Source organism: Phocoena sinus, chromosome 2 (genome assembly GCF_008692025.1).
Source record: "Phocoena sinus isolate mPhoSin1 chromosome 2, mPhoSin1.pri, whole genome shotgun sequence".
Lineage (NCBI taxonomy): Eukaryota > Metazoa > Chordata > Mammalia > Artiodactyla > Phocoenidae > Phocoena > Phocoena sinus.
In genome coordinates, this window is record NC_045764.1 from 49,699,522 (window position 1) to 49,821,417 (window position 121,896).

Consider the following 121,896-nt stretch of genomic DNA (forward strand, 5'->3'; position numbering starts at 1 on the left):
TTTTGCCGTTTGCAGTAACTTGGATGGACCTAGAGATTATCATACTAAGTGAAGTAAGTCAGATACAGAAAGACAAATATTATATGCTAACACTTATATGTGGAATCTAAAAAATATTACAACTGAATCTATATACAAAACAGAAACAGACTCACAGACATAGAAAAACAGACTTATGGTTACCAAAGGGAAAAGAGGTGGGGGGAGGAACAAATTAGGAGTATGGGATTAACAGATACAAACTACTATACATAAAATAGATAAGCAACAAGATTTACTATATAGCACGGGGAACTATATTCAATATCTTGTGATAACTTATAATGGTAAATAATCTGACATATATATGTATACACTGAATCATTTTGCTGTACATCTGAAACTAACACAATATTGTAAATCAACTATACTTCAATTTGAAAAAAAAGGCCGCTGTTCTGCATTTAGGAGAGTGTGGGGAGCTCCGGATTTGCTCACTGCTCTCTTTAAAAATCAACTGTATTCATATTTTAAAGAAAGAATGTATATATATGTATAACTGAATCACTTTGTTGTACAGCATAAATTAACACAACATTGTAAGTCAACTATACTTCAATAAAAAAATTGAAAAAGGAATCACTTGTACTCATACTAATGAGCGTGCTCACCATACCACAATACCGCCTGTGTTGGGCAAGGAGAGGACAAAACGGCTCAGAGAATTTGGATTCTTGCACGGGTGACAAAGTGTTTCTTTCCCTAATTTGGAAGTGAGTTTAAAATGTGCAAAGAAGCAGAAATTCCTCTCGGCACATTCTTCTGCTGGGTATGGCTGTGAGTTCCCAGTAGCAACTAGAGTCCCAGCGCTGCCAGGCTCACACGGGACTCAGGAAAGGCCCTCACTTTCCAGGTCAAGATCATTAGGGAGTTTAATTAGCACCTTGGTTCCAGAATCTATATGTAGATTCAGAATATATATGTCCTCTGAGGCCCACATAAAATTGGCTGGGGACCCCCGTTCCTTGCCAGCTGGAAAGTTCAGTGCTCCCCAAATGTCTTTGGACTCTTGGGGCTTACATTCACAGGGGCCCCCATTGTGCTGCTTCATCTCTCCCCCGCTCTTCATCCCACTGCTAAAGGGAAATAGAAACAGGGTGCCAAGGTGGGGAAGTTCCTGGTGTGATGGTAGCAGCAAGGGTCATGGTGCCACAGAACAAGACATAGCATGAGAAGAATCCGGGGAGCGGGCTGGAGGCTGTGTCCCAGAGTTTCAGAACCAGAGATGGAGGCTGGATGTTGTACAGCCCTTGATGGGAAGGCAGGCAGGGATTTAAGCAAGGAGTGAATGTGATCAGACATGCACTTCAGATGGATCACGGGCAACTGTATCTCTAGAAATTGGTGAGGAAGTAAACAAAAATGGAGCTAGTCCAGAGAGGAGGCTCCTGCAGGAGTCCTGGGGAGAGAGAGGTAGGCATCTGACCTGGAAGATGAATGATCAAGTGAAGGGAATAAGGAGACCTGTTAGACAGCCCTTGCCAAAGTTTAGGGAAGACATGTGAGGGGCTGGACGAGGGTGGAGGGAACAGAAAAGATGGGAACGCCCGTGACTGCTGAAAGATGGAAACACTATGGATCTCGGTAACTGGTGGATGATGAGAAGTGTCGAAAAGAAAGATCAAGGAGATTATTCCAAGGTTTGGAGCCCTAATGACTGAGAGGGACCTAAAAGCCTTTGAAAAGGAAATTATGTGGATCTGTCATTGTCGTCATAAGCATCATCACCATTGTTAGTTTGGGTATTTAGTACAGGTTTCCTTTTTAAAAATATCTTCTCAAAATTGGTGTCTTATGATTTCACTTAAAGGGGTTTCCAAACTTGTCATTTCAATGATTGAAACAGCCAAAGCATGTCTTGTTACACTAAAAAGTTTCCATTTCCGTGTCTTGCTTTCTAAAATGCTTGTAATCATCCTTGAGCATTTGAGGAACTTGAAGCAGGCATGGCCTCGTTCAAAGGTCAAATGAGCAAGATAAAATCCTTTCCAGCAGCATCTTGTAGCACTTTAACCGAGTACGTGTTGACCAAGGAGGTAGCTCACACGCACGCATGCACACAGGCACAGAGGCGCCCACTAGAACTCCCAGCTGAGATAAAATTGCAAGTACAGCATTGATTGACCCATCAACACTCTGGAGCTGAGCAGAGAGAAAGAAACCCAGCTGGACACAAGGAGGAACATGCAGGGGGTGTTGACAGAGTCTCCTGGAGAGGATTCTTGAATCAGATGGGCCTCTTCCGTTGGACATCACAGGCAGCATACGTATATGCCTTCGCCAAGCTCAAGATACAGCCAAACACCTGGCAAAAGCTGAGGTTGGCCCCCTGGATCAGGCACAAAGAAATCCACTCGCACACTCTCTTTGCCTCCCCTTCAAGGGGCCACGGAAACACAGAGGGAATTCGAGGTTTACTCGAAAAGTGGACAAAATTCAGATTGTAGGTCTGCCACCAAATGAATGCACTCTCCTACACACAGTTATTTCAAGGTGAAGGAAAGGCCAAAACAGAATAACAGGGCAGGTCATTTTGCTCCGTATCTTACTCACTGATACCTCCACCTACCTTTTTGGGCAGTACCAATTGAGAGCTTCCGTGATGATCCCCCCACGTTATTAAGACACGTCCTCTCTTGCACTAGAGTTTTATTTGGGGACCTGTGGTCAATCACTTTCTCAACAGGCACATACTAAGTGCCATCTGCCGGCTCCACTGGCCTGTGAGCAGGAGGTGACCCTGGAAAGACGCCACTGAGACCCTTCACGCTCCATAAGCTGGGCTGCCCGGGGAAAATTAAGTCGTCTGTCTTTCCCACTGGATCAGTGGTTCTCAAGCAGGGCAACCGGGTCACCCAGGGACACTGGGGAAAGTCTGAAGATACTTCTTCATTGTCAAAACTGTGGAGAGAAGGGAGTTGCTACTGGCCTCTACCAGATAGAGGCCAGGGATGCCGCTAAATACCTTCCAGGGCACAGGAGGCCCCATCACAAAGACTCATCCAGCCCCAAGCTTGAGTAATGTCGAGATTGAGAAACCCTGGTCCAGGTTATCACTCCATCCAGGCAGGCACTGGGCCTTTCCTTGTTCACTCTTTTGTGCCCAGTGCCTAAGACACAGTGACTGGTTCACAGATGGTGTAGAAGGTAGGAAGGGAAGCAGGCAAGGAAAGAAGAGAGGCAGGAAGGGATGGGGGGAGAGAAGGAGGCATCGCACATTCTCTGGAGAAACTTAAACGTTGGTTAAAGGGCCATTACTAATTTTGGCTCAATCAACGTGCTGTAGTCTTCTATCCAAGAGTTTGAACTCTTCCACAATTTCACCAATCCAAGCCCATTGATGCTATCAGACCAGACGCCTCCCCCGCCCCAGCCCCAGTACATTGGGCAGTATCACTCCTAACTGGGAGCCCCTTCTCCCCAGTCAGAGAGCTGAGCAAGAGGAATCTGTCTTCTCCGCACCGGGTGCACACTCACGGGGGCCCAGGAGAGACCTTCACCCTCATCCCTAGAACCCAGACAGCTCTGACCGCCCCACAGCCTATGCGCACACACATACACATGCACACACACGTGTGTGCACACACGGAAACTAATGTGCAAGGCCACTTGACTCTAGTGCCCTGCCCTGGAGCTGGTGACCTAGAATGGTCTCATTCCCAGTTGTAAACAAAACCTGATAAGTTCTGAACTCTCACATTCCAGAGTGTGTACAATTTTTTCTTCTCCTCCCAAGTTGCCATCAGAAAGAACAGAAACTCCAGTGAGACACAATGCAATGCACAGTCACCATACCACCCTCTTCTGGAGGGGTCATCGTTTCCTGGGCATCACCAGCCCGTCCGAGGCTGGCATCCTTGGTGGCCACCCTGGTGATGAGTGTGCAAGGAAATGATGAAAGAGAGGCTCTCCACGAGGCATCTGTGAGCACTGCTCTGCCTGCCGAGATTTGTGCAATGCTGGAAGTATCTCTATTCGAATGAAAAGTCCAGCCTTTCTGCAGTCACCCAGGAAGTTTTTATTTGTGGCTGTGAAATATGCATTCTAGAAGATCACAAACACACGCCATGGCCTTGAGGGACCAGAGCACAGCCTGGCTGGGTGGGATCCCCAAAGTCAGACCTTCCTCCTTCCTGGGGATGGAAGATGCCTGTATTGACTGTGTCATTTATCTTCTGTTTTCTGATGCCCTGACATCTTGGGCCTTGCTGACCCTGGAAGGACTGCCCCTTCCAGGGTTAACCATTTCCTACAGATAGTTAAGCAATTCCATGACACAGAGAATGCCTTTCTCATGCAGACCGGCCAATCCAGAACCCACACTCCCAGCCACCTCCTGTATCAGGCTCTATACTCAGACCCACTCTCTGCCTGCCCTGCTCACCCCAGGGCCAGGCATCAGACAACCAGGGACAGCCCCACATGCCCCAGAGCTCTGAAATTACTCAAACCAGCCCATCCCAAGGCTGTGTTCCCTGCCTCAATCATTCCTTCCTTAGAAACCACAGTAAAGCCTCGTATCCACATTTCCCCCGCTCCCTCTGCCTCCTGACCCACCCGGTGCTTCCTCTTTGGCCCAGGGTGGAGTCCTATGCCTTCTGTTCCTAGAAAACTGTGAGTATGATCAAATTCTTCTTCAGGACAGCCATCACCTCCGTTTCTGGATGTCTTACTATACCACATCCATAACAAGTCCTGGGTACCCCACAAACAATGCCAAACAGCAAAAGTCAACAATGCCAGGGCAGTGGGAGTTTATAGACACCTGTGCCCACTCAGGCCTGGGTCCAGGCGGCACACCCAGCACCTGGGCCTTCTGTTAGGTCTCTCCCTGTCCCCCTGCCAGGGGAGTGAGAAGAAAAGGCAGCCAGGAGGTGGGAGGGGGGAAAGGGCACCGCACTTTGAAGGCACCAACCTTGGGCAGACACGATGCCCATTACACACATTCTCTGTCATTGCTACAAACTTTGAACAGTGAAGAGGATCTGGAGTACTTAAAGCCCTACATTAGTCAGATATAGAACCAAGATTTGAACTCAAGACTCAAACATGGGCTCTCCTTCCACGTCCCCAGGCCACCTTCCCAGTGGACACTTTAAAGCATCAGAACAGATGTCTTTTTTCTTTCCTGGGACTGGCAAGGACCACGCAGCAAAGGCTGCCCACAAGGATGTCACTGCTGCAGCCCAGAGCCCCTGTGTCCCTGTGCCCCAGCACTCCACGATCCCTCCCCCAGGGACACTCAGGTACCGGATCATCCCTGGTAGCCCATGGCCAGTAATAGCTTCTTGGGGTGTGAGCATTTTAGCCACTCTCCAAGTGTTCCCACCAAACCCCTGCCATTTGTGGCATAACACACACTGGAGTGTTTTCACAACTATGCAGTGACACCATCAAGGAGGGAAGAGGTAGATGGTTCCCTGCCTGGATCTGCTCCTTGGGGAGGACTTCATACCGAGGCCCTGGCAGTAAGTCCAGAGGAAACGGCGTTTGGGAAGCGTGGGAGCCGCCGGCATCACTCACGCCTGAAGCCGGGCCTTCCTGTTGGAAGCCAGGAGGCTCTGTGAGGTCTGACAACCACAGCTGAGAAGAAGAATGTTCTTTTTAGAGCCCACATTGGAAAAGAGCCAGCTCCTGAAGCAACAGCATTTGCACAGATCCCATGGAAGCAAAAAAAAACAGAAGAAGGCACTAAGAGAAGGTGCTCAAGGAAGGTTCTGACTTTAAATTTGCCTCCAGATGTTACTCCTGAGAAGGAACAGCAACGGTACTACATGCTTCAAACACGTCAATGTAATTTAAAAAAAGAAATGTGGAAACACTTAGGGTTAAAAGCCCATGCCACGTGTAACAACCTCAAATGGCTCAGAAAAAAAATTACACACAGAACAAATCTGGGCAAAGGACACAGGGGTGCTCCTTGTACTATTTGCATTTTTGCAACTCTTGTAAATTTTCTAATTAATTCCAAATAAAAAGTTGATGTTTAAATCTGATCTTGAGCCTCTGCAGGCTCAAGTCATTAGAGTATTAGTTGGTAACAAGGTGTGATCAGGCAGGGGTGGGACCAGTGTGGGGCCCAGGAGAGGACCAATTCCAATCTTCTCCAGTACCCACTGGGTTCCAGAATCTTCCTTAGGCCCGAGCACAGTGGGGATCGAAACGGACAGTGTCATGGAGCTTACGGGGTAAAGAGGAGGCAAATGGCAAACCAGAGAGCACACAAGTAGATTCATCATCACGAACTGTTGAAAGCTCTAAGGGAGAAGTCCAGAAAGATATAAGAATGTAAAATGGGGACGCTGTGAGGATGTAAGATCGGAAACCTAAGTTTGATCATGTCTCAGTCTTCCCTGGGACAGACCCCCTGCCCCACGTCCTCCACCTGCCTCTTGTCTGTAGGAAAACTTTAGCCTCCTAGGCCTTCCCCAAATTCCAAAGAATAAATTTAATCAGAGAAGTGAGAAAATGCAGAAAAAAAGGAAAACAGTCGAGCAAGACAAAACAATAATAGTTCAGCCATTAAACAAAGTCAAGGACTTTAATTCCTCCTCGAGGGCTATAGAGAATATTCTGAGCCAGGTCCTTTGAGCAGTTATGCAGATACTGAATCCCCCACCAGGTGGAAGAAGTTAACTGTGTGCTGCCCACAAGCACACAGTCCCCAGACCGGTTGGAACCAGAAGGTTGAAGATGTTGACTCCCAATTACCTCACCACCAACCAATCAAGAGAATGTCCACGAGCTGATCACACACCCCATAATGCCCCTCCCTCACCCTGTCTTTAGAAACCTTTCCCTGAAAGCCTTTGGGGAGTTCAGGCCTGTTGAGCACTAGCTGCCTGGACTCCTTGCTTGGTGCCTGCAATAAACACTGCACTTTCCTTCACTACAACCCGGTGTCAGTAGATTGGCTTTACTGCACAAGGGTGAACAGACCCGGCTTCTGTTCAGTAACCCTCAGGAGGCGTGAGGAGCTAGGCATTTGGGGGTGGTCCTGACAGTCTCATGGTTGTGTTTGCTCTGAGGCAGAAGCCAGCGTGGGGCATGGGCTTGAGCAGTTAGGTGAAGGGGTGCCACCCACCAAGCTGAGACCATCTCAGGCTCCCGTGGACATGCCTGGCTCTGGCGGACTGCTTGCCCTGATCTGGGGGTTTCCACTTGCCCTCACCTGGTCTTGCCCCTGCACCTGTGGACCAAGTTCTCTTCTTGAGAAGAAGCCTCATCCTTTTTTTTTTTGGGGGGGGGGGGTACGCTGGCCTCTCACTGCTGTGGCCTCTCCCATCGCGGAGCACAGGCTCCAGACGCGCAGGCTCAGCGGCCATGGCTCATGGGCCCAGCCGCTCCGCGGCACGTGGGATCTTCCCAGCCCGGGGCACGAACCCGTGTCCTCTGCATCGGCAGGCGGACTCTCAACCACTGCGCCACCAGGGAAGCCCAAGAAGAAGCCTCATTCTAAAGCTGCAGCTTCATCAATGCCTCTTCAGCACAGCCTTTCAGGGGCCTGAGCCCTCTAAAAGAACCTCCCTGGTGGAACCAAAGCTGTGCATTTTGGGAGCTGATACGGCTCCTCAGGCAACCTCAGGACCTTGGAGCTGATCTGGGGGAGAAGGTGGGCCTCCAGCAGAGCAATGTGACCCCAAGCGCTGGGGCCTTCTGGCTCCTCTTTGGCCCTGATGCCAGTGAGAAGAGGTGAATCCCAAGAGGCCCCAATAGGGCCAGCCCCTCCCTCAGCCAGGAGGCAGCTTCCAGGGACCACTCCTAGAGGCCAAGGGCCACCAGCCTTGTGACCAGGAGGCTCTGGAATCAGAGAGCCTAGTGGTGAATCCTGCCTCTGCTCTTCTTTGTGGTGTGGCCTGACTCACCTCTCTGTGCCTCTATCTCCCCACCTGTAAACTGGGACACAGCACTTTCTCCTTCATGGGGTGGGGTGGGAAAACCACAGGCGGTAGTTCTTTTTGAACAGCGCCCTGCACGTGGTATGCATTTTATTGTCACTGCTGCTGTTGTGTTTATTACCGTTACAGCCTCATCCTCCAAGGAGACCGCCACGTCTTGGGCGGGGCGGGGGGGCCGTGCGGGGGGCGGTGCGGGGGGGTCGCTGGACGTGGCCCCTCTGCCACCCAGCAATCGCGTGCAGTTCTCGGGCGCTGAGGCGGTCCTGGGCTCTGACCGCCCCACCCCCACCCCCGCGCGCCCAATCGGCCCTAAACCGGTCCCAGCCTGGCCTTGCCTGCCCTCCCTCGGCCCCGCATCCACCACAGGCCCACTCATGCACGTGCCCGACCCCGTATCCTCACATCCGTCAGGTCCTTCTTTCTCTGTGGGGCCTTCCGCCGGGCCCCTGCCAACCTACAGTGTTTTTGCTTTTACTCCCTGTCATGGTTGAATTGATGCACAGACACACAAAAGAACAAGAGAAATGCGCTCAGATTAGACGTCTCCCCAGAGAAGAAAATAGCCTGTCGCCACTTTTATGAGCGCTCTTCCACCCGACTGATATTAGGGCCTGTGACCAGAACTCTACCAGCGCAGGGGAGCCGTGCTGTGCGTGGGGATAAAGACCAGTAAAGTCCTAAAGGGATTTGCAGCTCCAGTCCCACAGTCCGCGTTCCCTCTGGTCAAAGCTTCCTGGCTGCATATCACGTCCTGGACATCTTAGTGAAACAGGCCATGGCTCACAGAGGCTCGTTGTTTTTTCACTTCGGGGGCCCTGGTGGGAACCGAGGAAGCCGGGAGGGAGCCCGCAGGAAAGTGCAACAGCGCCATCTAGTGGCCGTGTGGGGCAGCCGCGGAGATCCGCGCGCTGTGAGCCGGGATCTTCCTTTCCAGGGAAAATGTGGATCCGTCGCCACAGAACAGTGATACCTCCTCCGGAGCTTCTTAGACAACACGAGTGGCTACCGATGCCACATCATTAAGAGAATTCAAGGCCAAAATGTACACAAGGATGGACCTATTCGGTTTGGGTGCTGATGAAGGACCTAAAGGGGTCGCTGGAGTGGGATTCCCCGGACTCCCCAGCACCTGAAACCTCGTGCGAGACCTCTCAGGTTATCAGGGACTGCTTCCCTAGGCTAGAGCCGGCCAGCCTGGGGCCTGTATGCTGGGTCTGCAGGTAGGTTAGCAAAGCTGTCATGGGAAGGCCTCCTCCAAATAAAACTGTTCTTTCAAGAAGAGATCATAGCAAGGCACAGGTTCTCATCCTGAGCGTGCATCGATGTCACCTGGAGGGCTTGTTAAAACAAGGATTCCTGGGCCACATCCGGAGTCTCTGAGAACCTGCATTTCTATCATGTTCTCTTGGTGACCGTCGATGTTGCTGGTCTAGGGCCCTACTCTGGGACCCGCTGTTTAAGCTTAATAGTTATTTACACTGAACCGCTTCCTCCTAACATTTGGAAAGCTCCCGTGGTCTGCACTTATCTCGCTCCAGTTATACTGACAGAGTTCCAGGGCCTCGGTATGGGAACTCTTTTAGGAAAAGCCGAGGAGGAGCTGGGGGGACATGGGAGAGGAGATAAGATAGAGCAGAACATCAGGACTGTCTTTCCCACCCCCATGCCCTTGCAGGCTGGAATCCACTGGGAGACAAAGTTGGTCCCAGCCCCAGACCTGCCACGCCGTGAAGGCCCTTGGTTCTAATCACAGCATCCAGACAGTCAATGAAGTTAGGATACCTACAACCAACATTCAGGGACAAATTTAGGTCATCTCTGCATAATGAATGTTCCTGGGTTTTCCATAACCTTTACAGAAAGACTTGTATTGGGGACATTTCAAGCTAGAGATTTATTGACACAGATGGGGAGCCTCTGTGCTGGTACAACCGGCATGATGCCATGACAGTGTGGTTTTTTTTCAGCCTGCAGTCTTGAGCCACTATTTGCATTCAGCCAATCAGAAGTGAGCAGTGCTCTTAGTACCAGCCTATCACACTCTAGTAAATCAGACCAAGTGTATTCAGCCAATCAAAAGTGAGCATTACCCTAAGCCCCACCCATCACATTCAAGCCAATCACACCACAAATGCATTCAGTCAATCAGAAGTGAGCCAGAGATCTGTGCGCCACCACAACACCCACCCTCCCCATCACAGTAAATCTGACCACAAATGAATTGACCCAATCAGAAGTGGTCAATGGTCTGAGCCCCTACCCACCAGAATCCACAACATTGCTTCTACCTGTAAATCAAAAGCTGGATCTCAGTTGATATGGCTCTTAATTGCGTCATACATCAATTGAAAAAGCAACTTGCTTATAACTAGAAACTATCTGTTCATTACAAATGTATGCCCACAACAAAAATGTATACAAGCAGGAGAAAAGCTCACCCCCTTAGAGGTGACTTATCCATCAGCACAGTAGGCACCATGCCTACGGCCCAAGGAAATGTTCTGATTTATTTTTAACTAAGAAAAAAAAAAAAATGAATACAATCTGTCCTGGTTTAGATTCATCTTTATGCTAGCACAGTAGCAAAATGGGCTTTTTGGTTTTGTTTTTCATGGAAGAAGGGGCCCACAGAGGCAAAAGTGACAGGTCGCAATGAAAGTCATGTGTCAGACAAATGGGCAGAATTAGATGGTCCTGAAGGCCTGTAGAGAACTAACCATCTGTAGTTCCATGTAACCTTTCTTTTCCTTCCATTATTACAAAAGACAGAAAATTGGAGAAAAAGAATGTATCAGTCTGGACTCTTGGAAGGAAGAAAAGCAAAGAAAGGAAAGAAAGAAGGAAGGGAGGAAAGAAAGGAGAAAGAAGGAAGGGAGGGAGGGAGGGATGGAAGGTGGAAGGAAGGAAGGGGGAGAAAACGCAAACTGGATTAGGCAAAAGAGGGGGATTTTTAACTCTTGCAACTGAACACTCTAGGGGTAGAGCTGGCTGGATTCAGGGACTCAATCACTGGGATCTGGTGTCTCTCCCACTCTTAGCTCAAATTCTATCTTCTGGCCCTCCTCTGTAGCCACAGTACAGCAGCAGTCTTCCCACATATTTCCCACCAGCCTCTTTTCAGTCTGCTTAGACTGATTCTATCTCAACCAGCTCCTGCTCTGACTGGCTTAGGTCTGGGTCACCCGCCACACTCAAACTGCATGGGGCGTCCTGCACTCAGCACAGCCAGTGTGGCAACCCGGCAGCACACGCCCTACAGCTGAGAAGCCTCCGCATACATCAGCTTATCCGACCGCCCAACAAACCCTGGGAACCAGGGTCTCATTATCCCCATTTCCCAGATGAGGAGACTGAGGCCCAGAGAGGCTAAACTCGCCCAAGACCACCTGCATGCAGAATGGCACAGTCAGAACACAAAGCCAAATCTCCAGACTCCAGGTGTGTGTCCTGCCATTTTACCGCTATCTCCTTGCAGTGTAAGAATTGAGGAGAGGGGCTTCCCTGGTGGCGCAGTGGTTGAGAGTCCCGCCTGCCGATTGCGGGGGGACACGGGTTCGTGCCCCGGTCCGGGAGGATCCCACATGCTGCGGAGCGGCTGGGCCCGTGAGCCATGGCCACTGAGCCTGCGCGTCCGGAGCCTGTGCTCCACAACGGGAGAGGCCGCAACGGTGAGAGGCCCGCGTACCGCATAAATAAATAAAAAAAAAAAAAAAAAAAAAGAATTGAGGAGAGAAAATTATCACAGACCCAAGAGAGACGTAAGGGAGAAAAACAGGGAGGATGGAAAATCCCTACCAAAGTTGTACCATGGCCCTTGCTGGTCAGTTCACTGCTAGGAGTTTAAGAAACTTCCTTCCAGGGTGAGTCTTCCTGATGTTTTCCAACTGTATTGATATCCATATCACCTTTGCAGTTTTGCCACTTGTATTATTGCTTACTTATTTTTCTTGTCAACTCACCTCTTATACATAGATTTTAAACATCACCTTCATATCACAATTGTAAATCAAAACAGTATCACTTGCCTCAAATAAAAATCAACCCGGAACTATTAAACTTAAAAATGGCCATCAGCACACCAATCCAAACATCTCACATCCCAAGCAGGGTCCACAGGCTCTCCTGGGGGAATCAGAGCCGGCTGGTCACACCAGAACGCAGGCAACCACTGTGCTATGTTCTGCTACAGCTCTTTCCAGTGTGCCCGCAATCTCCCAAAGACCCTGGGATCCAGGTGAGGGAAGTCAGCATCCCCTGGAGCAGGAGGCATGGACAACCTACCCCGAATTGTGCCGCCAGCTTACCCTCATCACAAGGCTGCTGGTTCTGCCACAGCATCTGGGAGAGCTAATTTTATGTGTCAACTTGACTGGATCACGGGGTGCCCAGATATCTGGCTAAACGTTATCTTGGGGGGTGTTTGTGGGGGTGTTTCCAGGTGAGATGAGCGTCGGAATCAGTGGTCTGAGAAGAGCAGATTGCCCTCCCCAGTGGTAGGGCATCATCCAATCCACTGAGGGGGAAGGGAGGATATTCTTTCTCTCCTCACCCCCACCCCCAGCTCCCTGCCTAACTGCATGAGCTGGGTCCTCACTCTTCCGCCCTTGCATTGGGACTTACACCATCTTCACTCCTGGTTCTCAGGGCTTCAGACTCGGACTGCAATATACACCATCAACTTCCCTGGGTCTCCAGCTTGCAGATGGTAGATCTCGGGATTTCTCAGCCTCCAGAACCGCAGGAGCCAATTCCTTACAGTAAATCTTTCTAGAGATAGAAAGGTAAGTAAGCAAGTATCAATAGATAGGGTAGGTAGATAAATATCCCATTGGTTTGTTTCTCTGGAGAACCCTGACTCATACAGCACCCTTAGCCTCCTGCCCTCATACAAGATCTTATTCAGGAGCCACTAGGCCCTCGGTGGCTTCCAGCATCTTCTTTCCTGGCCATTTAGTCATTAGATCCCTAACTTCTTCCATGACTATCGCTGGTTTGGTGCCCTGGGCAGAGGAAGGTAAACTTGCACATGGGCCAGGGCAGCCAGGCAGCCCTGGGGTGAGCCACAGTCCCACCTGCATCTTTGCCCACTGTCACTCTGGCCAGCTGTTTTTCAGGTGTATGCTGGTGGCCAGTCTCCATGGGGAGACGGGAGCCACTAACTCCAAGAACTGGAAGTGCCTTAAGAGCACCCAGAGGGAGTCCCTCACTGCTGGGACAAGAAAGCCAGTCCAAGGGGCCGTGTCCTCCCATCTCACTCGCCAGCTCAGGGCAGAGATGGGCTAGGTCACAGCCCCCCAGCTCTTGGTACAATTTTCCCTCTTACTTGACCAAGAATATTCCCACCCCAAATTAAACTGGGTCAATTAAGGTTCCTACCTCCAAGGAACCTCAGTGTGCCTCAGCGGAAGAATCTAGAGTCTCTGTGGTATGGCCATGTAGCCACGAGGACATTTTCTCACCTAGGAGGGTACCGTGGCCCACATGCTGGTCACCTTGTAGGAAGAGAAACCAGGGGCTGGGCCATCAATGCAGCCCAAACAGTCCCCATGCCACCCTCACCCCAAAGCTCCAAGATTCCCCATCCTGTGGATGGGGATGCCCTTGCGGGACTGCATGGTTAGAACCATATTTATGGGCTCAATTTCATCTTTCTTGGGCAACAATACAGAAACGGCATGTCTGCCAGGAAGCAGGCATGGTCTGTGCCTTCTTCTCTTGCAACTGGACGTCTCTGCTCCACGGTTCTGAGCGCTGCCTCACAGCTGAGCGTCAGTCCAGTCCGTGCCTCTCCTCTCCCCGTGCTTCCCATCCACCCAGGAGGAGAGCTCAGAGCTGGGGGTCCCAGACAGAGAGAGGCTGACGGGGGAAGGGGGTAGACTCTTAAAGCCAAAGCTTGTGCCAAGGAAACAGAATCCCCAGGAAGGGTGGCCTTGTGAGGGAAGGGTCTTAGAGATATCGGAAATCCTCCCCAACCAAATATATTTCCCCTATCTCCACGCTTTGCTTTTATTCCTTTGGATAAGATCTCTACATTTGGCAGATAGTTCTTTACAATAGCTAAAACCGGGAAGCAGCCTAAATATCCAAAAGGAGGAATGTGGTCGTGTAAATTATGGTATTCCAGGAGATCTTGGGCAGTCTTAAGTATGATGGTTAAAACACTGGGGTAAAACAACTCAGGTAATTTAAAAAGCAAGAAGCAAATTGCATGTACAATATGATCACTACTCTGGCCTTTTAAAGAAAAAGATCTAGAAGTATAAACACCAAGAAATTGCAGTGTACCTCTGGGCCAGGTAGAAACGTAGCAGGATATGACTCCCTTAAAGGCAAGGGCACCTGTTCCCACGCAGAGCCTCAGGGCTGCTGGGTCACCTAGCCCTGCCCTGCAGGCCCCACAGAGCTGTCGCCTGGAGCACAGGCCTCCTAAACTGGGTGTGTGCCCACCCACCCAGCCCCAGGGCTTCTCCACAGGGGACACCCACCAGATTTGACAGCATCCAAGTTCTCTGAGCTTTCTTTCCATCTATTCTGGCTGTCAATTGATAGTCACAGACCAGAGCCGACTGCCTCAATGCTGTAGGGTCAGAAGCCTCCACCCTGAATTCAGGGAGCTGGCAATCAAGGTGAACATCCAAGTGGACTTTCGCTTCTAGGCTGCTCCTTTAGCATCATAACAGAAAGTCCAAGTGGCCAAACAATGCCACCAGCCACTGCCACAGACCTTATCCACCACGCCCCAAATCCTCCTCTGCTTCTTCCCCACTCCTTCCTGCCTCCCCCTCCCTCCTTCCCTCCCTTTCTCTGCCCCTCCCTCCTCCCCCCTCCCTCCCTCTCTCTCTTTCTCTCTTTCTCTCCCTCCTTCCCTTCTCCCCACCCCCACCCCACCAGCAGCACCCTCTTCAGAAATCCCCCCCTCCACCTCTCTGCATTCACCTCACTGGCTGTACTTGTATCTGGCCCTTGAAGCCCAGAGCAGTGGGAGGACGATTCCCCCCTCCCCTTTCTGTCTTCGTCTGCGACAGGCTCTGTGCTTATTTTCCCAAAGGAGTTCTTTTACCGGCACTTTTCAGTGTCATGTGTCACATGCTGATTATTCAGGCCAGGAGGAAACCAGAACCCCTGTCCCCATTACCATCATCGCTTTTTGCAATAATAGCAGCTGCTACTCACACTGGCCAGAACGTTCCAGGAGGGGAAGGGCCACGGCTCCACGTGCATGAGGCTGTCCCGGCCTCAGCTCAGCGCCTGGCCCACAGAGGGGATGAACACACACGCACTGTTTCATCCCAGGAACCAGGACCCCAAGAGGCAGAAAGCATGCTGTCCCCATGTGGAACGCTGGTGCTGGGCGGGCTCGGCTCCTCTGGGAGCTGGCCCAGCTTGGCTTAACTTGGGGGTGGGTGTCAGCCAGAAGGGTGTCCCCACCCGTCCCACCCGACCTGAGGGCCAGACTTGCTCCCCATCTCACCCCCACACAGCTCGCCCTCCATGGGGTAGACGGCCAGGCAGCAGCTCTGCTTGCTATTCTGCCCTCCCCTCTTCTCACCCCCAAGTCCATTTTTCTCAGCATTACAGCCATGGCCACCAGGACCTGGGCATCCCTGTATATAGGGCATTTAACCTTAAGCCTCTCAGTGAATCCTGCAAGGGGGACATTATTCCCATTTTATAAATGAGCAAAACTGGCCCCAAAATGTTTTAGATGCTGCTGCTGAGAAAAGGCCGAGTATCATATCAGAAAACTAAAGATGAAAATGGGGCCACACTGATGACACAGAACAGAAGGGAGTCCAGGTCACAGCTGGATGGTGACCTGCCTCTAGGAGCACGGGCCCCAGGGCTTCCTGAACCCCTCCTCCAGGGAGGATGCTGAAGGGCCACAGAGCTGAGAGCAGGGACGGGCAGGGGCTGCACAGGAGCACAAAGGACCCCACATGTGTTCCTCCCCAGAACCCTGCTCTGGGTGTGGGGGGGGGGTCGATGCACATTTACCCAGAGGTAGGCGTTGCACAACCCCACCCCCACCTCCCTGCAACACAGTGGTGCACAAAAGGAAGGGAACAGGTTGCAGAAGAAAAATAAAATGGGGACTTCCCTGGTGGTGCAGTAATTAGGAGTCCTCCTGCCAACGCAGGGGACACAGGTTCGATCCCCGGTCCAGGAAGATCCCACATGCCGCAGAGCAACTGAGCCCAACTACCACAACTACTGAGCCTCCACTCTGGAGTCCGTGCTCGGCAACAAGAGAAGCCACCGCAATGAGAAGCCCACGCACCACAACGAAGAGTAGCCCCCACTCGGAGCAACTAGAGAAAGCCTGAACGCAGCAACGAAGACCCAACGCAGCCAAAAATAAATAAAATTCTAAATAAATAAATAGTCATTTTTTTAACAAAAAGAAAGAAAAGAAAAATAAAATGCCATCAAATGCAAAAAATGAGTCTGACTGAAAGAGTCCTGCTCTGGGAGGTACCATTAAAGAGAAAGAATCGAAATCAGGATTTTTTAAAAATTTATTTTATTGAAGTATAGTTGATTTACAATGTTGTAGATCTCTGCACCCCATGTTCACTACAGCATTTCTCACAATAGCCAAGACATGGAAACAACCTAAATGTCCAATGACAGATGAGCAGATTTTTAAAAAGTGATATATATATGCAATGGAATTTTTTTTAACATCTTTATTGGAGTATAATTGCTTTACGGTGGTCTGTTAGTTTCTGCTTTATAACAAAGTGAATCAGCTATACCTATATATATATATATATCTCCGTATCTCCTCCCTCCTGTGTCTCACTCCCCGCCTCCCTATTCCACCCCTCTAGGTGGTCACAAAGCACCGAGCTGATCTCCCTGTGCTATGCGGCTGCTTCCCACTAGCTATCTATTTTACATTTGGTAGTATATATAAGTCCATGCCACTCTCTCACTTCATCCCAGCTTAACCTTCTCCCTCTCCATGTCCTCAAATCCATTCTCTACGTCTGAGTCTTTATTCCTGTCCTTCCCCTAAGTTCTTCAAAACCGTTTTTTTCTTTTTTTAGATTGCATATATATGTGTTAGCATATGGTATTTATTTTTCTCATTCTGACTTACTTCACTCTGTATGACAGACTCTAGGTCCATTCACCTCACTACAAATAACTCAGTTTCATTTCTTTTTATGGCTGAGTAATATTCCATTGTATATATGTACCACATCTTCTTTATCCTTTCATCTGTCGATGGGCACTTAAGTTGCTTCCATACCCTAGCAATTGTAAATAGAGCTGCAATGAACATTGTGGCACATGACTCGTTTTGAATTATGGTTTTCTCAGGGTATATGCCCAGTAGTGGGATTGCTGGGTCATATGGTAGCTCTCTTTTTAGTTTTTTAAGGAACCTCCATACTGTTCTCCATAGTGGCTGTATCAATTCACATTCCCACCAACACAGCAAGAGGGTTCCCTTTTCTCCACACCCTCTCCAGCATTTATTGTTTCTAGATTTTTTGATGATGGCCATCCTGACTGGTGTGGGGTGATACCTCATTGTAGTTTTGATTTGCATTTCTCTAATTATTAGTGATGTTGAGCATCCTTTCATGTGTTTGTTGGCAATCTGTATATCTTCACTGGAGAAATGTCTGTTTAGATCTTCTGCCCATTTTTGGATTGGGTTGTTTGTTTTGTTGATATTGAGCTACATAAGCTGCTTTTAAATTTTGGAGATTAATCATCTGTCAGTTGCTTCATTTGCAAATATTTTCTCCCATTCTGAGGGTTGTCTTTTCATCTTGTTTATGGTTTCTTTTGCTGTGAAAAAGCTTTTAAGTTTCATTAAGTCCCATTTGTTTATTCTTATTTCCATTTCTCTAAGAGGTGGGTCAAAAAGGATCTTGGTGTGATTTATGTCATGATGTGTTCTGCCTATGTTTTCCTCTAAGAGTTTTATAGTCTGGCCTTACATTTAGGTCTTCAATCCATTTTGAGTTTATTTTTGTGTATGGTGTTAGCAGGTGTTCTAATTTCATTCTTCTACATGTAGCTGTTCTTCCAGCACCACTTATTGAAGAGGCCCTCTTTTCTCCATTGTATATTCTTGCCTCCTTTATCAAAAATAAGGTGAGCATATGTGCGTGTGTTTATCTCTGGGCTTTCTATCCTGTTCCATTGATCTATATTTCTGTTTTTGTGCCAGTACCATACTGTCTTGATTATTGTAGCTTTGTAATATAGTCTGAAGTCAGGGAGCATGACTCCTCCAGCTCCATTTATCTTTCTTAAGATTGTTTTGGCTATTCGGGGTTCTTTGTTTTTCCATACAAATTGTGAAATTTTTTGTTCTAGCTCTGTGAAAAATGCCATTGGTAATTTGATAGGGATTGCATTGAATCTGTAGATTGCTTTGGCTAGTACAGTCATGTTCACAATGTTGATTCCTCCAATCCAAAAACATGGTATATCTCTCCATCTGTTTGTATCATCTTTAATTTCTTTCATCTGTGTCGTATAGTTTTCTGAGTACAGGTCTTTTGTCTCCTCAGGTAGGTTTACTCCTAGGTATTTTATTCTTTTTGTTTCAATGGTAAATGGGAGTGTTTCCTTAATTTCTCTTTCACATTTTTTATCATTAGTGTCTAGGAATGAAAGAGATTTCTGTGCATTAATTTTGTATCCTGCTACTTTACCAAATTCACTGATTAGCTCTAGTAGTTTTCAGGTAGCATCTTTAGGATTCTCTGTGTATAGTATCATGTCATCTGCAAACAGTGACAGCTTTATTTCTTCTTTTCTGACTTGGATTCCTTTTATTTCTTTTTCTTCTCTGATTGCTGTGGCTAAAACTTCCAAAACTATATTGAATAACAGTGCTGAGAGTGGGCAACCTTGTCTCCTTCCTGATCTTAGTGGATATGGTTTCAGTTTTTCACCATTGAGAACGATGTTGGCTGTGGGTTTGTCATATATTGCCATTATCATGTTGAGGTAAGTTCCCTCTATGCCTACTTTCTGGAGGTTTTTTACCATAAATGGCTGTTGAATTTTGTCAAACGCTTTTTCCACATCTGTTGAGTAATCATATGGTTTTTATCCTTCAATTTGTTAGTATGGTGTATCACATTGATTGATTTGTGTATATTGAACAATCCACGCATTCCTGGGATAAACCCCACGTGATCATGGTGTATGATCCTTTTAATGTGCTGTTGGATTCTGTTTGCTAGTATTCTGTTGAGGATTCTTGCATCTATGTTTTCAGTGATACTGCCTGTAGTTTTCTCTCTTTGTGACATCCTTGTCTGCTTTTGGTATCAGGGTGATGGTGGTCTCATAGAATGAGTTTGGAAGTGTTCCTCCCTCTGCTATATTTTGGAAGAGTTTGAGAAGGATAGGTGTTAGCTCTTCTCTAAATATTTGATAGAATTCACCTTTGAAGCCATCTGGTCCTGGGTTTTTGTTTGTTGGAAGATTTTTAATCACAGTCTCAATTTCAATGCTTGTGATTGGTCTGTTTATATTTTCTATTTCTTCCTGGTTCTGTGTCAGAAGGTTTCGCTTTTCTAAGAATTTGTCCATTACTTCCAGGTTGTCCATTTTATTGGCATACAGTTGCTTGTAGTAATCTCTCATGATCCTTTGTATTTCTCCAGTGTCAGTTGTTACCTTTCCTTTTTCATTTCTAATTCTATTGATTTGAGTCTTCTCCCTTTTTTTCTTGATGAGTCTGGCTAATGGTTTATCAATTTTGTTTATCTTCTCAAAGAACCAGCTTTTAGTTTTTTTGATCTTTGCTATTGTTTCTTTCATTTCTTTTTCATTTATTTCTGATCTGATCTTTATGATTTCTTTCCTTCTGCTAACTTTGGGGGTTTTTTGTTCTTCTTTCTCTGATGGCTTTAAGTGTAAGGTTAGGTTGTTTATTTGAGATGTTTTCTGTTTCTTGAGGTAGGATTGTATTGCTATAAACTTCCCTCTTAGAACTGCTTTTGCTGCATCCCATATGTTTTGGGTCGTCGTGTTTTCATTGTCATTTGTTTCTAGGTATTTTTTTTATTTCATCTTTGATTTCTTCAGTCATCTCATGGTTATTATGTAGTGTATTGTTTAGCCTCCATGTGTTTTTATTTTTTACAGATTTTTTCCTGTAATTGATATCTAGTCTCATAGTGTTGTAGTCAGAAAAGACACTTGATATGATTTCAGTTTTCTTAAATTCACCAAGACTTGATTTGTGACCCAAGATATGATCTATCCTGGAGAATGTTCCATGAGCACTTGAGAAGAAATTGTATTCTGTTGTTTTTGGATGGAAAGTCCTATAAATATCAATTAAATATATCTGGTCTATTGTGTAATTTAAAGCTTGTGTTTCCTTATTTAGTTTCATTTTGGATGATCTGTCCATTGGTGCAAGTGGGGTGTTAAAGTCCCCTACTATTATTGTGTTACTGTCGATTTCCCCTTTTATGGCTGTTAGCATTCACCTTATGTATTGAGGTGCTCCTATGTTGGGTGCATATATATTTACAATCATTATATCTTCTTCTTGGGTTGATCCCTTGATCATTAGGTAGTGTCCTTCTTTGTCTCTTGTAATAGTCGTTATTTTAAAGTCTATTTTGTCTGATATGAGAATTGCTACTCCAGCTTTCTTTTGATTTCCATTTGCATGGAATATCTTTTTCCATCCCCTCACTTTCAGTCTGTATGTGTCCCTAGGTCTGAAATGGGTCTCCTGTAGACAGCAAATATATGGGTCTTGTTTCTGTATCCATTCAGCCAGTCTATGTCTTTTGGTTGGAGCATTTAATCCATTTACATTTAAGGTAATTATCGATATATATGTTCCTATTACCATTTTCTCAATTGTTTGGGGTTTGTTATTGTAGGTCTTTTCCTTCTCTTGTGTTTCCTGACTAGAGAAGTTCCTTTTGCATTTGTTGTAGAGCTGGTTTTGTGGTGCTAAATTCCCTTAGCTTTTGCTTGTCTGTAAAGCTTTTGATTTCTCTGTCAAATCTGAATGAGATCCTTCTTGAGTGGAGTAATCTTTGTTGTAGGTTTTTCCCTTTCATCACTTTAAATATGTCTTGCCACTCCCTTCTGGCTTGCAGAGTTTCTGCTGAAAGATCAGCTGTTAACCTTATGGGGATTCCCTTGTATGTTATTTGTTGTTTTTCCCTTGATGCTTTTAATATTTTTCTTTGTATTTAATTTTTGATAGTTTGATTAATATGTGTCTTGTCATGTTTCTCTTTGGATTTATCCTGTATGGGACTCTCTGTGCTTCCTGGACTTGACTATTTCCTTTCCCCTATTAGGGAAGTTTTCAATTATAATGTCCTAAAATATTTCCTCAGTCCCTTTCTTTTTCTCTTCTTCTTCTGGGACCCCTATCATTTGAATGTTGGTATGTTTAATGTTGTCCCAGAGGTCTCTGAGACTGTCCTCAATTCTTTTCATTGTTTTTTCTTAATCTGCTCTGTGTTAGTTATTTCCACTATTTTATCTTCCAGGTCATTTCTCCGTCCTTCTGCCTCAGTTATTCTGCTATTGATTCCTTCTAGAGAATTTTTAATTTCATTTATTGGGTTGTTCATCTTTATTTGTTTGCTCTTTAGTTCTTCTAGGTCCTTTTTAAACGTTTCTTGTATTTTCTCCATTCTAGTTCCAAAATTTGGCATCATCTTTACTATCATTATTCTGAATTCTTTTTCAGGTACACTGCCTAATTCCTCTTCATTTGTTTGGTCTGGTGGGTTTTTACCTTGCTCCTTCATCTGCTGTGTGTTTCTCTGTCTTCTCATTTTACTTAACTTGCTGTGTTTGGATTCTCCTTTTCGCAGGCTGCAGGTTCATAGTTCCTGTTGTTTTCAGTGTCTGCCCCCAGTGGCTAAGGTTGGTTCAGTGGGTTGTTTAGGCTTCCTGGTGGAGGGGACTGGTGCCTGTGTTCTGGTGGATGAGGCTGGATATTGTCTTTCTGGTGGGCAGGACCACGGCTGGTGGTATGTTTTGGGGTGTCTGTGACCTTATTATGATTTTAGGTAGCCTCCCTGCTAATGGGTGGGGTTGTTTTCCTGTCTTGCTAATTGTTTGGCATAGGGTGTCCAGAGCTGTAGCTTGCTGGTTGTTGAGTGGAGCTGGGTCTTAGCGTTGAGATGGAGATCTAAGGGAGAGCTTTCGCCATTTGATATTATGTGGAGCCAGGAGGTCTCTGGTGGACCAATGTCCTGAACTCAGCTCTCCCACCTCAGAAGCACAGGCCTGACATCGGCCGGAGGACCAAGAGCCTGTCAGCCACATGGCTCAGAAGAAAAGGGAGAAAAAGAGAAAGAAAGAAAGAAAAGAAATTTATTAAAATAAAAAATTATTATTAAAAATTAAAAAGTAATAAAAAAAGAAAAAGACAGGAAGAAGAGAGCAGCCAAACCAAAAACAAATCCACCAATGATAACAAGCGCTAAAAACTATACTAAAAAAAAAAAAGACAGACAGAACCCTAGGACAAATGGTAAAAGCAAAGCTATACAGACAAAATCACACAAAGAAACATACATATACACACTCACAAAAAGAGAAAAAGGAAAAAATATATATATATCATTGCTCCCAGAGTCCACCGCCTCAGTTTTGGGATGATTCATTGTCTATTCAGGTATTCCACAGATGCAGGGTACGTCAAGTTGATTGTGGAGATTTAATCCGCTGCTCCTGAGGCTGCTGGGAGAAATTTCCCTTTCTCTTCTTTGTTTGCACAGCTCCCAGGGCTCAGCTTTGGATTGGCCCCACCTCTGCGTATAGGTTGCCTGAGGGCATCTGTTCCCACCCAGACAGGACAGGGGTTAAAGGAGCAGCTGATTCGGGGGCTCTGGCTCACTCATGCTGGGGGTAGGGAGGGGTACGGTGTGCAGGACGAGCCTGCGGTGGCAGAGGCCAGCATGACATTGCAACAGCCTGAGGTGTGACATGTGTCCTCCTGGGGAAGTTGTCCCTGGATCACGGGACCCTTGCAGTGGTGGGCTGAACAGGCTCCTGGGAGGGGAGGTGTGGACAGTGACCTGTGCTTGCACACAGGCTTCTTGGTGGCTGCAGCAGCAGCCTTAGCATTTCATTCCCATGTCTGTTGTCCACACTGATAGCCGCAGCTCGTGTCCATCTCTGGAGCTCATTTAGGCTGTGCTCTGAATCCCCTCTCCGGGCGCACCCCAAAACATTGGTCTCTTGCCTCTTAGGCAGCTCCAGACTTTTTCCTGGACTCCCTCCCAGCTAGCTGTGGCACACTAGCCCGCTTTGGGCTGTGTTCACGCAGCCATCCCCAGTCCTCTCCCAGGTATCTGACCTCCAAAGCCCGAGCCTCAGCTCCAGCCCCCACCCGTCCCCGCAGGTGAGCCGACAAGCCTCTCAGGCTGGTGAGTGCCGGTCAGCACCGATCCTCTGTGCAGGAATCTCTGCTTTGCCCTCCGCACCCCTGTTGCTGTACTCTCCTCCATGGCTCCGAAGCTTTCCTCCACCCCACCATCCTCCTGACCATCTCCGAAGGCAAAGGGGCATCCTAGTGTGTGGAAACCTTTCCTCCTTCACAACTCCCTCCCGCTGGTGCAGGTCCCGTTCTAATCCTTTTATCTCTGTCTTTTCTTTGGCCCTACCCAGGTACGTGGGGAGTTTCTTGCCTTTTGGGAAGTCTGAGGTCTTCTGCCAGCGTTCAGTAGGTGTTCTGTAGGAGTTGTTCCACATATCGATGTATTTCTGAGGTATTTGTGGGGAGGAAGGGGATCTCCACGTCTTACTCCTCTGCCATCTTGCAGGTCTCTCCATGCAATGGAATATTCTTCAGCCTTGAAAAAGAAGGAAATCCTGCCATTGGTGACAACACGGATGAAACTGGAGAACATTACGCTGAGTGAAATAAGCTGGACACAGAATGAAAAATACTGCATGATTCCACTTACATGAGGTACCTAAAATAGTCAAACTCATAGAAGTAGAAAATTGAATGGTGGTTACCAGGGGCCAGGGGAGTGGGGGATGCAGGAGCTGTTGTTCAATTGATATAAAGTTTCAGTTACATAAGATGAACACATTCCAGAGAGCTAACGTGCAGCAGCGTCTGCAGTCATGACTAGTGTATTATGCACTTAAAAATTGATGAAGAGGGCAGATCTCCTGTTAAATCTTCTTACACCCCCCCCCAAAAAAAGGGACACAGGAAATGTTTGGAGGTGATGGACATGTCCATTACCTTGATATGGTGGTGACGGCTTCACGGGTGTGTGCATATGTCCAAACTCACCAAGTTATATACAGTAAGTATGTGAAGTCTACTGTATATCAATTATATCTCAGTAAGCTGTTTTTTTTTTAAAGAGAGCTTAATGGAATGATCTCCCTGTTTCTCTGCACCCCAGTGCGGATGGGAACAGTGTGAATCCCACATGTGGGTGCATGGAAGCCGAGAGGGAACAATTCCCTTTGCCGGGAGCACACCAGGCCTCCACAGATGGTTCAGTGTTCACCCAACGTTTTTTTTTTTTTCTTTTTTTTGCAGTATATGGGCCTCTCACTGTTGTGGTCTCTCCCGTTGCGCAGCACAGGCTCCGGACGCGCACGCTCAACGGCCATGGCTCACGGGCCCAGCCGCTCCGTGGCATGTGGGATCTTCCTGGACCGGGGCACGAACCCGTGTCCCCTGCATCGGCAGGCGGACTCTCAACCATTGCGCTACCAGGGAAGCCCCACCCAACATTTTTCATTCTCTCCCTGTAACCGCAGCATCGCCCAAACGCTCACCCTGTGAGCTACCCGGGGAGCAGGCGAGCCTCACAGCCTCCTCTTTCAACCTGTGGCGGAGGGAGGTAGGGTGAATTTTAGTGGGTTGGCAGCTCCAGGTCCTATTTTTTTGCTGGCAAGCCTACCGGGTGAGTGAAGAAACTAGGAAACTTTGAAATCTGTCTGCACTCCTGGACTCACAATGAAAGATAAACATTTTTTCCTTAAAAGAAAGTAAGGAATAGAGATTTGAGCTCTCTCAAGAATAGGTCTAACTTATTATCCGTCTTGTTGCACACTGAAATGCCAGACAGGCGGAGCGGGGTGTGTGCGGGGGGGAACTAGTTCCATACTGAAACAGATCAACAGAGGCAGGCATGAGCAGTCTGCACGGCTGTTTCTTTCCCTTGTAAAGCACCGAGTTTCCAGCTGCGTTTAAAGATGCCCACCCAGGCTGGGCGTCCGCGGATTCTACAGGAGGCAGGCTGGGTCCACTGCCTGGAGACACACACCAAGGGCTGCCTGCCGCCTGGGCTGAGCGGGCTTTGGTTTGTGCAAGGCTGCCATCGTGTGGCCGCCGTGGGTATCTCCCTGGGAAAACTGCCCACGCTCTCTGCAAATCTAAGATCACCGTTTTCTGCCACCAGCCAGAAGGAGGGCTCAAGATATGGATTACGAGGAAAATCAAGTTCTAAGGTTCCCATCCAGGTCTGAATCTTCTCAAAAATACCCGATGCTGAGGCAGCCTAAAACTCTGAGGGAAAATCTGTCTGAGGTCCAGTGCATAGCAATGAGTGTCACCACCGCTGCCAGACAGTGAAGCCCTAAGGCAAGCTTCTGCATGACCCTGGGTCCCCAACGTCCTCTGCCCACCTTGCATCTGGTTTTTTTTACCGAGCAGGATTTTAAGGTTCATCCATGTTGTAGCATGTATTAGCACTTCATTCCTTTTTATAGCTGAAGAATATTCCATTGTATGGATATACCACATTTTGTCTATATCATACCCACTGCCAATTGATGGATTTTTTAGTTGATTTCAGTTTTTGGTTATTATCAACAATGCTGCTATGAACATACGTGTACAAGTTTTTATGTGGACATATGCCTTCAGTTCTCTTGCATATATACCCAAGAGTGGGATTTCTGGATCTTATGCTAAGTTTGGGGTAGAGCAGCCCACAGGGCATGGGCCCAGGATCTGGGCATAGCTTTCTTCCAAGTAATGACTTCCCTGTGAATTTTTCTATATATATTCATTGTAGAGTCAAATAACTTCCTCACCGTTAACTCCCTTTAGATGGGAATAAAAGGACATGCATTTATAAAACACAACTATTACTACTGCAACACAGAAAGCCACCAAAGGAAAAGCAGATAAACTGGACTTCATCAAAATGTTGCACTTCAAATTACATCACCAAGAAAGTGAAAAGACAACCCATGGAATGGGAGAAAATATCAATATTTGCAAATGATGTATGTGATAAGAGACTTGTATCCAGAATATATAAAGAACTATTACAACTCAAAAATAAAAAGACAATCCAATTAAGAAATGGGCAAAGGAACTGAATAAACGTTCCTCCAAAGAAGACATAAAAAGGGCTGACAAGCACATGGAAAGTTGCTCCACGTCACTAGTCATCAAGGAAATGCACGTGAAAATCATCACAAGATACTAGTTCTCAGGCATTAGGATGGGGCCATAATCACAAAGATAAAAAGCAAAGAGTGCTGGCTGGGATGGGGAGAAACTGGAACACTCCCCTATTGCTGGAGGAAATGTAAAATGGTGTATCACTTTGAAAAATAATTTGGCAGCTCCTCAAAATGTTAAAAATAGAGTTACCATATGACCTGAAATTCCACACTTGGGTATAGACCCAAGAGAATTGAAGACATATGTCCACATAAAAACACAATGTTCATAGCAGTATTATTGATGGTTGTGAAAAACTGACATCAACCCAAAAGTCCATCAATGAAGAAATGGATTTTTAAAAAGTGGTATATCCATACAGTGGAATATTCTTCAGTTATTCTGATACATGCTACAACATGGATGAACCTTAAAAACATTATACTAAATGAAAAAAAGATGCAAATGACCACACATTGTATGATCCCACTTGTATGACATGTCCACAACAGGCAACTCTAGAGAGAGAAACTAGAATTTGTGGTTGCCTAGGGCCGGGTGGTAGGTGGAAAGGGAGAGACTGCTAACGGGTACAGGGTTTCTTTTTGAGGTACTGACTGTGGTAGTGGTTGCACAACTCTGTAAACATACTAGAAACCACAACAGTATATACTTTAAAATAAACTTGATGGATTGTAAATTATATCACAACAGAGCTGTTATATAATAACAGGCAAGAACATGGAGGAACAGAATAATAAATTTTAAAACGGTGATTTAATAAAACAACACACCAGAGAAGCAGAGTCAAGATGGCGGAGTGGGAGGACGCAGAGTTCATGTCTCCCCACAACTAGGGCATCTACCAGGTGGGGACTCCGATGCCCAAGGAAAAAGGAGGAACCCCTGAGTGACCAGGTAGGATGTGGGGGGAGTGAGGGGGGAGGAGAAGTGGAGATCAGACAGGACCGGCACCCCTGAGGGGTGGCTGAGAGAAAAGAGGGGTTACCACACCTGGAGGGACCCTCGGAGGCTCAGAGGATCAGGGGGGAGTGTGGCTAGCGTTTCTCCTGCCCACTCGGGCCCCGAGAAGCCTGCAGGGTCCCCGGGCCTGGTCCTCCACCCTCCGAGACCCCCTCTGGCAGCATGGGTCCTAGAGGCATAGGAGGGACAGAGGAGGGGGAAGAGGAAGAGAGGCAGATGAGGTGGGGGTACCCACCAGGACCAGAGGATCAGGGAAAGTGCAGCTGCTGTTTCCCCCACCCACTCAGGCCCTGGGAAGCCTGCTGGGCTCCCAGGCCAGGTCCTCCGCCCTCCAAGGCACCCTACAGCCGTGTGGGTCCTAGGGTTGTGGAGGTGTGCGGGGAGAAGAGAAGCGGTGACCGGGGAGGGCCCCTCCAGGATCAGAGGATCAAGGGAGATGCAACTAGTTTCCCCCGCCCACTCAGGCCCCGGGAAGCTTGCTGGGGTCCCAGGCCAGGTCCTCTGCCTTCCAGGGCCCCCTCCAGCCCCATTGGTCCTAGGGGCGTGGGGGGTGGGGAGGAAGAGGAGAGGCAGATGGAGAGGAGCCTTCTGGGATTGGAGGATCAGGGGGGAATGAGCCTAGCATTTCCCCTGGCCACTCAGGCCTAGGGAGCCAGCTGGGGTCCAGGACCTGATCCTCAGCCCTCTGAGGCCAGAGGCACTTGTGGGCCCCACTGGCTGTGCTGAGCCTAAGCCCCGCCCCTCACCCCCACCCCCAGGGCATTTTCCTGCATGTGGGTCCTAAGCTTAGACCTTGCCCACCACCAAAGCCCTGCCCCCCACAGCCAAGGCCTTTTCCAGCTTTTTTTTTTTTCCTCTTTTTTGCTATTGTGGTTCTGTTTTACCTTCTGGTTGTTGTTTCATCTATATTTATTTTTTCTAACATAACTGTTAGTCTTCTAATCTTATTTTATTTTTTACTCTGTTATTGTTCTGTTTTTTTTTTTGGCCACCCTATGTGGCTTGCAGGATCTTGGTTCACAAGATGGGGGTCGGGCCTGAGCTCCAGCAGCGGGAGCTCTGAGTCCAAACCAAACCACTGGACTAAAAGAGAACCACAGATCCCATGGAATATTCATCACAGTGAGGTCTCCTGGAGGTCCTCATCTCGGCACCAAGACCCAGCTCTACCCAACAGCCTACAAACTCCAGTGCTGGAAGCCTCAGGCCAAACAACCAGTAAGATAGGAACACAATCCCACCCAAAAAAAAAAAAAAAAAATGAGATGACAAAAAAATATGTTACAGATGAAGAAGCAAGGTAAAAACCTACAAGACCAAATAATAGAAGAGGAAATAGGCAACCTACCTGAAAAACAATACAGAGTAATGATAGTAAAGATGATCCAGAATCTCAGAAATAGAATGGAGGCACAGATTGAGAAAATACAAGAAATGTTTAACAAAGATCTAGAAGAACTAAAGAACAAACAGAGATGAACAACACAATAACTGAAATGAAAAATATACTAGAAGGAATCAATAACAGAATAACTGAGTCAAAAGAACGAATAAGTGAGCCGGAAGACAGAATGGTGGAAATAACTGCCAAGGAGCAGAGTAAAGAAAAAAGAGTGAAAAGAATTGAAGACAATCACAGAAACCACTGGGACAACACTAAACACACCAACATTCGAATTATAGGGGTCCAGAAGAAGAATAGAAAAAAAAGTGTCTGAGAAAATATTCAAAGAGATTATAGTAGAAAACTTCCCTAACATGGGAAAAGAAACAGCCACCAAAGTCCAGGAAGCACAGAGAGTCCCAGGCAGGATAAGCCCTAGGATAAACACACCAAGACACATATTAATCAAACTAACATTATATTCAAAGAAAAAACATTAAAAGCAGCAAAGGAAAAGCAAAAAATAACATACAAGGGAATTCCCATAAGGTTATCAGCTGATTTTTCAGCAGAAACTCTGCAGGCCAGAAGGGAACGGCAGGATATACTTAAAGTGATGAAAAAGAAAAACCTACAACCAAGATTACTCTACCCAGCAAGGATCTCATTCATATTTGACATAAAAGCAAAAGCTTTACAGACAAGCAAAAGCTAAGAGAATTCAGCACCACCAAACCAGCTTTACAACAAATGCTAAAGGAACTTCTCTAAGCAGGAAACACAAGAGAAGGAAAAGACCCACAAAAACAAACCCAAAACAATTGAGAAAATGGTAATAGGAACATATCGATAATCACCTTGAATGTAAATGGATTAAATGCTCCAACAAAAAGACACGGACAGGCTCAATGGATACAAAAACAAGACCCATACATATGCTGTCTACAAGAAACCCGCTTCAGACATAGGGGCTGAAAGTGAGGGGATGGAAAAAGATATTCCATGCAAATGGAAATCAAAAGAAAGCTGGAGTAGCAATACTCGTATCAGATAAAATAGACTTTATTTAAAAGAAAGACTGTTACAAGAGATAAGGAAGGACACTACATAATAATCAGGGATCAATCCAAGAAGAAGATATAACAATTATAAATATTTATGTGCCCAACATAGGAGCAGCTTAATACATAAGGCAAATGCTAACAACCATAAAAGGGGAAATCAACAGTAATACAATAGTAAGGGACTTTAACACCCCAATTACACGAATGGACAGATCATCCAAACAGAAAATAAATAAAGAAACACAAGCTTTAAATGACACAACAGATCAGATAGATTTAATTGATATTTATAGGACATTCCACCCAAAAGTGGCAGAATACACTTTCTTCTCAAGTGCACACGGAACATTCTCCAGGATAGATAACATCTTGGGTCACAAATCAAGCCTCAGAAAATTTAAGAAAATTGAAATTGTATCAAGCATCTTTTCTGACCACAACACTGTAAGATTAGAAATCAATTACAGGACAAAAAAACTGTAAAAAACACAAATACATGGAAGCTAAACAGTGCGCTACTAAATAATCAAGAGATCACTGAGGAAATCAAAGAGGAAATTAAAAAATACATAGAAACAAATCAACCCAAAACCTATGGGATGCAACAAAAGCAGTTCTAAGAGGGAATTTTATAGCAATTCAATCTCACCTCAAGAACAAGAAAAATCTCAAATAAACAATCAAATCTTACACCTAAAGCAACTAAAGAAAGAAGAACAAAGAAAACCCAAAGTCAGTAGAAGGAAAGAAATCATAAAGATCAGAGCAGAAATAAATGAAATAGAAAACAAGAAAACAATAGCAAAGATCAACAAAACTAAAAGTTGGTTCCTTGAGAACCTAAGGATGCCACCAGAAAACTACTAGAACTAATCAATGAATTTGGTAAGTTTGCAGGATACAAAATTAATGCACAGAAATCTCTTGCATTCCTATACATTAACAACGAAAAATCAGAAAGAGAAATTAAGGAAATAATCCCATTTACCATCACAACAAAAAGAATAAAATACTTAGGAATAAACCCACCTAAGGAGGCAAAAGATCTGTACTCAGAAAACTATAAAACACTGATGAAAGAAATCAAAGATGACATAAACAGATGGAGAAATATACCATGTTCTTGGATTGAAAATATCAATATTGTGAAAATGAAAATACTACCCAAAGCAATCTACAGATTCAATGCAATCCCTATCAAATTACCAATGGAATTCTTCATAGAATTAGAACAAAAAATTTTACAATTTGTATGGAAACAAAGAAGACCCCAAATAGCCAAAGCAATCTTGAGAAAGAAACACAGAGCTGGAGGAATCAGACTCCCTATACTACAAAGCTACAGTAATCAAGACTGTATGGTACTGGCACAAAAACAGAAATATAGATCAATGGTACAGGACAGAAAGCCCAGAGATAAACCCACGCACATATGGTCATCTAATTTATGACAAAGGAGGCAAGAACATACAATGGAGAAAAGACAGCCTCTTCAATAAGTGGTGCTGGGAAAACTGGACAGCTATATATAAAAGAATAAAATTAGAGCACTACCTAACACTGTACACAAAAATAAACTCAAAATGGATTAAAGACCTAAATGTAAGACTGGACACTATAAAACTCTTAGAGGAAAACATAGGAAAAACACTCTTTGACATAAACCACAGCAAGATCTTTTTGACCCACATCCTAGAGTAATGGAAATAAAGACAAAAATAAACAAATGGGACCTAATTAAACTTAAAAGCTTTTGCACAGCAAAGGAAACCATAAACAAGACAAAAAGACAATCCTCAGAATAGGAGAAAATATTTGCAAATGAAGCAACTGACAAAGGATTAATCTCCAAAATATACAAACAGTTCATGGAGCTCGATATCAAAAAATCAAACAACCCAATTAAAAGATGGGCAGAAGACCTAAATAGACATGTCACCAAAGAAGACATACAGATGGCCAAGAGGCACATGAAAAGATGCTCAACATCACTAATTATTAAAGAAATGCAAATCAAAACTACAATATCACCTCACACCAGTCAGAATGGCCATCATCAAAAAATCTACAGGGCTTCCCTGGTGGCGCAGTGGTTGAGAGTCCGCCTGCCGATGCAGGGGACACGGGTTTGTGCCCCGGTCCGGGAGATCCCACATGCCGCAGAGCAGCTGGGTCCATGAGCCATGGCCGCTGAGCCTGCGCATCCGGAGCCTGTGCTCCACAACAGGAGAGGCCACAACAGTGAGAGGCTTGCGTACCGCAAAAAAAAAAAAAAAAAAAAAAAAACTACAAACAGTAAATGCTAGAGAGGGTGTGGAGAAAAGGGAACCCTCTTGCATTGTTGGTGGGAATGTAAATTGATACAGCCACTATGGAGAACAGTATGGAGGTTCCTTAAAAAACTAAAATAGAACTATCATATGACCCAGCAATCCACTACTGGGCATATACCCTGAGAAAACCATAATTCAAATTTCAAAAGGACATATGTACCCCAATGTTCATTGTAGCACTATTTACAATAGTCAGGACATGGAAACAACCTAAGTGTCCATCAACATATGAATGGATAAAGAAGATGTGGTACATATATACAATGGAATATTACTTAGCCATAAAAAGGAACGAAATTGGGTCATTTGTAGAGATGTGATGGACCTAGAGTCTGTCATACAGAGCAAAGTAAGCCAGAAACAGAAAAACAAATATTGTATATTAACGCATATATGTGGAATCTAGAAAAACGGTACAGATGAACCTATTTGCAGGGTAGAAATGAGACACAGACGTAGAGGACGGACGTGTGGACACAGGGTGGGAAGGGGAGGGTGGGACAAATTGGGAGATTAGGATTGACATATATACACTACCATGTGTAAAACTGATAGCTAGCGAGAACATGCTCTAAAGCACAGGAAGCTCAGCTTGGTGCTCTGTGACAACCTAGATGGGTGGGATGGGGGAGGGAGGGGAGATCCAAGGTCCAAGAAGGAGAGGATATAGGTATACATATAGCTGATTCACTTCATTGTATAGCAGAAACAAAAACAACATTGTAAAGCAATTATACTCCAATAAAAAAAATTTTTTTAAATAAAAATAAAACTCACCATGCACACAGCCTCTCTGACAGTCCTCATGCACCCCTGCCACTTGGAGGGAACCCTGCACAGAGCCCCACACCGACAGGGCTGTGTGCTGCCAGGAAGCGGCTGCTCTGAGCTCCACATTTCTCTCTAAGGCCACGTGGTTTGTTCGTTCATCTTTTTTTTTTTTTTTTTGCGGTACGCACGCCTCTCAATGTTGTGGCCTCTCCCGTTGTGGAGCACAGGCTCCGGACGCACAGGCTCAGCGGCCATGGCTCACGGACCCAGCCGCTCCGCGGCGCGTGGGATCTTCCCGAACTGGGGCACGAACCCGTGTCCCCTGCATCGGCAGGCGGACTCTCAATCACTGCGCCACCAGGGAAGCCCTGTTCGTACATCTTTAAATGAATTACATCAACACATCAGTTTTTCTTCCTTGGGAGGATTCTCTTATTGATAGTAACTTCATCAAACCCCTGAGCCACTTTGATCAGTTCATTTCCTCATAAACAGAAAGTACCAGTGATTTGTCTCAAACAGTGAAATGTTCACAGCTCACATCTACACCACGTGTGAAAGGTTACGTCTGACGTCACACACAGCAGCCCCTCCATTACAGACTTGAGACCACTGTGCCTCCTTCCCAGAGAGCCTACATGCACTGGGGGACTTTACATCTCCGTACGGAACTCTAAACTTTCTATTCAGTTGGACTCACCCCTCTTTCTAACGAATGTAAGAGAGACAAGCGTATTGGAAGATTCCAGGAGGGACCCTTCCAGAAAACAGTTTCCTTGAGTCCAGGGACCATGCTTCACTTATCTGTATGTCCCCTGTGCCCAGCACAGGGCTTGGCCCTGAGCAAGCACACTGAATGTCTATTGTACAGCAGGATGGATAGATGGATGGATGGATGGATGGATGGATGGATGGATGTGAACAAATGGGTAAATGCGTGGGTGGGAAGATGAACGGCGAGATGGAGGGAGAGAGCAAGAGAGGGACAGGGAAATGGATGGGTGGGAGGATGGATGGATGGATGGACACATGGGTGAGTAAATAAGTAACAGAGGTCCCACCCCATGTACCCTTTAACCACTCAGGGAAGCAGCAAGTAAGTATCTTGCCAGCGCTCGGCACTGGTCGTCTTCTTCCCACCCCCAGCCTCCAGGATGGACTTCACTAAATCCCTAAAAGGTTGAAACTGTCTTTCCACCAACCTCTCCAGGGTCTAGCAGCAGAGGAACAGAAGGAAGGTGTCACCCCTCACTCCTGAGGTGACATGTTACCATCCACCCCCCAACAGTTACCAAGGGCCAGGTCGGAGCTGACACTCAGCCACCCCAGGCTGACCCTGGTGGAGGCTCAGGGAGGCCCAGCGAGTGACCAGTGCTTAGAGGCCATGTGGGAAAGAGGGGACACCTGAGCTGAAACCAGATGTGTAAGCAGGAATGAGCCTGACTAACGTGTATGTGTGCGTGTGTGTGTGTGTGCGCGCACACGCGTGCAGGAGGGAGTGGTGAGGGAGGGGAAGGCAAAGACCCCCAGCAGACCCTAAGTAAGACCCTGGTGTGTCTGAGGATGGAGAGGCCCAGGCAGCCAGGCAACAGAAGATGGGGCGGGCGAGCCCAGAGGCAGGTGCGGCGTCAGCAGCGCCCTCTGTGACAGGCCCTGGGTGCTGCAAAGACAGTGTCGAGCCACAGAGGGGGTGGAGTGTCCTTGGTGATACAATCAGGTTTGCATTCCCCAGAAGTTAAGGCAGCACTTGGCTTGCCCGCCCCAAGAAGACCTGACCAGCCTTCCCTGGAAAGAATCCTACTGACCCTGGGAGAGCCCATGCTGACTGCGGAGAAAGCCCATCCCGATCTCAGGAGACAGGCTCTGAGACCTCGTGAAGCTGCCTGGACTGTGCCTTGCCCTGTGAACAGGCCCACGGCCAGCCTCGCCTGTCCTCACTGAGGTCTGGGGGGACAGGAACCCTGACAGCGGCTGGGCACGTGCCGGAGCAGGGCTGTGTAGGTATGTAGAAAGGGGGGCTGCTGTCACATGCAGGCCAGGATGTCACCTTTACAGTCACCTTTATTAGCACAAGCCTGTCTGCTGAAGGCACCAATACTATAGAAGGGCCATCAGCCCAAAGTCCCCTCCGGCAGTTCCCTTGGGAAGTAGGTGCTGCTACGATCCTGGGGCCCACCTGGAGCCCACTCTGAGCACCTCCTGCACCAGCCAGACGTGAGCCAGAGGCCTGGGTGTGCACCAGGCAGCCTGGCCCTGACCTCAGGGAGCTTCCGACGTGGCTGAAGCTTCTCCAGAAAGAAACGTGTCTCCTTGGAAACCCCTCTGGTGTCTGGGGTCTCGCAGTTACAGCAGAGCTGTCGTGGGCAAACCCCAGAGGGATTTCTGCAGTGTGGACGGGGCAGCCCTGGGCTTCCTTGTGCTGAAGAAAGAGGCGTAGTCATGTGGTTCCAGGGCAGTCTTTACAAACTCATCCTGAGCAAGAGGAACCACGTTAGGTTTAATGAATGGGCTTCTGAAATCTGAGCGTGGGGAAATGATTACTTGCCCCTGTACAGCACCTTCGGATTAAATGAGGGGCTTCTCAGGCTCCCCATCACCTGAGCCCACACATCAAGCCTGAGGTAGGAAGGTCTGTGTGGTCATTTGCTCCTCAAATGACAGCACAGCAAGGACAGAGGCCAGCTCCCAGCGACAGGAGCATGGAGTGGCAGGTAGCTCTCAAACCCACGTCCCCTGGAGCCTAGGCAAGCCTCTCAGTGGACTCAGCTCAGCCTCTGCGAGTTAGGGGTTAGGAGCTGGGACGCATGTGCTTCCGCCACGACCCTGGGGGCAGCCCAGCATCCACCGCCGTCCTCTTGGCTTCCTTCCCCTCCTGCTCAGGCCAGCATGCTCTCGCAAGCCACCCAGCTGCTTCTGTCGCTGCGCAATCTCGATCATTCTTCTCCAGTTCTTCTCCACTGATCCTCTCCTGAAACCAGAGAAGAATCAACAGAGCATCCCAATTAACACTGGCCTGGCTGCGCCCTGCACCGCGAGCTCAGAGTCAGAGCAGGCGAGCCAGGTTCACACACCAGGCCGGCCGCGGGGACACCGTGTGCTGTACGTAAGATGCTCTGAGCACTGATGGGAACATATATTTAGTGGTGGGACATGAAGTCCTGGCCCGGGGAGATCCAAGAGAGAACAAGGCAAGGAGGCACTACTATAAAAGTGGGGAAGTGCAGACTTCCCCAGACACATGCCCGCAGGCGTCAGGTCACACTGGACACCTCCTGCCTCCTCTAACGGCCTTCAGCGTTTAAAAGGAGAGTCAGAGATTAGCACAGAGGCAAAGCACACACTCGGTTCAGTAGCCTGACAGCCCATCTTTCCACTGTGACCCAAGGAACAGGAAGGCCCTCCTCTGCCAGATGGCTAGAACTGATGTCAGACACTAGTCAGCTTTTCTAAGATAATCCAGCACTTTCTGAGATGTTTTATGCCTTTAATGCTGAGTCTTCTATCCCAGAACCATCTGTTTTCCAATATAAGCAGCATTCCCCACAAAATGCATTCATAAGTTTTGGAGTTTAATGTCATTATCGCTTCTTTAGGGATTCCAGAGCAAAGGCCCTTCCATGCCAGCAAATGGATGTCAGCACAATCACCTTGTGTGGACAAGTGTCTGGCTTGGCCTCAGGAAAATACTCATGGAATCGTATCACTCCAAAATCTTATAAACTACTGACGACAACAGGCCAGCAAGGAATATTCAGGAACCATCCTTACCCGCGGTTCTGTCTACCATTGCTCTGAACTATCTCATAACCTAATGCCCTATTCCATTTTCTAGCATCTGGGCTTGAGGGGCGGGGAAGGAAAGAAGGATAAATTTGTCCACACATTAGTTCTGCTTGAAAGATACTGGTCCGTCACAGAATCTGAAATTCAGATTTTTCAGTATTTCCTTAACAATGCAAAATTACGGCTCATTCCCATGTGTTCTCTGTTTAGTTTTGGCTTTGTCAGAGCTTGTCTAGCTTAGAGAAGAGGACTGTGAAAAGTCTAATTGCAATGGCCTCTCCTCCCACTGCAGCTCGGAGATTCTGAGCATAAATCAAGGGCCTACTGCCCCAGAGGAGCCCAGAGCAGAGGTGTTTAGGAAACTTCATGAGCATGACACAATGACTAGTCCTAGAATGACACACATTTGTCACTGTACCTTGTTGTCTTCTCCATTATGGGATATTCCGGGTCCACTGTCTTGAGAAGTGCACCCAAGAGCAGTCACTTCCTCCTTGGAATTTCCTGGGTGAGCTGCCCTCCCCAAGCAAGAGAGTGGGGTGAGCAAATGGGGTGACTCCCAAGGGACTGGACAGTCAAAAGATTAATAATATAATGGGGACACTTCCAAAAGCATGGAACCCCACCACCCAGTTCTATCCTTTTGACCTTCACCCTGACACCTGCTACATGCCCTCCAAGGACAGGAAAACCTTCCAGGTATTGGGAGAGTGGTTCTATTCAAGCATTTCTGAGCTGGAATTTTGATCTATTCTCCCAACTATTCAGGCATTAAATGCAGTCAGATCTCCCATTCTATTCCTCGGCCCCCCTCTTTGCTCACTGGAATTCTTACTCACAAGAGAGACCATAATCACACATGTTAATTCAGCCTCTCTCCCCGCTCCTACCAAATCAGTACCAACTTGGAAGGGGGTGACTTTCTTATCCTACTGTGCACCTCCCCACACCCCAAAATCCATACGTGGAGGTGTGGTGAGGGGTTCAGATCCTTTAGGAAAAAAATACGCACTTTTCCATTTGAGCTGAAAATACAAATGAAACACATGAAAATACAAATGAAACACATTTTTCGAATAAAGAATATTACTTGTTACCTATATAAGTAAATGTTTAAAGTTTATTTCCAGACTCTATAAATGAGAAAAATTTGGTTTGGCAAAATTGAATCATAAGCATCTAAAAATACCAGCCCTCTTTAGCCTTCTCTGATATGTAAGATTTTATATAATACAGTAGTAGCTGCCCATGTACTTTCCTTCACAAAAACCATAAGCTCATAAATGAGCTCAGACACTTCTCAGCCAGCCTCATTGACTACTGTATCCGGATCACCTGGACACTTCCCAGTGCTGAGAAATGCTCTGTTAACAGTAATCAACTGAATGAGTGAGTGAATGAATGAATGAGAGAATAAAGTAGATAATCCATTATCAATTTTCTTCCTTTCCTGATGTGTGAAACTTTGGTTTTATGTGTTATGGATGGAAGTATGTTAATAGCTATCAAACTTTCCCTTGTACTTTATTCCTAAGCAATGAAGGTGCAATACTTTTTTTTTAAATTAATGATAATTTGGACTCACAAGGATGAGAATCTGAGAAGCAGCCACACAGGTAGGTCAAAGGCAGATGCCTATGATTTACCATCCGATGCTGCAGCAGATAACAGTGGCCACTAGAGGGAGCCACACAACCTTTCAAAGAGCAGCATTAGACCAAAAAGCCCATCCAGCGTGATGGTTCTGTTCTCTGCCCTTCCCAGCCTGGCTCACCCCCATATGCTCGCTCTTGGTACTGCTCTGTGTAATGCCTGACTCTCCAGAACAAGCTGAAACAAGTTAGAGCTGCAGTCTGCTAAGCATCAGGCTTTTAGAAAAATGACCCCACTTCCTCAGCTCAAATATTTCACATCTCTTTATGTACATTCCCTCCAGCTTTAAAAATTAAATACAAAACAGAAGAAAAGTATTTTCTCTATGGATGACAGTTGAATCTATTAAAACTTCAGCTGGAAAGAAAGCAAAAATATAACCTAAAAATGAAAAAAAAATCTTTTTAAATCTGTGTGCAATTACTTCCTGCCTCCAGCAACTTTTTCCGTTAACAATAACAACAAAAAAATCAACTGTTGACGTATTCAATTTCATCCACCCCCCACCCCCAGTAAAGAAACTTAGGCATGTGCAAGCTAATGGGGAAGTCACATCGGACAGAATTCTGATCCTATTGGTCAAGTTTCAAAGGCTTCATATGTAACTGAGTATAGGAAGAAAAAAGTTTCCCACAAACTCCTTCTCTCAAAAGGTCTGAATAACCCTGTAAATATTTTCAGGGCCTTTATAAGCCACAGATGTTATCAACACTCAGGACCGTGCAAACTCTAAAACCCCCAGTCCACAAATGACACTGCTTCAAAAACAGATTTTAAAACATTTGAAAGGAGAAGTTAACTTCCTGCTGAAATGTTGTGGAATGTTGTAATATGTCCACACCTTAGTTAGAAGCCCCACCGGGCTTCTGGCTTATAGTTCTATTTCTGTGGCCCATGAAATTGTAGGAAACCTCCTAAATAATAGTCAGAAATAAAGGGACAAAAGATAGAATTTGAAAAACAGAACAATTCAAGAAAGCAACTCTAAGAATAACTGATTAAAATTAAAATAAGTGGCCTCGTGACATTTCCAAGGAAGAGAAGGTTCCAGAATCTGCATTGTTTGGTGATGGGTGGGAAAACCCAGTGGGCTAACATTTGCTGATTTCCGTGAGGAGAGAAACAGAGGAAAACAGAGAAACTGCTGAGCATCTGGGCTAACCTGTGATCGCATCTGTGGCCCCCACTAGCCGGCCGGCCTGGAAAAAACCTGAGTGTCAGCGACGACTGACAAAATTGTTACAAAATGAAGCTGGTTGGCGGAAAATCTTCACGAGTGAATTAAAATCCTGACTGCTGGCCCTGGGGGGATACAGGAGGTGTGGGTGAAACTGGGAACTAGCCATGATTTACACAGGGAGTGAAAAGACCACAACTTAGAATTTTTCAAAAAATTATAGTTTCGGTAATCTAATTATATCCCTGATTATAATGATGACCCTTCTTCCTTCAAGGGACTCAAGCATGCTTCTGGAACCTTCTCTGTGAAAGTCCCCTCATTTGCCGTTTTAAGGAGAGAGTTGGTGCATCTCAGAGTGAGTTAAAGTGACAGGGCTGGCATCTGAATTCTAGCTCATTTCCTCTGACCAGACCACACCAACTCTCTCAGCTCTTGAAATAACCCCCAGTGGAATTCTCCTCAGAGGAAGCCATCTCCCCAATTATGCAAAAACGTCCTCCCCTGCAAACCCCCTCCAGCCCATGCAATTTCCACATGATTTCCACATTCTGTTTTGGGCAAACCATTTTTTTTTTTTTCCATTTCCAGCCAAGGAAGTGCAACATCCAAGCCACAAAGGCCAGGAGGCATGGGGGCTGCAGGCTCCTTTGTGAAGCCCAGTGAGAAACCCACACGGCTGGTCGGCCAAGGGCCTGGGACCCTGGCTGGCTTCCCATCATTTCCGACTTTCTACGCCACAGGGCAAGTCACTTAACTGCCTCATTAGGATCACAGTCACAGCCCTGCCACAGCCTCCTTCCCAGGTGCCCGGTCACCCCATTAATATCTGTAAAGATCCATTAAGCCTCCTAGCGGAAAGGCACCAGAGGAGCAAAACCTATCACCATCATCATCAATAAACTCCCAGGCACTCTCCCCTGTCGCCACCTCAGGGGAATCAGTCACCATGGGAAGAGAAAGCCTGGCACCTCAGCCTGCCTATCCATCCCCTAATGAGCTACCCGCAGCCTCGGAAGTGGCACTCGACCCTGAAGGGATCTCAGCCATGCTTTCATCGTGGCCGGTGAATTTAAAGAGACGCTCCCTCGCCCCCATCTCCCCTGCAGCCCTGCCCCCAGCTGCACCTCGAGCTGCAGCTGAGGCCGTCCTCCCCTACCTGGGAGAGGTGGAGGGAACGCGGACAGAAAGCAGCCTGGAGACCTAAAGACAATGTGTGTCTGCCACCCTGTTTGCCCCTCCGGCCCTCAGACCCACCACCTGGAAACAGACACCATCCATCAAAAACCCGCCACAGGGCTTCCCTGGTGGCGCAGTGGTGGAGAGTCCGCCTGCCGATGCAGGGGACATGGGTTCGTGCCCCGGTCTGGGAAGATCCCACATGCCGCGGAGCGGCTGGGTCCGTGAGCCATGGCCACTGAGCCAGCGCGTCCGGAGCCTGTGCTCCTCAACGGGAGAGGCCACAACAGTGAGAGGCCCGCCTACCGAAAAAAAAAAAAAAACCCGCCACAAACTCGCTGAAGACGGCCTGTGTGTCTGTAACAGGGCTGCCTCACACCCACGTGAACCCTCCCCGGAGGAGAAGGTACAGAGCTCGCTCTTCCAGCAAACCCTCCTGTGTCTTAGAATTTTTACCAGATGCACACATTGCCTACGGGAAACAATGCTTTCCAGGGACCTTCTGCTAGACAGAGGCAATTAATCCTCTTGCATGTTTCAATGACCCTTTCCGACTGAAAACGGGGAACCCTTAGTTCCAGGGAGTCTCTGATTTGGCTAAAGTGGGGGCGATCTATTTGAGCAAGAGGGTCTGGAAGGTATGGTTCGTTCAGGATGGGAGGTGGAGGAAGGCCAGGATGCCACCGCCCGGGTTTCCCTCCCTCCTCTATTCCTGCAACAGCAACAAACAGAACGTCTGCGCAGCCTGACTCGATCCGCACCAGTGAATCTGTGCTTCCGTTACCAACACTGGAAAAAACCAGACCAAAGGGCATGCTTTCACCCCGACTCACAATCTGGACGCCTTGCCTGTTGAAGCTGAACCTTCAGCCAGATGTTGACTCGCTGGCCCCAGGCTCCTGGGGGCTCCGCCTCCCACAGGCGCCCCCGCTCCTCTGGATGCTCCGCCAGGAACTTCCTACAGACTGAGGGGAAGTTGCACACAGGAGTCAGGGAGGCCCACGCAGCCCTGGTGCACACACGCCGTCCCTCATCTGCGTCCCCAGGCACGGCCACTTCCGTCCTTCCTGCAGCCTGGCCCGGCCCACCCCCAGCTCTCTGCTCTGCCGCTGCCCCACGCCAACCCCCACCACCCCGCCCGCCATCCTCCTCACCTGCCTCCCACTTTCATCCGTCCCATTAAGCCTGCTCAGGCGGCCACAACAAAACACCACACACTCAGGGCCTTAAACAACAGACATTTATTGTCTCGCAGCTCTGGAGGCTGGAAGTCTGAGATCAAGGTGTTGGCAGGCTTGCCTTCTCCAGAGACCTCTCTCCTTGGCTTGGAGATGGCACCTTCTTACTGTGTCTTCACACTGTCTTCCTTCCGTACCCATCTGTGTCCTAGTCTCCTCTTCTTACTGGGACCTCCTCTTACCAGTCCTATTGGATCAGGGCCCACCCTTATGACCTCATCTAACCTCACACTCAAGTTACCTCCTTATAGACCCCATCTCCACATACAGTCCCCTTGGGGGTTAGAATTTGGGGGGGACCCAATTCAGCCCATAATGGCACCCCACTCGGTCCTCTCCACAGGCACTGTCCTTCCTCTTTCTGAGCCTCCACAGCCCTCTTCTCCCAGGGAGCCTTCCAGCTTATCCACAGACACCTTGACTCCAGAACCCCCTCAAGGTTGTAGACTTTTATGTTCACAGGGTGAGCATTTCCACGTGGCAGGGCCCCGAATCCAGCCGAATGGGAAGCTGCTCCTGGTATTGCAGGTGCTGGGGGCTCCATCAGGCCCAGGGCAAGAGCACAGATGGAAACCCACAGAGCATGGTGCTAAGTACTCAAAAGGTGTAAGCCAAGCTAGCCGAGTGCTAGATAGAATGTTCTGCTCTCCTGTCTTGACAAATATAACTTCTTAACAGCAGGAAAAGCCAGTTTCAAATTTAGAATTCTTAGACTCTTTGGAGTTTTGCACCTGAATGTGGCGATGCCAAGAGAGCTGGCCCCCAGCTGGCAGCCCACCCCCTCCTCCCATCCCAGCTCCCAGCCCATGGCAAGGGGCCTGTGCATGCAAATATGGACACCACGCCCACGCTCCACCTACACCCCACCAGCAGCTGTCCCAGGGCCTAAGGATGTGCAAATTGGTGGCATCCTCTGCTTTTGGGGGCACAGATCCAGGATAGAGTCCACTTGGGCCCTTGGCAGCCCCTGACAGGAATCCTGGGGTTCTGGTAGCTTGACCTGGTTTAGGAGTGGCCTGCACCCAGGCGAGAACATCCTCTTGGACCCGCAGATTCCTCATCCCGTGGAGAGAGGTGCAGCTTCAACAGGGTGCTAAAGCGTGCAGCCCTGGGCGGGAGGCCCTCCGGGCCATTCCAAGGGCAGGACTGAACTGGATAAAAGGTGGTCAGTGAAGCCTGGAGCAGCCACACCCGGCCCGGCCTTGAGCCTCCAGCTGCTGCTTTGTCCTGCTTTGTCCACACTCTGCCTGCTCACGCATGAGCCCAGGCACAATCAGGGTGATGTAGAAGCTCAAGGCCCCAGCACCCTTGGCTGGGCCACTGAGACCCCAAGTGTGATTCAGAATCAGTACCTTCAGATCTTCTTTCTCTACCAGGTGGAGATACAGGCCCCTGCGAGGGTCTCTGCAGTGCTGGCCTGGGGGTGGTCCCCGCCCTTTGGAGCCTGCTCCTCCCCAGGGGAGACCTAGGTGGCTGCCCTAGGGGCCAACACACTCAAACAAAGTCTCAGAGCTGAAATGAGAATGAGGGGAGGGAGAGACAGCAGGTGGGCATGGACAGAGAACCAGTGCCGGAGTTCCAGAACTTTCCAAGACCTCCAAGTGAGCAAACCAGTGCAGTAAGCCTCCAGTATCCTTTGCACAAATTCAGGATCTTCAGAGTTTCGTGAGAGATGGAGAGTTTGAAAATACAAAGAAATGACCAAACCCACTTGAGGAAAATATGTTTTCGCCTGGTTTTCTTATGACTTCCGAGCAACAGAAGTTTCCTTGCCTTTCGCAGCTTTTCTCTCCTATCTGTTGTTCTCACACCATAAGGACACTGGAAACTCAATAGTAAGGGTCCAAAAGTATCTGTATGACAAGAAGTGAGGCAGGGCCCAGTGTGGGGTGGATGTGCTTCATGGGGGACCGTGGATCCTGGGAGATGGTCCCCAGTATCTCCCACCCTTGCTGATTTGGAGTGAAACATTTAGCATAAGGGCTTTCTGAATTTCCTCTGGCAAATACATATTAAGATTTCTTTTCCAGAACCTGGAGAAGGATTGTGGTAGTTCATGTTATATGTCAACTTGAGTGGGCCAGGGGTATCCAGACATTTCGTCATACATTATTCTGGGTGTGTCTGTGAGTGTGTTTTTGGATGAGATTCACATTTTTAATTAATTATTTATTTATTTATGGCTGCGTTGGGTCTTCGTTGATGTGTGAGGGCTTTCTCTAGTTGTGGCGAGCAGAGGCTACTCTTCATTGCGGTGTGCGGGCTTCTCATTGTGGTGGCTTCTCTTTTTTGCAGAGCATGGGCTCTAGGCGTGCAGGCTTCAGCAGTTGTGGCACATGGGCTCAGTAGTTGTGGCACGTGGGCTTAGTAGTTGTGGCTCATGGGCTCTAGAGCATAGGCTCAGTAGTTGTGCCACACGGGCTTAACTGCTCTGCAGCATGTGGAATCTTCCCAGACCAGGGGTTGAACCCATGTCCCCTGCATTGGCAGGCAGATTCTTAACCACTGCGCCACCAGGGAAGTCCCAGGATTCACATCTGAATCCTTAGACAGAGTAAAGCAGATTGCCCTCCCCATTGTAGGTGGACCTCAGCCAATCAGTTGAGGGCCTGACTACAAAACAAAAAGTCTGACCCTCCCACAAGTGAGAGGAACTCCTCCTGCCTGACTGACTGAGCTGGGACATTGGTCTTTTCCTATCTTTGGACTTGAACTGAAACACTGGCTTTTCTTGGGTCTCAAGCCTGTTAGCATTTGGACTGGAACCACACCATCAGTCCTCCTGAGCTTCCAGCTTGCTGACTGTAATCTTAGGATATCTCAATCTCCACATTGTCTGAGCCAATTTCTTATAATAAATCTCTTCTCTCTCTCTCTCTCTCTCTCTCTCTCTCTCTCTCTCTCTATATATATATATATATATATATATATATATATATATATATATATATCTCCTACCGGTTCTGTTTCTCTGGAGAAGCCTGACTAATACATGGACTCGGTAGGACAAGAGCAGATGTGGGGAGCCATCTTCTGTAGTAAGAGCTACACAGGTGCCCAGGGCTCAGTGCATTTGGAGCTTGCCTTCCCTCAGCTCCTGGTCCCCCTGGGGCTCCGAGTTGGAAAGGCAAAGTGATGACTAGCATCTTCCCGTGCAAGAGCAAAGGTCCTTTGAGGCCCAGCAACAACCAGCAGCACAGTGGGTTCCCTGGATTCTGCTTCTCTCTGACGCTGTGTTGATTTGGTTCTTATTATTTCTAAATCCAATTCTTCTCAGGGACTGGGAAAGGTTTGTCCCTTGTGATCAGGCTTAAAGTCTCAGTGCTGAAGCAACAGGAGATTTCTCAGAGGAAAGAGACAACTCACAGGTGTGTCGTGGTGCCGGCGGCTCTGAGGGACCTCCCACCCCAGAATCATCTGGAACCCACCTGAGTTACCCACCCCCGTTACCCAAGCGCTCCTCCCGATGCAGTGATTACCTTGGTACATGGCAGGGGAGATGGGCCAGCTGATGCCCAGGGCCTCATCCTCTCGGAACGTCTGGCAGAAGTCCCTCAGCATGGCCAGGCCCAGGCCCTGGCGGCAATGGCTCCTCCGGACAAACACGGTGTCTAAGACAGGCAGCAGGTAGCACACACCCGTGCCATCACCACACAGGCTGCCTGAGGGGAAAGCAAGAGACACGTGCTGTCCCCTGGGCTGGACTAGCCTGCCAGGACCCGGCGGGACTCCCACTTGCCAGGTCACTGGTACCATTCGGAAGCAGTGCAGCCTCACAAACTAAACCACTGAAGACCAAACAGCAGATCACCCTAAACCACCAGCTCTCCAGTTTACTGGGCAGCCCACACATTGTCAATTACTGTGAGCAAGGCCTCTAGGCTATTGCCCTGAAATGAAATGCAAACCCAGGTGACTGAGCGAGCGAGGCCGTCGCGCACCCAGACTCCTCACATCCCTCCCTCACCGTGCACAGTTCAGAGGTCCCCAGAGCCAAGGAGGAGCATCTGGGCAACGTCAAAGTTCTTCGTGATGTGGGCTGGGAGACCCAGCCAACGCATCTCCATGGCATGGACTTGTTCAGAGTTCACCATGGCCAATTATGGCGAAGTACACCTGACCCAAACAGACTAAGTTCTGTTTCCCATAGAACATCAATGACCCTGCTATTGCAGAGCAAGAGAGGCTACAGCTGGCACCTCTCCCACTTTTCTACCCTGAATTTAACTTTACTGCAACCAGCACTAACAGCAGCAAAGTTGCTGTTTCTGCAACAGGAACCTACCCTTGCAGTCAGTCACCTCTGTTGTCACCCTAGCTAGAAATGCCACACACACCCAACTATATCACCTTCCTCACTTCCCAGCTGCACAGTTGCCTGTGCTCTAGATGCACTGGAATCCAGGAAAAGAAATATGTCACATAGTAAGCTCCTATGGGAAGAGGTGGTATTTGTGTCTGCAAAGATTCAAAGGTGAGTAATTTCCCAAACAAACAAAAAAATGATTCTGAGTCTAATTAGCCAGGCTGAATTGCAGAGCTACATGCTACTGTAGTGAACTGTTTGAAAAATGGCCACAATTATTCCCTTTCCTATATCCACACACCTTTGCATGTGATTTTGAAGGTCCTCCCAACAAGATATGGGGTCTACTTCCTCTCCCCTTCAATCTTGCTGGCCTGGTGACTCACTTTGAGCAACAGAATGAAGCTGGCAAGAGCACACCAGTTCCGAGCCTAGGCCTCTCGGGGTCCAGGGCCCCTCCATTCTTTCACAGATCCCTATCACTCACCACAAGAACAAACCCAGGCTAGCCAGCCACCAGGAGAGAAACATGGCCCAGGCACCCTCGTGGTCCCAGCCAACATCTAGCTGGTATTAAGAAACAGGTGGGCAGGTGACCACAGACACATAGGCCAGCCCAGCCTAGGGCAGAAAACCACCCAGCTGAGCCTCAGCAAAATCGCCAACCAAAAGAATGGTGAGCTAAATAAATAGTTGGTTTTGTGCCCAATATGAATGAATAAATAAATAATCTGTGACCAATGAGCAACCCCAATTACTTGAGATGGTAATTGTAAAGAATTTGGAATTTACCCTAAATGTGCCTGAAATAACAGCACCAACTGGGTTGCAATTATATAACTTCCAATTTTATAGACAACAAGAACAATGGTCCCTAAACAGTGAAGTCCTTCAAAGCTAAGAATGTTTAAAGTTAAATAAAGACACAATTCCACTCACAACAGCATTAAAAAGTAAATACTCAGGAATATATTTAACAAAAGAAGCATAAGCCTTAAATACTGAAAAGCACAAAACATAGTTGAGGGAAATTAAAGAAGATCTAAATAAATGAAGAGAAATTCCATGTTCATGGGTTGGATCAGGGTCCCCAACCTCCAAGCCACAGACCAGTACCGGTCCATGGCCTGTTAGGAACCAGGCCACACAGCAGGAGGTAAGCAGCGGGCGAGCGAGCGAAGCTTCATCTGTATTTACAGCCGCTCCCCATCACTCATGTTACCGCCGGAGTTCCACCTCCTGTCAGATCAGTGGCGGCAATTAGATTCTCATAGGAGCACGACCCTCCTGTGAACTGTGCATGCGAGGGATCTAGCTTGTGTACTCCTTTTGAGAATCTAATGCCTGATGATCTGAGGTGGAGCTGAGGCAGTGATGCTAGCACTGGGGAGCGGCTGCAAATACAGGTTATCATTAGCAGAGAGGTCTGACTGCACAGAGATCATAGTAAATCAATTGCTCGCAGAATCATATCAAAACCCTATCAGTGAGCGGCAAGTGACAATTAAGCTGCATCTTACATAATAGACTGGACATAAGCAACACACTTCAGGTGTCACTGTCTCCCATCACCCCCAGATGGGACCATCTAGTTGCAGGAAAACAAGCTCAGGGCTCCCACTGATTCTGCATTATGGTGAGTTGTATAATTATTTCATTATGTATTAAAATGTAATATTAATAGAAATAAAGTGCACAAAAAATGTAATGCGCTTGAATCATCCCCAAACCATCCCCCACCACGGAAAAACTGTCTTCCACGAAACCAGTCCCTGGTGCCAAAAAGGTTGGGGACTGCTGGATTGGATGACTCAATACTGTTAAGTGGCCAATTCTTCCCAAACTGACCTGTAAGTTTAACAACAGTCCTATCAAAATCCCAGCAGGCTCTTTTGTGGAAATTGACAAGCTGAGAGTAAAATTCATGTGAAATGCAAAGTCTCTAGGATAAACAAAACAGAAAAAAAAAAAGAAGAAGAACAAAGTTGGAGGTTTTATATTAACCAATTTCAAAGCTTCTTATAAAATCAAGGTAATCAGACAGTGTGATAATGGTGCAACAGTGGGCATATAGATCAATGGAGCAGAAGTGAGAGTCCAGAAGTAAACTCTTACACTCCGAATTTCTACAAAATGCCATGGTAACTCAGTGGGGGAAAAGACAGACTTTTCAACAAACTGTGGTAGAATGATTGGACATCCATAAGCCAAAAATTAATTAATTAATTAAAAATGAACAAATTAATGAGTGAAGCTGCAACAGAACAGAGCCCAGAATGAGACCCACACGAACACAGTCAACTGATCTCTGACAAAGGAGCAAAGCAAAGTGAATAGAGGAAGGACAGTCTTTTCAACAAGTGAGGCTGGGACAGTTGGACATCCACATGCAAAACCATGAATCTAGACACAGACCTTAAGCCCTTCACAAAATGTAGCTCAAAATGGATCACAGACACAAATGTACAATGCAAAACTATAGAACTAGAAGATAACATAGGAGAAAATCTAGATGACCTTGGGTTTGGCAATAAACTTGTACATACAGCATCAAAGGCATGATCCATGAAAGAAAAAATTGAGAGTTGAATTTCATTAAAATCAAATTTTTCTGCTCTGTGAAGGACACTGTCAAGAGAACAAGAAGCCACAAACTGGGGAAAAAATATATTCAAAAGACATATCTGATAAAGAACTATTATCCAAAATATACAAAGAGCTCATAAAACTCAACAATAAAAAAAACAAACAACTTGATTAAAAAGTGGGCCAAAGACCTTAATAGACACCTCACCAAAGAAGCTGTACAGATGGCAAGTAACATGAGAAGATGTGCCACATCATATATCATCAGGGAAACAAAAATTTTTTTAAAGTGAGATACTACCATACACCTATTAGAATGGCCAAAATCCAGAACACTGAAAACACCAAAGTGCTGTTGAAGATGTGGAGCAAAAGGAACTCTCTTTCATTGTTGGTGGGAATGCAAAACGGTACAGCCACTCTGGATGACAGCTTGGTGGTTTCTTTTCTTTCTTTCTTTTTTTTTTTTTAATTTTTGGCTGCATTGAGTCTTCATTGCTGCATGCAAGCTTTCTCTAGTTGTGGCGAGCGGGGGCTACTCTTTGTTGTGGTGCACGGGGCTTCTCATTGCAGTGGCTTCTCTTGTTGTGGAGCATGGGCTCTAGGCGAACGGGCTTCAGCAGTTGTGGCACACAGGCTAAGAAGTTGTGGCTCACGGGCTCTAGAGAGCAGGCTCAGTAGTTGTGGTGCATGGGCTTAGCTGCTCCACAGCATGTGGGATCTTCCCCAACCAGGGATCGAACTCGTGTCCCCTGAATTGGCAGATGGATTCTTAACCACTGCACCACCAGGGAAGTCCCAGCTTGGTGGTTTCTTACAAAACTAAACCTACTCTTACCATAGGATCCAGCAATTGTGCTCATTTATATTTACCTGAAGGAGTTGAAAACTTACGTCTACTCAAAAACTGGCACACAAATGTTTGTAATGCCTATATTCATAATTACCAAAACTTGGAAGCAACCAATATATGCTTCAATGGGAGAGTGGATAAATAAATTGTGGTACATCCAGATAATGGACTACTAGTCAGTGTTAAAAGGAAATGAGCTATCGTGCCATAAAAAGATATAGAGAAACCTTACAGCACATTACTAAGTAAAAGAAGCCAATCCACAAAGGCTACAGAGCATACAGTTACAATTATATCTTCTGGAAAAGGCAAAACTACGAAGGCAGTAAAAATATTAGTGGTTGCCAAGGGGTAGGGGAGAGCAAGGGATGAATAGGTGGAACACAGGATTTTTAGGGCAGTGAAGCTACTCTGTATGACGGTACAATGATAGAACATGTCTTTACACACTTGTCGAAACCCACAAAACATACAACACAAAGAATGAACCCTAATGTAAACTATGGACTTTAGTTAATAATAATGTATTCTTATGGACTGAATTGTGTCTCCCCAAACCCTCAGTACATCAGAATGTGTCTGTATTTGGAGACAGGGCCTTTAAGAGGTGATGAACTCAAAATGAGGTCTTTAGATGGACTAATCCAATCCAGTTGGTGTCCTTATAAGAAGAGGAAATTTGGACACACAGAGGGACACCAAGAATGCACACACACACAGGAAAACCGTGAGAGGACACACCGAGAAGATGGCCATCACAAGCCAAGACATAGGTGTCAGAAGAAACCAAACTTGCCTACACCTTGAACTTGGATTTCCAGCCTCCAGAACCATGGGAAAATTAATTTCTGTTGTTTAAGCCACCCAATGTGTGGTGCTCTGTTACGGGAGCCCTAGTCAACTGATACATTCATCAATATTGGTTTATGAATTATAATAAATGTACCACGCTAATGCCATATGTTAATAATAGAGGAAACTCTGTGTGTGTGGAGGGGGATAAGAACTCTCTGCACTTTCTGCTCAATTTCTCTATAAACCTAAAACTGCTTTAAAAAGTAAAATCTGGGCTTCCCTGGTGGCGCAGTGGTTGAGAGTCCGCCTGCCGGTGCAGGGGACACAAGTTTGTGCCCTGGTCCAGGAGGATCCCACATGCCGCAGAGCGGCTAGGCCCGTGAGCCATGGCCGCTGAGCCTGTGCGTCCGGAGCCTCCACAACAGTTAGAGGCCCGCATAGCGCAAAAAAAAAAAAAAAAGTAAAATCTGCTAATTTTTTAATGTATAAGGTATTTTTAAAAATGAAGCTGGACCCTTACTTCACATCATTTAAAAAATTAATTCAAGATGTATCTAGACATAAATATAAGAGTTAAAACTGTAAAGCTTTTAGAAGAAAACACAGAAGGAAATCTTCACAATCTTGGGTTAGGCAAAGAGTTCTTAGCTTTGACATCAATGGACACAACCAACTGGTAAATCTGACTTCATCAAAATTAACTTGGTACTTCAAAAGACACCACAAAGAAAATAAAAAGACAAGCCACAGACTGTAAGAAAATGTTGCAAATCACATTCCTGATAAAAGACATATCCAGACTATATAAAGAACTCTTATAATTCAACAAAAAGAAAATCAACAACCAATTAAAAACGGACAGATGATCTGAACAGACATTTCTTCAAAGAAGACAAACAAATGGTTAATAATCAGTGAAAAGATACTCAACACCATTAGTCATTTAAAAATGCAAATTAAAACCACAATGAAATGCCACTTTTGACCTACTAAATGGCTATAATCAAAAAGACAAGCGTTGACAAGATGTGGAGAAATTGGAACCCTCATATATTGCTGCTGGGAATACATAATGGTACAGAAACTTTGTCAAATAATTTGGCAGTTTCTTAAAAAGTTAAAACATATGCTAACCAAAGACCCACCAATTCTGCTCCTAGGAACCCACTTAAGAGAAACAAAAACATGCCCATACAAAGACATGTATGCAAGTATTTATACCAGCATTATTCATAATAGCCAAAAACTGGAAACCATACTGGTAAATGCATAAACAAAATGTGGTACAGTCATACCAAGGAACATTACTCAGCAATAAAAAGGAATAAAATACTAATATATGCTGCAATTTGGATGAACCTCAAAAACACCAAGCTGAGTGAAAGAAGCCAGACACAGAAGACCACATAATGTATCTTTCCATTTATATGAAACATCCAGGAAAGGCAAATTGATGGAGACAGAGAGCAGAGCAGTCGTTCCCTAGAGCTGAGATGGAAAGAGACTGACACCAAAAAGGCAGCTTTTTGGGGTGATGGAAATATCTAAAATCTGGATTGTGGTGCTGGTCATACAACTCTCTAAATTTGCTGAAAAACAAGTCACTGAATGGTACACTTAAAATTGGCAACTTTTATGGGATGTAAAATTATACTTCAAAAAAACTGATTTGAAAAGATACAATGAATTGTATTAAATTGTATTAGAAAGATACAATTAAATAAGGAAAGGGAAAAATAATAACTTTACAGTATAGAAAGGGGGTAGACACCCCCTTGAGTGATCAGGGTGAATATCACCAGTAGTAACGTTGGCATCTTGTACCCCACACCTGATATGACCACGTGAGGAGAAGCATGCTTCACTGTGCCCCAAACTCATAACCCTGGTCAAATCATAAGATAATATCATACAAATCTAAATTAATGGACATTCCATAAATCTCCTGACCAGTACTCCTCAAAAGTGTCTAGGTCATGAAAGACAAGGACAACCAAGAAATGGTCCCAAATTGGTAGGGGAGGCTAAGAAGACCTGAAGATTAAAGACAACAAACACTCCTGATCAGATCCTACAAGAGAAGGACACTGCTGGAAGATCAGCCAATGTTAGTTTCTCAGTTTTGACCACTGTGCCATGGTTATGTAAGATGCTAACATTAGGGCAAGGTGAGTGAGGGTATAACAGGAAGTCTCTGTCCTATCTTTGCAACTCTTCTGTAAAACTAAAATTATTTCAAAATAAAAATCTGGGGTGGGGCAGAGGAACACTGCACCAGCCCTTCCTAAAGGCTCATCATACTTTCAAGTTGGTCAAATAAAACCCATCTCAATTCACAAAGCAACAAATTGGCCTCTTAATAAGAATATTAATGAACTGTAGTAAGAATATTACAGCCTGATTGTGAACGGAGCTGAGAGAGTAAGCTGGCTGCACACAAATGGACTCCCCATTCATAATCAGAACATAAAATCCTAGGAAACCTTCCCACATACAATAGCACTGAACAGTTGGTAGGAACCCTAGCCATGATCTCATCCACTCTACCCATTTTATAGACATGGCAGCTGACAGGGGCAAGAAAGGTTAAAAACATAGGACTTGGCTCCTTTTTGTCAGTAACAGCTGCCCAACTGGCTTTCATCAGCTCATGGGGAGTGTCGATACCACAGCAAAGAAATTAAAGGGAAGGAGACAAAAAGGATAGAAATGAATTAAAACGAAAACAAAGATACAACATAAAGTATTTTTTTTAAAAATTCAAGAGTTGCTAAAGCCAGAAAGAAGACAATTCATAAAGCACATTAGGAATTAAAATAGATATATCACTATGGATGTGGCAGAAATTTAAAAGGTAAGAGAATACTGTAAATAACTGTAGGCCAATAGATTTGAACAGATGAAAAGGACAAATTCCTAAGATAATACAACCCACCAAAACTGACTCACAGAAAAACAGAAAAACTAAACTATCCTATGACCATGGAAATCTGAACGCAGTAGTTTAAATCCCTCCCACACTGAACACACCAGGTCAGGTGACTTTAGAGATAAGTTCTGCCAACTTTCCCAGGAAAGCCTTCCAGAGCACAGAAAAAGAGACATTAGTCCATGACTCAGCCTATGAGCACAGTGTAACCTTTTCAGAGAAAAAGATAAAAAGCAAATGAAGATCAGATAATTAAGCAAATAACAGTAGTTCCTGAACATAAGACAAAAAACTTAAACCAACAGTAGCAAACAGAACTCAACAAAGTTACTCCACTGGTAACTGGTTTCTCTGCTCATGGCCCAGGCTGTTCTGGGGGAGATACAAATGATCAATAAGGTATCCAGGGTGAAACTACCACCCCCAGGCATGAACTAACACCACACAGAGGGCTTTTCCATCAACAGCCTGGGAGGACCTGAAGAAGGAAGACCTGTGAGGATAAGATGAAGCCCACCAAAGAGTAAAGGAGGGGGCACCAGCAGGCTATCCCCCTAACAATACGTACCCCAACAAATCAAAGACAAGGAGGAAGACAGTTACTCTAGGAAGAGAGGAATATATTCTTAGGACACCCAAGACAGACGGTGCACCATAGGGCAGTGATAGCAGCAGACAGCCAGGAAGTAGCGGAATAAACAGTATCTGCTTCAAAAAGATTCGTCAGCAGGAAGACGACATAAAAGACAAGCAGCAAGACAAATGCCGTAGTGTATTTCCACTGCCCGGAGGTCTTGACACTCAAGACCTGGGCACCAGGAAAGTTAAGGTGTGGGCCCACAGAACTCAAAAGAGCCAAGCGCCCGGCCAAAGCTCTCTTCACACTTCCTTTTGCAAAGCTGCATTTGTGTGGCTGTGAGCACCTGTCCGGGTTTGTACTGCTAATGCCCAAAGGCGATACGCTGACAGTAGCTGCTGCAGACACTTGGCTCTGTGGAGCATTTTAAGTATAATTGCTCTAAAAATCCAAATGCAGGCCAAATAGTCACAGTTGCTAGTCCAAGAGATTAAGTGCAAACTATAAAGATATGTGGGATACTCTCAAACCTGGGAAACTCAAAACAGTAGTAGCTAAAAGTGTTAACTTTTGCTAACCATTGACACTATCTTTTCGTGACAATCATACTGCATGTCTGTCATGAGCCCGCTTCACAAGGTTAGAGCCACACTCCCTGGGCACCTGGGGCAGATGAGGATCTATTGACAATACCACTAAATGGTCTGGATGTTCCCAAATTCTCCCCACCGAGGAGCATTACTAACATCAATTTGGATAAAATCTTTTTTTTTTTAATATGAGACATTTAAACTGTATTCTCTAGAACAGGGGCTGGCAAACTATTTCTGTAAGGGTCAGGTAGAAAATACTTTAGGCTTTGGGGACAACCACTCACCCCTGCAGTTGTAGAGCAAAATCAGCCATGCACAATACGAATGCGCGAAGCTGTGTTTCAATAAAATTTTATTTACAAAAACGGACAACAGGCAGAATTTGGTCTACGGGCCATAGCTGCCAACACCTGCTCCAGAAAAACATCACTTTTGGGGGCTTCCCTGGTGGCGCAGTAGTTGAGAGTCCGCCTGCCAATGCAGGGGACATGGGTTCGTGCCCCGGTCTGGGAAGATCCCACATTCCGCGGAGCGGCTGGGCGCGTGAGCCATGGCCGCTGAGCCTGCGCGTCCGGAGCCTGTGCTCCGCAACGGGAGACACCGCGACAGTGAGAGGCCCGTGTACCGCAAAAAAAAAAAAAAAATCACTTTTAACAAGCAAGACTAAGTGTTCAGAATCCTATTTGTATAATAATCATCTTTTCTCAAAAACAACTGAAAGTAATGCATTAACATGAACCACCCCAAAACAAGATATACTTGGAGATAAGCTTTAGTTATATTGTTTCCTCTTTGAAAAGTATCATTTCTTTCTATATGTTTGATTATTATAACAGGAATTTATTTATAAGGTGCCATAAAATTAGATTCATCTTTAAAATATTGAAGAAAAACTTATTTGCTTAAAGGAAGTAACCTTGGCCAAGTTGGATTTATCCCTGGTGGTTTAACATAAGAAAATTTGTACCAGTAATTCATCTCATTTGTCAATTACAGGAGAAAGAACTGCTTCGGTTTAATATAACACTGGACTCTGCACATTATCCAGTTCACGTGACACAGAACATAGAAAAAATTTTTTAAAGCAAAAGAAACTACCACTGAAAATGCATGCCTTAGGTGAGTGGGTCTCAAACTCTAGAATGAAACATGAGAATCACCTGGAGGGCTTGTTAAAACATAAATTGTTGGGCCCCATTCCAGTGCCGGTGTCTAGTGCCGGGGGTCTGGGGCACAGCCCAAGAACTCCTGTGGCCCAGGACAGAGAAGCAGCACAGAGTGTGCTGCTGGAACATTCTATCCGTTAGGCATTATGCAGCAATGAAGGGCTGCCTGGTGGTCCTGACTGGAGGTATTCCAGCCCAGGCTGAGACTTTTTCAACTGGATCCTCCCGTGGATGATTATGGGGTGTCTGCTCAGCCACGGTTTTTCTTTAAAACTGCCCCTACCACAGCCCCAGTTAAAGAGCTGAGGCTAGGTGGCCATATCGGAAGCATGAAAGCCTGCCCACCAAGGTGGACCCATGATCCACAAGAACTCAATCTGCAGGCCAGCTGGACCAACCTGATTCTTTCAAGAGGTTTTGAATGAAGTGAAACTGGGACTATGATAGGTCTCAGCCCTTTAAGGCAGTAGAGGTAGAGCCGGGTGGGCATCATGGCAAACTACAGTCAAGGTTATGAGGAAGCAGGAAACATAAGTGAGCAAAGGAAGATAACTTGCAAAGATGAGAATGGAGCAGCAGCTGGGTACCCAACCCAGCACAGGAAGCCAGTCTGCGTCCCATGAACTTCCCCTGCACCCTTCCAAGCCCTTCGCTTCCACACAACAGCAACCCCTTTCTCATCGGACAGCAGAGCTGGTACCTGAACCTACACCACACTCCCACTACTCCTCTTTTGCTGCTTATGTCTCCACTAAAGTCCAGAACATGGCATGAAGGCCCCCTGCTTGAGGGGACAACAGGGTAGGAGTGGCCTGTGACATGGAGTATCAGGGGGAGGGGAGAGCAGAAGGCCCTGGTGACCAGCAGGGCAGCTGAGGCCACTTCAAGGCATCACAGCCATCTCACAGGTCACACGCTTGTCTAGATGGCAAATCACTTAATTGAACACTTTTAAGTGCCATTCCTGTTTTTACGATTTGCATTAGTGTTGGGCTTTCAGGAATCTGAAACACAAAGCTGTTTGTTATATATTTTTATACAAAAGCAAAATACTTACTAGCCCTGCCTTAAATCGGCCGACTTTCCACTTACCAGTCCAGTATTTTTTTCCTTGAATGCTGTCTTGTGGACTAATGGTTTGAGGGCAAAAGTTAAAGTAAAACCCCACTAATTTTGGTTATCTAGGGAGAATTTCAGCACAAAATAATGAAATGATTAAAGTGTCAATATTTTGTAAGAAAGGCAATTATGGAACTATCAAATGAAGGGAGAAACTCAAACTGGCCCATTAACAAATGTTCCCAAAGAGAGGTCTACCTGAAAAGATCTCATTCATTCTATACCGAGGCACCCACTTGTTTCAAAACTGAATGTTCTCCTCACACTAAAGAGGCACAAACTACTGACAGACACAATGATTTGGGTAAGTCACAAAAGCATCATGAAAAAGTGAAACAAGTCAGTCTCACAAGGCTACATACAGTTTGATTCCACTACGTGACATTCCAGAAAAGATAACACTACAGTGATAGAGAACAGATCAGTGGCTGCCAGGGGTTATGGGTGGGGGGCTAAGGGGTGGAAAAGATTAGAACAAGAAAGAGTTTTAGAGGGGGGTGGAGAACTATCCTGTATTTTAATTATGGTTGTGATTATAAAATTCACAGAACTGAAAAGCCAAAAAAGAGATCAATTTTACTGTCCGACAATTTTTTTGATAATACTTAAAGTCACACACATACAAAAATGAATGTGCTTAGAAACAACGTATACTCTTAAAAAGGTGCAACCTGCCGCCCGTGATCCAGTTTATGCAATGAATCTGCATATTTTCTTTTCGTCACAGAATGAAATTATAAGCTGCAGCCTAGCTGAAACTAAATTAACAGATATTCTGAATCATGTGGATCTAAGCTAATGAAGAGAAATTGTACTGCTGCAAAGTTGGAAAGCATGCCATGTGCTACGCCCATAACCTAGGTATCAACACAACACTACATGAAGCTGTGACAAGCACCAAGGACAGGGCCACGACTGAAGAAACACCATTAACTGTTCTGAACTTTTGAACTATTAACTCCTCCTATAGTCAATTAAACCACAAGTATTCGCCAGTGATTTTTTTCACAAATCATAGGTTTAAAATAATAAAACATTGTAAATAATATCTATTCACTACCTAAATTATTTTTTACTTAATTTATCAGCATGTTGCTAATATCAACCATTTTTTAATTCATCAGAGCAAATCCCTCTCTCTACTTATAGAAAGGGATGGGAAAGCAAGGAATAAAATTCTATGATTCATCCCTGGACAGAGTCCCCATCAGATGATGATGGTAAATTAAGTGGTCATGCAGAGTCTCATATATAATAACTATTTTAGAAACAAATTTTAAAAAATTACTCACAGATACCATAAGGCATTCAAAAGCACATAGAAACCAGAAGAAATTTTAATTTCAGGAAATTGCAAATGAAATAGGTTAAAACCTGTGAGTTTGCAGCTTACTGGCCACAGGGTATAACTCAACCCCCAAGGCTACAGAAAATATTGGTGGGAAACGCTGCAGGCTTACCAGCTAAAGGCATCAAAGATCAAATTTTAGGACTAGGAAAGTAGTTGGAAATTTAAAGGCTCAGTGGCAACATGGAAACCACAGAATGAATGAAACCTTAATTCAGAGCAACTGCCCAAATCCCTGGCTCATAAATAATCTACACATGAGTGAAGGAGAATCCAGAGGACTCAACCAAAAGAAGGCAGAAACCAGAGAGATAATCACCCTTGAAAGATGGAACTACACATGATCAGATCTGTGACTCTGTTGCTTGTCTTAACCAAGTACATTCCTCAACTTGGGCAGCTCAACTGGCAGAAAGCTGAAACCAAATGGGTTTGACAGGTAAGGGTACAGAGCCCAAAACCAGCAGACGCAAGGAAACCACAGGGATCAGCAACGTCCATACCCAAATCTTTGTCTGGCCATCAACTTTGCAGGCACAGGGAAGACCTCTACAGAACCAGGCTACAGAAGCAGCCATGAGACATCGTACTAACACGTGTCAGCAGTTACATATCAAAGGAGACAGAGTTTGTGATTTGAATCCAGGCAAGCTAAATACCTCCCAGATCAAAAATCCTCAAAAACACACATAAAAAGTCAAAGTTGCTGCAATATATCTGCAACATCTAGCCTTCAACCAACACATGCAAAGAAACAGGAAACTGTGACCCACACTCAGGAAAAAAAAAAACAAAAACAGATATAGTCAATATAACTGATTTTATCTTTTTTCTTTAGATTTATTTTTTATTGAGGTAACATTGGTTTATAACATTATATACATTTCACATGTACAATATATTTATACTTTTGAATACCCTACACTGTGCTCATCACCAAAAATTTAGTTTTCATTTGTCACCATACAGTTGACCCCTTTTACCCATTTCACCCTCCCCCTTCCACTCCCTCCCCTGTGGTAACCACTACTCTGTTCTCCATATCTAGGTGCTTGTTTTATTAGGTTTGGTTTATTCATTTATTTGGGGGTTTTGTTTGTTTGCTTTTATATTTCACATATGAGAAATCATGCAGTATTTGTCTTTCTCCATCTGACTTATTTCATTTAGCATAATGCCCTCAAGTTCTATCCTGTCCATGTTGTCAGAAATAGCAAGTTTTCATCTTTTTATGGCTGCATAGTATTCCATGGTGTATGCATGCCACATCTTCTTCATCCATTCATCTGCTGATGGGTATTTAAGTTGTTTCCATGTCTTGGCTGTTGTAAATAATGCTGTGATGAACATATATCTTTTTGAATTAGTGTTTTCATATTCTTTAGAAACTCAGATGTAGGATAGCTGGATCATGTAATAGTTCTATTCTTAATTTTTTGAGGAATCTCCATACTGTTTTCCACAGTGGCTGCACCAGTTTACATTCCTACCAACAGTGTATGGGATCATACAAAGGTTCCCTTTTCTCCACATCCTCACCAACACTTGTTATTTCTTGCTTTTTTGATAATAGCTATTCCAACAGGCATGAGGTGATATCTCACTGTGGTTCTGATTTGCATTTCCCCAATAATTAGTGATGTCAAACATCTTTTCATATGCCTGTTGGCCATCTGTGTGTCTTCTTTGGGAAAATGTCTATTCAGATCCTCTGCTCATTTTTTTTAATCAAGTTGTTTATTTTTCTGTTGTTGATTTGTATGAGTTCTTTAAATATTTTATATATTAACATTTTATAAGATGTACATTTACAAATATCTTCTCCCATTTGGTAGTTTATCTTTTCATTTTGTTGATGGTCTCCTTTGTTGCATGGAAGCTTTTAAGTTTGATGTAGTTTATTTTTGCTTTTGTTTCCTTTGCCTGAGGAGACGGATCCAGAAAGATATTGCTAAGACCAATGTCAAAGAGTATACTGCCTATGTTTCCTTCTAGGAGTTTTATGGTTTCAGATCTTTCATTCAAGTCTTTAATCCATTTTGACTTGATTTTTGTGTATGTTGTGAGATAGTGTCTAGTTTCATTTGTTTGCATGTGGCTGTCCAGATTCCTCAACACCATTTATTGGAGAGACGATCCTTTCCCTATTGTATGTTCTTTGCTCCTTTGTTGTAAGTTAATAGTTCGTATATATGTGAGTTTATGCCTGTGAGTTTATGCCTGGGTTCTCAATTCCATTCCATTGATCTATGTATGCTTTTCTGCAAATGCTGTTTTAATTGCTATAGCTTTGTAAAAGAGTGTGAAATTAGGGAGTGTGATACCTCCAGCTTTGCCCTTTTTCTCAGCATTGCTTTGGCTATTTGAAGTCTTTTATGGTTCCACATAAATTCTAGAATTTCTTTGCTTAATTTCTATGAAGAATATCCTTGGTATTTTGATAGGGATTGCATTAAATCTGTAGATTGCTTTAGGTAATATGGATGTTTTAACAATTTTAATTCTTCCAATCCATGAGCACAGAATATCTTTCCATTCATTTTTGTCTTCTTCCATTTCAGGTCTTCCACCTCCTTGTTAAATTTATTCCTAGGTATTTGATTCCTTTTGTTGCAATTGTAAATGGTATTATTTTCTTAATTTCTCTTTCTGCTAGCTCATCATTAGCATATAGAAACATAACACATTTTTGTATGTTGATTTTATACCTTGCAACTTCACTGTATTTGCTTGTTATTGCTAATAGTTCTTTGGTAGAGTCTTTAAGCTTTCCTATATATAAAATCATATCATCTGCAAATAGTTTTACTTCTTCCTTTCTAATTTGGATGCCTTTTATTTCTTGCCTAATTGCCCTGGCTAGGACTTCCAATATTATATTAAATAAGAGTGGCAAGAGTCAGTACCCTTATCTTGTTCCTGATTTTAGATGGAGAGCTTTCAGTTTTTCATGACTGAGTATGATGTTAGCTGTGGGTTTATTATATATGGCCTTTATTATGTTGAAGTATGTCCCTTCTACCACTTTATTAAGAATTTTTATCATAAGTGGGCATTTAATTTTGTCAACTGCTTTTTCTAGATCTACTGAGATAATCATATGTTTTTTATCCTTCATTTTGTTTATGTGCTGTATCATGCTGACTGACTTGTATATGTTGAACCATCCTTGCATCTCTGGAATAAATCCTACTTCATCATGGTGTATGAACCTTTTAATGTATTGTTGGATTTTGTCTGCTAATATTTTGTTGAGAATTTTTACAACTATGTTTATCAGAGATATTGAACTATGTTCATCATAGACATATAACTATTTTCATCACTCTGTGTGTGTGTGTGTGTGTGTGTGTGCTGTCTTTGTCTGACTTTTGTATCAGGATGATGCTGTCCTCGCAAAACAAGTTAGGAAGCACTCCCTTCTACTACATTTTTTGGAAGAGTTTGGGAAGGACAGGCATTAAAGCTTTGAATATTTGGTAGTATTCACCTGTGAAGCTGTCTGGTTCTGAACCTCTGTTTTGTGGGGAGCTTCTTGACTACTGTTTCAATCTCTGTACTAGTGATCAGTCTAGTCAGATTTTCTGTTTCTTCATGATTCAGTCTTGGACAGTTGTATGATTCTAAGAATGTGTCCATTTCTTCTAAGTTGTCCAATTTGTTGAATATAGCTTTTCATAATATTCTCTTGTAATCCTTGGTATTTCTGTGGTATCCGTTGTTATTTCTCCTCTTCTGATTTTATTATTTCTTTCCTCCTACTGACTTTGGGCTTTGTTTGTTCTTCTTTTTCTAGTTCCTTTCAGTGTAAGTTTAAATTGTTCGAGATTCTTCTTGTATCTTGAGGTAGGCCTGTTTTGCTATAAACTTCCCTCTTAGTACCACTTTTGCTGCATCCTATAAATTTTGGTATGTCATCTTTTCATCTTAATTTATCTTCAGGTAATTTTTTATTTCTCCTTTGATTTCTTCATCAACCCAATAGTCGTTCAGTAGCACTTTGTTCAGTCTTCATATATCTGTGATTTTTTCCATATTTCTTCTTGTAGTTGGTTTCTAGTTTCATACCATTGTGATCAGAAAAGATGCTTGATGTGATTTCAATCTTCTTAAATTTACTGAGACTTGTTTTGTGTCTCAACACATGGGCTACCCTTGAGAAAGTTCCATGTGCACTTGAGAAGACTGTGTATTCCACTGTATTTGGATGGAATGTTCTGTACAAATCTATCCAATACATCTGGTCTAATGTTTCATTTAACACCTCAGTTTCCTTGTTGATTATTTTGTCTGGACGATCTATCCATTAATGTAAGTGGGGTGTTAAAGTCCCCTACTATTATTATGTTGCTGTCAATTTCTCCCTTTAGGTCTGTTAATAATTGTTTTATATATTTTGGTGCTCTTATGTTAAATGCATATATATATGCATTATATATACATATATATATATATTAATCATTTCGTTTCCTTGATAAATTGTCCCCTTTATTATTATATACTGTCCATTTTTGTCTCTTGTTACCTTTTTGGGCTTTAAGTCCATTTTGTCTGTTGAGTATGGCTACACCCACTTTCTTTTGACTGGAATTTGCTTGGAGTGTTATCTTCCATCCCTTCACTTTTTTTTTTTTTCTGTTTCTTTTCTTTTTTTTTAAACATCTTTATTGGGGTATAATTGCTTTACAATGGTGTGTTAGTTTCTGCTTTATAACAAAGTGAATCAGCTATACATATACATATGTTCCCATATGTCTTCCCTCTTGCGTCTCCCTTCCTCCCACTCTCCCCATCCCACCCCTCCAGGCTGTCACAAAGCCCCGAGCTAATATCCCTGTGCCTTGCGGCTGCTTCCCCCTAGCTATCTACCTTACTACGTTTGTTAGTGTGTATATGTCCATGACTCTCTCTCGCCCTGTCAAAACTCACCCTTCCCCCTCCCCAGATCCTCAAGTCCGTTCTCCAGTAGGTCTGCGTCTTTATTCCTGTCTTACCCCTAGGTTCTTCATGACATTTTTTTTCCTTAAATTCCATATATATGTGTTAGCATACGGTATTTGTCTTTTTCTTTCTGACTTACTTCACTCTGTATGACAGACTCTAGGTCTATCCATCTCATTACAAATAGCTCAATTTCATTTCTTTTTAAGGCTGAGTAATATTCCATTGTGTATATGTGCCACATCTTCTTTATCCATTCATCCGATGATGGGCGCTTAGGTTGTTTCCATCTCCGGGCTATTGTAAATAGAGCTGCAATGAACATTTTGGTACATGACTCTTTTTGAATTTTGGTTTTCTCAGGGTATATGCCCAGTAGTGGGATTGCTGGGTCATATGGTAATTCTATTTGTAGTTTTTTAAGGAACCTCCATACTGTTCTCCATAGTGGCTGAACCAATTCACATTCCCACCAGCAGTGCAAGAGTGTCCCCTTTTCTCCACACCCTCTCCAGCATCATCCCTTCACTTTTAACATATGCTTGTCTTTAGAGCTGAGGTGAGCCTCCTGTAATGTATGGTTGTTTCTTGTTTTTTAATCCATCCAGCCACTCTGTGTCTTTTGATTGGTGAATTCACTCCATTTACATTTAGGGTAACTATTGGTAAATGAGGACTTACTACTGCCATTTTATCTTTTGTTTTCTGGTTTCTCTATATCACTGTTGTTGCTTTGTTCTTGTGTTTCAGCCTGCCATCTTGGTTTGGTGGTTTTCTATGATTTTTTTCAGTTTCCTCCTTTTTTATGTTTATTGTCTCTGCTCTAGATTTATGTTTTGTGGTTACCATGAGGTTTGTATAAAACTCCTCATAGATAAAATAGTCCTTTTTCTGTTGATCACATCTTATCTTCATTTACCTACAGGGTTTCTGACCTTTTCCCCTTCCCCTTCTGCATTTTTGTTGTCTCAAATTATCCCTTTTCATGTTGTGAGTTTGTTGCCAAATTGAAGTAGCTATAATTATTTTTTCTGATTTTCCCCCTTTAACCTTTATGCTATAATAAAATGCTTAATACTTATTCTGATAAAGAGTTACAATTTTCTGACTCTATGTATCACCTTACTCAAAGTTTTGCGTCCTTTTACCTTCTTGTTTCTGGTAGAAGAGCTCCTTTCAACACTTCTTGTAAGGCACATCTAGTGTTGATGAACTCCCTCAGTTTTTAGTTACCTGGGGAAGTCTTTATTCCTCCTTTATATCTGAGTGATAATATTGCTGGATAAAGTATTCTTGGGTGACAGTTTTTATCTTTCAGTATCTTAAGGATGTCATTCTACTCCCTCCTGGCCTGTCAACTTTCTGCTGAGAAATCTTCTGATAGCCTCTGTGGGTTCCCTTGTAGGTTACCATCCTTTTTTTTCCCTGGCTGCATTTAAAAATTCTTTCTTTGTCATTGACTTTTGACAATTTTAATATGATGTGTCTTTAAGAAGGTCTTTTTGCATTGAGGCAATTAGGTGTTCTCTTAGCTTTATGGACGTATATATCAAGTTTCTTCTGCAGGTTTGAGAATTTCTCAGCTATGATTTCTTTAAATAATCTCTCTGCTCCTTTTTCCCACTCTTCTTCTTCTGGGATACCCATAACCCTAATATGCACCCTTCTTAAAGAGCTGAATAGCTCCTGTAGAATTTCTTCATTTTTTATATTTTAATTCTCTTCCCTCTTCTACTTGCATCATTTCTAGATTTCTGTCCTCAAGCTCACTAATTCTCTCTTCCATGTGGTCTGATGTATTTCCAGTGCTTTCTAATGCATTCTTTATGTTGTTTATTGAGTTCTTCAGCTCCAGAATTTCTTCTTGGTTCTTTCTTAGGGTTTCAATATCTTCAGTAAAGTATTCCTTCTGATCATTAATTTTACTCCTGAGCTCACTGAACTGTCTTTCTGAGTTTTCTCATAGCTCAATGAATTTCTTCATGACACCTATTTTGAATTCTTTGTCAGTTAAATTGCAATATTCTGTGACTTTAAATTTGGCTTCTGGAGAACTGTCATTTTCTTTTTGTGGCATGGCGTTACTTTGGCTCTTCATGGCACATGATGAGTTGTTCCTCTGCCCATGCATTTGAAGTAGCAAGTATCTTTCTGCTTGATTCTAATGATTCAACCGGTTAGAAATTAGAGGTCTTTCTTCTGTTTTCCAGTAGGTGGCGCTATAGCACAAGTTTATGGTTTTCCTTACCTGAGCTGCCTCCAGTTATGTTTGAGAGTTGGCACATTCTACCCTCCACCACCTCTGTCAGAGGTGTGGCCCGTGTCCTCATTATTGCTTCTTGTGTCTCCAGGGGTCAATGATGCCTTCCTGCTGCTAATGTCACTGGGATGATGGGCTCTTCCCTGGCATCCAGGATCCCCTGAGTTGTAGACTCTGCTGCCACAGGGGGAGGATGAGGGTGGGCGGAGCAGGGGTTGCCCAGGCACCTGTGCTATGTCCAGTGTTGTAAGGTTCACAGACTCCATCACTGTGTGTGGAGGAGTAGGGGGCCTGAGTTGTGAGCACGTCAGTGGCTGGAGGAATGGGGTCTCAGGCCCCACTGGTGCTGCTGCCCAGTTACCTGTGGCTGCAGGCACCACTGCGGCTGCGAGGCCAGAGTTGTGCTCACTGCCTCCCCTGCTGTTATGTGTTCTCTGGGGCTATGGGCTCAGCTTCCATGGCCAGAGTGCTGGGCTGCTGTTCCCTCAGTTCTGCCTCCCCTATGTGTTCCAGTCCACCCACCTTTAAATGTGCAGATATGTGGAAATCTCTGGCATCCCAGTGGGTTCCTCAGAGGCACCTTTGTTGAGCTGTGGATGCTTTACTGGTTGTTGACTGAAAGGGAGCTTTTCACTCTGTCTTGTTGCTGATGTCACTCTAATATAACTGATTTTAAATAGGCCCAGATGTTGGATTTGGTAGACAAAGAACTTAAAATAGCTTTACAAATATGTTCAAAGAATTAATTTTTCAAATTAAAGGGAAATATATGCTCAATGAATAGAGAATCTCAACAAAGAAACAGAAACTATACATAACAGGAATTATACAGCTCAAAAGTACAGTAACTGAAAATTTTAAATAGGTTCAACAAGAGTTTGGAGATGGCAGATAAAGTTGAATATGGTTCAAGAGAAATTATCCAGCCAAAAAAGAGAAAAATGTTTGAAGAAAAATGAACAAAATTTCAGAGAGCTGCAAGACAATGTGAAGCACCCCAAGGTACATATAACTGGAATCCCAGAAACAGAAAAGAGAAAATAGCACAAAAATTTGAAGAAATAATGGCCAAGAACTTCCTGAATTTGGTAGAAAACTTTAAAGATTCAGAAAGCTCAACAAACTCCCAAAAAGATAAACAAAAATAAAATTACTCCTAGACAAATCAATTAAACTGCAAAAGAAGCTAAAGAGAAAGTCTTAAAAGCATTCAGAGAAAAATGCCATGTCATGTAAGACGAACAACAATAGATTAACTGCTGACTTCTCACCCAAGACTATGAAATCCAGAGGATACTGGAACAACGTATTCAAAATTCTGAGGGAAAAAAGCTAACACTAAGGGCTTCCCTGGTGGCGCAGTGGTTGGGAGTCTGCCTGCCGATGCAGGGGACACGGGTTCGTGCCCCGGTCCGGGGAGATCCCGCATGCCGCAGAGCGGCTGGGCCCATGGGCCATGGCCGCTGGGCCTGCGCGTCCAGGGCCTGTGCTCCACAGCGGGAGAGGCCACGGCAGTGAGAGGCCCGCGTGCCACACACACAAAAAAAGCTAACACTAATTATTCTACATCCAGTTAAACAACCCTTCAAATATGAAGGCGAAATAAAGGCATTTTCAGTAAACAAAACCTGAGAGAATTTACTGCCAGCAACTCCACTACAAGAAATGCTAAAGGAAGTACTTTAGCCTAAAGGGCAACTGGGACCTATACAAAAAAATTGTAATGGTAAATATGTGGGTAACTATTTTTAAACTATGTATTTTTTCTTAACATCTTTAAAAGATATAACTACTTAAATTAAAACTTATAAGTCAGTAGCAACAGATTTATAACAAACAGATCTAACATATAACAATAGCAGTTATGTAAATAAAATGATGGGTACATAAAAATACACTATTGCAAAGTTTCTATATTTTACCTTAAGTAATTCAATATTCACTCTAAGTTAATTTAAGTTTAAGATGCATATGTAATCTCTAGAGCAACAACTTTAAAAAATACAAAAATATAAAGCTAGAAAGCCAAGAGAGAAATTAAAATGGAATAGTAAAAAATATCTGATTAAGGGCTTCCCTGGTGGTGCAGTGGTTGAGAGTCCACCTGCCGATGCATGGGATGCGGGTTCATGCCCCTGTCTGGGAGGATCCCACATGCCGCGGAGTGGCTGGGCCCGTGAGCCATGGCCACTGAGCCTGCGCGTCCAAAACCAGTGCTCTGCAACAAGGGAGGCCACAACAGTGCGAGGCCCGCGTACCGCAAAAAAAAAAAAAAAAAAAATCTGATTAAAACAAAAGGAGACAGGAAAGGAAGAACAGAGAAAAACAAAAAGAAGACACAAAACAAATTGCAGCAGAGAAGATCTAAGTACAATCATATCAATAATTAAATGTAGGGGACTTCCCTGGTGGCGCGGTCATTAAGAATCCGCCTGCCAATGCAGGGGACATGGGTTCGATCCCTGGTCTGGGAAGATCCCACATGCTGTGGAGCAACTAAGCCCACACACCACAACTACTGAGCCTGCACTCTAGAGCCCATGAGCCACAACTACTGAGTCCACGTGTCACAACTACTGAAGCCGCATGCCTAGAGCCCGTACTCCACAACAAGAGAAGCCACCGCAATGAGAAGCCCACACACCGCAATGAAGAGTAGCCCCCTCTCGCCACAACTAGAGAAGCCCACGAGGAGCAACATAGACCCAACACTACCAAAATTAAATAAATCTTAAAAAATTAAACGTAAATAGACTAATGTTCCAATCAAAAGGCAGAGATTATTAAAACTAGATTTAAAATCCAAGACCCAGTTGTATGCCGTCAACAATACACATGCTTTAAATATAAAGACATAGACTAAAAGTAAAAAGCTAGAAAGAATATATTCTGTGCAAACAGTGAGCATAAGAAGATGAAGTGGCTGTATTAAAAACAGACAAAATAGACTTCTTAACAAGAGACATTACTAGGGACAAGTGGAAGGACACTTCATAATAACAAAATGGTCAATACATCAGGCAAATACAGCAATTATAAATTAGATGTGACTAATAACAAAGCTCCAAAATACACAAAGTAAAAACTGACAACTAAAAGAAGAGAAGAATCCACAATCATAAAGATTTTAACATACTTCCCTCATAAATTCATAGACTTAGACAAAAATATTAGTTAAGAATATAGAAGATCTGAATGACACCATCAGTCACTTTAACCTAACCAACATTTCCTAACCAAACATGAAACCTAATACCTACAAAATACACACACTCTTTCAAGTCCATATGGAGTGTCTACCAAAATAATATACAGGGCCATAAAACAACTCTCAACAGTTTTCAAAATATTAAAATTTAATAAGATAATATAGTTACAGACTATATTATCTTATTACAACAGAATTAAATTAGAAATCAACAAAAAATAAAACATCTGGAACAGCTCACAAATATCTGGAAATTTAAAACTCACTTTTAAAGGAACCACAGAAATCACAAAGTAAATTGGAAAATATTTTGAACTGAATTATAATGAAAATTGGTAAATGATAAATTAGACCACTAAAATTTAACACTTCTCTCTTTGAAAAACTTACTAAACCAAAATGAAAATGTTTTCAAAATATATCTGATTAAGAACCAATATCTAAAACACATAAAGAATGCTCAAAGCTCAATAATAAGAAAACAAATAACGCAATAAAAGTAGGCAAAAATATTTGAGCAGACACTTACCAAAAAAGATATATGACCATAACAAAAGCACATGAAAACATGATCAATATCATTAGTAAAATGCAAATTAAAACCAAAATTAGATACCACTTCCCATCTTGCAGAATGACTAAAATTAAAAATACAACACCAAGTACCAGCAAGGATGTAGAGTGATTGGAACTCTCAAACATTGCTGGTTGCAAGGTCTATATAATTATTCCATGGAAATGCTTTTATTCTGTCTCTCCAAAAATAAGCTAATCCAGAAATAGGCAGTAAAAAATGTTTTTAATTGGCAACATATACCTGAAAAATATATTTTATTTACTTAACTTTCTACTCATTTGATACTTTTTAATACATAAATTTATTTATTTATTTATGTATTTTTGGCTGTGTTGGATCCTCATTGCTGCGTGCAGGTTTTCTCTAGTTGCGGTGAGCAGGGGCTACTCTTCGTTGTGGTACAAGGTCTCCTCATTGCAGTGGCTTTGTTGCGGAGCGTGGGCTCTAGGCATGACGGCTTCAGAAGTTGTGGCATGTGGGCTCAGTAGTTGTGGCGCACAGGCTTAGTCCCTCCACAGCATGTGGGATCTTCCCAGACCAGGGATCGAACCCATGTCCCTTCGTTGGCAGGCAGATTCTTAACCATTGCACCACCAGGGAAGTCCCTCATTTGATACTTTTTAAACTAACTCAGTTGTTGAGTAACTAACAGTCAATTGCCACTTAAAAAAATCAGTGCGTGGATGAAAACAACAATACCTAGTAAGCAGCTTCAGAGAACTTTCCATCAAATTCGTGGAATTCGTCAGAAATGAAGAGGAGGCAGAAATCCAAGCACCTAGACTGATCTGCCTCAACTCAACACCATAATATCCTCCTTCCACTCCAAGGTTCTGGGTCTGCCTTGGGAAGAATGAGGCAGCCACATCCAGCCTCTGCTTAATTCTCACAGAGCAAAGTCTGGGGTATCACTGCAACCAGGAGCAACAGCAGCAGTGGGCAAGACCAAGGTCAAGCTCCTTCTGCCCCTTAGCTGTGGTTCTCACACATCAGGTTGGAATCTGTTAACAGTTTTTGTTTCTATTAGTAGGACATCTACAGCACAAATGATTTAGCTACAGATTTAAGACAAGCCATTTGGTAGAAAATGACAACAAATGAGTCTCCTAAGAAAGAGGAATTACAAAAATACTTCCATTTCAAGTAGTCTCCAGATCCTTGGTCTATCTAAATAATGACTAAAGAATACAGCCACCCCAAAAAGTGAAACAGTACACCAAAACAAAGGACAAAGGGCTTTCATGACCCAAGAAGCTGAAAGACACAGGGTGCTTCAGCTCTATGACTAACCTTGACAAATAATTAATTACATGACTTGCTTGCGTGGGAAACTGGTCATCTCACACCACACCGAGGGAAAAAATTGAAACACAGATTTACTCCATCCTGGACAGGTGGAACACATACACAATGTGAACACAGCTCAAAACCATAATCATAGCCTTTTTATACGCAGAGAAAAACACTCAACTCAGACAACAGCATATCTATGGTGGTGTACTGGGAAATTTTATTTTTGCTAAAATTCAGAACTTTGTAAGAATTAAATGATGGGGCTTGGACCAGTTGGGTCAGAGATGTTGACAGCCTTTCAAAATCAAAGAAACTATTAAAGAAAGCATCATTAAAGAAGAGACTGATCTCTTAGACAAAGTAGTACAAGTTCCACACTCCCTGCTCATCACAGCCCCTAAAAGTAAGTCCCAGAATTTTACCCTAACCTCGTTATCGCGCCGACCTCCCTCTCTTCTGAGGTAATGTCTATAAATCTTGGCATCCAGTGTGCCTTTGCACCACATGTCAGCTATTAGCAATGGCATTTTTCCTGACAGCTAATTGGTAACATTAAAGAAAAGAGATGAAAAGCATTGAGCTTGCAAAGTCATTTTACAACCATTAACAGCAACAAGTATTTTACAGGGGACATGGCACTGCCTGGGAATCCAAGGACCATGATGAATATTCACTCTGCCAGTAAAACGAGAAATGTGGTGAAAATGAAATCCATACCTTCGGCTTATTTACATGACAGCTGAATTAGTGATACTTCTCGTGCCAGAAGATTCTCTCCAAGTAACGTTTGGGCTCAAGGAGTCCTCCAAGGCAGGCAGACACCCAGAAGCCTCCCCCGCAGAGCCTGAAGTGGCAGTGACCCCACACGGCCGCGTGGCCCTTACCTTTCCTTTTGGTTGTGTAAAATCCAACAGCTGCTCCGTCTCTCCACAGAATTTTAGCCTCCTCCTTCACAGAGTGAGGTAAAAAAAACATGTCATCATCATCCAAATTCCTCTCCAGTCTTCCAAAAATAACGACGTTTAGAATAAAAAGCACAATCCTTTCCCCAAATGACTGAACCTTTGAAGGAAAAACAAAAAGAACATCTAAGTGAGACAAGAGGGGAAAATCAGACACAATAAATTCTATGCTTGGAATCAACTCACACGCCGGGGCCAGGTGTGGGCTCCCCCACCATACAGTTCTTCTCATGCTCAAGATCCAAAATGCGGATAATAGTTTCTCACGGAGGTTTTCCCACCCCTGACCTTTCACATGCACTGACCTCCAGGAGCGAGGAGCATGGCCAGAGGGGCCTCCTGGGTCTCCAGGACCACAGACATGGAATGTGAAGAGACAGAGAACAATCAGTCACATGCCAGTGAAACAGGAGGTTACATAGAGGCAAGCAATTTCAGCAGAAACCCTGGATGTGTCCAGAGATAAACCCAGTCTGCCATTTTTAACAACAGCCCCAGAATTCTGACCCTCAGAAGGAGGGTAAATAATTGGGGATAATTATTGGTGTCCAGTTGCTACACCAAGAGCAACTGATTTTCAATGGCTTGTGACAGATTTTGAGCACATACTAGAGTCCCAACCCCAGAGAGTTACTGGGACTCAAGGCCTAGCCCATCCTAAGGCTACAAAATGGAACTGTCTCTCACCCATTGCAATGTCATGACAATTGAGGAAACTGTACTGTGGTCAAGGGCAGGCCCACAAAAGAGCTTGGCCATTAACAAGTCAAAATGATTTCCTGCTCCTGCCTGTTCATATTCTCTGCATTTGTATAGCCCACGGATGGCACAGGTGTGGCATAAATGAAGGCCTCCCACTCCTGCACCCACAGCAGACGTAACTTATCAATCCCCACTCTATGTGGCTGAGCCTGGATATGGTCTCAGGATCCTCCTAAATGCAGTCTCCCGGACAACTACAAGCAACCGCTAAAATGTGGCACTTGAGATGAAACCAATCAGCTAGTGACAAAGTGATGGTATTGTTTTATTAGCTTTTATTTCAACAACATTGCTGTGTGACAGCCTAAGGGTGTGGGTGTTTGTCGCCCCTTCCTATGCAGCACCATGAAATCAGCAAGAGTATAACCTGGGCTGAGATTGCCCCCTACCTGCTACCATTCGATTCTCACCACCCGCCAGAGAGGTCCTGGTTTATAGGTGAGGAAATTGAAGCTCAAAGAGGCTAAGATTACATGTACTGATTTCCCTGCCTTATTCCGAAGAGGCCTTAAGACAGCTGGACAAGGGCTCTGTCAAAGGCAGGCAGGTTTACAGCACCAGACCAGGACTTCTGAGTCCCAGGCCAGGGTATCTGCTACAGCCCAGCCAGTGGCTCCCTTCTGCACTTTCATCCGTTAGAGCTTTGGGAAAGGGAAGTTTGATATAAATATGAATGTTTGGTTTTGTATTTAATACTGGACCCTTAAATGTTTATTATCATCACCATCATCATTGTGGTCATGGCTTCTTGGCCTAGATTTGCTGGGAGATCTTCAGCAACTCACAACGCCTTTCAGTTTCAGTTTCCTCCACTAATCAAGGGAGAAGACTGCCTAAGTGGTCTCTCAGACATTTGTATGTTTTTCAAATGCTCCAATAATAAAAATAAGTTAGCTTGCAGCCCTCTAGCAAATGGCACAAAGTGTTTAGTGCCAATAAACTTATTAATTGGCCCAGAATACAAAACGTTTCACCTTCATCTGGAGCCAAATCTTAGATGAGAAAAAGATTTGCAAAAGCCACACCAGCTTAACTCTGAGAAGCCACCTCAATTTTGTATCTCAGACAGTAGCAGCCAAATCAAGTTCAGACTTTAAGAATAACTAGTTCATCACAAAACCCAAGGGGTGTAATGTGGGAGGCTATATTTTTCAACTTATAAAACCAAAAAGTTCAGAGGAAAGCCAGAAGAGAAAAACAGATTGCATCTGGCAGAAGGGAAATATCCAATCAAAAACTGGCAGGAGAAAAAAGGAGAAAAAGAAAATGCACTTAATTTGTCCAATTTCATTACAGGGGGAAAAAAATGTGTGACATGTGATTCTGACTTAGAAATGTTTCTCAAAACACAAAACTAAGAACCAGTTCTAATCCCTCAATTAGGACCACTAATTATGTTCACAGAAAGAACACTAAGAAAGTTGGTTTTTGGTTTGGTTTGGTTTGGTTTGGTTTGGTAATTTGTAAAGAGCTGGCTAAGAAACAGAATGTAATTAAAAGAAAAAAGAGTCAAGACACCAAGTTCTGTAAATGGAGAGGGAAACTATCCCTACATACAGCTGGGGCAGACAGATCTTTACAACCTGCTTCATTAAGTGGAATTAACATCCAAGTATCTCTCTGTTCACAACATAAGCCACATTTTCAGAAAATGTGAGGGTTTTCCTCATCTAAATTTAGAAGAATTGATACACAAGGGAAGTGACCACTCTTGTTCTGAAAAATATATATATATTTAAAAAGCAAATCAAACTCTTCCTGGGATTCAGAACACCCAACCGCTCATACCACCTGCTTCATGCACAGACAATGACACACACAGGCAGATGTGTGTGTGTGTATGCCAGGCAGCACCCATTTGCTGAATCTCCAGCCATCGTTAACTTACTGGAAGAAAACCCTTTTCAAAATAATATCTATCGGGCTTCCCTGGTGGTGCAGTGGTTAAGAATCCGCCTGCCAATGCAGGGGACACAGGTTCGAGCCCTGGTCCGGGAAGATCCCACATGCCGTGGAGCAACTAAGCCTATGCGCCACAACTACTGAACCTGTGCTCTAGAGCCTGCGAGCCACAACTACTGAGACCACGTGCTACAACTACTGCAGCCTGTGTGCCTAGAGCCCATGCTCCGCAACAGGAGAAGCCACCACAATGAGAAGCCCTCGCACCGCAATGAAGAGTAGCCCCTGCTCGCCGCAGCTAGAGAAAGCCCACGCGCAGCAACGAAGACCCAACGCAGCGTAAAATAAAATAAAATTAATAATAATAATAATGTCTATCAAGTCAATTAAAACCAGACCTGAAAACATCCTGCAATTTGTGACAACATGGATGGAAGTTGAGGGTATTATACTGAGTGAAATAAGGGGAAAGACAAACACTGCATGATCTCATACATGTAACATGAAAGAGCCAAACTCATAGCAACAGAGACTAGAGTGGTGGTTGCCAGGAGCTGGCGGTGGGGGAGAGGGAAAGATGGTCAGAAGGTTCAAACTTCCAGTTATAAGATGAACAAGTTCTGGGGATCTAATATACAGCATAGTGATTGTAGCTAATGATACTGTATTACATACTTGAAAGTTGCTAAGAGAGGAGGTCTTAAATGTTCTCACCACAAAAAACAAATGGCAATTATGTGATGTGATGCAGGTGTTAACTAACACTGGTGGTAATCATTTTGCAGTGTATCAAATCAACGCATTGTACACCTTAAACTTACACAGTGTTGTATGTCAATTATATCTCAACAAAGCTGGGGGGAAAACAGACTTGAAAAAGACAACCCATAGACTGGGGAGAAATATTTGTTAATCGTATATGCAATAAGAACTTGCATCTAGAATATAGAAAAACTCTTACAACTCAACAGGAAAAAGTCAATCCAATTAAAAAGTGGGCCAAGGGGGCTTCCCTGGTGGCACAGTGGTTAAGAATCCACCTGCCAATGCAGGGGACACGGGTTCAAGCCCCGGTCCGGGAAGATCCCACATGCCATGGAGCAACTAAGCCTGTGCGCCACAACCGCTGAGGCTGCACTCTAGAGCCCATGTGCCACAACTACTGAAGCCCACGTGCCTAGAGCCTGTGCCCTGCAATGAGAACCCCGCACACTGCAACAAAGAGTAAACTCGCCACAACTAGAGAAAGCCCGCGCACAGCAACAAAGACCCAACACAGCCAAAAATAAATAAAATAAATAAATTTTTTAAAAAGTGGGCCAAGGATTTTAATAGATATTTTCCCCAAAAGGACATATGAATGGCCAATAAGTACGTGAAAAGATATTGAACATCCTTAGCCACAAGGAACCCTCACCCTTGTCATCCTAGGTCTCTATAAAGCCACAGTGCTTCAAAGACCACCAGGCCTGCTGTCAGAGAGACTAGCATTTGTGTCCAGTTAAATCACTTACAAGCTGTGTGGCTCAGCTTCAATTTCTTTGTCTGCAAAACAAATACCTTAAAGATTCTGAAGTCAGATAATCCCTGTGAAAAGTCTGGGTAATACACAGGCTAGCATCTAACATAATATCTACCTCATAGTAAGTACCAATAAACACTACTGGAATGCAATAAATAGAACCTCCCTGCACCTTAGAGAGATGATGTGGATTAAAGTTTCAAAATTAAGATGTGAGAGGCCACTCAGGAAGGTAAGAGAGATTTACCAATAGCCAGGTATCTGTTGCATATAGCCATTTACTACTATTTTCCTTGCTGGCAGGGTGTTGTAGATTGAACTGTGTCCCCCCAAAAGATGTTAAAGTCCTAACCCCCAGTACCTATGAATGTGATTTATTTGGAAATAGAGTCTTTGCAGATGATCACGTCAAGATGAGGTCATTCGGGTGGGCCCTAATCCAACATGACTGCTGTCCCCATGGAAAAGGGGAATTTGGACAAAGATAGACAGACAAAGAGGGAAAAGGATGGGAAGACACAGGGAGAATGCCATTGATAAGCCAAGGAAAGCTGAGGCCACCATAAGTTAGGAGAGAGGCCTGGAACAGATTCTCCCTCACAGCTCTCGGAAGAAACCAACCCTGCCAACACCTTGATTTTGGACTTCTAGCCTCTGGGACTGGGAAATGATACACTTCTGTTGTTTAAACCACCCAGTTTGTTGGCACTTTGTTACAGCAGTCCTAGAAAATGAATCCACAGGGGTAGACTGCTTTAAATTATTAACATGATAATAAGTACACTGACCTTTAAAACCTGTTTTGCAATGTCCACTTAAATTTGCAATACCTCACCTTCATCAGACCTTCTCTTGCAGGATCAGAGGTTCTTAGTACATCTTCAGTGGTCCACCAGGACTCCTTCATGTAAACAGCCACAACTAAAGAGGAAGCCAAGAGAAAACAATGATGTACACATGGCCAACTGGCCACCAAAGGGGCAGTTTTAGCAACATGCAGCCACTGTGAAGGTGCAAAGGAAAGCTATGTGCAGCAAAAGCAGGCGATGTTTCTAGAACTGAGTTGTCTGAGAGCACTGACCAGGACAGAGTGACCACTGTCACCTGAAAGGACTTCACAGGTGTCTGCAGAGATGGCCTGTTGTTGACCCCAACACAGGATGTACCCCAATGCTACTGGGCGCAAGAGGCTACACACCAATATTGACAAATTCAATGGGTGAGAATTATATTTTTTTTCAAAGTCCAACTATGTGACACAACTTGGAACTCTGCAAATTTAGTCAAACCCAACATTACCTAAGGGCATGGAACAAACCATCTTCTTATCGCCCTCGGTGCTGGGTTTGACGCTGGCTTCTTTTACATGCTTTTCTTTCATTCTCACGATGAAATTGTCATCTGCATTTTTTTGAGGACACTAACATTCTGAGAGGGGAAGGCAAACAGCTAGGAGGGCTGAGGTCGGGTCCAACCCTCAGCCACTGGACTCCAAGTTCAGTGCTCTTTCCAAGAGGCCAGAGATGGGTCAGCTGTTGATGAGGAATAATCATGCAGGGGTGGTGGTGGGGCTTTGGATAAGAAGACTCTGGGGCTGGGACCTGCAAGAGAGGAAGGGTAGAGACACCTCTCCTACCCCACACATGCCCCGCCCTTGTCTAGACAGTCACTGAGGGCTGTTGATTCCACCCACTCTGAGTTTAGACATGGGTCCTGCTGCTTAGTAGAGGTGATCCTGGAACACTCTCAACCTCACTTAGTCCCAGATTCCTCATCAGAGCTGCCCAAACTGATCACCCAAGGTGGCTAACAAATTCCAATGAGGATCAGGTGTGAAACACCCAACACAGGGCCAGGAAGGTAGGATGCCCTCAGCACCTGCTAATGAATGCGTCAGTTCTCCCCTGCTCATGCTACAGTTGCCAGGTCCCATCATTCCACCTGCTGCCCCAGGACAGGATCCACTCCCTCCCCAACTCTGAATGCTACTGGTCCATCTCTCCAGGTAACTGAGAACACTCCACCTGGTCCCCTGTCCCCGCAGTCTCCCCTGCCAATCTATCCCTCCTGAGGGGCCACTCCAAACGCAAATGCAATCATGGCCTCTGCCTCTTGTCTCTCCTTTCCTTGCTTAAAAATTACATTTTAAAACACTAAAGTCACTTTGGTTATTTTCTGGTATCTTTTTTTTTTTTTTTTAAGATTGTTTTCAAGAGAAGTTTTAGGTTCATGGCAAAATTGAGAGGAAGGTACAGAGATTTCCCATATTCCCCCTCCCCCACACACACATCCCCCACTATCATCATCCCCCATCAGAGTGGTACATTTGTTACAACTGATGGACCTACACTGATACATCATATCACCCAAAGTTCTAGTTTACATTAGGGTTCACTCTATGGGTTTGAACAAATGTATCATCACATGTATCCATCACTATGATATCATACAGAGTATTTTCATTGCCCTAAAAACTCTCTGTGCTCTGCCTGTTCATCCCTCCTCACCACCCCTTACTCCTGGCAACCACTGATCTTTTTTCTGTCTCCACAGTTTTGTCTTTTCCAGAATGTCATATAATTGGAGTCATCAGATTAGTTTCTTTCCCCTAGTGAAATGCATTGAAGGTTACTCTATGTCTTTTCATGGCTTGATAGCTCAAAATTCTTCTCAGCACCGTATTTGGTGCTAAAATATTCCATTGTCTGAAGGTACCATAGTTTAGTTCTCCTCCACTATCTTTTTATACCCCTTTAATTGCCATTTTTATACCTGTTTCTCAAGCCAGGTATCTGAGCCCAAGGGGTCCAAAAGCCACAGATAAAAAGATACATCTTCCCAGTCAAATCTTTTTGGCTGAAGAGTTGAAGGAAAATAACACAGAGTAGAAAACAAAAGTCCCTTGAACATTTAATATAAGGCTCAAGACTTTAAAACAAATTTTGTGGGGCAATCAAGTTAAGCTGCCACCACCTTCTTCCCTATTCCTCTCTGCTCTTTGAGGAACTTTCGTAGAAAACCCTGTGAAGACCAGGTGATGACATTAGCTATTGTCAAGCACTAACTCTGCACAGTCCCTCCCTCCTCTCCAAAGACCAATAGCATCTAATCCACTGTCAGTTTCATACCATTGGTGAATTTTATCTTCTCCAACAATAGTTCCAAAATTGATACAGCAGACTGAGAGAGAAGTGCCAATTAAATGCCTGACATCTGCCTTCACTTATTCAACTAAATTCATGTTCCAAATGGCATCTACTAGAACTTGCAAGAGGCTTATAAAACCATAAGGATTACTTCCCTGCTTAACAAGGTGAATCAATAAAAGATGTTCAATTTACTAAGACAGTGTATTACTGTAATACAGATGTTCAATTTACTAAGACAGTTTCAAACAGGAAATGTGTTATGATTTGGTGTTTGTGTGGTGCCTTACAAGTTACACGGTGCACTGCAGAGCATTAATTAGCCACACAAGTTGTCACAAAATAGACTGAATTCTTTTCAAAACTAATATTAAGCTGTTAAGTGTACATAACAATGAAGGTGAAGTCTGATCAAATGTAATAGGCTTAAAATGAATTGTCCTCAAACACAACTCTTGAAAAAGAGTCAGCCTTCCAAAGAATAGCAGCTTTTGATCAGAAAAGCCTGCTACCTCGTCAAGAGGAATGGGGGCCAGAGTCCTCGGAGAGAGGCTGTTTCCAGCTCAGCAAGGACAAAAGATGGAACTGGGGGACTGGCAGGCATTGCAGAGCCAGCCTTGGGGCATCGCTTTTGAGACCCTGGAGCCAGCAGGTTCCAAGAGTTAGAAAGTGGAAACTGGGGCCTTCCCTGGTGGTCCAGTGGTAAAGAATCCGCCTTCCAATGCAGGGGACGCAGGTTCGATCCATGGTCGGGGAACTAAGATTCCCACATGCAGCAGGGCAACTAAGCCCACGCACCACAACTACGGTGCTCGCATGCCTCAACTAGAGAACCTGTGTGCCGCAAACTACAGAGCCCATGCACCTTGGAGCCCGCGTGCCACAACAAGAGAAAGAAAATCCCACACACCACAACTAGAGAGAAGCACGTGCTCCACAACGAAAGATCCCACATGCCGCAATGAAGATCCCATGTGCTGCAACTAAGACAGCCTAAATAAATAAAAAAATAAAATAAAATAAAATGAAACTGGAAACCACACATCCATACTTTTAAAAGAAAAATACAATCCTGATCAGTACCCTCTGGCTCTCTACCATCGAGGACCTGGGAGACTGGACCCCTGCAAAAGGCTGAGCAGTGGTGACAGCAGTCGATGGGGCATTGTGGGTCACAGGCCAGCCTTGCTTCACTGATTTAATTCCCCTCTCCCCTTGAGATGCCAGTAATGGATTTTATTCTATAACACCCCAAGGTCTTCCAAACATGTTAAGACAGTGAGGTCCCTCAGGCTGACTCCCAGTGGCCTGGTTTCATCAAGGCGCAGCAGGATGAACTGAATTCAACTACCTGGGGCTGAGTTCCCGAATGCACAAATGGCCCTGTCCCAGGTCTCCAGAGGCTGATGAGTAAGTCTCCATCCTTGCCCCTGGGAGTTGGTAGCCTGCAGAGAAGAGAGAGCTAGACAAGCTGATGTGATATAGGGCAGGACATGATAGGTGCTAGAATAGAGCTGGGAGCCACAGAGTCCAGAGGACCCAGAGGAGGGGGTCAGTTCTGCTGAGGGGGTTGGGAAAGCATCCCTGGGGAATTTGCCAGCTCGGGCTCTGGATCACTGTGTAAGGCTTCAAAACAGGCAGAGATGACATGCGAGGGCAGAGTCACCCATGAGCAGAGGCACAGAGCCCTACAAGTCCAAGGCCACACTCAGGGCACCCCAAGCATTGGGGGTAGCTGGGCAAGGCTTAAACAAGGGAGAGGCAGAGCTGCAAACAACGATTATAGCAAGGTTGCAGGATACACAGCTAATATGCAAAAGCCCACCACTTCCCTGTATGCCAGCAATGAACAAGTAGAATTTGAAATTAAAAACAATACCATTTACATTAGCACCCCTCAAAAATGAGATACTTAGGCTTATACAAAATGAAATACTTAGATTTATGCAATCTAACAAAAATATGTGTAAGAGCTATACAAGGAAAATTACAAAACTCTGATTAACAAAATCAAATAAAAACTAAAGACATATTCTATGTTCTCGAATAGGAAACCTCGATATTATCAAGATGTCAGTTCTTCCCAACTTGACCTATAGGTTCAATGCAATTCCAATCAAAATCCCAAGAAGTTATTTTGTGGATTTCACCAAAATGATTCTAAAGTTTACATAGAGAGGCCAAAGACAACACTGAAGGAGAACAAACTTGGAGGACTGACACTACTCAACTTCAAGACTTACTATAAAGCTACAGTAACCCAGACAGTGTGGTATCAGTGGAAGACAGATCAATGGAACAGAATGTAGAGCCCAGAAATAGACCCACGTAAATGTAGTCAACTTCTATTTGGTCAACTTTGACAAGAGAAGCAAAGGCAACACAATGGAACAAAGATAGTCCTTCCAACAAATGGTGCTGGAACAACCGGACATCCACACAAATAAAAATAAATCTCAACACAGACCTTTCACTCTACTCTTCACAGCCATCTCAACAAACATAAACCAGTGCTGACGGAGAGCAAGACAACATAAGACATTTTGGATACATCCCTATGGACCTGGTGTAGGGAGAACACAGACTTCAGAGCCAGGTGGGGTTCAGATTCCAGCTTCTTCAAGGTGTGACCTTCACCCTTCCCCTACCTCGAGTCCCCCACCTGTCACATGGAGCCCACGACATCCTCTCACCTGGCCGTTATGCAGATTTGGTGAAAGAGCTCACTTCACCAAACTGCTTTGCCCAAAGGGAAGCTTTTCAGTGGTGTCCAAAAGCTTCCTCCACCTGCTTCAAGTGTTGCTCTGGGATTCCAAAGAAGTATGAAAAGCCCTTTGTTATTTGCTGGCTTTTGTCAGTGACACAACGGAAGCTGCTTGCTAACACTGGGTTTCTTCCTGGGAGCTCCCTCTCCAAACTTTCTGCTCTGGTTTGCAGGGAAATGTCTGTCTTTCTTCCCCAGCTTGATTGCTGCCATCCTATCCGCTGTCTCCCAACGTGAGTGGGGACACATTCCTACTCACCACGTTCGCTCACGACTGGTCCTTTTCCATCAGGGTGCATTAAGCCAACCATCATGTCCCTCACTTCCTCCTTCCAGGGCTGTGGGGACACATCATGCCTGATCAAGGGACACACTTTCACCTGCCCAGAACCTCCCAACAAGATTTTTTTTTTTAAAGGGCTTCAAATGCTTGGCTTTTTATTTATTTATTTATTTATGGCTATGTTGGGTCTTCGTTTCTGTGCGAGGGCTTTCTCTAGTTGTGGCAAGCGGGGGCCACTCTTCATCGTGGTGCGCGGGCCTCTCACTATCGCGGCCTCTCGTTGCGGAGCACAGGCTCCAGACGCGCAGGCTCAGTAGTTGTGGCTCATGGGCCCGGTTGCTCCGCGGCATGTGGGATCTTCCCAGACCAGGGCTCGAATCCGAGTCCCCTCCATTAGCAGGCAGATTCTCAACGACTGCGCCACCAGAGAAGCCCCCAACAAGATTTTTAAACCTTTCATCTTGCCTAAGATATCTTAATGGAGCTAACTCCTTTTTTATTTAAATATTTTTAAATCAATCAATACAACAAACATTTTTTAAAAGTTAGTGTGATTTTTCCACAGTACAGGTCAGGGAGAGCTGATTGTCACCCATCACCTTGGATGGGTGGGCTGTGGCAGTGGGGAGCTGTCCTGACAAGGACTTTGAGGCTACCGTCCAGCTCAGCAAGGAGGAGCACTGTAGAGATCAACACCCAGAGGGGGACAGTGGCTCATGTGGCCGTGCTTGCTGTCCCTCCTCATCTGCCCAGCACGAAGGATGCGGGAGGCAGCAAAGTGGCTCAGGACCCTGCAGAGGTCACAATTCTGAAGCACATGGTGCTCATCCAACCCACATGTTGAGCAGCTATTATGTACAGAGCACATCCTAAATCCACTGGAGGAATTAAATTTAGACTCTGGCTTAAGACACTTACAGCTTGGAGGAGGAGACAGTGCCTGGGATGCAAAGCACCTCTGGCCAGGGAGGGGTTGGGGGCCGTACCCTGCAGACCACCAGTGGCCGCCATGCTTCAGAAGAGAGGGACATGACCTGATTACTGTTTTAAAGTAATAATATTCACCAGAACCACATGTCCAAGCATCCACCAAGCGTCTGGCTGACTTTTTTTCAGGTGAGGCTCAGAAGGGTTAAGAACTCAAGATCAAGTGCCTGTAAACAGCAGTGTTGGGACTGGATGAGAACTGGCTCTCACTGACCCCAGAGCCCCCGCTCTAACCTCTATACTCCAGGTGAAGAATGGACAAAGAGACAAGGGACAGAGCTGAGTCCAGACTCGATGAAGGCCGACAGAGTAGGGAAGACAAAGATGAGAGGAGAGACAAGGAGGCAACAAGCCAAGACAGCGATGAGAAAGGAGAGGCCGGCACGGAAAGACCTGAGCAGAGTGGACCTCAAGAGTGGACATCAAGACGGGGAGGATGGCTGCCATTTATTCAGCAAACACTGACAAGTTCAGGCACTGTACTTGGCACGCAGGGATTTGGGCAGAAGACACTGCCCGGCAGGAGTGAGACAGGCCACCAGGCCAGGACCACACAGACCATGACCAGCGCCCAAGACGGAAGGAGCATCAGGCACCTACTCGAGGGCTATGTCTTCATCCATTCAGGCTGCTGTGACAACATACCACAGTCTGGGTGGCTTATAACAACACAAATTTACTTCTCACATTTCTGGACACTGGAAGTCTGAGATCAGGGTGCCAGCATGGTCAGGTTCTGATGAGAGCCCTTCTGGGTTGCAGACAGCTGACTTCCCATGGTGTCCTAATTTGAGGGGACTCCACCCTCATGACCTAAGCACCTCCCAAAGGCCCCACATCCCAACTCCATTACATGGGCTTAGGACTTCAACATATAAATTTGCTGGGTGACACAAATATTCAGACCATAGCAAGCTGTCTGGAAGGGCTAGGCAGAGTTCCAAGAATAGGCCTGAGCCAGACGGGGCTCCAGTGCTGGGGTCTCTGGGGACCAGGTTGAGGTACTGGCTTTGTCAGTCTCTGGAGGAGTCCAATCAATGTGAGACATGATCAGAGTGGTGGTTTAGAGAGAGAACAGTTAGCTTATGCCCAGGTGGGAAGAATTAGTCCTTTAGAAATTAAGAAGAAAAAAAGAAAAAGGTTATTTGAGAAGGATCACACTGGATTCGGGTGTAGGTAAGGCTGGAGACAAGGAGGGCAATGAGAGCCTGTGGTCATCCAGCCAAGAAGTAAGGAGGGGCTGAGTGCAGCAGTCATGCTGGCAGGGAGGGAGATGCTCGGGTGGCAGAAAAGACCACCTGGGAATCAAACTGGTCCTAAGGCAGAAGAGAGAGGGAAGGCAGGACAGCAGCCAGCTCCCAAGCTTGAGAAGAAGCACGCAGGTGTCTTCACCAGGAGGAAGTGAGGACGAGGAAGAGGCGCGAGGGTTTCAGTTTTGAAATGCCTGTTAGAGATAGCAAGGTCAGGGTGGCCAGCAGGTGGCTGGATACACAGCCAGAGGTAAGCAGAGACAGAGAAGGCCCATTCCCCACACCATCATAGCAACCAAGGAGGGAGGAGCTCTCATGCGCACGCTTGCACACGCGCACACACACACCCCACACACACACACCCTACCTCCCCACAATAACTGCAAGCTGTTTACATACTGGCCCATGGTTTACACTTCTTCAGTCACAACCGAAGGAGCTTCAGGTCTGCCTGTTACCCCCCACCAGCCTCCCCCAATTGCTCCCCTGGAGTCTAAGCTGCCACTGCCCTGTTACAAATCTAAGAAATATGTACTTCCCCCAAAAAAGAGCACAGTTAAACCAAAGTGACAGGCCATCTTCCCAAAAGCAAAATACACGTAGGAAAAAAATGCTGAAAAGTTCTGGCAGAGGACAGCACATAAACACATTCCAAGGCATTGCATGACTTTTATGCAACATTGACTGAGCCGGTCAATAATTTAAGGGGAGGGGAAAAATACGCAAGTTGACATAGCAACTGTCATATCGCATTACTCGGGCTACCATTTCCATACAGATGTCTTCCTTAGAGGAAAACGCTTCCCCAGATGCCCTGTGAACTTGGGCACCTCTTTGCCAGGGAGAAAGAAACATCTGGTTTGTAGTATATCTGCATCAACTTCCCTGTGGTTCTTAGGCCCTTCTTGCCTTCGGCGACTTTGTTTCCGTGAGTGGAGATTTTAACTCCAGGAAGACCAGGTAAGATGAGGTGCCTGGATCCTGAGGCACAGCTGGACGGCAAGGTGTTGGAGGCCGAAAGAAGCCCACACCAGAGCTAGTCTATCTAGGAAAGGCATCTTAAAATCACAGGCCGTACCAAGGCAAGTACAGCAAGTTTCTCAGGGTTGGAGGAAGCACAGAGAGGTGCAGACAGCCCAAGCTGCAGTGGTAAAACCCTAGGATGCCTCAAAGAAGCACCCCCAACCCCGCACATCCGTGACTCTCGGAATATTTTCCTTGGAGCTTCTCTGTTTTCCAAATACCATTAGTCCCTTGGTAAGAATGACATGTTTTTTGTTTGTGGGATGCTGTTTTCCCCTACATTGACATCCAACTCACAGTAAGTGTCATAAATTAATAGGGAATAAAGAAGGAAATCCCAAACAACAGCCAACATGTGCTCCCAAGCAAACAGCTCTTCAATCTGCATCCATCATGGCCCACGGAAAACAGAACTCTCTTGGTTTCTAGCATGGAGCTCTCTTAGCTTATGTGAAGTCAGGTCCCACTCAACCTGGGGGCCACCTGACACCGGCTGAGCTTGCACAGCCACACGGGCGCCTTAGCCACCACGAGAAGCAGGTATTTAAATCGAGCCTGAATTTCTGGCCAGAACTCTTTTCCCCAAAACTGTCAAACCCACTTAAGCGGGACTCCCCCATGTAGAAGGTTGGGAGGATGGGATCCATTTCAGGCTAATGTCTACCTCTCCTTTATTCAAAGTGCAAGCACAGACTTAAACGTAAAGATTCAACGTCCATGGGATCACGGGAGGCTGCACCAACGAGGCTGCTAATCAGGCGGTCCCTGAACCCTTGGGGTTCGTGAGTCCGCGGGGGTCATCACACTTCAAAGCCAGGAAAACTGTAATTAGTTCTCCACATGCTGAAACTCAGACTTCACCAGGGCAACAAGCCTCTCCTCCACTCCTGCCATATTAGCTTGGTTTTTACCAGAGATATAAAAACCACTTCACTGACTCAGGTCCACAGGTTCATCCTGCTAACAGAGCTGGGTTTAGCCCCATCCATCCCACTCACCGGGAGGCCTGACCTCTCCCTTCAAGGCAAACAGGGGACCAGGAGCTGCTCTAGCTGGGTGCCCCCTTCCTGAAGGTCAGAAATTCTCAGCACCTCCCCCTACCCCATCTTCTGGCCTTTCCCCCAACCCCTCCCCCAAATCTGGGCAGCCTTCTCAGGGGTGAGGAACGTCCCAGAAAGGGCCTTCCAGTTCTGCAGAAGTTCTCTGGGCATCTCAGGGCATCTCAGTTTCCACCCACCCACCCCTCCTGAACCACCACCCACCTGCCCCAAACGCAGCCCAGAGAAGGCCTGGCCCCGGGCCCGCTGTGTCACAATCACCTCTCAGCCCACGACAGCCACCAGGAAGGCGGCTACACAGCGGCTCTGGTTTCAACTGAATGTTTGCCTTGGCTCTCGCTGTCACTGCAGGCCTAGAATGGGCATGCTTTTCCAGGAAAAAATCATCATTTTTTGATTCCCTGCTTGTTTTTCTCAGGGTGCACATGACACGCAATCACCAAAAGCCATAAATAAATTAGCAGCAATTTGAAGGATGAGTGTTATGCTTGGTCACAAAACGTCCTGGAAGCAAGCTGGGGGGATAGATGTTCCAATCAGGGAAGCCAGCGTGTGGTAACAAACACAAACAGCCGTCCCCCTGTCCTCTCTCTCCGCAAGGACCCCGCTTTCTGTTTCTCAGCCTCGACACTTCCCCTGCACAGGGAATTCACAACACACCCTCCAGGAAGAAAGAGCCAAGAACGGCTGCAAAGTGATGTACACCTGGGATCCAGGTCCCTGCCCGGACCCCTCCTTCAATTTGACAGCCCACAGACCCTGCAGAGGAGCTCAGGTTGCCCTCGCCCCAAGCGTTTCCTTCCAGATCACCCAGCACTGTTGCCCCAGCCGGAACCCCAGTCATTCCCAGGCCTCCCTCCTTGGCCCCTCCAACTCATCCCAAATCCTGTCGTTTCCGCTATTTCACCAACCCGAGTTCTCCCCACCAGGGGAGGCCTCAGCATCTCTCCTGTGGGCGCTCCCAGACTCCTGGACACTCAACATTTGTCCTCCCTTCTCTCCATCCTTCCTTCCGATCATGACTAAGGCATTCTTCGAAGGGCTGAGATCCAAAGGCGGACCCCTCTCCAGCCCCAGTCCCCACCCATCCTCCATAACGTCACCAGGCATCTGGCCAGCTCCCCTCAGCATGGCCTCCCCACCAGGCAGGGGCCAGGAGTGTAGAGAAGGCTTTACGAAAGGAAGCTGCAAAACGTTCAGAGAAGGGGTCAGTAAGACTCAGGGCCAGAGTCTGTAAGGTGGGGCGCTGCCTGGGATGAGGGGGCCTACTTTCCAGGTTCCATGTGCCTCTACGGGTACTGCTTCACGTCCAGAGCACCCAGCCCTGCAGGGCAGAGGAGCAGCTGTGTGACCACTGTGTGACCACCAGTCGGCCTGGACAGTGGGAGAGGAGACCAGAGGTCCCAATGAGCGAGCAGTGGAGAACTTCTCAGGCCTCCTACCCCACGTGCTAGCCAGACGGGCACTTCCCTGCCAAGAACTCGTGCTCCTCCTACACCCAGCAATACCCAAGAGTTCCCTTATTCTGGAAACTTCCATAGCACTGTGGCATTAGGTCTCTTTCATTTGACTCAATTATAAATAGACTTTTTTTTTTTTTTTGCGGTAGGCAGGCCTCTCACTGTTGTGGCCTCTCCCGTTGTGGAGCACAGGCTCCGGACGCGCAGGCTCAGCGGCCATGGCTCACGGGCTCAGCCACTCCGTGGCATGTGGGATCTTCCCGGACCGGGGCACGAACCCGCGTCCCCTGCATCGGCAGGTGGACTCTCAACCACTGCGCCACCAGGGAAGCCCTAAATAGACATTTTTTAATCAGCCTCTGGACACTCGTTGCTCTGTCCTCTGATCATCAACCACTAGGTTTTATGGAAAAAAAAAAAAAAATCAAACAGATATTGTCATAAGGAGAGCTGAAAAAAACCTGACAAGTTTCCTGACAAGGAAAGCAGGAAGAGATCATCTAGGAAAAGTATCCACGTGGCCTAGGAGCTTGCCAAGAGGGCTTCCATCAGAAAGGGTCAGATGTTAAAAGGACGAGTGCAAAGGGTGGAAGAGGCCTCCCCACAGCCAAGGTCCCCAGGCCCCGCACCATCCTGTAAGACCAAAGTAGGAAAAGCCGGGCACTGAAGAAGTTCAGGCAGGCTGGGAAGACGTTCAAGGAAACAGGACAGCTGCCTGGGTAGGCTGGCGGGACTCGGAGGGGAGAGCCCGAGGAAGAAATACAACTTAGCCAGAGGCTCTACTGGCCACAGAGAAGGCAAAGGGCCTCCAAATTAGGAGCAAGCAGCTGGAAACAGTGGAAAAGCAAAGGAGTGCGTTAGCTCCTTTTAGAGAGGCATAAGCCTCAGTGAATGTACATCCCAGGGGCCAGAAGTCCTGCAAATGTGATCCTGAAATTGTAACCTTTAGTCGCTGAGAGCATGAGATGCCGGAAGGGGCCAGAAAGACACATGAGCCAGTGCCATCCTGGTGTGTGTGGGGAAGGTGCAGGTCTTGGAACTAATGCCTAGTTCCCTGAACATCCTTTCCTAATGGTGGTCTAGAGTGAATTACGAAAGATGATCTGTAAGTACCCTAGAAAAGAAAGACTGGACTTAAAATCAGCATGAATTCACCAAGACCAGAAGAGACAAATTGGCCTCACTCCCTTTTCTGACGAGTGTTCTAGGCAAGTGTTAGGAGAATAATTAGACATAAGTCATCTTAATTTCAGCAGCCAGATTTCCCTCCATTCTTTTTTTTTTTTTTTTTTTTTGTGATACACGGGCCTCTCACTGCTGTGGCCTCTCCCGTTGTGCAGCACAGGCTCTGGATGCGCAGCCTCAGTGGCCATGGCTCACGGGCTCAGCCGCTCCGCGGCATGTGGGATCTTCCCGGACCGGGGCACGAACCTGTGTCCCCTGCATCGGCAGGCGGACTCTCAACCACTGCGCCACCAGGGAAGCCCTCCCTCCATTCTTAACTGCAGGCATGTATTTCATAAAGTCTCTTGACTTGCATTTTATGAAAGTCTCTTGAAATCTCCAGAAATGTATGCTAAATAATGGGTTAGGTGTGTGTTTTGTGGTATAATAATTGCATGAATTTTTTAATAAGCATTTTTAAATACTTGTATTAAAAATAAAGAACGCACACCTTCAGAACTTCAAATGATATTAACTACATAGCCAGTAGGAAGAGTTAATATAACTGGATGAAAGGACTTACTCTTCAAAACAGGCAAAGTTTTCTTAGATTTAACAACAAAAGCACAAGCAACAAAACAACAACAAAAAACAGATAAACAGGACATGATAAAAATTTTAAACTTTTGTGTTTCTAAGGACACCATCAAGAAAGTAAAAAGATAACCCACAGAATAGGAGAAAAATTTTATAAATCTTATAAGGGATAGTATCTAGAATATATAAAGAATTCTTACAACTCAAGAAGATAAATAACCCAATGCAAAAATGGGTAAAGGATCTCAATAGATAGTTCTCCAAAGAAGATATTAAAATGACCAACAGACGCTTGCAAGTATGTTCAACATCATTAGTCACCAGGGATATGCAAATCAAAACCACAAGGACCCCTTGACATGGGTCTTGGCGATGATTTTTTGGACTTGACACCAAAAGCAAAGGCAACGAAAGCAAAAATAAACAAGTGGGACTACATCAAACTAAAAAACTTCTATACAGTAAAGGAAACTGTCAACAAAATGAAAAGGTAACCTACTGAATAGGAGAAAATGTTTGCAAATCATATATTTGATAAAAGGTCCAAAACATATAAAAACTCATACAACTCAACAGCAAAAAAAAACAATGTGGCTAAAAAATGGGCAGAGGATCTGTGTGATACTGTGATTTACATTAAGAAATATATATATTCGGTCTTCTTCCCATTTCTGGCATAGTACTCCTAAAACCCTTGGAATTTCTTAAGTCATGAGAGCAGGGGAGGTGTCTCTTGTTATGTTACTGAGGTGATTTTTGGACCCACCTAAGGATGGGGGCTGGTTGCCAGAAGAACCAACCACGTGATTAAAGGGTTGGAATTTTCAGTCCCATCTGCCTGGCCTCTGGGGAGGGGCGAGAGCCTGGAGGTTGCATCAGCTGCCAGTGGTCAGTGATTTAATCAATCATGCCTTTGTAATGAAGCCTCCATAAAAATCCAAAAGGACTGGGTTCAGAGAACTTCTGGGCTAGTGAACATGTGGAGGTACTGAGAGAGTGGTGAGCCTGAAGGGGGCACAGAGTCATGGGAACCTCTGACTGATAGCCAGTTGGTCAGAAGTACAGGTAAAACATGGGCTTGAGACTGGCGTCTGAAGTGGGGGGCAAGGGAGTCTGGTAGGACTAAACCCCTAACCTGTAGAATCTGATGGTATCTCCAGGTAGTGTCAGAATTGAGGTAAATGGAAGGACAACCAGCTGGTGTCTAGAGGACTACTTGGTGCTATGGGAAACCACCCACTTCCACACATTGGAAATTGAATCTCAGAATACATTTAATCTGAATAGACATTTTCCAAAGACATACAGATGGCCAACAGCTACATAAAAAAGTGTTCAACAGCACTAATCATCAGGGAAATGGAAACCAAAACCACAAAGAAATATCACTTCACATCTGTTAGAATGGTTATTATCAAAAAGACAAGAGATAGCAAGTGCTGGTGAGGATGTAGAGAAAAGGGAACCTTTATGCACTATTGGTGGAAATGTAAGTTGGTGCAACCATTATGAAAAACAGTATGGAGGTCCCTTAAATTTTTTTAAATAGAACTACCCCATGATTCAGCAATCCCACTTCTGGGTATTTATCTGAAGAAAACAAAAACACTGACTTAAAAAGATACATGCATTATATGTCTACACAAAAACCTGTACAAGAATTTTCACAGCAGCATTACTCATAATAGCCAAAAGGTGGAAACGACCCAAACGTCCATCAATTGGTAAATCGATAAACAAAATGTGGCAAATCCATACAATGGAATAGTATTCAGCCATAAAAATAAATGAAGTACTGAAACATGCTTCAGAATGGATGATTCCTGAAGGCATTATGCAATGAAGGAAGCCAGACGCACAAGTCCACATACTCCACGATTCCATTCATAGGAATCTATAGAAATCTATAGGCAAATCTATAGAAATGGAAGAGATTGCCTAAGGCTAAGGAGGATAGGGAAGTGGGGTTGGTTTCTTTTAGGGGTAATGAAAATTAAGTGTGGTGACAGACGCACAACTCTGAATATACTCAAAATCACTGAATTGTATGCTTTAAATGGGTAATTGTATGATATGTGAATTACAGCTCCATAAAACTGTTTGTTTATATATATATAATGGGAATAATAGTAGTCCTTCCTGTGGGTTCAAAGCATTGGAGGACAGAGCAATGTCTTGATAACAAGTTTGTGATAAAAGCCCAGGGGCCGGGCATGCATGGTAATGAGCTGTCAGCTAGAGGTGAGTCAGCCTTGGGCTGGTTCTAAGGAAATGCCAAGGTAAACTGAGGCTAACTTTGTGGAAACTGAATGTCCAAGAAAAGTGAGGAATGCTCTCACCAGCCACCGCTCTCCTCTCACGGTTCTCTAGAGCGCATTTCTCAGATGGCTTCTGGAGATCTTGTTAAAGGACAGATTCTGACTCAGCGGGTCTGGGTGGGGCACAAGTGCCTGCATTTCTAACAAGCTTCCCTGTGCGGTGCCACCTCGCTGCTAGGCCACGGGCCACACCCGAGTAGGAAGACAGGAAACTGAAGCTCAGAGGGGCTAAATAACTTAACCCAGGCCACCCATTCATAAAGGGCAGAACATTTGAACTCAGGTCTACTTGACTCCAAAACCCAGCTTCTTTCCACCAGACCATCCATGACGTGGTATCTGCACGCCATGTTCCAAGAGAAGCCAGATCTGAAAGAAGGATACAGGATGTGATGGGCTCTGGAGCCCACAACAAAGGAGGAACAGCTAAAGAATGAGAAACGTGTGAGTGATCTTAAAAGAAGACTCAGGAAACATGGCAGCTGGCCTCAAGCCTAGGAAGATCTGCCCTGTGGAGCAGCCATGCCCACCTACCTGGATGGCCCCTGTAGGGGCACTAGGCCAATGAGGAGACACACGAGCTTATCAGTTTGGGCTCCTTAAGAAGAACGTTCTAATAGAGCTGTCCCGGAACAGGCCAGGCTCTCCCAGACTACAAGCCGGGGCGCCAGACAACACCTTCATGATTCTGATATATCTCTATACTACCTTCTTAGCCCTACCATAAAAGAGGCATCATTTGCTATGATTATAAAAATAAATCTTACTATGATAAATCTTTAAAGTCTAGCTAAGGGTGCTCAGCTGGGAGACCTATTTTCTTTTTTTTTTAAAAGGAGATTAACAAGTGTTAGCTAAGTGTTAAAGCCATATTAGTAGGAAACAGAATCTCTTTCCTTGATATATTTAAAATTGAAATAAAATTCAAAAGATCATCCTTTTTCTCCTTCTGAAATTCAGCTGTACCACCTAAAATCATCTTGGAAAGCACTGGACCTAATGATCTAAACACCCTTTCAACTGTGAGCTTCTGGAACCTTGTCTCCCTTCTCTAAAGCTAAATAGCCCTAGTTTCCTCGAGCCTTGTTCAAATGGTTTCAAGCCCTCTCAACCCCCCCTGGTTGCTCTCCACGGATAAGCACCAGTTTGTTTCAGCTGCATCCTGAGCAGCAACCAAAGAGAATGGGGCTGTAATTGAGCTGCAACATTATGCTTCCATTAAGGCAGCCCCAGGTTCCATCTGCTTTCCAGCAGCCCACTGCAATGTCCAGGCTCACTGCGCTTCCAAGGATGACGACTGCCACCTGTTTCTTTTTATCCAGGTGGTGTAGAGGTACATCCTCCCCAGCCCACCCTTGATCTCTGGCTGCTTTTGGATGGACTGCATGACATTATCCAACGAGGCAGTTTTGGATTAGTAGAAAGAACAATGGTCTTACCATTACAGTAGTTCAAAAACAGATTAGATTGCCCTAGTGTGGTGTTACCTTCTTCTCCATGATGTTTGCAAGCAGAATCCATCAGGGAGGTAATTCAATTGCCAAAGTTTGGCCAGCAGTTGACAAGAAGGCCTCCCATTCTAAAACCCTGTGCTTCTATAACACAGCACTCAGACAGAGAAGAACATGCAAAAGTGCACCATGATGGAAGAATACTTCTAATTTCACGCCTACTCTCTGCCCTAGATGGTCCAAAGCATCAGATTTTCTGCCACAAATCATTTCATCCTCACAACTACCTTGCGAAGTAGCTAAGATGCCCCCATTTTGCAAATGACCAAACTGAGACTTGGAGAGGCCAAATCACTTATCCGGGTCACTCAGTCAGTTGTCAGAGCCAGGATGCCAAGTCTGTTGAATCTGATGCCAAAGTCCAGGTTCATCAATTCTATTCTGCAGGTCCCAGGAAGAAATGAGAGAAGCAAAAGGCCATCAGTTGATAGGAATCTGGAATGCCAGGATAAGCAGTTTTGATTTAATATGGGAGGTAAGAAAAGACTACTTTTTTGATGAGGGGAGTTATATTTTTAATCTTTGGAAACACTTGAGTTCAGTTAATAATTTAAAAATAAGAGGAATAGTAAAATAAGGGGAAATAAATGAAAGATAGGGCTGTGGGGAGGTACAAAACAACTAGGAAGGGAGGGTTCTTGGCAGCCTTTGGCTGTGTGCCTTTGGCTGTGTCCCCTCGGTGACAGAAACCAGCCACTGATTAGAGAAACAGTCAAGCATGAGCCCCGCAGGGAACAGCCAGACAGAACGAGGGCACGTACTTCACAAACCACCTTCACGGAAGGCACATCCCCAGTTTCTTACAGGGGAAAGCTGGACAGCTGCATTGCAGGCAGACCTCATTTTACTGTGCTTCACTTTACTCTGCTTCACTTTATTGTATTTTTTTACAAATTGAAGGTTTGTGTCAACCCTACGTCGGCGTCATCTTCCCAACAGCAATTGCTCACTTTACATCTTTGTGTCACATTTTGGTCATTCTCGCAATATTTCAAACTCTTTCGTTATTATTACATTTGTTATGATGATCTGTGATCAGTGATTTTTGATGTTACTATTACAAAAAGATTACTATGACTTGCTGAAGGCTCAGATGATGGTCAGCTTTTTTAGCAATAAAGTGTTTTCAATTAAGGTGTGTACACTGTTTTCTTAGACATAATGCTACTGCACACTTAACAGACTACAGTATAGGGTAAATATAACTTTTCTATATTTGAGAAACCAAAGAATTCGCGTGACTCTCTTTACTGCCATATTGGTTTTACTGCAGTGGTCCGGAACCCGCACAACATCTCTGAGGTCTGCCTTAACTCACATCCTCAGGGTAGCCCGCCAGGAATATTAACTACTTGCCACCAGGGAATTCACAACTCCAGGATGTTTTTCATTTGCTCGCAGGGTTATTGGAAGTTACTACGATGGATTCAATCAGCTTACCAATAATTAACTCATACACGGGCTTATCAAACAGCTCTGATCCCTTTAGCTTCCATCTAACCACACAAACACAAGGCCTTCACAAATATAATTGGAAAATTATAAAGTAACCAGGGACAGCCTTCTCAATGGTCACAGCTAAGCACATAACTGAAGTGGCACATGTGTCAAAGCTGTGAAGAGGCTCTATGGTACCATCGGCTGCTTCGGAGTCCACATGTTTCAAGCCACAAGAGGTGCATTTACATATCGTGCCTGCTTCAAAATACCAGACTAAAGAGCATGAGGTGTGGATAACACCTGAGTGCTTTTCGGAAATCACGCAAAATTGCAGCAACCATCATAGAGCCCCAGCAGCAGGAAAACATTTGGAAACTTCATTTAAAGTTCTATGAAATATAAAGAAAGGTCCAGAGTGAGATTTCTTGGAGCTTATGAATATTTATTATAATACATTCTTGAAAACGATCAAAAAATTAAGTACAATAGAAATAGGAAACAGATTTTTATGAGTCAGTCATATATTTGCATTTTGCAAATTGCAGTTAAAGACCTATAACCAGAATATTGTTAAATGCCAAAAAAAGGCAGAGGAGAGGGCTGCTGATATTTGGACATTTTCTTAAAACTGGCAAATGATATTTTCAGAGTTTTTTGACAATCTGTTTCCCAAGGAGTGCACATCCTGTTACTTTCACTAACCTGGTGCCAGCTGGAGTCACAAATTCAAGGCAATGTCAAAGGCCTGAGGTTATCATAATCCCTTTGTTCAACCAGGGCTTGACCTGACAGGAATAGGAGATGTCCTGAACCTTGACCAGAAAGCTCTCACACACAGCTCAGCCACCCCCAGTCCTGGAGCAAGGAGGAGGCTTTGCCAACATGCCCAAAACTCCCAGACAGCTAGCTAAGCACACTCGTGTCTCAGGATTAGTAACAAGAGAAGCGTTAACAACAGTCTACATGGTGAATAACGTTCCCCAGTCAAGGAGGTCACCTTGGGCTTTGTGACACTCATCGAACAGGGCATCCTCTGACTACAAACCCCAGATGGACATGCGGTGTTTAAGGCAAAAGTCCATCTCCAGGGGAGCTGGAGAGCTGAAAGAGGCCCCTTTGCAAATTGTAGTTAAAGACCCATAACCCCAAACTTTTACCAGACACCACAACACTGAAAGAGGGCTAACTCACTAAGGGTTTGTTTTTTTAATTTCTTATTAGGAAAGCAATATACGGGAATTGTAGGAAATCTTTAAAACACATTAAAGTATAATAAAGCAGTAAATTTCTAAATAGGATTGAATTGGGACTCCCTTGAAGTCAGAGACGAGGAGTTTGCTTCCAGCTCACTGGTGGCCTGGGCTCCAGGTGGACTGATAGCCTGGAACCCTCTCCATCCTCACACTGCTCACTGCCAACAGCCCCAGACCCCTGCCCTATATGCACCTGAGCACAGCTATCCACGTGTGCTCAGAGCACTCACTCCAAGAAGCTGAAATTGGTCAAAAACGGGCTCTTGATAATGCAGAGGGAGAATAAATGAATTACAGATTACATAAATTTCACCACCAGAAACAAAACCCCACCGGATAATCACCTTGCAAAAATCCCCTACCCTACACCAGCTGACCATCAGAAGCCTCATTTCCTCATCTGTCTGGCAGGGATAAGAATGGTCCCTGTGCTTTGCAGGGCTGCGGTGACACTCCAACAAAAGGGCTCCACCCTGTGCACACAATGTTATTAATAAGAACAGTAAGTGCTACCCTTAAAAGCAGCTTTGAATACTGCCACTATGGGCAAGAAGGTGTCTGGTGTCTTCAATACAAAAATCAATGTGTGTCAATAAACAGAAACCATAATGCCTTACCAGATCTCTAAAAGCTGAAAATAAACCAGTTCTGCCTTGATGTCCTTCTAAGTCCAGCCGAAGGGTACAACCATCATTTCTGAGGTGTTTGATTCCATTTGTTGTAAACAAATCAGAATCCTTGTTTATTAAATTAATTAATAACTACCAACCTGTCTTTGTGTCCTGGGGATTAACCAAGACCAAGATTTTATGTTGAGGTTCATCACAGTGCACAGTGCAAAAGCAAACAGACGAAGCTTCAAGTTTAACCTGAAAAAATAGTAAAATCACCATTTTGTTCTGTCACCACAGTAAGGGCACAAGAAATTGCTTAACAATTAAATTAGCACAATATTCACTGAAAGAACACTGTTGCACAGAAGTTAATCTGACAGGACGGGGCTTCCCTGGTGGCACAGTGGTTAAGAATCTGCCTGCCAATGCAGGGAACACGGGTTCAAGCCCTGGTCCAGGAAGATCTCACGTGCCGCAGAGCAACTAAGCCCATGCGCCACAACTACTGAGCCTGCGCTCTAGAGCCCACGAGCCACAACTACTAAAGCCCACGTGCCTACAGCCTGTGCTCCGCAACAAGAGAACCCACCACAATGAGAAGCCCGAGCACCACAATGGAGACCCAACACAGCCAAAAATAAAGTAAAAAAAATAAATAATTTTTTTAAAAAATTGACAGGATGGAGGCAACATGAAAATGGAAACCTTACCCACTCTGAGCTAAACACGAGGGCAATCTGACGACGGCCCTTCCTCTATCTCCCACCCAGCAAACCTGCTCTTCCCCTTGCTCACCTGTCTGTCTATCCAAGTAATGACTGAACATTTCCTCAGCTGACCCCCTTGCGGTCTCTCCTTCCATTCACTTCCTGCCCCAGCAGCCTTCCCCACCCGAATCCCCGTCGGGCCTCCACCTGCCAAAGCAGAAGGCCACATCCCAACCTCAGGCTGTACCTGCCAAGCCGACCTCAACTGTCCCCCTGCAGCCACTCTACGCAAACAGCCTAGACAAGCCTGCGTCCACCCGCATTGCCACTCAGGCTGCCTGCTGCCCTGGCTCGGATCCCTGCAAGCAGCCTCAAGAAACCCACACCCTCTCTGGGCCCTGCAGTCTCAGCTCTGGCTCTGAGGCAGCCCCGGGGGGAAGATCCTCAGTGCCCAGCACCTGTTTGCTCATGACCACAAGGAATACCAAGCAGCACATGCAGGCTCTCTGATGCTGGGCTGCCCCAGAGCCTTCTCTCAAGCACCCACTTGCCAAGTTCTGTTCCCGGCCATCGAACCCACTGGTCTCAGCTCCCAAAGCAAAAGGACAACACGCTCCACTCCAAAGTCTGTTTTGAAAACCAAGGAGAGTGTAAGAAAATGAGAAAAGGACGTGTCGGCTGAGTGAGGCAGGCAGGCTGCTTGTAAAAGTTTACAGCAGGCCTCCTTGGTTTCAGAGAATTGTTTCTTAACAAATCCTGAGACCCATAAACATCTTGGTGGCTCCCAGTCTTCAAGTCACCTTAACGAAGAGCCCCCCCAGCTGGCTCCCTGTGGTGGCTATATGAAGCACAATTCACCCATCAGACGGCCGTTACGAGGCCATTAAAAACAATATGTACAAAGCATTGGATTAACATAGAAAGATGCTTATTATAGACAATATTGTACTCTGAGTGTGATCTGAATGTTAAAAAAGCATGCCCAGAAATAAAATCCAATGGAAACACATCAAAATGTTCACAGCAATGAACATGGGTGATTTATTTTCTCTGTCCTTGGCTATAGTTCCCAAATAGTATACACTGAGCATATACTGTTCTATAACCAAGAAAATCAGTAAGTATTATTATATTTTAAATATGATAAGACAATTTCAAGACTGAAAACAGAGTTAATTATGAAAAGAAAAGACTTTGAGGAGACCAGAGTGAGTGGTGTGGTACATCCTTGTCTTTTTTGTTTGTGTGTTTAAAAAAATGTCTCTGGTTTCAAAAAGAAAAGTTAAATTTGCTAAAAGCAATGAGGAGGTCTATCATCATCGCAAATCAGACTATTTCAAAACCTGCTAAATGGTAGGAAACTGCTACCATTTCTTAATTAATTGCTAAAATGGTAGGAAACCAAATGATTATTTTCAGGACTTTTTTTAGAAGGGGAGAAGCAAATAGGTAGAAAGACATTTCAGCATTTCTAACACATTAAAACAACTTAATTTTAGTAACTGTCTTATTTTATTATGTTTTTGCTAATAACACTAAAATTATTCACTCTGTGAGCATACTACATATTGGGGGGGGGTTGTTGCTGTTAAGCGACGTAATCCATAAATAAATGTGAAATAAAATCAGATAGATGACTGAAACTGCACCCTAAAGTACTTCAGCGCTAACTCCTGTATTTCGCCACACTTCTCAGATTACCTAGCATTCCCCCCCTCCCCGACTCCATCCAACAACCCTGCAGCCCACCAGCCCCGCAGTTCCCCAAGAGTAAGCCCCTAGTCTTGACTGAGAGCTTGCTTGCTTTCTGGTTTAGCTGTCACTAGGGGCGCTGAAAGCGTGTGAGTACAGCCATCTCCCTCGGCAGATCAACAATAAGGAATCACCATGGGAGCTGGATTCTTCCAGGAGTTAATTACAAACTAGCATCTCCAAAATCTCAAGGAAGCCACACTATATAAACTGTACAAGCCATTGTTTTAATTAACTCTGGAACAACTTCAATACAGCAAAATAAAACCCTGTCTTCCTCAACCAACTTTGCCTGCCAGAGAGCAATGATTTCTGTTATGAGTGAAATCTTATTCATATAAAACAAGAAAATCTTGCCTCTTTCAACAGATCAGCCTCAAATCTGAAAAAAAGGTAACCAATTTAGGTACAGCCCAAGATTCACATATTATTTTTATTTACTTCAGGGGAGGGGGGAAGGCCTTAAAAATAACACAATTATTAAATTTCACCCACAATCCCACTATCCTAACAAATAGTTTTCATTTCTGTCTTCTTCCAGCCCATATTCAAAATTCAATCTTATCATTGCTAAAAATCGTAATTGATATAACTTCATTCCAAGTCAGAAACTTTTAGGACTAAGTCAAACCTTAGAGACTAAAGGTCAGTCAATCCCCTCATTTACAAATGGGAAAACTGAGGCCAGTCAGGCAATACACACAGCATCTCAATTAATCCTCATAACAACAGTATGAAGTAAGCACTATTATTGTCCCAACTTCTGAGATGAGAATAGCAAGAGCAGAGAGGTAAAGACACTTGCTCAAGGTCACACAGCTATTAAGTGGTAGGCATGGGATTCACAGCAGGCTACTTGGCTGACTGCTTTATAGAACTGGACTTATCCTCAAGACCTCAGAATCCCAATCCAGGATTCCTTTTGCTACTCAAAGTGGAATTATTCTAGTATTCACCCCAGAAGGTTTTTTTTTTATCTGTAATGCTCTTTCACTAACATTCTCCTTTTTAATAATTTAGATTTTACAGAACTCTCCACCAATGAGGAAGATCACACATACCTGCTCCCCAGTGGGAAGAGAGAAAACGTCTGGTGAGGGCCATGCTCCTTCCCCAAGAGTGGCACAGTAAGCCAGAGCCGCTTCCCGATGCCCAGCAGGGTCATCTTCCAAAATATCCACTGGGTAAATGCCTGCTAGGGGAAAAAGAAGGCAAGAAATGACGTGAGCTTTCCTCTCTCATTGAAATAAAAGTCACTTATTTCTTGAATATGAAAAGAAAAAAGCAGCCAATTGAAACTTGCTTTAAAAATCCTGTTCACCGGGCTCCCCTGGTGGCGCAGTGGTTGAGAATCTGCTTGCCGATGCAGGGGACACGGGTTCGTGCCTCGGTCTGGGAAGATCCCACATGCCGCGGAACGGCTGGGCCCATGAGCCATGGCCGCTGAGCCTGCGCGTCCGGAGCCTGTGCTCCGCAATGGGAGAGGCCACAGTAGTGAGAGGCCCGTGTACCGCCCAAAAAAAAAAAAATTCTGTTCACCTATTTTTTTTTAAGTGAAAAAGAAAAGAGCAGTGTAGCAGCAGGAACCAAAAGAAAATAGAAGACATTCCTGATGGTGGGGTTGGCACCAACCCCAAGGAGACATGAGGTTCAATACGAACCCTCTTAGACCACTGCAGAAACTTCCTTTCATACCCCCTAACTATCAAATGGTTTCCCAAGTATTTTCTAGTAGTGTCCTCCACTACAGCTACATGTACAAACAGGTACCCTGAGAGCTGACCCCAGCTGCTTAGAACCTTGCTAACTTTGACAAAATCCAGCCTGAGTTTTTAGTTTGCCAGCTTACATTTGCCATGAAGTTAAGATTTGTCAATTCTTCTCCTTTAATTGGACTGCTTAATTGTAAGAGAGTTTAAACGTACTAGTTAGTATGAACTATAAAACTACATGTGTAAACCGAAATGGCCATTCACAGATAGACTATTGCACAGATTAATTTGCAAGTTATCTCCCAGCTCTACTCAGCATCTCTTTCTTATCACCGTACTTTTAGAGGAAAATTATATCCTCGAATAATCATACAAATTGAGAGCATACAATTCAGCTTGGAAATGGCAGTTGGTTTTCTCTTGAGATGCTGGCTCATCTCTGGCTGGCACATCCCTGAGTGGGAGGGGGCTCTGTAGCTTCTGCCCTTCCGTGGTCCCCTCCTCTGATGCATTTCTGGGCCTCCTATGGTGGGAAGGGTGCCAAAGCAGCTGTCTTCTTCTTCCTCTCCTCCTCCTCCCCTCCTCCTCCCCTCCCCCTCCCCTCCCCCTCCTCCCCTCCTCTCCTCCTCCTCCCCATCCCATCCCCCCACTCCCCTCCTCCTCCTCCTCCTCTTCCTCCTCCCCCTCCTCCTCCTCCTCCCCATCCCCCTCCTCCTCCCCATCGCCCTCCCCCTCCTCCCCTCCTCCCCCTCCTCCTCCCCCTCCTCCTCCTCCTCCTCCTCCTCCTCTGCCTCCTCAAAGAAGATAAGCCTGTGCATAAACACCCACGGAAATATCATCTTCCTACTTTCTCTCAGAATCTCCATTCCTTCTGCAGACACTTTTCAGGGAACAGAGACTGCTCTTAGCAGCAAAAAGTTTCCTGTCTCCAGTTCACCAAGCTTGCCTATGATGAATTTTACTGCTGTTGATTGGGGGCAGTGCTCATAGAAAACAGAGGATGTCAAGAGCAGGGGTGGACTAGGCCTCAGTCCTGCACGAGCCCCTCCCCCTGCCCCTGACTTTTCATGGTGAAAACATCACCAGCACACACAGTGGCAAAGAGATGAGTAAATACTCTCCCACTATTCAATTTTTTTTTTTTTTTTTTTGCGGTACGCGGGCCTCTCACCGCTGTGGCCTCTCCCGCCGCGGAGCACAGGCTCCGGACCCGCAGGCTCAGCGGCCACGCTCACGGGCCCAGCCGCTCCGCGGCATGTGGGATCCTCCTGGACCGGGGCACGAACCCGCGTCCCCTGCATCGACAGGCGGACTCTCAACCACTGCGCCACCAGGGAAGCCCTCAATTTTTTTAAGTATTTATTTGAGTGTGAAATGCACACCAAAAAAATTACAACTTATAAATGCACTGATTAAAATATTTCAAATAAGATATGATAAAATTAACAGTTCATTCAGTGACAATGAACAGTCAGTGATGAACTTGGGGGTCTCTTTCTAAACAAGGTTGTGCCTCTAGGTAGCAGGGATATTCTGCTGTTCCAAGGCACACACTTGTGGTGTGTGTGCGCCGTATGTGTGTTCTCTCCTATACACACACATTCAAGAAAGCCCAGGCTCCTTCTCACTGTGATGGGCCAGGAAGCCCCCCAGCAACTGATCAGACACAGCCCTCAAGCTGAACCTCTACAACCCTCCCTACTCCTTACTGGGCCCTCCAGGAATACAGCTCAAAGCCGATGGATCCAAGCCAAGCCAGATGGTTCCTCGCTCAGGAACCACTTCAAACCTGCCACCAAACCCTCAGCCTGCATCACCTATCTCCAATCGTCCTGATGCTCTCAGTTCAAGGCCTCAGCATCTCACAATAACCTCTGGCCTCACCCCTTTCCACCCACCCTTCCTCTATCTGCCACCAATAAAAATATTGTAGCTATACCCTGGCCCCAGGTGCCAGCAGGTTGCTGAGTGCTACACACCTCTTATTTCACTGAGTCCAGCCTAACTCCAATTTACAGATGAGAAAACTGAGGCCTGAAGAGGAGACCATTTGGCTAGTCAGTGGCAACACCAGGGCATGAAGGTCTGTCTGATTTCAGAATGTGTAAAACACTCAGATGATGTTAGTGACCCCATCCAGACAGTCTCCTCTACCAAGCCTCGAAGGCCCTTTACAATCACATGCCCCCTTCCTCTGCAGCACCCCTATTGCCCAGCTCCTTCTGCCTTGCCATCTTCAAGGCCCATCTCAAACTCTAGCACACCCAGGGGCCTTCCTGGAGCCCCAAAAGGCAAGGGCTCTGTGGGTTACTGAGTCCCGTGTTCGAATCCAGCTTGGCTTACGATGGGAATTGACATACCTTGGCCACTTCCCCTGTGCTGAAGGGCCTTACACACCTGAACTCGGCCTTTCACATTGGTCAGCAGGTGAGGCAGCCTCACCCCACCAGGAACGTGAAGACTCCCTCCAGGCACACTGAGTGCTTGTTCTCTCCTCTCCTGGCCCCAATACCCCTCGCCAACAAAGGCCTCTCCCTATGCCTTTCTCATCCTGAGCACTTCGGAAATGTGGGTGGTTGTTTAGCTGAGCTCTCTGTTCAAACTGCTATTCATCCAGTTGGTCTAGTGGCTTCCCACAGGTATGAAAAAAGATTCAGTGCACGTTCAAATAAATTAAGAAGAACATACTGGGAAGTGGGCTGCTTCAGCCCTAGGGCACCTGACTCATGCTGCATGATTCTCCCATGAAAGCAACTTCAATAGCTACCTTTCTCCAGACGCCCCCAGGAATGCAGTCTTACAGAGCAAGTAAAAATCCCACCTGGACTTTTACTCTCTGGCGCTGGCCCTGTGTCTTGGGACAGATGTTTGTCAGAGGCAAGCCTTCAGTCCACTCCAGTGAGGTTGAGGTTTGACTGACAAGCCTTATCAATGACACCCCCCCCCCCCACCCACACACACACACACACACACACACACACACACAAAGCTGAGACCTCTGCTGACAGGGGACTGGGAGGACAGCGTAATCGTCCATGTTTTGCGGAGGGGAACAGGGTGGGATACCTCACCCAAGACCACTGGGCCTAGGGGCCTCTGCCTGGCTCCCCCAGAGGCTGCCACAGCTTGCCTGGCATTGGCTCTGGCCGAGTGTGGTCAGGAGAAATGCAGTGAATGTATTTTGCTCCTTGTACACCATGAAATCATTTCCCTGGCAGGGTATGCTGCTGGAGCTGTGAGAGCCCCTCAAAGAACCTGATGGACAGTATTCCCAGGGCACCCTGGCCCCTCAGGGCTCTCCTGCCTTGCAGCCCAGGGGCGGGTCCCTGGGGGTCTTCTCAACAGAAGCCCAGCAGAATCTATCAGCCCGATAGCGTGAGCATGGGGGCTGCATCAGGCCTGCCTCTGGGGATAAATTAACCCTCCACGAAAAGGAATTTCCAAAGATCTCTTAAAGGTTCCCTTTTAAAACCTTTAAGCTGGGCCAGACCCCTGCACCCCAGGGAAAGGGCCCCCCAAGCTGTCCGGGGACAGGAGGAGGCTGCTCCAGCCTTTGGGGTTTTAATTCCTTCTCATCTCTCTGGGGAAACTGCCCCATCAGAAAAGTTCGGGCAGACTCCTCCTTACACGGAAAATGTTTGGGTTAGCTTTCTGGAAAACTGGGTGGGAGTGAAAAAAAGAAAAGGAAAATGCTTAGGGCAGGAGAGGGGAGGGGGCATCCAATGCTGGCTGGCAAGGGAGACCCCTTCCCCAACCCAGGACGGACACACACACACACACACACACACACACACACACACACACACACACACACGAGACCCCGCCTCCATTGCAGGGAGGAAGGAAGCCCCGCCCCCACCCACCCGCCAACCACAAGGGCACATTTGGGCCTTGCAGAGGGGCCCTCGGGAAGTAAACAGGTCTGGGGCGTCTTCTGCACGCGCCAGAGACCAGCCTGGCCTCCGAGCTGCTGATGGAAGGCAGACTCGGGCAGGAGCTTCCAGATGTGAAATGCTAACAGGCTTTAATGGTTTGAACCCAACAGGAAATATTTTTCCAAAGCCAAAAGAATGTAATCTTTTCAGTACAATGCAAAATGCTTTTATGAAAAACGGCACACAGTTGAAATGATAATTCATTGCAGACAGTAAAGAAATTGAAATCCCCCAACGAACCCCGATTTTAAGAATTCACTTTAAGCATAGGTTGGTTGTGGTCACCCGAAAAACAAAAGCAGAGGTCTATCTTAAAGCTTTCTTCCAGGGAAAATGCTGAAATCATTCAGGATCTTTGTACCAAATCTTGAGTTTCCAGGGTACAGAATTTTTTTATTTTTGCTTTTCTTTTTCACATAAGCTATCTGGTTGTTTTCTTCACAAAATATTTTGCTTCTAAAAGGAAATTATTAGAAGAAGGAATCCTTATTATAGGAGAAATATGCTGAGGGGGGTTAAGCGCCTAATTCTGAGCTTAGCAGAGAGCTTGGAGCCTAGTTTCTAACCGGAGAGAGGGCATCAGACAAGAAGTGTCTGAACCCAGGTGTTTTGCACACCCACGGTGGTAGGGTAGTGCCTAAAGGGAGAAGATTTCCAAATGCCACCTCAATGGCTCAGAATTCAGCACCAGGAATTCACCAGGGTCCCTGCTTTCCAGTGAGGCATGCACTTCAAAGCTGCCTGCTTTAAGAAAATTCAGTATTCACAAATGCAAACTTCATCCTGACCCTCCAAAGCATTCATCACAGGATGCCTTAAAACTGAGAACTACTCTTAAAGTATGATTACATTTAATTTTTTTTTTTAAGAGGGCCAAAGAATCCTACGTTCCTGACTTCCCTTGTAGCATGCATTTTCACACATATATTCTGTGGAACACTAGCTTCACAAGATATGCTGTGGAAGGAGGTTTCTGAGGCCAGCAAGTTTGGAAAAGGGAAACTGCTGTGATGCTCAGAGCTCACTGCTGGGGGTTCTGTGTGCCTATCAGCAATCTGGACATTTAGAAACCCTGCAGCAATGAGATTTGATTAATCCAGCATTTATTTACCAAACTTATTTAACTAGGGACCCCCGTCCCAGAACATTGATGGACAGATGACAAACAATATCTTAGAGAAGAGTGCTTTGACATAATGTAAGGGCAAGAGGACCCATCACTATCAGACAGATAGCAAATATGCAAATACCTGGAGCTCAAGGACCACAGGCAAGGGGGCCGTGGTGTCAGCAGAACAATCCTTCACATAGAGGAGAAGAGAACAGAAGGTGAAGTAAATACACACTTGGATATTTTTGTTGGTTTTTGAAGAGCATCTGATTGCCAAAATATTCTTAGCAAAGAATTGAAAAAAAATGTTGGAAGACAGAATGTAGAAAATGTTAGAATTTCTGAGCAGATGAGCAAAGTTGTCAGGGAACGGAGGAAGCGCTAGGAGAGGTCTGCAGGTGGTGGCAGGGTAGGTTTCATTACTGGTAACTGACAGGGAGCCTGTTGCTCTGTTATCACAGATTTAGTACTGGCCAACTTGCAACTTGTCATTGCCTTGGCTGAGAATAAATCACTTGTCCCAAATCTAAGATGGTAAAATATGCAGATGACTTTGTGTGCCACCCACACAAAGATTTATGTAATCCTAATTGCTTTTAATATGAAGGTCTCATAATCTGAGCACTGGTACATCTTACCCTTAGGCAAATGATACAAAGATTAAACTTTTTCCCCCTGAATCATTCAAAAGGATATGAAGTGGGTCTGAAACATACTGTTCCTTTTGCATTCAAAGAGGTGTCACATTTGGGGACAAATGTGGAGCCCTATTTGGGGCAGACAGGAGGAAACAGCATCTCAAATGTCTGCTTCCTCATGAATGGTAACAGAAGAGGGGTCCTCATCTGATACAGCTGCAGGAAGCTCAGGCCCACCTTTTGCCCCTGAACTTGAACTCCTCCATCCCATGTGGTCATCATTATGGTGCCCTATTTGTCTAACCTTTACCAGAAGGAAGAGAGCTTTGACACATACTCAGGAGAACATGGAGAGTCTGACTCTTTGTATCCTGAATTTAACTGACCAGGAACTTGTAAAAATATCAAATCCCAGTGTCAGTAACATCACCACAAGATGTGGTGGTCCTGAAGCTGGTGGGGAAAGGCTGGGCGGGGTGGGGGTGGGGGGCAGTTGGCCAGCAGGAAGCAGAGCCTTAAACCACAGAGCACACGAGAGGAAGACAAATAACTCCTCATCACCATAATGTTTTACCCATTAGTCACAGAATAACATTTCTCAGAACTTACCCAAAAACTGTGGTTGTTAATGGACTTTATAAACTTTCATCCAGAAATCACATCCCTATATGTCCATCTATTACACTGCTAACAATAATATTTCTGAAGAGGACAAAGTTAGGTCTCTATCTGGTATGCTCAGCCCTGTACAAAGCAACAAGGAGAGCTGAAAGTAGACTAGTCCTCAGTCTCCATGACCCAATTCTAGATTAAGCTGGCGCCCCCTGTTTAAGCACTCAGCCTCATCACCCGGACTACCCACATGGAGAATGAATGGAGAAGAATGGGATTACCTTAAACCTAGACAATGAGTCGCTTAGGGAAAGTGTAGTTACTTCCCAATGTCTGGAAATGTGTTGAGAAAGCTACATTTTATAAGGGCACTGGTCTCTTCTGTGTAAAACTGAAAAGTAGATGAAGAGGTACCTGCCGAATAGAAATATTTGCATCCACGTTAGTACCAGCCCAGTTTTAAATTGAAGACATATAAAAGAAAGTTAACATTCTGCCTTCTGTGGATAAACAAAGTTTCTCAAGTACTAGTTGGGAGAGAAAGCATTAGAAAAATAGCGGTATGTTCTCACATTAAAATGTACCCTTTTATACCTTACATTTGTACAGTATTTTCCAGATAACAAAAGGGCTGTCACACTTCCTCGTTTGTTTGAAACTTACATCAACCCTTTGAAGTCAAGAAAGAACAAAGAACTGACCCCATTTTTCAGAAGTGGAAACATTCTCAAAATGGAAAGTTAGTAATGGGGCTGAGATTCAAACCCAGATCTTGAGATTTCCAGAAGCACTTTCACCAATTTGTGTACTTACTAATTTATATTGTGTCAAGGACCACACATTGTGTACTAGCACCAAAAGGCAGCTAGTGCTCAGTATAGTACTGTTTAAAATACCTGCCTTTTTAAGGCTGAATAATACTCCATTATATATATACGCACACCCCATTTTGCTTATCCATTCATCTGTTGATGTTCACTTGGATTGCTTCCACCTTTTGGCTATTGTGAATAATGCTGCCATGAGTATAGATCTAGAAATATCTCTTCTAGTCCCTGCTTTCAGGTCTTTTGGGGATATACACAGAAGTGGAATTGCTGGATCATACAGTAGTTCTGTGCTTAATTTTTTGAAGAATTGCCATACCCCACAGTGGCTGTACCATTTTACACCAGCAATGCACAAAGATTCCAATTTCTCCACATTCTCACCCAACACTTGTCATTTTCTGCTTTTTCTGATAACAGCCATCCAAGTGGATGTGAAGTGGTATCTCACTGTGGTTTTGATTTGTATTTCCCTAATGGTTAGTGATGTTGAGCATCTTTTCACGTGCTGACTGGCCATTTGTGTGTCTTTGGAGAAATGTCTATTAACTCTCTTGCCCACATATTAATAACTTTTAACAACTACTTTAAAAGCTTGTAAGAATTAGAATGACATGAATTCACAAAGAGATAAGTGGCAAGGCTGATGTGGTCTAAATGGGCTACCTACACAGGATTCATCACAGCACCTGCATCACAGGGCAATGATGCCACCTCTGCCCACTGTCCATCTGAGCCACACTCCCAAGAAAGAGGCAGAAGCTGGGAGGTGGCAGCAGTGAAAAGAGGACAGACTGAGTGTGCATTGTCATTTGTACTTTAAGGCTTGGGGGGAAAAAAACTACTTTTTAAAAAATATAATATATATATTTAAATATAATAATAGTAGTAATAGTACTGTAGTAGTGGTGATGGTAGTAGTAGTAGTAGTAGTAGTAATACCCTGAGGCTTCTATGATATCTGCTCCCAGGGTCCCTGCCCAAGGGTGACCTTAGCTTAGACAAAGGTCTTCCTGATACCCTATGGTCCTGGAAAGAGGTCTAATCAGACCCTGATCATATTCAATACCAACACCACAGCAAAGGTTTGAAAAAACTTCCTGCTATAAAGCTATTTTATAATGTATAATATAAAACAATCATGGTCATCATTTAGGAACTTTCCTCCTATTGCCAGACACTGTGCTAAGTGCTAGTTGATACAGTGGTGAAAAAGCAGAAGTGGCCTCTGCTCTTATAGAACTTACCGCCTGGGCGGGAGACATAAAAACAGTTAATACCCCCATGGCATGGAGGGAGGCGAGTGACAAGGGAGGTGGGAGACAGGACAGGATGACCAGCAAAGGTCTCTCTAAGGAGGTAACCTTTAAGCAGAAGGACTGAAGAATAAAATGTTCGCCTCATGCAGAGCAAGATCAAGAGCCACCCAGACTGAAGGAACAGCCCCTGCAGGAGGAAGAAAGGAGTGGAGGGAGTCCAAGCGCTCAAGGGTGGCCAGTGTGCCTGCAGCATGGCTGGCCAAGGGGAGAAGAGCAAGGTCACAGGAAGCAGGCAGACAGGGGCTAGAGTAATAGGATGCTGGCCAAGTTCCGACTTCAGGTTTCAAGAAGAATGCAGTAGGAGGATGCTGACGGGTCCCCAGTGGGGCATGATAACTGGAGTGTGTGTTTGCTGCCTCCTCCAGATCACACTGCAGCAGGAATCCGAACCAGGGGCGGTGCAAGTTGAGTCAAGTGAGATGATGGCTTAGACTAATGATGGCAGTTTAGATGATGAGAAGGAGATGGCAGGCTTGAGCTAGATGTTAGCAGTGGACATGGCAGAACCTGCTGCTAGATGGATGTGTGAGGTGAGGGGCCAAGCTGACTTTCTGCTTTAACCCCTCCACTTCATATAAGTCAATGAAATTCAACTAGTAGCTTTCATATTGTGACATTTCTAAACTAACATTGGAAACAGTCTAATTTCTGTTAAGATCCTAGCTCTTTCCAAAGGGGGAAACTGATGAACCTGCCAACAGAAGAATAAGATGTACATTATTCAAAAATACTATTTTCCTTGAGGTATTACAAACTGAACCAGTATAAAAACACAGATGAAGCACCCACAAAATGATGCCACCTCATCAGACCACCCCAACATCAGGCCACATAGAGAGTGAGGTTTGGGCACGAGGGCAAGAGCTTTGGGGTCATTCAGACCTGATTTCAAAAATCTCTAACATATGATGAAATAAACTGCCACAAAAGAGCACAAACTTGGGCTTCCCTGGTGGCGCAGTGGTTGGGAGTCCGCCTGCCGATGCAGGGGACGCGGGTTCGTGCCCCGGTCTGGGATGATCCCACATGCTGCGGAGCGGCTGGGCCTGTGAGCCATGGCCACTGAGCCTGCGCGTCCGGAGCCTGTGCTCCACAACGGGAGAGGCCACAGCAGTGAGAGGCCCGCGTACCGAAAAAAAAAAAAAGAGCACAAACTATAGACTCAGACCCGTAAAGACTGCAGATACTGAAATTATCTAATACAGAAGATAGAGATATGAAATATGTTTAAAGAACTTTAAATAGGGAATATAAAGGGCCAAGATTTTTTAAATTGTCCCATAACATTCTGGGGGGAAAGAAAGTAGAGCTTCTAGAAATTTATGTCTGAAATAGCCAATGAACAGAAAAATAGATCTGATGAAATTACCCAGAAATGCAGCACAGAAAGACAGAACAAGTGTAAAACATGAAAGGCAGGTTAAGAGAGATGGAGAGTAGAATGATATGGTCTACCAACAATGTAATTGAAGTTCCAGAAGGAGAAAAAACAGTAAGGAAGAGTCAAGATTTGATGAAATTTGTTTGAAATTTTTCCAGAATTAATGAAAGACACCTGTCCTCTGACTTTGGGATCCCAACCAACCCCAAAGGAGGAAAAATAAAGAAAACTCCCCTCCTAAACACACTGTGGTCAAGCTGCAAAACAACAAACATTGGGTTGGCCAAAAAGTTCCTTCAGTTTTTAAGTAAAAATAAAAGACACATTTTTCATTTTCACCAAGAAATATATTGAACAACCTATACACCGTTTTGTTCCACCACCTTCTGCCATTTTTCAGGCAACTTCATAATTCCATCCTCCCAAAATTTTTTATCTTTTTGAGCAAAGAACTGTTCCGAGTGCCTTTTACAGTCTTCCAGGGAATTGAAATTTTTTCCATTAAGAGAATTTTGTAAAAACCGAAATAAATGGAAATCTAAAGGTGCAGTGTCTGGTGAATACAGCAGATGAATCAGAACTTCCCAGCCAAGCTGTAACAGTTTTTGCCTGGTCATCAAAGAAACATGCGGTCTTGCATTATCCTGATGGAAGATTATGCATTTTCTTTTGACTAATTCCAGATGCTTTTCATCGAGTGCTGCTTTCAGTTGGTCTACTTGGGAGCAGTACTTGTTGGAATCAATCATTTGGTTTTCCAGAAGGAGCTCATAATAGAGGACTCCCTTCCAATCCCACCATATACACAACATCATCTTCTTTGGATGAAGGCTGACCTTTGGTGTGGTTGATGGTGGTTCATTTCGCTTGCCCCACAGTCTCTTCCATTCCACGTTATTGTACAGTATCCACTTTTCATTGCCCGTCACAATTTGTTTTAAAAACCGGAATGCTTTCGTTACATTTAAGTAGAGAATCACATGTGGAAATACTGTCAAGAAGGTTTTTTTCCACTTAACTTATGTGGAACCCAAACATCAAAGCCATTAACATAACCAGGCTGGTGCAAATGATTTTCAATGCTTGATTTGGATATTTTGAGTATGTTAGCTATCTCCCAGCATGGTATAATGTTGATTGTTCTCAATTAATGTCTCGATTTGATCACTATCGACTTCAATTGATCTACCCAACTGTGGAGCATCATCCAGTGAGAAATTTCCAGCACGAAACTTCACCAACCACTTCTGACACGTTCAATCAGTCACAGCACCTTCTCCATACACTGCACAAATTTTTTTGTGTGTTTTCAGTTGCCTTTTTACCTTTCTTGAAATAATAAAGCATGATACGCTGAAAATGTTGCTTTTTCTCTTCTATCTTCAATATTAAAATGGCTATACAAAAATTCACCAATTTTGATAAGTTTTTTTAAATGCATGCTGATATGACAGCTGTCACAATACAATCTAACAAAATTGTTTCAAATGAAGTTAAAGCCAACTAAGTGCTACTAGAGCCATCTTATGGACAAAACTGAATGAACCTTTTCACCAAACCAATACAAAAAGGTGACCATGAAAGCAGCCAGAAGGGAAAGACACATCCTCCCAATAGGACAGCTTCATTGACAGCTGCCTTCTCAACAGCAACTATGGAAGCCAGGAGACAATGGAAGAACATTTTTAAAGTGCGAAAGGAAAATAACTTTCACCCTCCATCCAGCAGAACTAACTTCCAACAATGTGGGTGAAATAAAAAACATTCTAGAAAAACAAAACCTGAGTTTACTACCAACAGATCCTCCCTAAAGTTATTTCTAAAGGATGCCTATTATCAAGGGAAAGGAAATTGACCTCAAGAGGAAGTCAGTCAAGAAGGAATAGGAGGGACTTCCTTCATGGCTCAGTGGTTAAGAATCTGCCTGCCAATGCAGGGGACATGGGTTCGAGCCCTGGTCCGGGAAGATCCCACATGCCACGGAGCAACTAAGCCCGTGTGCCACAACTACTGAGCGTGCTCTCTAGAGCCCATGAGCCACAACTACTGAGCCCGTGTACCTAGAGCCTGTGCTCCACAACAAAGAGAAGCCACCATAAATGAGAAGCCCACACACCGCAACAAAGAGTAGCCCCCACTTGCCACAACTAAAGAAAGCCCACACACAACAATGAAGACCCAACACAGCCAAAAATTAAATAAATAAATTTATATTTTAAAAAAAAAGAAGAAGAAGGAATGGGAGCAAAGAAAATGAGAAACGTGGATAAAACCCAAGCCAATGCTGACCATACAAAACAAAAACTTCTAATGTAAGGAGATTTTAAAAAAAAATCATAACAGAACTAAGGTGCTACATAACACATAGCACAGAAATTGGGAAGGAAGTAATCTGAGTGAAGGCATTTCAAGGCCCTTATATGATTCCAGAGAAAGTTTAAAACTGATTAATTTCAGAATTAATTAGAATTAACATGCACATTAAAATGTCAAGCCCCTAAAAGAATAGAAATATAGATATTAAATTTCAAAATAGGAGCGAGAAAAAAAATGGAATTAGGGCCAGGGTGGGGTAAATCTCAATTTAAAAAAAGGCAAGAAATGAAAACAAGATGATCTGTCAATATTCATATTTAATTCTTATGATTAAAAACATATTTGTCAAATTTCACAATTTGTATGGAACCACAAAAGACCCCAAAGAGCCAAACCAATCTTGAGACAGAAAAACAGAGCAGGAGGAATCAGGCTCCCTGACTTCAGACTATACTACAAAGCTACAGTAATCGAGACAGTATGGTACTGGCACAAAAACAGAAATATAGATCAATGGAACAGGATAGAAAGCTCAGAGATAAACCCACACACATATGGTCATCTTATCTTTGATGAAGGAGGCAAGAATATACAATGGAGAAAAGACAGCTTCTTCAATAAGTGGTGCTGGGAAAACTAGACAGCTACATGTAAAAGAATGAAATTAGAACACCTGCTAACACCATACACAAAAATAAACTCAAAATGGATTAAAGACCTAAATGTAAGTCCAGACACTATAAAACTCTTAGAGGAAAACATAGGCAGAACACTCCATGACATAAATCACAGTAAGATCCTTTTTGACCCACCTCCTAGACAAATGGAAATAAAAACAAAAATAAAGAAATGGAACCTAATGAAACTTAAAAGCTATTGCACAGCAAAGGAAACCATAAATAAGACAAAAAGAATGGGAGAAACCTCAGAATGGGAGAAAATATTTGCCAAAGAAGCGACAGACAAAGGATTAATCTCCAAAATACACAAGCAGCTCATGCAGCTCAATATCAAAAAAAGCAAACAACCCAATCCAAAATTGGGTGGAAGACCTAAATAGACATTTCTCCAAAGAAGATATACAGATTGCCAACAAACACATGAAAGGATGCTCAACATCACTAGTCATTAGAGAAATGCAAATCAAAACTACAATGAGGTATCACCTCACACCAGTCAGAATGGCCATCATCAAAAAATCTACAAACAGGGCTTCCCTGGTGGCACAGTGGTTGATAGTCCGCCTGCCGATGCAGGGGACACGGGTCCGTGCCCCAGTCTGGGAGGATCCCACATGCCATGGAGCGGCTGGGCCCATGAGCCGTGGCCGCTGAGCCTGTGCATCCGGAGCCTGTGCTCCGCAACGGGAGAGGTCACAACAGTGAGAGGCCTGCGTACCGAAAAAAAAAAAAAAATCTACAAACAATAAATGCTGGAGAGGGTGTGGAGAAAAGGGAACCCTCTTGCACTGTTGGTGGGAATGTAAATTGATACAGCCGCTATAGAGAACAGTATGGAGATTCCTTAAAAAACTAAAAGTAGAACTACCATATGAGCCAGCAATTCCACTACTGGGCATATACCCTGAGAAAACCATAATTCAAAAAGAGTCATGTACCGCAATGTTCATTGGTGCACTATTTACAATAGCCAGGACATGGAAGCAACCTAAGTGTCCATCGACAGATGAATGGATAAAGATGTGGCACATATATACAATGGAATGTTACTCAGCCATAAAAAGAAACGAAATTGAGTTATTTGTAGTAAGGTGGATGGACCTAGAGTCTGTCATACAGAGTGAAGTGAGTCAGAAAGAGAAAAACAAATGCCGTATGCTAACACATGTATGGAATCTAAAATTAAAAAAAAAAAAAACATGGCCCTGAAGAACCTAGGGGCAGGACAGGAATAAAAATGCAGACATAGAGAATGGGCTTGAGGACAGGGGGAGGCGGAAGGGTAAACTGGGACGAAGTGAGAGAGGGGCATGGACGTATATACACTACCAAATGTAAAATAGATAGCTAGTGGGAAGCAGCCGCATAGCACAGGGAGATCAGCTCAGTGCTTTGTGTCCACCTAGAGGGGTGGGATAGGGAATGTGGGAGGGAGACGCAAGAGGGAGGAGATATGGAGATATATGTATATATATATAGCTGATTCACTTTGTTATAAAGCAGAAACTAACACACCATTGTAAAGCAATTATACTCCAGTAAAGATGTTATAAAATATATATATTCGCCAACAAGTAACTAGACTATGCTTTTGCACAAGGACAGATTTTTATTAGTGTGTTGACCAAGCATTTTTGAATATCTTAATAATTATTTTACTCAGTTATCATATATTCTGAAGAAACACAGAGCAATTCTTTTCCTTCTGCATAGCTTACAAAAATGTTTTTCCAGGACGTTCTAATAGACCAAACATGGGCAACACACATGCATTAAAGAAATCACTTGCTGGAAAACATAGGTCAAAATGAACAACTGAGTATAATTCACTGTTTGAGCCTATATGCCTCGCCCCACATACATACACTCACCAAGCCTGGTCCACTAAGCAGCATTTCACAGAGCACAGTGGGCGGTGAGACAGCACTGTGAGCAGAAGTCTCTGCAATGATGGCATCCCCACAACTTTGACTTCTCAAGCACTTATCACTGAATGAAACACTCAGGGACTCCGATTAGGGGTTATTTCAGTAAAATGCACTGAGTAAATGAATACAGCTTTCTCTGTCAGTGGAACTTGCGAGTAGTGGTTAGAGACTCGGTTTCCAAGAAAAACACATTTGTCTTAATTTCTGCAAGACAAGGAAACCAAGCCGTCTAGGAGGGTTTGGGCCTTGGGATCCCCCAACACACACATGGACAGAAACTTCCCCTCTGCCCTCCCCAGGAGCCCCCAGCCCTCAGCCTCAGGCCATTCCCAGTGGCCCCCGTGGCTGCCCAGATTCGGAGGAGCAAAGAAGCATCGAAATGATTCTGTGCCTCAACAGATAATAGGCACTGGTTTAAGCAGGAAGCGAAGCCACTGCCTGGGCACAGGGAATGCAAAGGGTCTGCTGCGAAAGGGTTCCGAGTGGTCCAAAGAAGCAGGGAGAGAGACATGCCTGGATTTCGACAGACAGTGGCCTTTGTATACACATGCTGTGTGTCCCACCCCCACTGAAGGTTGCTGATCGTTGGCCTTGGAAAAGGAAACACCCACAACAGAGGATGGGTGCACTAAAAGGCATGGAATTTGTAAACCACAGCTGTTACATCCTAACAAACGTTATTCAAAGGCCCTGGACCTTCAGTTGCTACTGACAGTCACTTAACCCCCACAATAACCCTAACTTTAAAAGTCACGGGACACCAGGGGCATCTGACCAACAAGTGTGCTTGAATTTTGTCCTAAAATTGCTTTCTATACCACACAACACAGCAGAAAACACAGTCCTTTTCTATAATCCTCTGTTTGGAATTTCCCAGAGCTGAGCTACAAATAAGAATGTCATCAGAGGAGCCAGGAGCCAGCTGCTGTCAGGAACCCAGCTAAGGCCAGTCAGCCGGTCACCAGACTAGGGTTTCAAAGGTCAGAAAGACAACACTTCAGTGCCCACTGCCTTCCCACTGCCCAGCCCGAGTCCTGGACGCCTGGTCATTCACTCCATCCTGCCAGGCCATGGCAGAAGCCAGAGGTCAGGACACCAGCCATCTCTGGCCTGGCCTAGTATAGCAGAGATCCCTGTTTAATACAAATATAATACACCCCTTGAGGTCTAGAGATGGGGGTGAACAACGACCATCTATAGGATGGATTCCATTATATGGCAAAGAATCACAACCAACAGACAGGGGACATACAAAATGCCCAGGCCATTAGGAGGACCCACTGCGGACCAGGCCTTCCCAAGAAGAGTGGGACCCCTAGAAAGACATTTCCCAGGGGATGGGCTGACCAGTGGCACTCAACTCCAGGGGTGGCAGGCCAGCTTGAATCACCCCACATCCTAAAACACACAATCTGTAAAATCCTCCCAGCAACCCTATCTGTAGCCAGGGAACCAACAAAGGTCTTCACCAGCACTTGAAAGGAAGTGAGTCCTCCATCCAAAGCTCACAGGGCTCTGACCATGTGCCAGCGGCGAGCAGGGCACTAGGACAGAAAGATCAGTAAGGGTCCTGCCCTCAGTAGGATTACAGTCTGGTTACAGTGACAGGAAGTAACTGACAAACTTCATGGCCGAGTGGAGTTTTAGAGACCATCTTATCCTTTCCCCTCCCTCCTGATGAAGGAATGGAGACTCACCTAGGGCACAAAAGCACTTAGTGACAGGAGTCCCAGTGTCCAGCCCAGCCCTCTGTCATAACCCCAGTGAGGCCCTGCCCCTCAGGAACTGAGATTCCTCCAAGTTGCCAGGTCCCTGTTCCTCTAAAAGGACACTTCTACACCTTGAACTAGAGAAGATGCAAAATGGCTGATGAATATTTGATTTTTTTTTTTTTTGAAGTGTTATGTTAACATGAGGTCATCTCTGAGGAGCTAGCTCACGGATTATCACCTTCCTGAGCCTCCACTTCGGTTTGGGGCAGGGGGAAGGGGGCCGGACATCATCCTCATTTTAAGTCCCTTTCTCTGGGGAGTCAGACCACCACCACCAATCACCCCCCAATTGAAATCCCAGCACTACCACTTACTAGCCAGGTGACCTTAGGCAAGTGACTGTATCTCTGTGCCTCAGCTTCCTCACCAGTAAAATGGGATAATATTAGTATCTACATTTACTATTTACTATGAGGATCAATTAAGGTAACGCTTAGAAAGGGTTTAGAGCAATACTCGGCAGGCAGAAAAGTGCTCCTAAGGGTTAGCTTACTAAAAGTGTCTTCAAGTCTCCTCCACCAAAAACACAAGGGAAAAGCCACCTCCCCACACTCATACCACCACCTCAAGTTCAGCCTTCTCCCTCTTCTTGTCCCTGAAACATCAGCTATGCTTGACCCCCTTCAGGGTCATGTGACATGCTGACCCCCTTCCCTGCTGGCCTCTCCCTCTCCCTGACCCTCCTTCTGAGCCCATGCAGTCAGCACCTGCCTAGGCCTCCCTCAGCCCCAGGCCCTGCCCCCATGGGCTTTTTTCTTTTCAGTCTCTTCTCCTTGGGTCTCAACATCAGGTTCTCAGAGCTTCTCCCTCCCTGAGCCTTCGGGCTGTGCCCTCAGCTCCTCCCCACCTCCCATCTCCCAGGAGATGCCCGCGCCATGCCTCCAACTGCTGTGCTCCTCCCACTTGGCAACAGGGGTCTCCAACAGGGCCCCAAAAGGGTCAGCACTGGCCTTTCTAGATTCCTCCTCTGCTCCAGCGTCAGTGTTTCTGACTAACTCTTCAGTGTCTTCAACGGGAAGCTACTGAAACATTCTGAAGTCACTGTGTTTAGACTGCATCATGTATTCCCCCTCCCAGAGTCAGTTTCTTTAGTGGCATCACCACTGTCCCAACCCAAGCTTTGGAGTCATCTGGATTTTCCTCCTTGCTTGCTAGCTTTCCTGTCTATAAAGCTCTGCTTGTATTACCACTGCAAACTGTCTGGCACCTAACTTTTCAAAATTGGAACACTAAACTGACTTCCTAAATGGAGATCATAAAACAGGTAATTCTCACAGACACTTTCATTTGCTGTGTAAACGAAGGCGGGGGGCAACATAAAGGGCCTTCTCTGAGTCTACTCAAAATTTCACAAGGGGCCCAGCAGTCCGCTCTGATGAACACAAGGTCTCATCTAATCCTTATGAGGCAGGTCAAGACCTTATTTTATAGATGAAGGAACTTCAAGGTAAAGGATGAGAGGAGCAACAGAACTGGGTCGTGTCTGACTTTCTTCTTCCTTTCTACTATACTCCAAGCTGAAATGACAGCAACTGATGGTCTGGTGGAACCTAAGACGGTCTTCAGTATCAGGGAAATTAAAAATACATACAGACTCAGAGAGAGAGAGAGAGAGAGAGAGAGAGAGAGAGAGAGAGAATGTGTGTGTGGCCCTGGGGTATGTTTTGAATTATTGAGGGTACCCCTGCCCAGACACACCAATATTGAGGAACCTCATCTAGATACAGAGGGAACTCCCACGGGAATGTTATGTGCCCTTTCCCTACCTTTTAGTGCTAGAACTAAGTGGGGACCGGGACACAGCCTTACTTGAAAGCACAATTCTCAGTTTCATGCTTCCTTGCTCAAAGAAAAAGGATTCCCACGTATGCATGGTTGGCTGAAGCCCTTTTTGGAAATGGGCTATCAAAGCTCAGGCATCGATTCAGCTATGTAAAACTCCCATCCATTAGGATCTAGCACATGTGGAAATGATTAATGTGCAACTGCTGTGTGTCATCTGGGCCATCAGCAACCATGAAAGCCACAGCAAACGCCGACATAAATACAGGAAAATCCTGAAACCGTTTAGGCCAACTACACTTTTCCAGAAGATGAAATTACCATTACTTTTCCCATTAAAACAGTAAAGCTGGGTAGAATAAGCACGGCTCTAAGGCACTAGTTGGGAGGAACTTTCTGACTCATGGTACCACTCGGAGGGGGAGGGGAAGGGAGAAAGCTAAACTGAGCAGCTTTGTGTGCAGACCAGCTAAGTGTTTAAAATATATGACATATTTCTGTACAGTAAGTCCCGAAGTGGGCAAAGTCTTCTCCGTTTTGCAGGTGAGGAAGGTGATAGCAAAAGAGCAAGTCACTTTTTCTTCTTGCCCAAGTTCTCAAACAATAAACTGGCAACAGCACTCACTATTAACCAACTTTCCAGAAAGGACCACAGAAAAATAAAAAACGAAATAGTACTTCTCCCTCTAAAACTAGAGACAAAACCCTTTCTCAATCTCTAGACCAATGAAAACTTTGACAAGGAAGGTAAGTAATTCATGCAAGTGACAGTGGCCACCTTCTCTCCTCAACTCCCTCACTTGAAATCGGGAAAAACAACTAAAAGTCACAGTTTTTGAATGCAGGTCACAATAACAAGTAATCCATCGCCGTTGGCTTCTAATAAAAGGCAGAGGAGCCTCTGTAAGATTGAGTTTTTCCTTAGAGATGAGTGGTGGGAGAAAGTGGCCAATCTGCGGTTTGACTGCACGTGGGCGCAGGGCTCTAGCGAGGGTCGGACTGGACTTGAGCACCCAGCCAAGGGGCCCTACGTGCCGCGGGTCGCCGGGGGAACAAAGGAAAGATGCAGGAGGGAAAGAGGCACTTTCTCGGCATCAAACGCCCCTAATGCTTGCTCCCATCCAAATACTCCTTCCTTTGCAGGACTGCTGGAAACTCTTTCGGGGATCTGTCCCACGTGCTTTCAAATTCAGAAGTCTCACGGTTTCGCCCGGTTCTCCGGAGAGGGGGCAGGCATGGGACGCGAGGGAGGAGGCGGGCTCCCGGGCGCGCCCGCAAATCCAGGCTCCCCTGCTGGCCTGCAGGGCCCGGGGCGGCACACCCGCCGCGCACCAGGCCGGAGGCCAGAACTGGCAGTCCCCGAACAGGGGCAACAGGGGCACCCGCCGTCCCCCGAGCTGCTTTACCGAACCCTCCCCACCGTGCGCTTCCCATTTCACAGACAAGACCACCAAGGCTAAGGGAAGGCAGGGAGTTCGCCAGGCCAGGCCATCGGGTCCCGGCTGCTGGGGGCCCTAGGGACGGCCGGCAGGGCAGTGACGGAGACCCCTCGGGGGTTGCCCCTCCCGGGGGTGGTCTCGCCCCTGACATCCAGGGCCGCCCACTATCTCTTTCCCTGGCGGCAACAGGTGCGCGGCTCGCGGCGCCCTGGCGCCAATACCGGGGAAAGTTTCCCTGGCCGCGGCGCGCTGTTTACAGTCTCGTTTTGCAGCGCGGGGGCCCGGAGCGTTCGGGCCAGCCCAGCCATTGAAACCCGACACGTGGGGTGGGGCCCGCACGGCAGACCGCGAGGGAAGCGGGCAGGCTCCGGGCCGGCCTGGCCCCAGCTCCCCTTACCTGCAGTCCTGCCCGCGGCCTCCGCCTCCATGCTCCCGCTTTCTGGGCGCCCAGCCCCGCCCCGCCCCGCCCCGGCCCCCTCCTCCAGGAATGCCCCCGCTCCAGCACCGCGGCTGCCCGGCCTGCGCCCCGATGTTTTCCCTGCCCCCCCTCCCCCGCCCCCAGCGCCGGGGCCACCGCCCTGCGGTCGTAGCTAGCGACCCCTGCTCCCTGCAGACAGTTTACAAAGCGAGCTCATCACTTCCGATGAGTAGTGAGTAGTTAGTATTTCTCTCACTACTCCTGTTTGGAAGAGAAGCCATTCGCAGCCCCACGCCCTCGCCAGCGCCCCTCGGCCTGGCACCCCACTCTCTACGCCCCTTCCCACTTCCTTCTATTATTTCTGTTTCTATGGGCAAGAATTGCTTGTATTATCCCTTTTCGAAAACGTATACAGTTGAAAACTAGCTCAAAGACAACGAATGGCCCCCATAACGCAGGGCCCCCAGTAATCTTTTCTGCCCATTTTTTCAGTCTTTTCAGTTTTTTTCCTAACAACTGTAAAGTGCTTTTTCTGATAACTAATACCTTTTTTTAATTAAATGTTCAAGCTTTTACTCACTTGAAGTAGCAAAATTCAATGAGAAGCAATTGTTACTCTACTATTTCTTTTGGGCCTGTTTCAAGGTGTTTTTTTACAGGGGAGAGGGGGAGCAGGGGTAGTTTTAAAATGCCAATGGCCTTGGAACCCAAAGGCCTGTCAGCTGGCACCTACCCTCTTTGGTTGGCAGCTCTGAAGTTTGCCCTTCTGGACCAGCTCCCTCAGAGCTGCATCCTTAGCCCTTCTGATCCTCTGCCCCCAGGATGGGTGTAGAATTCATTTGCCTGCTTTCTCCCTGTACCCCAGCAAACAGTGGCTCAGGGGAGCCTCTCAGCTACTCCCCACCATGCAACCTCACCTTTGAAGCAACCCACCTGAGGAAGACCAGGGCACCCCCAAGCAGAGGAAGAAAAATGGTCCCAGTTTCACTTCCATGGCACATTGCTGCAGTATTTACTGTGTCCGGAGCTGGAGGCTCCCCTTAGAGCTGAAACAGGAGGGAAGGGGGCTGGGCACAGCATTTGAAAGAATGACATAGTCC

The 121,896-nt window shown here is 45.3% G+C and overlaps 1 protein-coding gene across 3 annotated transcripts; it reads right to left on the reverse strand.

Moving 5' to 3' along the window:
- Positions 1-23,712: 23,712 nt before the first annotated feature.
- Positions 23,713-120,833, reverse strand: FAM169B (family with sequence similarity 169 member B). 3 transcript variants are annotated; one of them, XM_032622539.1, is made up of 8 exons: positions 120,776-120,833; positions 99,988-100,121; positions 96,623-96,722; positions 76,435-76,520; positions 71,336-71,513; positions 45,380-45,562; positions 41,496-41,627; positions 23,713-23,761 (listed from the first exon to the last, which is right to left on the reverse strand). In XM_032622539.1, exons 1-8 carry the CDS (start codon positions 120,804-120,806, stop codon positions 23,757-23,759), a joined length of 849 nt encoding a protein of 282 aa, XP_032478430.1. In that variant the 5' UTR covers positions 120,807-120,833; the 3' UTR covers positions 23,713-23,756. The 3 variants fall into 3 exon arrangements, with proteins under 3 accessions (XP_032478430.1, XP_032478431.1, XP_032478429.1); XM_032622540.1 differs by lacking the exon at positions 23,713-23,761 and adding an exon at positions 33,782-35,838; XM_032622538.1 differs by lacking the exon at positions 23,713-23,761 and having other exon boundaries at positions 40,052-41,627.
- Between the last annotated feature and the right edge of the window lie 1,063 nt (positions 120,834-121,896).

Bases quoted from the DNA above. Each gene is read 5' to 3' on its own strand.
- FAM169B (XM_032622538.1), bottom strand. From the start codon at position 120,806: ATGGAGGCGGAGGCCGCGGGCAGGACTGCAG. The intron at 100,122-120,775 runs GTAAGGGGAGCT...TTTTTCCCCTAG, and splicing joins GGCCGCGGGCAGGACTGCAG to CAGGCATTTACCCAGTGGAT. The intron at 76,521-96,622 runs GTTGGTAGTTAT...CTTCCTCTTTAG, and splicing joins TCCCCAGGACACAAAGACAG to TTGTGGCTGTTTACATGAAG.